At 33.4% G+C, this 111,872-nt stretch overlaps 13 protein-coding genes and 2 non-coding genes across 19 annotated transcripts; 7 read left to right on the top strand and 8 right to left on the bottom strand.

Moving 5' to 3' along the window:
* The first annotated feature begins 17,926 nt into the window (after nucleotides 1–17,926).
* On the top strand, nucleotides 17,927–19,495 carry LOC133290307 (pollen-specific leucine-rich repeat extensin-like protein 1). Its single transcript, XM_061488389.1, has 4 exons — nucleotides 17,927–18,085; nucleotides 18,189–18,223; nucleotides 18,434–18,515; nucleotides 18,651–19,495. The coding sequence occupies exons 2-4, from the start codon at nucleotides 18,212–18,214 to the stop codon at nucleotides 19,244–19,246; spliced, it is 690 nt and encodes a 229-aa protein (XP_061344373.1). The 5' UTR covers nucleotides 17,927–18,085; nucleotides 18,189–18,211; the 3' UTR covers nucleotides 19,247–19,495.
* A 4,986-nt stretch (nucleotides 19,496–24,481) lies between these two features.
* On the bottom strand, nucleotides 24,482–24,584 carry LOC133290328 (U6 spliceosomal RNA). Its single transcript, XR_009748629.1, has one exon. It is a non-coding gene; the product is annotated as a U6 spliceosomal RNA (small nuclear RNA).
* Nucleotides 24,585–25,677: 1,093 nt separating this feature from the next.
* Nucleotides 25,678–27,852, top strand: LOC133290304 (pentatricopeptide repeat-containing protein At4g16390, chloroplastic-like). The gene has a single exon (XM_061488386.1). It carries the CDS (start codon nucleotides 25,680–25,682, stop codon nucleotides 27,780–27,782), a length of 2,103 nt encoding a protein of 700 aa, XP_061344370.1. The 5' UTR covers nucleotides 25,678–25,679; the 3' UTR covers nucleotides 27,783–27,852.
* A 2,119-nt stretch (nucleotides 27,853–29,971) lies between these two features.
* Nucleotides 29,972–32,497, top strand: LOC133290291 (pentatricopeptide repeat-containing protein At4g16390, chloroplastic-like). Its single transcript, XM_061488366.1, has one exon. The coding sequence runs from the start codon at nucleotides 30,115–30,117 to the stop codon at nucleotides 32,248–32,250; it is 2,136 nt and encodes a 711-aa protein (XP_061344350.1). The 5' UTR covers nucleotides 29,972–30,114; the 3' UTR covers nucleotides 32,251–32,497.
* Nucleotides 32,498–34,250: 1,753 nt separating this feature from the next.
* LOC133290299 (microtubule-associated protein 70-5) lies at nucleotides 34,251–38,832 on the bottom strand. Its single transcript, XM_061488382.1, has 12 exons — nucleotides 38,733–38,832; nucleotides 37,148–37,233; nucleotides 36,679–36,744; nucleotides 36,410–36,580; nucleotides 36,132–36,302; nucleotides 35,891–36,046; nucleotides 35,639–35,785; nucleotides 35,283–35,354; nucleotides 35,016–35,202; nucleotides 34,615–34,898; nucleotides 34,389–34,537; nucleotides 34,251–34,280 (listed from the first exon to the last, which is right to left on the bottom strand). Exons 1-12 carry the CDS (start codon nucleotides 38,830–38,832, stop codon nucleotides 34,262–34,264), a joined length of 1,608 nt encoding a protein of 535 aa, XP_061344366.1. The 3' UTR covers nucleotides 34,251–34,261.
* An 8,091-nt stretch (nucleotides 38,833–46,923) lies between these two features.
* Nucleotides 46,924–47,026, top strand: LOC133290327 (U6 spliceosomal RNA). The gene has a single exon (XR_009748628.1). It is a non-coding gene; the product is annotated as a U6 spliceosomal RNA (small nuclear RNA).
* Nucleotides 47,027–48,664: 1,638 nt separating this feature from the next.
* LOC133290282 (putative protein FAR1-RELATED SEQUENCE 10) lies at nucleotides 48,665–51,758 on the top strand. 2 transcript variants are annotated; one of them, XM_061488357.1, is made up of 4 exons: nucleotides 48,665–49,840; nucleotides 50,030–50,110; nucleotides 50,193–50,636; nucleotides 50,729–51,758. In XM_061488357.1, the coding sequence occupies exons 1-4, from the start codon at nucleotides 49,091–49,093 to the stop codon at nucleotides 51,344–51,346; spliced, it is 1,893 nt and encodes a 630-aa protein (XP_061344341.1). In that variant the 5' UTR covers nucleotides 48,665–49,090; the 3' UTR covers nucleotides 51,347–51,758. The 2 variants fall into 2 exon arrangements, with proteins under 2 accessions (XP_061344341.1, XP_061344340.1); XM_061488356.1 differs by having other exon boundaries at nucleotides 48,665–50,110.
* A 4,121-nt stretch (nucleotides 51,759–55,879) lies between these two features.
* Nucleotides 55,880–56,554, bottom strand: LOC133290254 (uncharacterized). The gene has a single exon (XM_061488320.1). It carries the CDS (start codon nucleotides 56,552–56,554, stop codon nucleotides 55,880–55,882), a length of 675 nt encoding a protein of 224 aa, XP_061344304.1.
* An 8,850-nt stretch (nucleotides 56,555–65,404) lies between these two features.
* LOC133290253 (uncharacterized mitochondrial protein AtMg00810-like) lies at nucleotides 65,405–66,577 on the top strand. The gene has a single exon (XM_061488319.1). The coding sequence runs from the start codon at nucleotides 65,405–65,407 to the stop codon at nucleotides 66,575–66,577; it is 1,173 nt and encodes a 390-aa protein (XP_061344303.1).
* Nucleotides 66,578–67,084: 507 nt separating this feature from the next.
* Nucleotides 67,085–67,390, bottom strand: LOC133290251 (uncharacterized). Its single transcript, XM_061488318.1, has one exon. The coding sequence runs from the start codon at nucleotides 67,388–67,390 to the stop codon at nucleotides 67,085–67,087; it is 306 nt and encodes a 101-aa protein (XP_061344302.1).
* A 3,551-nt stretch (nucleotides 67,391–70,941) lies between these two features.
* Nucleotides 70,942–81,618, bottom strand: LOC133290289 (uncharacterized). The gene is made up of 7 exons (XM_061488364.1): nucleotides 81,285–81,618; nucleotides 80,742–81,036; nucleotides 73,672–73,766; nucleotides 73,466–73,582; nucleotides 72,514–73,317; nucleotides 72,087–72,303; nucleotides 70,942–71,932 (listed from the first exon to the last, which is right to left on the bottom strand). Exons 2-7 carry the CDS (start codon nucleotides 81,031–81,033, stop codon nucleotides 71,328–71,330), a joined length of 2,130 nt encoding a protein of 709 aa, XP_061344348.1. The 5' UTR covers nucleotides 81,034–81,036; nucleotides 81,285–81,618; the 3' UTR covers nucleotides 70,942–71,327.
* A 3,444-nt stretch (nucleotides 81,619–85,062) lies between these two features.
* LOC133290275 (transcriptional adapter ADA2b) lies at nucleotides 85,063–91,528 on the bottom strand. 4 transcript variants are annotated; one of them, XM_061488347.1, is made up of 14 exons: nucleotides 91,262–91,528; nucleotides 90,933–90,988; nucleotides 90,192–90,370; nucleotides 89,497–89,562; nucleotides 89,237–89,362; nucleotides 89,063–89,142; nucleotides 88,889–88,894; nucleotides 88,720–88,758; nucleotides 88,616–88,638; nucleotides 87,738–87,960; nucleotides 87,390–87,600; nucleotides 86,810–86,941; nucleotides 86,675–86,770; nucleotides 85,063–85,577 (listed from the first exon to the last, which is right to left on the bottom strand). In XM_061488347.1, the coding sequence occupies exons 1-14, from the start codon at nucleotides 91,312–91,314 to the stop codon at nucleotides 85,386–85,388; spliced, it is 1,482 nt and encodes a 493-aa protein (XP_061344331.1). In that variant the 5' UTR covers nucleotides 91,315–91,528; the 3' UTR covers nucleotides 85,063–85,385. The 4 variants fall into 4 exon arrangements, with proteins under 4 accessions (XP_061344331.1, XP_061344332.1, XP_061344329.1 ...); XM_061488348.1 differs by having other exon boundaries at nucleotides 87,738–87,948; XM_061488345.1 differs by lacking the exon at nucleotides 88,889–88,894 and adding an exon at nucleotides 88,384–88,491 and having other exon boundaries at nucleotides 86,675–86,941; nucleotides 88,580–88,638; nucleotides 88,720–88,780; nucleotides 89,067–89,142.
* A 5,177-nt stretch (nucleotides 91,529–96,705) lies between these two features.
* Nucleotides 96,706–98,631, top strand: LOC133290323 (uncharacterized). Its single transcript, XM_061488407.1, has 5 exons — nucleotides 96,706–97,206; nucleotides 97,418–97,636; nucleotides 97,884–97,982; nucleotides 98,126–98,215; nucleotides 98,324–98,631. Exons 1-5 carry the CDS (start codon nucleotides 96,706–96,708, stop codon nucleotides 98,549–98,551), a joined length of 1,137 nt encoding a protein of 378 aa, XP_061344391.1. The 3' UTR covers nucleotides 98,552–98,631.
* A 727-nt stretch (nucleotides 98,632–99,358) lies between these two features.
* LOC133290321 (uncharacterized) lies at nucleotides 99,359–100,837 on the bottom strand. The gene is made up of 3 exons (XM_061488406.1): nucleotides 100,749–100,837; nucleotides 99,858–100,002; nucleotides 99,359–99,447 (listed from the first exon to the last, which is right to left on the bottom strand). Exons 1-3 carry the CDS (start codon nucleotides 100,749–100,751, stop codon nucleotides 99,401–99,403), a joined length of 195 nt encoding a protein of 64 aa, XP_061344390.1. The 5' UTR covers nucleotides 100,752–100,837; the 3' UTR covers nucleotides 99,359–99,400.
* Nucleotides 100,838–102,940: 2,103 nt separating this feature from the next.
* LOC133290312 (CASP-like protein 2B1) lies at nucleotides 102,941–105,669 on the bottom strand. The gene is made up of 3 exons (XM_061488394.1): nucleotides 104,783–105,669; nucleotides 104,557–104,689; nucleotides 102,941–103,368 (listed from the first exon to the last, which is right to left on the bottom strand). Exons 1-3 carry the CDS (start codon nucleotides 105,004–105,006, stop codon nucleotides 103,120–103,122), a joined length of 606 nt encoding a protein of 201 aa, XP_061344378.1. The 5' UTR covers nucleotides 105,007–105,669; the 3' UTR covers nucleotides 102,941–103,119.
* Nucleotides 105,670–111,872: the final 6,203 nt, after the last annotated feature.

Raw genomic sequence — 111,872 nt, 5'->3', positions numbered from 1 at the left:
TCTTGGAAAGACAAAGCTTTGCCTTGGATTACAAATTGAGCACTTAACAAATGGAATATTCATCCATCAATCAACTTATACAGAGAAGATTTTAAAGCAATTTTACATGGATAAAGCACATCCATTGAGTACCGCGATGGTTGTGAGATCGCTTGACATAAATAAAGATCCATTTCGACCCTATGAAAATGAGGAAGAACTTCTTAGTCCTGAAGTACCATATCTTAGTGCAATTGGGGCAGTAATGTATCTTGCTAATAATACAAGTCTGAATATAGCATTTTTTGTAAACTTGTTAGCAAGATTCAGTTCCTCTCCAACACGAAGGCACTGGAATGGTGTTAAGCATATATTTCGATACCTTCGAGGAACCACTGATATGTGTTTACTTTATTCAAATGATTGTGGACATTAACTTGTTGGTTTTGCAGATGCAGGATATTTATCTGATCCACACAAAGCTGGATCCCAAACAGGATATTTATTCACAAGTGGAAGCACCACAATTTCATGGCGGTCAACAAAGCAAACTATAGCAGCCACTTCTTCAAACCATGCAGAAATAATAGCAATTCACGAGGCAAGTCGAGAATGTGTTTGGCTAAGATCAATGATGCAACACATCCGACAAGCATGCGGTCTCCAATTAGAAAAAGGGATTCCAACAATATTGCATGATGATAATGCTTCTTGTATAGCTCAATTAAAGGGAGGATACATCAAAGGAGACAGAACGAAACATATTTCACCAAAATTCTTCTTCACTCATGATCTTCAACAAAATGGTGAAATTGATGTTCAACAAATCTGTTCAAAGTGATAATTTGGCAGATTTATTTACCAAGACGTTACCTACTTCAAGTTTTGAGAAGCTTGTTTACAAGATCGGGATGCGTAAACTTAGAGATATTAAATAACGTTATCATTAGGGGGAGTGAAATACGTGCTGCACTCTTTTTTCCTTCACCATAGTTTTGTCCCATTGGGTTTTCCTGGTAAGATTTTTAATAAGGTAGCCTCTAATATATATTTCTTCTCAATATGATTATTGGACATCCAAGGAGGAGTGTTATAAATAATTTATTGGCTGTCCATATCCGTTATATAACCGTTATGACCGTTGGAGATGTTATGGCCGTTAGAGACGTTATGACCGTTAGAGACATTATGACCGTTAGAGACGTTATGACAATTGGAGAATAATTGTAGTTATTGTAACTTTCATGTTTTCTGAGCCTATAAATAAGGCATGTATAAAACATCATTTGAGTATGACAATACAACCAGAATACATTCTCATATCTCTTATCTCTATATTCTTCTTCCAATTCTTAGTAATTTTACAACAAATAATGTTCTTTTTATATTTTAAAAATATTGTTAATTAAAATTTTATCTTGATGTTATTAAATAATTTAGATTCATTCTTTCTTAATAAAGTAAAATGAGATTTTACTTAAGAATTAAAATATATATAAGAAAATGTATTACTAATATTTTTCTATGCAATTTATACTGGAACATGGGACACGTTGATGCCATGAGTTGTTCACGATATTAGAATGAGAATTCCCAACTAATCTGGGAGAAACTGAAAAAAAAAAAATCAAGTAAGTGCATGGATGTTTTTTTTTAAAAAAATGTATACTTTTTAAAATTCTCTCAAAAGATTAAAAAAGATTTTTTTAAAATAAATTAATTTAAATTCACATTTTCAAAATTAAACACGTCAAGTTCGCACGAAGATGCTACACTGTTATGTGGTAATTACAAATAAAAGAGTAAATATTCTTTTTGAATCCTCAATAAAAATTATGTAACTCATTTTAATCGCTTAGAAAAATAAAGTATTCATATTAGTTCTTTTTGAGGAATTAACACGAGTCTTCTTTGAATTTCAGAGGGACCACAATTTCAAAAATTAGAATTTTAGATTGATCACAAATTAACTTTTTTTTCTAAGGTATTAAAATAAATTTCGTATTTTTGTTGATGACCCAAAAGTATATTTACTCTATAAATTTTTTTAGAAACTTATCTTCAATAAGTTAATTAAAAAAATGTCCTGATAAGTTGAGCCATCCATGAACTTGAGATCATAGCGTAAAAATATTGTTGTTTATAGATTTCTTTTTTATGTGCAATATAATAACTCATATTGTAAGCATTGGAAAACAATAAAACCTGCTACAATGTTTTTACTGAATTATTAATCTACCATAGCAGATGTGTAAAAACCTACGCTTACAAGTATGTAATTGAAATTTATGACAAGTTAATCATATGATTAATGAGATTACTATGAATAAAAGTCTAATGCATACCAAACAAATCATTTAGGACCAAAAATATAATTATAGAAATTATAGGGGTCAAAGTAAATTTTTTTTTAAACTTTAGAGACCAAATTGCTATTATGCAAAAATTGACCTAAACTCAATTATGATATCATAATATGATTATTTAGGGAATTTAGTGACATGAAAATAAAATTATTAAAGTGAGATTAAGTGGGAAAGTAAGCTATAAGTGAAAGAAAATAGAAGGTTAACTTAATAACTTCACAAGTAAGGGAGTTAACAGGGCGAGCCAGGCCGGACTTTGATCTTAAACGGGTAAGTCTGTGTTTAAATATATCAGTCTGGCCTAGCATGTTACCTATTATGTATATAATTATCGGCCTGTGTCCTGATTTATTTACAAAAAATAAAAGTTCAGTTTAGCCTGTTAGTCCGTTAAAAAAAAATAAAACAATTGAAATTTATCCAAACAAAATATACGATCAACAGTACTAATAATTTTCACAAAAATTCATAAATTCAATGTATATCCAAAGAACATAATATAGAACAAAATTATTCAAAAAGTCTGTTTAACCAAGAAAATGGAGTGAAATGGGTTGAGGAGAGAAATAAAGCTATTATGAGTAGTATAAAAAATATAAAATAAAAATAAAGTTAGTATACTAGGCCAGCCATAGAGGCTCTAAGGTCAGGTTTTTGAATTGGATTCTGAGGCCTTTTATCAAACGAGTTTTTATATAAGTCTAAACTTGGTTCCAACAATCAATTTTAGACATGTAAGCCCTGGCCTTAACAAGTCGGGTCAAATGTCCCTGATTTGTTTAGCACCATTATTCACAAGTTAAGTGGGTCAAAGTCAACTATGGATTTTTAATTATCCTAAAACAATTACACCTCATTATTCCTCCTTTCTTGTTCGACGGGCTGCACTTGAAGACAGAGGGGAGGCGACTTCCATTGTTGGAAAAAGGGAAGCTAGGGTCTTCATCATCCACTCACCAAAAGGTCTTAAGCTTGTCATGAAACTTGAAGCTTAGAACCCTAGGAACACAGCCCTAACCTTCATTCTCCTTGGGAAGCCTTGGCTCAAGAGATCTCCTCATTTTTCATTTTGTGGTACTGTTCATGGCTGAAGAAAAATGACGTGTTTAGTTGGTCTAAAGCTTAAGGATTCAACTTTTGGTGGTGTAGGACTTATTTGAAGTAAGAAACCACAACTTGAATGGTTGAAACCTTGAATTTGAGCGTTTTCATGTATATTTTGTTGGAACTTTAATATTGGAAAATCATGAATGGTTGTATGTTTTAATGATGGGATATGTCCATGGTTGTTGGGGGAGTTGATTGAACCATATAGAAGTCATGAAAGAACGAAAAATTGCATGAACCTTCTTGTCCATTTTCAGCCATCATAGGGAAATATTGAAGATGGGGTGTTTGACGAAATGTGATGTTTTTAAATCATGGGTACATGTTTGGCTTGGATGTTAGATATGTTTCCTTAATGGTTGTAGAATGAAATGTACTATATAATGTGTGTTTTGAAGCATGTAATGTGAATGAACCCTCTATGAGTCCATTTTTGACCAAGGCATGTTAAACCATGTTGGAGTGTGATTAAATGATATTTGTAGGTGGTTGTTAGTCATTATATGTTGTATGATACGTTTAAGCTAAGTTTAATTATCTCACACTATGTATGAGTTATGATTATAGTTTTGAATTGTTTATAAATACATAAAGAGTTTTGTGCAGAAAACGTTTATGTTTTCAAGAGAAAAAGTTAAGCTGTATTTTTATTCAATTGATGTGAATATAATTGCGCTTAATATCATATGTAATGATAACAAACCAGTCATGAATCGGGTGTTATATGTAAGACAGTATAGTTTAGGTAAAAAACTATCTATTGAAATTAAAAATAAAATGAATTTTGATAGATATGATTATCTAGCATATGTGTAGCCTCATATATAGATGTTTGAGGAGGTGGCAAAGCGGGTTCAACCCGACATGCTGACCCGCCCTGCCCGCTAAATATGGCAGGGTGAGTTATTTTTTACAACCTTCCTAACATGCCCCTGTAGGGCTGGTTGGCCCGTATAACCTTTTTTTTAATACAAAAGCTTTTACTTTATACCTAAACTTTGTGATTGGTTGTAGTTTAATATTTGTTATCCTAACATTGATTTGTGTCGATTGAGTACTTGTGATGATGATTTATCAATGTCCAATCCAGATTTTTTAAAAAAAAAAATGATTAATACAGCTATCCTTGGTCTTTCCTTCTAGCCTACTACTCCTTGAATGCATATATCTTATTTGGAGGGTAGGCGCGATGAGTTGGCTTATTTTTAGTCGAGTTGATGGCGAGGTGGGGCAGTTGACTGCTTTGCCATCTTTTTTGGGTAGAAGAATGTTTTAAATTTTTTACCAGGTAATTTTATATGCTTACTTTTTTTTTGTATACCAACCTGAATTATCTCTTTGAAGCGAGTAGGCTCCCACCAGTATCCTCACAAACTTTGATTTTTTGAACCGAATATGAGAGCAATTGCAAGTGCGAGGCGAGTCGAGATTAAGATCTTATATGGTTATACCCTCATATTAGTGGGAATCGAACCAAAGTCTATCCACATGCTTACTTTTATACAATTATGTTACGTAGGTTCAATCAGCAATGACTAAACTTCAGTTCGGATTTTCTTATTAGAAAAAGGAATTCGACTTTTATGAAAAAAAAATCTATTAAATAGTTATTATTACTTAATTAAAAATCTAAATAATTAAAATTTTAAAATAAATAATTACTACGATGTTTTTGTGACACATAAATGTTTAGGGTTATATAAGATATTCTTCTTAATTTTGTAAAGAAAAAAATCATAAGATTTTATATTTATAAAATGTTCTTATAATAATATGCAAAAATATTTTATAGATATTTGAACACTTAAAGAAATAAGGGGAATTTGAGAATGTGAATGGAAATGAATAAAGAAGAGAAAATTTTCTTTTAATGTATAAATCTCTCAAAGAAAATATCATTTTACTTAAAACCTTTAAAAATTTTATTTTTATTTTTAGCTTTTTCTACTGCCCTCCATCCGAACGAGCTCTTAGTTCTTGGGTCACTTTAGGTAGTGAACCCCACAATTAACGGGCCACTTTGCAAGATTCTGAAGGATTGCCTTATACTAATTACATGTTCTGGGCCTAGTTATCCATTAAAGCCCACCTTTACTGGTAGTAGTTTTGTTATTGGTTAGAAGGCTTCAATAACATGCTTATACATTTTCCATCAGCACCGGCCCATTTGGATGGACTTGTATAAAAAGAATTTTTTATGCTTTGGTATTTTTTACAAAAGTTAAAATTATTTAGATTTTAAAAATAATATTTGATTTTTGAAAAAAATATTTAACTTTTGACCTCTGTTTTTTTTTTTTTTTTAAAACAGACATTCAAACGGACTTTGTAATAAAATTATTTTTTTTAAAAAAAAATGCAATTTTTGACTAAAAAAAAGTTCATCCAAATAGGTCATTAGAGGATATATTACACTTTTCTTTTTTAAGTGATTCTCAAATTAAACTACTTTCTTTTAGTTAAAAAAAATTCTTTAAGGGATTAATATGTGTTACGCTTTAATTCATTTTTAATGTGAATAAAGTCTTTTAGAAACAATTTTTTTTACCTGTGTGACTTTTAACATAGTCCTTAGCTATGTTGTACCGACACTTCAAAAAATATGAAGGGTTATGTTCGACACTCCTCGACACCCCGACACTCTGACACGTTTGACATCTATAATATTTAAAATATTACATATCATGAAAAAATTGATCGATATTTTACCAAATTAATATAATAAAAATTAAAAAATGAATACCGAATAAATGTCACTGGAGTATATAAAAGATTTACAATTTTAAAATATAATAGTAAATATTTACATCTTATGTTTTTTTGCTAAATTAATGAGTATTATAAGTTTAGTGTCTTTGTTTTTTTAAATTATTGAATATTAAATATAATGTATAATACCTAAAATATAAAAAATATTATTTAAGACTTTGTTGTGGGAGGTTTACCCACTTAATGTGATCTCCCGCCTCAAAAGGATTAGTCTTCGGCTGTTGCCTGGAGGATACCTTGGGAAACCAAAAAATAAAAATAAAAAAATACTATTTAATATCAAAATATATCCTAACGTATTAAAATCTAATATCTTTTAGAATTAATATATCAGAGTATTGCCGTCGTGTCTCGTATTGATGTTGCTGCAACATAAGTCCTCACTTAGTTTTGAACTTCTATTAACCACTTTTAAAGTCTCATAATTGATAATAGGATGTTCAAAATTAACTATCGCGACATTGAAAGTTGTAGAGACTAGAGAGAAAAACAATGTCCCTAAAAGGTTCCTTCATAGTTCTTTATCACTGCTAAGATATTAAATTACATTAAAATGAACTGAAATATAATTTATTTTGTTTCTCAATGGAAGCGAGTATTTTTTTTTTTTCAAATAAAGGAAAAGACAATGTAATTTGAACACCTATCAAAAGAGAAAAATAGAAAACTGATTTACTTTTTAAACAAACATACTCGGGGCTTATAATATTTTATAACATGACTAACAACGTGACTGGCCCAAACAACTGGATTGGATTTTGTTTATTCCTGTTTGGCCTTTTATGAGAATGTACAAATCATTGTATGCCTTAATTTTTAGTAGGGGTTAGAATATTCAATTTGAAATGAGAAATTTGTGTGCGCGGATTTATTTTTTAAATTTGTGTCGTGTGTGTAGGCAAAAATTAACATAAAAAAATTTGTATTGTGTTGCGTTGTTATTTTGTTGATTTTTTTTTTAGGTGAAAATATTCTGTTAAGTTATTGTGTCATGTCAGTATGATTTTGATGAAAATAACATTCAATACACAATATTTGTGTCAACATGTACAGTAAGCAGAATACTTTGTGGATACCTAGCTATTCATGTTATAATGTATTGATTGTATCAATTTGCATAATAAATAAAAGGGAATAGATTTATTATGTTACAAGAAATAAAAATGTTTTTCCTGCACTAACAAAAAAGCACGGGCCCACGAGAGTTTCAAAAAAAAAAAAGTTGACAGCAATGATTTTTGTAGGATGGAAGCCATTTGTTATATAACAAGACCAATACAATCTCCATAAATAAAATACATTGAGATTGAAAGATTATTTGTATCTTTTCGCAAAATAAGTGAATTGTATTTGATCGGAAGATTTTTATACAAATTTTTATTTATGTCCTATTCATATCGGATGCATTCATATTTGTATTAAACATCGACCTAACACAACCTGTGAATTACCATCCCTAATTATGGCTCAAGGCAAATACTGATGGAGGTGCTTGAATAATAAAACTAGGGGAGCGAAAAAGAAAAATTTCAACTAATTATGCAATAATGTATACTTCCAGGTTTTTTTATGATGTTACACCTTTTTCATCTTTCTTATTAGTCTTTCTTTTATTTTTTATTTATTTATTGTTGTTATCTTTTTAAGATAAATTTGTTACTTATTCATTGTTAAAATAACTTTAAATTATTGTATATAATTCTAATATGTATGTATTTTAAAGTGTCATATTAAAATTATATATTTTTTTAGTAAACTCAGGATGTTTTTTACTGATATGAGACTAATTTCTTCGTGGCTTGGAGTAGGAAGATTTTCACCACTAGTCACAAAGTACTTCTCTCATATAACTTCATCAGTCACCAAAGCTCGACCTTTGAGTCCGCTTACCAATTGAGCTACATCTTGAGATTGTTCAAATTATAATTAATGCATGTGTAAAATGTAAATTTATTCTATAAATATTTCTCTGCAAGACACAAGGCAAACAAAGCTAATGGGAGTTTATCTAAAAAAACAAAAGAAAAAAAAATTGAGAGTTGACATACTTGATTAAACCTTCGCTCATGATACTTGCATAACTTGGATTCAAACATAAAAACTCCACTCTTAGGATTTGTAACGCATGATAACTTGCAAGGATTAACAACTGTTCACACACTAATATGAGACTTTTCAGCTGCCTCATATCAGCACAGTCTCTAGAATCCCTCTCTTTCGGGTGTTGATTCGATTCATTCATACACCCCCGTCGCTGGAAGCTTGCCAGGAACCGCTCCTTGTCCATATCTTTTTGCACCGGCGATCGCTTCCCGCCCGTTTTTAATGGAGGAATGACATAATATGATTAGTGGGTAAAAAAAATTTAAATTTAAATTTAAAATTTAAAATAATAAATTATAAAATTAATATTATTTTTAAATATTTTACACAACTAATATGTAATATGCAACTGTCACATGAAAAGTTCTAGTAAATTGTATCTAAATTGATGCGCAACTCACCAGGTCTTAGTGTCACGTGACAAGCTTTGGTAAGTTGTGTCTAAATTAATATACATCATCTAGTCACAACTCACCAAGAGTTTCAGATGTTGTGCATCAATTTGAACACAACTGATTACGTTAATTACCTAAAATATTTAAAAGAGATATTGATTCTGTAATTTATTATTTAATAATATTTAAACTTTTTATCCATGATTAATGCCCTTCCAATATGATTGATGCCCTCCTCTGGAAAATTTCTTTAGTATTAAAATGGGAAAAAGAAATTTCCATTTTAACCCATATTTTTTTATATAATTTTTTTTAAAAAGTTTTAAACTTTTTCCCCTTTTTAATATATATGTACCTACAAGATACAACTGTTGCACCAAAGGTTTTTCCTCCATTTGTTTACAATCGTGCGTGGCCATATTAAATTAATATTTTTTATTTTAATTTATATGTTTATTATTTTATCATAACTTAGAAAAAAGTACAAAACAAAACGTCAGACTTGCCATCGTCAAATGTTACCAAACCTCCTCTACGGTTTTACTAGAGCTAGCCGCTCCCACTGACCTTCACTGAGAAGAGAACCCCCTTTTTTATTTCCATTATAGGCATTTTTGGTATATATATATTTTTATTACCAAACATTAATTAATTAGTTTAAAATTGAAAATTAAATATAGTATCCGATCGAGATTAAAATAGATGGCAGGTTGATATTGTCATTTCAGCAAGTAATTAGGAGCAGATTACTGATTTTTACAACCGTTAGCAATTTAATAGAAATAGGATAGAAGAATCTATTAAATAATTATTATAGTTTAGGAATTAAATAGGAAAATTTTATAGTTTAAGTGGCTATTTACAATTGGGTTATAGAATGAAAAAACTAATCAGTCTTATCACATTTAGGTTGAGCAAAAAACAGAAAAATTATTTGCTGTGCTATATCGCTGTTGAATTTAAATTGACCATAAAATGTTCAATTCAAAATCAAATATAACCAAAAATAAGTATTCTTCTCTGCTACGTTACATAATGAAAGTGTATAGATATATAAATTTTAACTATCACGCCCTCCATAAAATGTTCAATTCAAAATCAAACATAACCAAAAATAAGTATTCTTCTCTGCTACGTTACACAATGAAAGTGTATAGATGTATAAATTTTAACTATCACGTCCTCCTTTCACAGCATAGCTAAAACAAAAAAAGGAAGACTACCCCTGATTATGAATATGGTTTTGTAATCCTTCCTGATTACGAATAACTACAAAAGCCTTACTCTCCAAAATTTATTTCGTTCTAACAAAAAATATATAGGTTTCATTTTTTAGCAAAGATGGTGGCAATGTATATGTTGTAAATTTAATCGTGGAGATACAAGTTAACAGAAGAAAATTTACATGAGGCACAATGATTTTTACTTGTTCAGAAACTTGTTATTAGCAAGTTTCCTACATCAAAGACAAAGGGCTAAAATCCCCTTTATCAGCTTGCATTAAATCAGAACCTCAATACAATGTGCAAAGACATAAAACATCTACAACTCAGAATCAAAAGCAACACTCTAAAGAACAGCACCTAAGAGATCTAAACATGCATCAGATTACAAGAACGAAAAGAAAACACACACTGGCATGTAATATCACACAAAGTATCAGATACCCATGCACCAGCTGAACCAGTGAGCTTCTACGATCTTGGATTAAAGCCACCAAGTCCCGAGCGAACAACCCAGCCACTCCTGATCTTGATCTTCGATCAATCCTGCAAAAGAGAACGAGAAAACAGAGGTGCACACAAGGAGAAGAAGAAGCACACAGGTAATCACAAGATTAACCAAACCAAAGGGGTGATTTCTTGATGAAATCAGCAAACCCTATGATAGAGTTTCAGAGCGCTTTTGAACGAGAGAGAAAGACGAAGAGAGAGATATATCAATCGGGTAGAAAAAACTTAATGAATAAAGGGAGATCAGTTTTATATATATATATATATATATATATATATATATATATATATATATATATATATATATCAATACACAAAACCTGTAGCAATAAAACGCAAACGACACCAAAAGGAACAAAACGCAAAATACTTATAAAAGGTTACCCAATAACCTCTATTTTAGGAATACCAATGAAGTCCACAAACTCCACCTTATTCCTAAAATCACGAAATAATGCAAGAGTAAAGTGGTTTGGGATATTAACCCAATGTCATACATGCCTACAGATGCAACTAGCTACCAATATGTAACAAATCCAGGGCTTCCCTAAATTTGCTACATGGAACAGTCTTGGTGAATATGTCAGCAGGATTCACTTCAGTGGAAATCTTTTCAATTTTAACAAGATCATTAGATACAACATCTCTAACAAAATGCAACCTAACATCTATATGCTTGGTCCTTTCATGATATGCATTATTTTTAGATAGGTGGATGGCACTTTGAGAATCACACATTACCTCAGGTTGAGCCTTACCAAAACCCAACTCAGAAGTGATGCCCTTGAGCCAGAGAGCCTCTTTGAAAGCCTCGGTTAAAGCAATATATTCAGATTTTGTAGTTGAGAGTGCTACAATATGTTGCAAGTTGGATTTCCAACTTACAACATTACCTCTAACCGTAAAGACATAACCAGTGAGAGACCTCCTTTTGTCCAAGTCTGCAGCATAATCTGCATCACAATAACCCTTAACAACAAATTCATTAGAGTTATTTGCAGAGTAATGCAAACAAAAATCAGAAGTACCATTCAAGTATCTAAATAACCATTTGACAGCATTCCAATGATCTCTATTTGGTTTACTCATGAACCTACTGACCACACTCACACCATATGCAATATCAGGCCTAGTTCCTATCATGGCATACATCAAGCTACCTATTGCATTAGAATAAGGAACTTTGCTCATATATTTAGCTTCTTCAACAGACAAGTTATCAACAACAGATTTCAACTTGAAATGTGCACCCAAAGGAACATTAACACATCTGGCTAATTCCAAAGAGAAGAATTTTATAATTTTCTTTACATAGTGGGACTGTGAGAGGGATAATGACTTATCCTTCCTTTCCCTATGAATGTCCATGCCTAGAATTCTCTTGGCTGGACCTAGGAGTTTCATATCAAACTCCCCCTTTAACATCTCTTTAATTTTACAAATTTCTTTTATGTTCCTAGAAGCTATCAACATATCATCAACATATATGAGCAAATACACATAACAGTCATCATTGACAGCTTTGTAATATACACAGTGATCATATTTACTTCTAATAAAACCATATGATATTACAAAATCATCAAATCTCCTATACCATTGTCTAGGAGATTGCTTAAGACCATATAATGACTTCTTAAGCAAACAGACTTTATTTTCAGAACCTTTCTTTATGAAACCTTCAGGTTGTTCCATAAAAATTAGTTCATCCGAATTTCCATGCAAAAAAGCAGTTTTAACATCTAGTTGTTCTAGTTCTAAATCAAACATGGCAATAACAGACAATATAATCCTAATTGATGTGTGCTTAACAACCGGAGAAAAGATTTCATTATAGTCTATACCCTCTACTTGAGAGTAGCCTTTAGCTACAACTCTAGCCTTGTACCTGGCCTCCTCTAAACCAGGGACAACAGGCTTTTTTTTAAATACCCAACTGCAACCAATTACCTTTTTACTCTTTGGTTTATCCACAAGAACCCAGGTCTGGTTCTTTTCCAAAGATGTCATTTCCTCCTTCATTGCTATGAGCCACTGGTCTCTTGTGCTCATCTCCATGGCCTCTTTAAATGAAGATGGTTCTTCTTCATCCACCTCACTAGCAACCTGCAAGGCAAAAGCTATTATATCAGCATGGGCAAACCTACTAGGGGGTCTAATGACCCTCCTAGTTCTGTCTCTAGATAACAGATAATCAGAGAGATTAGAATCCTCATGATCATCTGCAGGTGGTGTCCCTTCTTGGACATCCGAGGGTTGATGAGCATCCCCCTCATGCTCATCATCATCAGTTTGATCCTCCAAAGGATCTAGCTGATTAGGGATCTGCCTAGCAAGGTCAGATCTCTCCACCTCCAGCCTAACTTTATCAGGAGATTGCATTACACTTTTCTCCTTTGAAATATCTTTGTAGAAAGTCACCTCATCAAAGATGACATCTCTACTAACAATGCATTTCTTTTCAGCAATTAGCCAAACTTTGTAGCCTTTTACACCCATAGGGTATCCTATAAAGATTGCTTTAAGGGCCCAAGGACTCAGTTTATCTTGCTTAGAGTGCACATAAGCAAGACAACCAAAAGGCTTTAAGTGATTTAGGCTGGGAGGTTTATTTGACCACAGCTCTATAGGGGTTTTAAAATGTAGGGCAGCAGCTGGTGACCTGTTAATTACATAACAGGCTGTAGAAACAGCTTCTGCCCAAAAAGATTTATTTAGGCCAGATTCAGCCAACATACATCTGACCTTATTCAATATTGACCTATTCATCCTCTCAGCCACACCATTTTGTTGTGGTGTGTTAGCACATGTTTTGTGCCTTGTAATCCCATTACATTTGCAATAATCATTAAATTGATTACTACAGAATTCCAGGCCATTATCAGTTCTTAATACCTTAACCCTCTTCCCAGGCTTGTTTTCAACCAGATTTTTCCATTCCTTAAAGCTTTCAAAGGCTTGATCCTTTTGCTTAAGGAACATGGTCCACACCCTTCTTGAATAAGAGTCAACCATGGACAGAAAATAATGAGAGCCAGAAAGAGAGTTTGGCACATTTGGAGAGCCCCACAAATCAGAGTGTATGTATTCAAGGATACTTTCAGCCATGCTACTTGCTGTGTTAAAGCGTAATCTTTGTGATTTTCCTAGAACACAGTTTTCACAAAAAATAAGATCTTTAAATTTTTTTAAAGAAAGTAATCCTTGCTTACATAACTCTTACAACCCTTGGTTGCTGATATGTCCTAACCTTTTATGCCAAAGGAAGGACTCATCATGGCTCTTTGAAGCCACACATGAGGCTTGTGTAACTGCCTCACCCTCCAAAATGTACAAACCATCTACTAGCTTCCCCTTTAAGGATACAAGGGAACCCTTAAGTACCTTAAGGTACCCTCCTTGACTATTGAAGGAGAAACCAGCAGTATCTAACATCCCAAGAGATATTAGATTTCTTCTAAGGTTTGGAACATGCCTAACATTCTTTAGGATTTTGAGAGAACCATCACCCAATTTAAGTTTTACAGCCCCTACACCAGTCACTTCACAGGTATGGTCATTACCCATGAGGACCTTACCACCTTCTAGGGGTTTATAGCCCCAAAGGTAATCTCTCCTAGGTGTCATGTGGAAGGTGCAGCCAGAATCCATCACTCATTCCTCTTCATGAGAGACACATGACAGTGCCAACACCTCAGCACTATCATAGCCACTCAAAACATTGGCACACTCAGTTTTATTTGAGTTAGAAGATTGATTCTTATTTTTAAGATCAGGGCAGTTTTTCTTCACGTGCCCTTCTTTATGACACTGCCAGCAAGTTACCTTGCTACTACTTTGAGTCTTATTATTATTACTGTTATTATTAGAATTATTATAATTCTTATTTTTATTTTTATTAAACTGACCTTTCTTTCCTTGTTTACCCTTAACACTAAGACCTTCAGCAACCCCCTTTTTATTTGAATTAAGTTCCATTTCCTTTGACTTTAGAGCACCTAGCACATCCTCAAGTCCTAAGGACTCCCTGCCATACTTGATGGCAGCCTTGACATCCTTATAGGTGTCAGGCAAGGCATTGAGAAGAATAATAGCCTGGTTTTCATCTGAGATTTTTTTCATCTATGTTGGCTAGGCTAATTGTTATTTTTTTGAACTCATCTAGGTTGTCATCAAGGGACTTCCCAGACTCCATCCTAAAGCCAAATAATTTTTCCTTAAGGTAAATTTTATTAGAGAGGGATTTGGTCATGAATAAAGATTCTAGTTTGAGCCAAACCCCACCAGGGGTGGTCTCATCATCAACTTGTCTTAAAACATTATCAGACAAGTGAAGAATAAGAAGACTGTAAGCTATTTCTAGCATATCAGCCTTCTCATCAGGGCTAAGAGTAACAAGAAGGTCCTTTTCTCCACCAAGAGCCTTTGCACATTTCTGATGAACAAGAACAGCCTTCATCTTCTTCCCCCACATATTAAAATCACCCTTTCCATCGTATTTCTCCACCTCCACGCGTGCAGATCCCATGTTGTACAACCAGCTAAAACAAGATTCTAGCCAACAAAAGAAGGATTGTATCCAAGAAAGACGAGAATACAACCAACAGCTATAACAGAACATTATCCAAAAAGGAACAACAACAGTTCAGGCAAAAGACACACGTTTACAGATTTAACAGGGAGGGGAGATCAGAGATAGCAGCAGAAGCAATTTCACGAATCACAGAAAAGAGAGAAAACAAGAACCGAAGCTCTTGATACTAATTGTTGTAAATTTAATCGTGGAGATACAAGTTAACAGAAGAAAATTTACAGGAGGCACAATGATTTTTACTTGTTCAGAAACTTGTTATTAGCAAGTTTCCTACATCAAGGACAAAGGGCTAAAATCCCCTTTATCAACTTGCATTAAATCAGAACCCCAATACAATGTGCAAAGACATAAAGCATCTACAACTCAGAATCAAAAGCAACACTCTAAAGAACAGCATCTAAGAGATCTAAACATGCATCAGATTACAAGAACGAAAAGAAAACACACACTGGCATGTAATATCACACAAAGTATCAGATACCCATGCACCAGCTGAACCAGTGAGCTTCTACGATCTTGGATTAAAGCCACCAAGTCCCGAGCGAACAACCCAGCCGCTCCTGATCTTGATCTTCGATCAATCCTGCAAAAGAGAACGAGAAAACAAAGGTGCACACAAGGAGAAGAAGAAGCACACAGGTAATCACAAGATTAACCAAACCAAAAGGGTGATTTCTTGATGAAATCAGCAAACCCTATGATAGGGTTTCAGAGCGCTTTTGAACGAGAGAGAAAGACAAAGAGAGAGATATATCAATCGGGTAGAAAAAACTTAATGAATAAAGGGAGATCAGTTTTATATATATATGTTCAATACACTAAACCTGTAGCAATAAAACACAAACGACACCAAAAGGAACAAAACACAAAATACTTATAAAAGGTTACCCAATAACTCCTATGTTAGGAATACCATTGAAGTCCACAGTATACTATCCCCAAATAGCTATTCAATAGTAAAAAACAACTTTGTTATTGAATCTAAAAATGTTTGATAAGGTTATATTATATTAAAATATCTTATTATTAAAATTTTATTATTTTTAAAAAAGTTCCTAAAAAATAATCGAAATCAAACTTTCTGTATCTATTAATTCTCTCATTTTATAATTTTTTTGTTTGTTTTAATTTATTTTTCGCTTTTGAAAGATTAAAAAGTACCCATCACTTTTTACTAATTCTATCATTATCTTTTAGTATATTCATTGAGTAAAATAAGAGAGTATGAATAAAATGATAGGATAATATAATCAAATAACCTTATATTTTCTCAAAATTTAAAATATTTGATGACCTTTCGAATTTCTATATAACTTAAATTAGAATTCTTTTAAATAGAAGGACGAATTTTATCTCGTATATGCTGCCAAAACTGATCCTTATATTTATGGGTATCCAATGTATCCTTGCAGAGTTGCAGTCGTTTTAAGAATCATGTTTCATAGTGCAATAATTTTAGTGGTGGTAGCTAAAAACATCACGTTTCATGTAACCTTCCAGATGGAGCTCTTTTTTTTTTTTTTTGGTAAATGATGGAGCTCTTATCCACAGGAAACAAAAAAAAAAATTAAAAAAAAGGAAAATATTAGCTAACGGGGGTGTTTATAAAATGATTTAATGATTTCAATTTAATGAAATTGAAAAATAAAAAATATATTTATTTTTTAATTGGATTGAATCGACTTTTAGTATTAATTTTTAAAATTAAAATGAACTTACACATATATAATTTTATTTATGAATTTGTTATAAAACTTGTATTTATATATTGATGAAATTATTATACAACTCATACTTATTTATAAAAAAGTATTTTTGAGTGAAAATAATTTCTTAGTATTTGAATGGAAAGTATATTTGAGCGAATATAGATACCAACATGTTAGATTATAAATTTTTATTAAAAAATTTGGAACATGAAAAAAATTGTGTCAATGTACGTGTAGATTTTCTTTTAGTATTCTAATTTTTTTTTTACTAGCATCAATTATGTTATAACTTATAAGGTAAGATATTTGATACTTCGAACTTGTTTCTATTATATATATATATATATATATATATATATATATATATATATTATAAAGTATTTACTGTATTTTCAATAAATATAAAAAAGCTGAAAATTTAATTCAATTTAAATGTGTTATATTAGATTCAAATGAATTTAAAATTAAAACTAAAATAAAAAGATTAGTAAAATAAAATCAGATAAACCTATCCAATCAAGCCATCACCACAATAAAAAATAAATAGAAAGACACCAGCAACAAAAGTCATAGAAATAGAAAAAGGGGTCCAATTATGAATATAGCTCCAAAGCTAAAAGCCTAAAATCACATTCATAATTCATTCACCATAATGAACCACGTTCACACAAGCTGCAAGAAGCAACACTCACATTTGGTTAAGAACTATATATGATAGGTAAACTTTCGTCACCTCGAAGGAATTTGTGGACACACTATCTGGAGCCCACAAATTTGGAGCATCTGTAACCAATGAATTAGGTAGTGGTGGTATTCCTCATTTCCACCCTCTAAATAATTTAAAACAGCTCAAGTTTTTGTCCAGATCCATAACTCGCCATTGGAATGGAGCATGATATCTTGATCTCTTTCTGCGGTGTAAATATTATAAGATCTTACATTATATATGTGAGGCACTAGGCCTTGAGACACGTGTACGGTTGGCATGTGGTGGTACATGATCATTAGTGCACATATAATATAACCAAATTCATAAAAACTATACATACAAATAATAAAAAAATAGTTAAAAATAATGAGGGTAAATATTTTATAGGACAAATTTGGCATTTAATAAACTACTATTAATAGGGACTAGAACATGCAGAGTCAATAAGGTTGGGCATGTAAATCAAAGACAGCACATGGTGATGGATGCATTGTGCTGACTTATATAGTCATCAATCCTTTGTGAATTGTGACTACATATTAAGTATTAACAGCGTAGAAACCTTCCTGTTCGGCCAGCTTCAGTGTCCTCATCCGTGTAACCACAATTTTAAACATTAAGGTGTTGCATTCTCTAATATCTTATCTCCTTAAGTTTGCTTTTCTGTCCCTCTCATCTGTGTTGTTTTGTTGCATTCTCTAACCTTTTTATCTGTGTGTCTCAGATCTGAACTCTGATTCCATAGTCATGGCTGAAAAGGTACGTGGATTTTACTTCTCTTTCTCATCTCCAAAGCAAATATATTATACCCTTTTAGATAAATGTTTTATTTTTGTGGTCCTTGTTTACAAAATGAAAAATAAAAAAATACGATTTTCAATTCTTGCTTAATTAGCTGGTTCTGTTTTTGTGCTTGAATATATCTATCATAAATTCTAATGGGTGATTTTCTTGAACATTTTCATTCAGGTTACCATCATGAAGCTTAAGGTTGACCTTGAGTGTGAGAAATGCACCAAGAAGGTGAAGAAAGTTCTCTGCAAGATTCCTCGTGAGTCCATCACCACTTGATTATTGTTTTAATTTATTTATTAGAATCATAGTGAAAATTTGGATTTAGAAAACATGAAAGAGGGTGTCAAATTGAGTTAATTTTTGTCGGTGTTTGAAATTTTGTGAACAAGAGAAATTCGAGACCAGAAGTTCGACGAGAAACAAAACATTGTGACAATCACAGTTGTATGTTGTTCCCCTGAGAAGATAAGGGACAAGCTTTGCTACAAAGGTGGGGGTTCCATCAAGACAATTGAAATAGTGGAACCGCCCAAGCCCAAGCCCGCTGAGCCCGAGAAGAAGAAGGATGGTGGTGAGAAGCCCAAGCCCGCTGAGCCCGAGAAAAAGAAGGATGGTGGTGAGAAACCCAAACCCAAGCCTGCTGCTGAGCCCGAGAAAAAGAAAGAGGGAGGAGAAAAGCCTAAATCGGATGCTCCCAAGAAGGAAGCTGCTGAAAAGCCCAAGGAAAAGCCCGCACCTCCTCCGGTTGCCGTGAATCCACCGGCGCCAGCGCCGATGGTGGGTCCAGTTGGGATATATTCTGTTCCATGCTATGAGGGTAGGCCAGTTGGGCCCTACTACAATGATTATGGTGGGCCCGTGCTTCATTACGATGGCTACAATGCAAGGCCCGTTTATGATAGTTACGGTGGAGGCAGACCCTATTATGTGAACCGATCTGATCAATATTTCAGCGAAGAAAACGCTTCAGGGTGCACAATTATGTGATCACATGCACACCACTGATTTGGATCTGTAAATGGTGGCCATGCACGTTAATCTCATCCAAGGAACTATGTTATTTTATTTTATTTTTTGTTTATGTTATTAAAATCTTAAGCGTTTCATAGGAAAGAAAAATGAAATGTGGGGAAATAAAAGGTTATTTAGTGGGTTGGGTTAAATGCCAATACATAATACTAAGATCGATGTTTCACTTTACGTTTGGTAAGATAATAAAGTTTCTTTACGGCAAGATATCTAACTTGCGCAGTAGATTTGCTTTATTAAATTCATTTTGTTGAGAATCATGAACTTCCTAACCACAATCACCCACTAGTACTTTTTATTTGGTCAATGTCATAATAACGACTCTCTGATAATGTCATTATCCTATGAAGTTCTTTTCTATGGCACTATATGTTGGAGGAATTTTTTGGGGACAATTTTTCACATATATAAAAAATTGGATATATTGATATAAAACGATCATGATCAACTGTTAAGAGTTCTTTCGCATATTGTCATGTAAATAAATTTGAATAGTGTTGCTACTCATGCTTTAGTGATTATTACTTAATGACCTAATCGAGCGTTTGGGAGAAAAAAAAATTTATCAGCAAAATACAATTATTAAGAATATGGTAGAAAAGTTAAAAAAAGTTGTTTGGTAGGTCAAAATATTACCGAAAAAATTAGGTTACATTTTCTAAATCTATGTTTGAATGAAGTTAAAATATTAATAAGAAAATGGGATGAAATTAACAAATTAACCCTTGACTAAATATAAAGAAGACTCTCTCTCTCTAGCTTTCTTTTGGTATATTTTTTGAAGAGATATTTGTGTCAGTTGCTCTTTTTTTTTTCTACTTTTTGGTTTGATGGGGTAATGAGAATACCACCATCTAGAAGGTATTCTGAAATGTCAAATTTTTTCAATTTTACACACAAACTAAGATTGCTATGCAAATTCGAATGATGATCAATTTTTTAAAAAAATCTCCTACCAAACATAATCATCCAGAAAATCCATCTCAATTTTTTCAGTCATACTAAAAAGAAACCTCTTACCAAACACTCCATGAGTAGACAATGACAAATTGACAACCATTATCCTCTTTTTTCCTACACCCACAGTTTTGGCTTTTCCAACCTGGTTATTGGATCCATGAACCTACACCGAATCTGAACGAAAACAGCTAGATATTAAAATACAATGTAACTTTTACACAAAAAATTTCGTTAGTCTATGGGAAATGCATGGAAGCTTAATCATGAGAAAGGGCTTAAAAAATGTTTAAGGTATAAGAGTCGAAATAACCATACTTCATGCATACCGAAGCTGAAATACACCATACCATAGCTAGCAAGGGGTGATCCTGCTTACGTTAGTTTTAGTTTCGCCTCTTGGAAGCAAAGATGTTGAAAAGTAATATCAGAAGAAAATGCTTATTTTGGTAGAAGAGATAAGAGTCGCTTTCACCTAAAGATAATGTTTACTTTATCTTATTTAATTATTTCACGGAATTTAATGCAATTCAATCAACTCTTCATTTGTTTTTTTTCTTCAGAATAATCAACACTTTATATAGTTAGCTGTACCAAAGTTCACATGATATACAATCTCTATTCTTCTTCCTTAATTAGAAGCTTTCACATTTTCGTTTGATATCAGAGATATGTTTCAACTTTCAACCCCATAAAAGATTGCTTTTTGACAAATCGAATAAAGTAAAGGAGAATTATGAAAGAAGTAACATCAAGTTGGAAAAAAATGTAGGTGAAACGTATGAAATTATACATTGGAATTTGGAAGGGCCAAGTAGCATTCGGCTGAGGAAAATGGGGTCTCTAAATTAATCATTCGATGATGAGGTCATACAATCATCTAGCGGTAGTAAACAAATCAGGAGCCTTTCAGGGACCTCTAGCTCGGCTCGTAAAGGCATGAGTTTGTTTAATAAAAACTCGTGTTGGAACCAGACTTGGACTTGCATAAAAGCTCGTTTAATAAAAAGGCATCAGGCTCTAATTCAGAAGCTCGGTCTTAGAGCCTCCCAGGCTAGCCTAGTATATAAATATTTATTTATAATTTTTATACTACTTGTAATAACTCTCTCATCAATTTATTTCACCCCATTTTATTGGTTTAACAGACTTTTTGAATGATTTTGTTCTATATTATGCTATTTGGATATATATTGAATTTATGTATATTTATGGAATTACTAATATTGTTCTATATTATCCTTCATCCTCCTTCACACAAACAAACCCACAAAAACTCATTCATTCCACTGTGCACTGCTCGTTTGTGTCAATTTATTTTTTATTTTATTTATTTTATTTTTATTTTTGTTGGCACTTTTTTTATAATAGGCTAAGATAATATAACCTATTATCTACCTTCTCTCACTTTAATTTTATTTATTTATTGTAGACTTTGTAAATTATTGCTGCAAATTGGAAGCTAAGGTTTCTATCTGGAAATTGATTTTTTGTGGAATTTTGTTCTCTTATTTTTATTCTTTAACATGCTAACAGGCTAAGACAGACTTCATACAGGCTTTTATTTTTTGTAAATAAATCAGGCCACAGGCCAATATTATATTCGTAACAGGTAACAGGCTAAGACCAGTCGGACACGTTTAAATATAGGCTTGGCCCGTTAAGATCAAAGCTCGGCTCCGCCCGTTAACACCCCTAGAATCATCTATAGATAGTAAATAAGAAGTGCAGCCACCATCTGGAGCCAAAGTCCACATTATATTATAGGATCATCTCAATTCTTAAGCATCATCATTTCAAAATTCTTTCGAAGTTACGATGCCATCAAAATTTGTCACCTTCTTCCACATGCTCTGGACAGATATGTCAAATAAAATAGCTAGTATTTAAGGAAACTGCTTGTGCTCAGTGTCATTAGCGGCATATGATCCTAAATTATCTAAAAAATATAGCCGTCCAATTCATGTTCTTTTTTTAATTATTATTTTTTTCAAATACCCAGCTATTTAATCAAGTTTGGTAGTTCTAACCTCATCTGATCAGTAATTAACAAAAAAATAAAATAAAAAATGCCACAACTGAAGAGCCAATTGACCAAAACAAAAGAAAAAGCTGCATTAAAAATGGGTGAATGATTAGTTGGAAATTGAATATTTGAACTAAACAGAGGACCTATAATACGTGGTCCCTTATAATTAGCTCATATAGTCATATTGTCATTGATATCGAAGTAACCAACCCGAAACAATACATTAGGTGAGACCCTTAAACCATATGGAACCAACCCAAATCGACAGATAAATATTAAAGCTCCTATTGTCCTGCAAATACAAATGGCAAAGCAAAATACCCAATCTAACAATGAAGTATACCTGCGGATCAACGTCATAGAAGTGATCAAATGAATGCAAGGTTACATTTGTCCTGTCAATTCCTCCATTGACAATTAGACATCATAAGTCTTAATCTCAGCAGTCTTGATGCAAAGTCATTATTCTGAAACTCTGAAAAATGAATATATGTCGTCCTATTATTCAACAAACTTCAAGATGTCTTCAATTACTACATATAATGAATATATGCCTTTGTCTTGTTGTAAATAATATTAATACCTAAATATATTTTTGGAATCAGGATGGTAATGAATAACACAACAATGCAAACAACTGACTGGAATTATAGACCATATTGAGCAATCTGCAATTCATCATATGTCTCAAAGTCTAACTGCAAGTAATTCATCAGACTCACTATTTGTTTATACGTTGTTAACCTTTAACTTAATTTTTTTTTCCATTAATGCACGATTGCACATGAAATTCATGTACTATGCTTCTATTATTATTATTGGGTACATATCCTTCTGTTATTTCATATTGCTATGATCCTGCCAACAAAAACTTGAATTCCTTAAGCCAGTCATCATCTCTAAGCATCAATGTTAAAATATCCATAGAGTGTGAAAAACTTGAAATCTTAGATACATATACCCTTTTGCAGAAGAACCAGATGCATTTCATAGTCATTGTAAGACTTGAGGGCTTTCACATATGAACATTTTGCAGGAATGCAAATAGAATCTTGGTAAAATAAAGAAACTCCTGGGTGATGGGATTTCATATATAAACATCATCATCTAGCAAGTTAAACTAGTCCACAATGGATGGTAGAATACAAATATTTTTCACATAAATGTCATAATGTGATCAAAGTTTTAACTCGAAATGTCAACCATCTAATTCTAGAGATGACAAATGGAGGAGGATATGTGAGTCATAATCTATACCACTTTCAGGGCACATCAGGATCTCCAAGAAGGGATGTTTTACTCTCTACTAAAGAAACTATGAGAATCACCTATCATGTTATGCTTAGCTTTGCAAATGCACTTCAATGTCAAAAGTCAATTTCGAAAGGGATCATCCAATCCATGCAAATGACGATACTTATGTAAGAATGGGAAGCTTCTTTACTTCCCTTTGTCTATCCCATGTTCCATCTTCTCTCCCTGCCAATATCTCCTCCTCTTAAGTCTAGCCATAGATTTATTTGACATGGGAAAGAAGAAGTATATACATTTTTTTTTCTTCTATTCTTTCATTTTCCTTCCTTATATCTGAAGCTCTTCTTTTCATCATTGAAATTCATTAAAATCGAATTACATAACTTCCGATCATATGTAGCACATACAACTACTGAGATTTGCAAGTTTAAAATTGAGCAGGAAAACATTAAATTGGCAATGGAAAATTCTTTTTACATTTGATAGGATTTTTTAAACATTACTAATTAAATGAAGGGGACCAAAGAGACACATAAATGAATCATTATTCTTTCAAAGTGAAAACACTTACTATGGAGATGCCTCGACTGAGCAACTGCCTAAGCAGAGAAAATCTCACTAAAACATGATAAATAAAACCAAAACCAAAACTTGAACTCAAGAATAAATGGGTCTGAAAAACCCACATGAAAGGGCCAATCCCTCTCACACATACTTACACAAGTATATTGAACAATTAAGATTGGGTATTTACATTCCACATTTTACCACTGAAAATGACTTTTAAGTATTCTCTTTCCTAAATTCTGGTGTCTGATAAAAAGGTTTTCGAAATCTTACTTCGTTTTAGTCAGATTTAACATATATACTCATGTAAAGGAAATTCATCTGATGCAAGCAATCTTAACCAGACCTAGGGTTCTCCATTGAAAGAAGAAAGAGTGAAAAACAAAAAAAATTTGGACCATTTCTCGATTTGTGCGTGTCATCCTTGCGCAGGGGCCATGCTAATCTTCTCTGTATCGTTCCAATTTTATCGGATGTCCCCGAAGGGACAACAGTTGTCTGCAAGCATTGATATATATTCTGACAAGATTGTGTGTTACTTACCGATGTGGGACTTCTGACATCAAACAATCCAGTCCAGGTGCTGCAACCAAAACGATGAGTGATATCTCACATCCACATTTGGCTCAAGTTCTTAGCTCAGTCCTTTCACTCGGTGGCAGAGAACAAGAAGCCCCGTTCTTAGAAGAGGAAACGGAAATAAATCATTTTGAGTCGTGAAATCAGGTAGCGTTTGTGTATCTAATGGTACTTTAATTAATTCATCTTGCAAAAAGTAGCTCAGTTGCTCAAATTATTATCTATAATATTTTTTTTTTTAATTTCTTGATTTAACCAAATATAGAACATAATTTATATATATATATTTTTTATTTAGATTATTACTATGTTTTAATTTAATTTTATTTTATATATTTTGTATGATCGATTTTTTTTATTTTTTTTTGATAACATATGATCGATTTTTTAATTAATTTGATTTCGGTAGAATAAAACCACGTGAACATAGAAAGTGAGACGCTCCCTTCTTAATAAGCTATGTTCTAAGTCAATCAAGGTTAATTCTGATTAAACTCGTCCTTAATCTGTAATAACTCAAGTCATGATCACGGTAATGTGATAAACTCTAATTTAATTTAGGGATGAGATACTATGCCTACCTTATCTTCTTTACATATTTACTTTTTTTATTTATTTTGGTAATAAGTAATAACATATTTACTTTATTTGACTATTATATTAGAATTTTAATTTACCTTCATGTTTTGATTTAAGGGAGAGTTTGGTACTGTGTCATTTTTTAAGATTTTCTGAATTTTTTTAAAATTTTAATTTTCGGTATTATCATAAACTGAATATTTTTATCATATTTTTGAAAATCGAGATTCTTGAATAAAAAAAAAATTCCTCGACCAAATGCTTCCTAAAATATTGACGATGAATATATGAAATATGTAAAACAAAGTAAGATAATATACTATCTCTTTAAATTAAATTTATTAAGTTTTCTTAAATAGGTAGAATTTGAACTTGATTTTGTACATGCCAAAGTCTGAGTCTGAAGCTGTGAAAGAGAGAAGAAAAATGGCATCTCGTCTTTGCTCCTCGCACTCTTCTCACTTCCATGATCGCCAATCTGTCTCGATTTCAATCTCTTCTTCTTCGCGCAATTTCAAAGTTCTAAACTTGGCTTCCTCCCGCAAACGGGTCACGCTTCAATTTAAAACCTTTCTCCGCCTCAACAACGTGTCGTTGCAAGACCCAGATGGAAAATCATCTTCTTCATCGAAAAATCACATTTGGGTCAATCCCAATAGCCCGAGAACTAAACAGATTTTGAAGAAATCGTCTAGTTCCAGGTACAGTTCTCTTGTCAGACTCACCGAGTCTCTCGATTTGTGCGATCCCAGTGAGCAACATGTGTCTACAATTTTGAAGGGTTTAGGGCACAAGGTTTTAGAACGAGATGCTGTGTTTATTCTCGATAAGATGATGAATCCTGTGACTGCACCCTTTGTTCTTAGATACTTTCTGCTCAAGATTAAACCCACTAGAGACGTTGAGGTGATTCTTTACAATGTGACCCTTAAGGTGTTTAGGAAGTGTAGGGATTTTGAAGGGGCTGAGAAGGTGTTTGATGAAATGCTTCAGAGAGGGGTGAAACCTGATAACATTACATTTTCAACTATGATTATCTGTGCTAGGATGTCTTCTTTGCCCAGTAAGGCTGTGGAGTGGTTTGAAAAGATGCCCAACTTTGGGTGTGAACCAGATGGCATCACATGCTCGACTATGGTTTATGCTTATGCGCGTATTAATAATGTTGATATGGCTTTGGACCTATATGATCGTGCAAAGACACAGAAGTGGCCCCTTGATAGGGTAACATTCTCAGCATTGATTAAGATGCATGGCATGTCAGGAAATTATGATAGATGCTTAAATGTCTACCAAGAAATGAAGGTTCTTGGTGTGAAGCCTAACGTGGTAATTTATAACACTGTGTTGGGTGCCATGTTGAAAGCTAAGAGGCCCCTGCAGGCCAAGGCTTTATACAAAGAGATGAAAAATAATGGAGTTTCACCTGATGTTGTAACCTATGCATCTCTTTTACGAGTCTATACTAGAGCACAATTTAGCAAAGACGCTCTCAGTGTTTATAAGGAAATGAAGGAGAACAGAATGGATATTAATACAGATCTTTATAATGGGCTTTTAGCTATGTGTGCTGATGTTGGCTGCGCAGATGAAGCTGTTGAAATTTTTGAAGACATGAAAAATTCTGGGACTTGCCAGCCTGACCGGTGGACATATTCATCCTTGATTACCGTATATTCCTGCAGCGGGAAAGTTTCAGAGGCAGAAGGGATGTTGAATCAAATGATCGAATCTGGATTTGAGCCTAATGTTTTTGTTCTGACATCACTTGTCCAATGCTATGGAAAAGCAAAGCGAACTGATGATGTTGTGAAAATATTTAAGCAACTATTGGATTCGGGCATGATTCCAGATGATCGCTTCTATTGTTGTCTCCTGAATGTTATGACCCAAACACCAAAAGAAGAGCTTGGTAAGCTAACAGATAGCATTAATAAGGCTAATACAAAGCTTGGGTCTGTGGTAAGACATTTGGTGGAAGAGCAGGAGGGTGATGATGATTTTAGAAAGGAAACATCAGAACTTTTTAATTCAATTGATGCTGAAGTAAAAAAGCCCTTTTGCAATTGTCTAATTGATCTCTGTCTCAGCCTGAATGTGCCAGAAAGAGCACGTGACCTTCTGAACCTGGGAGTGACGCTTGAGATATATACAGATATACAATCCAGATCTCAAACTAAGTGGTCTTTGCATCTAAAGACACTCTCAGTTGGAGCTGCTATGACTGCATTGCATGTTTGGATGAATGACTTGTCTAAGGCTTTGGAATCAGGGGAAGACCTTCCACCACTACTTGGAATTAATACCGGGCAGGGAAAACACAAGTATTCAGACAAAGGTTTGGCTAGTGTGTTTGAATCACATTTGAAGGAACTCAATGCTCCATTCCATGAGGCTCCAGATAAGACTGGCTGGTTTTTGGTTACTAAGGCAGCAGTCAAATCATGGCTGGAATCTAGGGGTACAACCAAATCAGTTGCTGCTTTGGACTCTCCGGTCTTAGGTGTTCCAACAATGGCCATTCACTAGTAGGGAACGATGTGGCTTGTTATTTTTATGGCTTTATGCATTTTCTTGTTCCTTTTGAGGAAATTTTGTATTAGTAGATTCAATATATATATTAAAATTTTGGATGTCTTATAGAGTAAATGAAGACCTTATACAAGTATCTAGTGTAGTGGCTATATTTCTTTGCAGCTGTTCCATGGTATAGGAAGCTGCATATTTGTTATACCTTGGCCTTAAATTTAATTTTCCTTTGTTAATGCACCCGAAATTCCAGTAGTATGCTTTTGTTGTTGTTACCATCATCCTGTCAACTGAAACCTGAATGCTTTAAACCTATCCATCGTCTCTAAGCATCTATATTAATATATCCATAGATGGCATGCTATGCTTGAAATCTTTGATATAGATGTTTATAATCTTTTTCGGCTGAGCTAGATGCATTTGATAGTCAGTAAAGAAGCAATAGGCACAAAATAAATACGGTATTCATGAACAGGTGCTATCCAATATATAAAGCCATTTACATACAGAAACAGTCCTATGAAGGAGGATAAGTAAGGCCTTCTCTTATCCTCCATTTTCATGAATAGGAAGAAGAGCTCACTATGGCTAGGGAGCATCTGTAGCAAGGAAGAATGTGTTTTACATGGGTCTCTCTAAATTGCATGTGCCCGTATAACGCAAATTGGAGTATAGGGGGATTCATTCACTCACGTTAAGAAATATTCTTCTCTACTATTATATAGTAATATTCTCTACTAAATTATAATTGTTATATTTTAAATTTTTACAATGATTTTGAAAAAAATTACAAAATACTCACATTCCTAAAATTTATGCTGATTTAAAGCTTGAAATTGTCAAGCATTTACGAGCTCAACCATTTCATAGCATTTCCCCTAGATACTTATAAGATTGTATAAATAGGTGAGTTAAAATTATTTTCTTCATGAAATTTATACAAAGAGTTATGTTTACCGCACGAGTAAATAAGCATATTTGTTTCACCCAAAAAAAAAAAAAAAGCATACTTGATCCCTAAAATGTTATGTTAATATCCCTTTATTTCTTGGAAGATAAGTTATGTTAATTTAATTTTTCAAAGATATTAAAATTATTCTTTTAAGTTTATACTGATGTAAATTTTTATTATTGGCAAACTAAATAAATGCAAATTTTTATGACAAAAATTAAAATTAATATCATTTTTTTTTGGTAAGCAAATTAATATCATTTTTTATTATTAAAAAACTAAACCAATGTCACGTTGTATATTTCTGATATTAAATTAATGTCACAAGTCTTTTAAACACTAAATTAACCTTTTAGGATCCAAATTGTAATGCATTGTAAAAAAATAACTCATATAAGTCAAATCATTATCATTTATTTTTTTAATCTGTTTTCCCTCTTACTTATCAATATCATTCATGAAATACCTGTAAGGGGAAAATAAGAATAATTTTTTTGGTCATCACCCCAAAAGCTAGCTCAAAGAGTAAGAGTGTCCAATGCCTTATAAACCTCACATTAGTTGCCCATACAACCAATGTGAGACTATATTTCTCAACACGCCCCCTCACACGAGAGCCCACTAGGCTTGAAGGGTGGACAACATACAAGTCTTCCTAGATATGTAAATTCCACTACAAAGAAAGTGGGAGGTGGTGAGATTTCGAACGCTCTCTGATACCATGTTAAGAACCTTGAGGTCACCACCCAAAAACTAGCTCAAAGGGTGAGAGTGCTCAATGCCTTATAAACCTCACATTAATTACCCATACAACTAATATAGGATTATATTTCTCAACAATATATATAAATATGGTTTAAGTGAGAATACGAGAACAAAAAAATTTATATGAAAGTATTAGTTTCCTTAATAACAGATTAGTTCAAATTCAATGTATGCCAAGATTTTTTTTTTTGGGTAATCAATGCATGTCAAGATTTAAGTTACATATAATGTACAAGGGGCAAGTTATATTTATAAATTTTTTTTTGTTTACAAACTACACTATATTCTTCCAGGAGAATACAAATTTTTACAAACTACACTATATTCTCCCGGGAGAATACAGTGTAATTTGTAAAAAAATTCAAAAAAATTTGTAAATGGATCATGTTCCAATGTATAATATTTTTATAAATATCTCAATTCCATTGCAAATAATCTAATTATCTAAAAAAAAGGTGAAATAGTCAAATTCAGGAGAAAATGAAAAAAAAAAGGAAAAAGAAAAGAAAAGAAAAGAAAAAAACAGAATAGTTTGTATCTTTTCCAAGCCATATCCAAATTTTTTAACAGTGAGACTTGGCTATTCAGCGTTGGGTATTCACAGAGAAAGGGAAAATGGCTCAGGCTTACCCTCTTTGTTCTTCTCCCTCTTCTGGCTTCCATGAATGCAAATCCATAACCACCACTTCTATCTCTTTCTCTTATTCTTCGCGCAATTTCATTTTACCGAACTTCCCTTCTTCTTCCTACAAATTCTGTTCTCAATCCAAAACCTTGACCCACTTATCCTTACAAGACTCTATTGTTCTAGAAGATGCAAAACTTGAGGACCCAGATGCAAAGTCTTCATCTTTATCGAAAACTCACATCTGGGTCAATCCCAGAAGCCCCAGAGGCAAACTGCTTCTGAAGAAAATTAATGATGGCAGCTCACCTCTCGTGAAACTAGCCAAGTCTATGGATTCGTGCGATCCCAGCGAGCAACACGTCTCTGAAATCCTGAAGGGTTTAGGGGACAAAGTTTTAGAAAGTGATGCTGTGGGTATTCTCGATAACATGGTGAATCCCGATACTGCGTTGCTTGCTGTTGAATACTTCAAGCGGAAGATTAAACCCACTAAGCACGTTATTCTTTATAATGTGACCCTGAAGCTTTTTAGGAAGATTGGGGATTTTGAAGGAGCCGAGAAGCTGTTTGATGAAATGCTTCAAAGTGGGGTCAAGCCTAATCTCATTACGTTTTCAACTATTATTAGCTGTGCTGCCACGTGTTCTTTGCCACATGAGGCTGTTAGGTGGTTTGAGAAGATGCCCTCCTTCGGGTGTGAACCGGATAACAACTTAAGCTCATCTATGATATATGCTTATGCACGTATTGGTAATGTTGATGTGGCTTTGAACCTATATGATCGTGCAAAGAGAGAGAAATGGCATGTTGATAGGGTAGCATTCTCAACATTGATTAAGATGTATGGGATGTCAGGAAATTATGATGGATGCTTAAATGTTTACAAAGATATGAAGGTTCTTGGTGGCAAGCCTAATATGGTAACATATAACACTCTGTTGTATGCCATGGCAAGAGCTAAAAGGGCCCGGCAGGCCAAGACTATATATGAGGAGATGATAAAAAATGGGTTTTCACCAAATTGGGCAACCTATGCAGCTCTTTTACAAGCCTATTGTAGAGCACGATGTAGTGAAGATGCTCTGAGTGTTTATAAGGAAATGAAGGAAAAGGGAAAGGATATGACTACAGTCCTCTATAACTTGCTCTTTGACATGTGTGCTGATGTTGGCTTCGCAGATAAAGGTGTTGAAATTTTTGAAGACATGAAAAGTTCTTGGACTTGCCGGCCAGACAGGATTACATACTCATCCTTGATTAACATGTATTCCTGCATTGGGAAAGTTTCAGAGGCAGAAGCAATGTTGAATGAAATGATCAATTGTGGGTTTGAGCCTAATATTTTTGTTCTGACATCACTTGTCCAGATGTATGGAAAAGCCAAGCGAACTGATGATGTTGTGAAGATATTTAATCAACTCTTGGATTTGGGCATCAGTCCTGATGATCGCTTCTGTGATTGTCTTCTGAATGTTATGACTCAAATACCAAAAGAAGAACTTGGTAAGATAACAGATTGCATTGAGAAGGCTAATCCAAAGGTTGGTTCTTTGGTAAGATATTTTGTGGAAGAGCGAGAGGGTGATGGAGATTTTAGAAAGGAAGCATCAGAACTTTTTAAATCAATTGATGATGATGTAAAGAAGTCCTTTTGCAATTGTCTAATTGATCTTTGTATCAATTCCAATGTGCCGAACAGAGCACTTGACCTTCTGGACCTGGGGCTGAAGCTTGGGATATATACAGATATACAGTCCAGGTCTCAAACAAAGTGGTCTTTGCATCTAAAGAAACTTTCGTTTGGAGCTGCTCTTACTGCCTTACATGCTTGGATAAATGACTTGTCTAAGGCTGTAGAATCAGGGGAGGAGCTTCCAACGGTACTTGAAATCAATACTGGGCATGGAAAACACAAGTTTTCAAATAAAGGTTTTGCTAGTGTATTTGAATCACATCTGAAGGAACTTAATGCTCCATTCCATGAGGCTACTGATAAGCCTGGTTGGTTTTTCACTACAAATGTAGCAGCCAAGTCATGGCTGCAGTCTAGGAGTTCAACTGAAATAGTTGTTGGTTCGAACTCCAGCATTTTAGGTGTTCCAAGAATGACTCTTCCTCATTGATAATGTTGTTTTAGGCAACTTTGTGCCATGTAGGATGTAGCTTTTATGCATTTTCCTTTACCTTGTGAGGAAATTTTGGGTAGATTCAGAAAATAATATATGTTTTATTTTGGATGTCTTATATTAGGAATGAAGGCCTGATACTAGTATCTAGTGTAATGGCTAGCTGTTCAGTGATCTAGGAAGGTGTGAATTTCTTCCAAATTATATTACGTGCGCAACTCAGTTTTTTTTTTTTTTTTTTTAATTTTTATTCTTTTTTCCCCAAAAAGCTTAAAAAGAAAAATAAAAGAAAAAAGATGCCGGCAGGAATGAGGTTGACCTTTTTATTGAACATGAGATTGTTGACCTTTTTTGGTTACTTTTTTTATATGTGGGATTGACTTTGAGTTTATGGTTTGAATTTGTATTTTTTTTCTTGACAAAAGATTAGAAAAAATGAATTAAGAAAGGGCTTCTGACTTTTGTAAGAACAATATTTTAGAAGTCGGCATGGAACTTCAAGTGCTTCCAGTCACACCCCTTTTAACTTTTTTCGGCCGAACGAAACTCTTGTGTATATTTTAAAAAGAAGTCAAAATTAGAACAAAAGCGATGTGGTCAGTGATGGCTTGCACGTTAAAATATCCTCCAATGTAAAATTGACCCAACCCTCTCTTTATAATGGTTAGAGTCTCTGTTCATTTGATCATGCACAATGGGAAACTGTATGGTTTGTCATTCTCAACCAAAGAAGCAAGCCAGAGCTACTCTAGATGAAGAAAGAGAAACAGAGGTTGATACCTCTGTGCCAGTGGAAAAGATGAACTCTGCTTCTTGTGAACGTTACAAACTGGTGAGTATGAAGCTGCAGAATGGGGAGTTTCACCATCTTGCACCATTCATGAGGCAATCTGGTAAGCTTTTGGTACCTTGTAGGATAACTGATAACAGAAACCTGAAGACTAGGAATGTGAAGATTGTGGTGACTTTAGAACAATTGGAATTGATGTTAAGTGGATCAATGAAGTTCCAATCCAAAAGAAGAGTTGCCCGTGTCAGGCAAAGTTCTGGGTTGCGAGGGTGCCCAAAGTGGTTGCCTTCTTTACCAACCATTGAAGAGGTGCAGAACTGTTAAATGGTAGGGTGGTGGGATTTTAAGCCTTCTTATCATCAAATGTGCAACAAATTTTATTTATAGTTTTTGCAAAATTTCCTGAAAGATGTTAGGTCAGTATTTGTTCAGGAAATTGAGGATGTTTACCTACTCAATTTTTTAAAAATGTAACAGCAGGGGGAAGAAAAGAGAAAAGAAAAGCCTCTCACTGTACATCCTCTTTTGTTTTCTTCAGGTTTAGGAGTTTTTCATTCATACTGTAGGAGTAGTGAATGCTGGCTGTTGTTCACATTCTAGGATGAATCAATGAGCATATGATATTTGTCAATTTCTATTGCTTAAGTGATACTACTGGCTGAATTCATCCTTGCTATTTCTCCATTACAGACAAGATAGTGTAGAATCTGCTCGTTCTCAGTTTGTTTTAGATATATTCTTAAAAGGCTTGTAATAATCCATGATTGCTACAGGTAGATACATATCCTTATTGCTCAATTATAGGTGATGTTATAGTCATACCATTAAGAATTTCTATACTCAATAATGAGTCTCGAAATCAGTTAGGAATAATCTTCTTAACAACCATCTTTGGTAAATACGTTCTTTAATACACATAATGCGGACATAAAATTCAATTTTTTTTTTCCGAGTGTTCATAATGTTTCATCTCCCTGCTGATGCATTTGACAAACTTGGCTAGTATGTAAAAATCACAATCATAGAGCACAGAAGATACCATTTATCTAAATATAGAAGACATATAAATATTTGCAGAGTGAGATCTCAAACTCCCTTACACCAGTGGAATTTTATTTCAACATTACCTCACTGAATTTGGTTTTTTATTTACAAAGAAAAACCACAAGATGCCATGCATAAATAAATTGCCTTCAATTTTCTCTAAATAAAGAATCTTCAATGTTCTTTCATCACCCTGCAGTAATTTTATAACAACATTGAGGTCTAGTATTTGACAAACAGGACAAACATGACAGTTAACAGTAACAGGTATCAAACACTTGAAAAGGAAAAGTTACAGAACCTTTTAGAGGAGTTTGAGCTTCTATTTTTCCTGTTATCATCTGATTTTGCTGATGCAGCCTCCTTCTCTCTAGCAGCTGCTTCTCTTTTCATTTTCTTCCATTCTACTTCCATAGCCTTTGTCAGTGCATCAACTTTCTTTGTGAGCATCTGAAAAGCATACTCCTATCTTTAGTTCAATGTGAGAAAAGGGAGGGGTGGGGATTGGGGCTAGCTGTTACTATTACCTTTATTTCTTCATCTTTAGTGTGCAAACTACTGTCTTTAATTTCACAAAATTTCCTCAAATTGATGACCTCTTTTTGAAGCTTATCATATAGAAAACCTGAGATCATATCATTGCTGCCTAAATCATTACTACTACTGCTTTTAGAGTCAACATCAACACTGGTTTTAATTTCTGCTGCTTCTCTTTCATCATTGCATTTGTTTAAACTCATGCCCGGGTTCCCCTGCTTCTCATTTTCCTTTTCACCACTATCAGCAACTTTATTTCTTGATGCCCATATACCTTTCTTCAACACATTTTCTGCAGAACCGTATTTCTTTTTTATAGTGCCACCCTGCTTAAGGTTCCCAGCAACACTGCCTGTGTTGCCTTTTATATTTGGCTTTTGGAACAAAGAGCTTCCAACAGTAGATGCCCTTGGTTGTGATGTTGATCTGTTTCTTAGTCCACTGGTGGTCGTTAGGAAACTTAAGATGTTAGACCTTTCTGCTTTTGGAGACCCAGAAAACGCATTCGAATTGATCGGATGACTTGAGAAAAGCTTTAAGCCTTCTTCCAGTGTTTTTAACCTAAGTTTCAGTTTATCCTGATAAAAATACCAGATAACATTAGTCACCCGCAAAAAATTTATATACTTACTTGGAACTTGGAAGACAGATAGGTAACCTTCAATTGTGACTCTGCCTTAGCTGTTCTCTCTGATATAAGTAGCTTTTCTTTCAATCGTTGCATCTCTGCCTACATATGCACGGACATACTTGATCATAAAAATTTCTTGGCCATAATTGAATAACCAAAATTTAGGATAAAAAATTTCTTTTGAATTGCCACCTTCATTTTAAAGTATATAGTTAGGACTTGAAGCTTAGCTTTTCTTGATTGGAGTTTGGATCTTTTAAATTTATTTTTGCCTACATATATTGGTCTAGGATGTGTCAACAGAAAATACAAATAGTAGTGTTTTGAGGTTGAGAAGGAAACACCTTATGAGCTCCAAAGAATTTTCTCAGAGGAAGATATACCTGCATAATCCTTCTCTCTTCCAGCCATTGCCTGACAGGCATGACCTTGTCATTTTCGTCCTTCCACTCATTAGCCACAACAGTTGCAATTCTGTTGGCTGAAACTTTTACCCTTGCTAGCTCCCTCTCCAGTGTCCTCTTCTCCTCCTGAAAATTTGTGCTAAACTATGTTACTACATAGATCAACCAGAAAGCAGAATTTCATTATCCAAATATAAGTTCAGAATGCCATTAGCCATAAGTTATGCCTACTTGCAATTCAGAAATCTGTCGCTGATAATCACGAATGGCATTAGCAGTGGTTCCACTTGATAAGATGACCTCCTCAAGTTCATGAATGGTTTGGCTTAGTTTTTCAACTTCCAAAATCTTTTGGCGGTTAGTTTTCTCTAAGATTTTGTTCTCCTCCTGTTCATGGAAGTTGTAAATTGGCTGAGCTACTTACAGTTCATTATAGAAACTAAATGTGAAAATGGAAACATAAAAAATATGCCTGGCAGATCTCAATCTGTCTCTTGAGGTCAAAGTTTTCATTTTGAACTTCCTCAACTATTAAAGCCCTCTCTAGTGCACTTCTTAAAATCCTCTCTGCTTCAAGCAAAGCTGACTCTTTTGACTTAGTGAGTCGTTCCAAAGCTTTCTTATCTTCTTGTAGTGCTGTAATCTGAAGACAAAATGGATGTTACTATTGTCATTGTGCACAATTTACATGTTTTGTTGTCATTATTTCCTTTAAAAAAAAAAGCATATTTGGTGGGAATTTCATAGTACCTCATTTCTATACATCTTAATCTCAGCCTCAAGAGGAGTAATGACACTCTCAATTGCAACAAAATCATCTTCCTTTCGATCTGCATGTACCCTTCTAAGAGTTGCTTCTGCAGCATATTGTGCAGCCAATGCATCTTTCTTGTCTTCTGTCAGTTTCTTGATTTCTAGATTCTGCATATGAACAGATTTTGAAGAATATGCATTTTAGCAAGTAGCATTGATTGACATGGTTCCAACTTCCTAGATAAACTAGTACCAGTTCAGTGTACCTTGTGTTTAAGATGATCCTCGTTAAGTCTATGTCTCTCATCCAGTTTGCTTATTTCATTTCTCAGCTGAATTGGAGAGATAATTACAGCTATTTTTAGTAACACAGAAGTTTATATATCTTGTTATTTACAAAAAAAATGTGCAGTGCATCTGAATCTGCACTAGGGAGAGTGCTAGTAGCTGCATCTAAAAGAAATATATGATTTTAGGGATAGGTTATTTTACCTACTTCTTTTTCTGCCTATCTTTCCCTATCATTCTCCAACACCATTAGATCAGAATCTCAACAACCTTTATCATTTATCTCTACTATTGAGATTCTGATCTAATAGTGCTACAGAGTGGTAAGCAAAGGTAGGCAGAAAGAAAGATAGGTAGAATACCCATGATTTTAATCCAATAAATGTGTAAAAATAAAATAAAATAAAACTAAATATCAATAGATCAATTTTTACTCAAAAGAAATACCTCTTCTATGGCCTTGTCCTTCTGAGCTTCAGTTGCCCTTAAGGACTTGATTTCACCCTGGCAAGTTGCCAGTTCCTTAACCTTTTCTGCAATGGGGTTAAAATTTAGTTTTAATTTTGTAGATGGAACATTGATTTAAAGCTAGTAGAAAAGGACATTCTAATACTATAGTATCTTTTTCATTTTGGTGCGGACAAAAAGAAAATGGATTTGGATCATGTTACTTGTCTCTTGTTCCATCTCAGAAAAAAAGGCATAAAAATGAGTTTAATGAACTCTATATAAATAACGATGAATTCTATCATATAATTTTTTTTCTCTTTCTTTCTCATAACTTCAAAGAAAATATATATAAAGGGATTCATGTCCATAAAAGAAAACCATAATTTCCTTGGAATGAGATAATAAATGAAATAAACGAAATATAAAGCATATAACTTTATAATCCAATAATATGTTCACATACAAACCCAATAGGTGAAAGCATGGTTATTTGAGCTCATATGGGCTAAAGTCTAATGGCTTGCATTATCTTTTTCTAATTTCAAATTCTGATGTCTCTTGTGTAATATTTCAAACACCTTTTAACCTTTTTTCTCTCACACCTATAACCTCCAACATATAATATGGCAGGGCTATTTATTTCTCTGTATTTTTCTTTTAACAAAAGAGGGGAAATTTTCGGACAAACACGCCATTAAGAAATTATAAAAAAAATAAATATCCGATCATATAAAGCACATAAAGTGATGTATATGTGGCAAGAGAAATACTTTCTCATGTTTCTTTCTCCAACTACATTATAAAGTATTTTCCCAATATGAAACACCGAGGTTCACACCACGAGAACGTGATCCAACAGTGGCGAATAAACCATAAGTTGTGGCACACTAATCTCAAGTTTTTAGTTTAGAAATATGTTTAGTATGTTTGATTGCCCCCTATTTTATATTGTCGCGGCAACCATTATCACTTATTAGTCAAGAATCAAGATGTGTGAAAAAAAAAAAACCATATAACCTTTGAATTTTCTTTTACACATTAACCATGGTGACAAACAAACATCCATGAATTTTTTTAAACCCCATCTCCTTTGAGGTATCTTTCTATTCTCTTATATAATTTGCCTTATTTCTAACACTAGAGGATCAATTTTTTAAGGGGGCAAAAAAAAAAAAAATCACTTCTTTTTCTTACTTTAAAAAAGTATGAATTTAGTGAAAGTGTTCACTTAAAATTATTCTTACCCTATAACAAACAAACAAAAAATGCATGATTTTTCTAGTTTCTTACCAATCAAACCAAAGCCTTCCCTTCAAGCAATTTATAATAATAAGACTATAAGAGACTAAAAATTAGTACTAAACCCACAAACCCAGTTTTGAAAGTTTAATTCTTTGACATAAAATCCATACATACTGCTTCACTTAAAAGGTTAAGTTTTTAGAATCTTGCTCCTTGACACAATTGAGTCAATCCCATTGATGTTTCACGTGCAAGAACATGATCAGACTCTGAAAAGCCAACTTTAAAGGAAAAATATTGTAGCAGAAAAAAAAAATGATGATATAACATAGATATGAACCTATAAGTTGGTTTTGCAAACGATCAATCTCCAACACCACAGGGTCTGGTTGGACAAGAGGAAGCTCTTCTCCACCATAAAGTTCTTCACATGTCACCATTTTCCTCTTCCTGGGGCTTGCAAATGCTCACACAGATAGGCTGAGTTCAAGAACAAATGAGGGGTGTTCAATGAGTATATATAGTATAGTATTTTTCCTTTGGTTTTCTTTTCTGGTGCTGGTAAATGCACTGGCAAGGCTGAGTCTAAAACTCCCAACAACAGATGAAGGTTCTCACAGGGCAATATATAATAATAATAATGAGAGAGAGGTTTATGGCAGAAAATAAGAAAGTTCATTCTTATAAGGAATTGACCGCAAATAGAGGGATGGCCTTCCCCTATAGTGAAGCAAACTTGACAAATAGTAACGGTTACTTTCTTTCTATTTCTTCTCCTTAATGTTATTTTTCATTCTATATTTCAAAAATTTTAAACCGAAAATGATACACTCTACAAAACTTTTAATTACCATTCTTATCAGTTATTATGATAATGACATAATGAGTCAGTTAAGTCCGTAACCTCCCCCTATCCCCTCTCTGCCTAATCTGCACTTGATTAAACTTAAAAGCAAGGTTAATCAAGTTACTTTTGGTTTTTTTCGTTTTGTTTTGTTTTGTCTATTTTGTTTTTCTTTGTTGGGGTATATTGGATGTGTAAACATTTGGTAGAATAACGAAAAAATTCCTGTTTTTTTAATCAAGTCCCAATTCAGTACTTTCGCTTCTAAAACAATAATTCCTGTTTTTTTAAACATACATTCATTTGGGACCAGTAAAGTTCAGCTTCAATCTATTGCAGAATAACGAAATAGTGCATTAGTTGGTTGCAGAATTATCCTTTCAATCATTGTTTTTCTGATGAAACATTTTGCTTCAGTCTCAATTAGTATTGAGAATCTGAGATATAAAGGATCCTCACAAATAAGACAATAAGAGTTAGTGGTGTATAAAGTAGGCATACTTATAAGATCCTATAAAAAAAATAAATTAGTTTTAACTTGGTTCTTTTACATAACCTTCAAATCAACGTGATTGAGGTTATTATGGGGTAAGACTCTTTTTTAAGTTCTTGACTTGCTGTGGAAAAACTCTCAAGAAAGGAAAGAAAACAAGTAACTTTTTTTTTTTTGGCAAACACACTAATTCATTTCAAATTTAACTCTCCTAACTTGTCGGATTCAATTTCTGTCAATGAAAGGATATCACTTTGGACTATTTTATTGCTTAAGCGCTAAAAACGTTCATAGATCATTTCTCTTTTACTTGGTGAAAGTCACTAAGAAAAGACCGTGACTACTCATGACTCAAATTTGAAAGCAACAAACTAAAGTGGCTTCAAAGAACAAATAATTTTGGATCAATATTTGGAGAAGTTGTCATCTTTGCTTAAAAGTATAATAATAAAATAAAGTTTAGAAAAAGGGGTTTCCGCACATAAAGCCAAAGCCAAATATATCAGGTGTTTTTTATTTGTTTTGTTTGGATGGTGACAACAAATGGAAGGCTTTACCAACAACCAATGATCACTATAAAAATACTTTAAAAAAAATCATTTTTTTTTTTTTTTGAAGAATATTTCAATCGGTTCATCGCTTCGCGACTAGTCCTATTCAGAGCGGGTCCAAGATTAAAGCTTTAAACTCCTCCTAAAAGTGATGCGGGAGAAGAGAACTACGTACAAACCCTGATAAATAACCATTAAAAAAACAGTCAAAAGGGTTTTTGATGAAATATAATTGAATTTAATGATTTCTTAATTGAATTTATCTGTTACTAAGAATTGTTTGGTAGTGATGTGATGAAAAGAGGATCATGCTAAGCTTACGGTGGTTCCGTTTGTGTCTAGGTGTTAACGGGCCGAGCCGAGCTTTGATTTTAAAAGGTTAAGTCTATGTTTAAATATGTCAGTCTGACCAAGCCTGTTACCTGTTATGAATATAATTATCGGCATGTGGCCTGACTTATTTACAAAAAAATAAAAGTCTGGTTTAGCCTATTAGCCTGTGTAGAAAAAAACAAGATAACAAAAATTTATCAAAACAGAATATACAATCAACAACACTAGTAATTGCATAAATATTCATAAATTCAATGTATATCCAAACAGTATAAAATCATCCAAAAAACCTATTTAACCAATAAAATCAGATGAAATGGATTGAGGAGAGATAGAGAGAGAGCTACTACAAATAGTATAAAAAATATAAAATATAAATATAAATTAATATAACAACCAGCATGAGAGGCTCTAAGACCGAGCTTTTGAATTGAAGTATGAGACCTTTTTATTAAACGAGCTTTTATACAAGTCATAGTCTTATTTCAACAATCAATTTTAGACATATAAGCTTAAGCCTTCACGAGCCGAAGCCAAGGCCGCTGAAAGGCTCATGTTTCGTTTATCACCCTTATTTGTGTCATATATTTTATATTTGTTTGTGTTGGTAGATTTACAATATAATATCGCTAACCAGAAACAAAAAGAGTTGAATTTAAAATATATATTGTTTCTGTACCAAAATATATATATATATATATATTGTTTAACAGTATATGTACATGGTGGGCTTAGGCCTAAATTCTTCTGCTAGGTATTGTTCAAAGGGGAGGTTGAAATGGACGCGGATAACATATTGAATATTTTTTTATAGAAAACTTAAAATAAATATTCATATTCAAGGCTATCTACTTAGGCTGAACCTGAACCCAATACAACCTAAAGATTTTGTTTGATTTAATTTGTTGGTTTTAAGGATGTATAGTTTCACATCCGTCTATTCAGGTATACAACATCTTTCTTATTATTATAAACATACTCTATGATTTCAACCAATAAAAAGAGGAACTCTCATATATATATATATATAAAATAAGAAAAGCCACTTACATTATAATATTAATATTCATTCTAACATAACTGATAAGATAATACTAGTTTAGAACCTCTACGCGTAATGGTAGTTGTAGAAAGGGATGTTTATATTTGTATCCATCAATTGTAATGCGAAAGCATGGAGAACAAAGAAAGGAAGACAAGTGCCCTCAACTTCCCTTTAGTCCTAATCCTTGATGGTAAACATCATTGTGATGATTGTATTATTTTGCGAAGTGAAAAAATAGAACAAAAACATAATACAACGTTTTAATATTTTTTCTAATCATAAGTTGACCTTTAAAGAGGGATGTAATTATTAGCACAAATTTATATTCTAAACTTTTATGTATTTCTATTAATATGAATAATAATAATTTAAATGTCATGATATTTATTTTGAACAACAGACACACACACACACACACACATGCCACTATATATCATTATTCAACTTTTTTCCATTCTAAAAATTGCTTGCACTGAAAAGTAAATAAAGATTCATTAGTAATTGGGCCTCATTTCTGGTTTTACAGGTTGAATATGTCTAAACTCAGCCCATTCTCATTTTAATAAAGTATCAATTTTTTTGATAATAGAGCTTTCTGTTTCTGCTTGATGCAATGGATAATGATGTTAAATATCCAAGTTTCCTGAATGGACTCAAAGTCAAAGATCATCCTTAGAACAAAAGCAACTCTTTGGTGGGCTTAGGTTTCCTATGACAAAATCTCAGTCCGAACTTAAGTTAGATGAGTACATGTATCAGAAGGAAATGAAAACTTTGGTTTGTGTCTCATTGGTGATTGACTTTATCTCTTCTTGTCATTCCTTTCATAAGATTGAAGATTACCTCTTACCTCAAAATGAGTCACAAATTTCATCTCCTCTATGAGATTGAAGGTTACCTCTTACCTCAAAGTGTGCGATGCATTGTCTTTTGTATCAAAAGTCGTTAATATAGATTTAGAGCCTATTTGACATCTTAAAAGTCACTTTTAAACTAAAGTTAAAAAAGAGAATTTAAAAAATAAATTTAAAACTTATTTGGCAATTATATATAGTTTCTCTGATTATTTTAAAGGATGGAAAATAAAATAATTTATTATTAGAATTAATTATTAGAGTAAAGGATAAAATTTATAAAAATAAGAGTAAAATTATAACATAAATATAAAGAGTAAAAAAAGGAGCTTTTAGCTTTTAATTTTTTATTTATAAAAAAAACTCTTTATATAATCTTTTTTTTTTATGAAAATATGTTTGGCTAAACTTCTGTTTTTAATTATAAGAGAAGTTAAAAATAAGACATGCTAAACAGGCACTTAAGAATAATTAACTAATTAAAAATCAATCTCTCTCACTCTTTTGCATAAATATCATTTTAAATAACTGTACCAATACCATTGCAATTTTTTTAGAAATTTGAATCTCACCTTCAAAAAGAAGACATAGGTATTTTTACTTAATTGAATGTATTTTATGGCTTTACTTAGTGTGTATTCGGTTGGGCGTTTGTCCAACTCAAACGTGTGAATTTGACTCATTCAAAACCAATTCTATTATATTTTATGTTGTTTGGCTTGCATTTGAGACTAATGGTCAAATAAGAATTGGCTAAGCTAAACATTCATATAAAGGTATTAAAACATAAATCACTTAATACCAAACTCACTGTTAATTAAAATTACTTTTAAATATTAATATAATTTACAATTAAGTCTATATACGCTAATACAATTACACAATTATTATGGTTTGCATTTCCTTTAACTTCAGCTCTGCAAATTCTGCTATAGCAATTGTTACAGAAGTAGCACATTCAGCATTCAGGTTCTGAAGTAGATGTTAAAATCAGAAAAATCGTGTGGGGGTGATGACAGTCTCTGGCTTAAAGAAACCTTAATTCCAAAGGAAGAACAAAAGTTAGCTCAAATGACATTGGAATGTTCATTGATTAATTTATCAGTTCTTGATACACATCACCATATAGAAGAATAAGAAGCTGTGCCTTTCCCCTAAGACTAATCTTCATTCAATATTTCCGAATGAAAAGCATCCACTTCCAAAAAGGACACTGCAAACCGACCAATCAAGAATTTGACAAAGAATCTATACCAAAAGTATCCCATCAACTTGTTTTAAGGATTAATATGCCCTTCACAATTGGTCCAGAAAACAATTATTGATAGGCTATCCCTTCCCTTATCCTGGCCGTCCATGAGAACCTTTAGAGTCACTACTCAAATGCAAATGATGTTAGTGTTATCACTGTTATGTCATCTTCCTTATCTCATTTGAAAGTTTGTCTTGTGGTGAGATTATCTAATGGAGGAGAGAATTTTAGGTAGTTTGAGGAGGGAACTTTGTCATCTAATTATGTTCTGTGCAGGGAAATTTATATATTTATGAATTTTACTGCACAAGATAGATTTTGAATTTTAGACTCTACCTATTTGAGTCAACTTAGTATACCTGAATGGGAGGACATTTTTGGGAAACATATGTGCACTTTGAAAATCACTGAGACCTTTATTTCCAACAGAGAATCTCTTCAGATATATTATATAAATACTTGCTAACACTAAACTTGTTAAAGGAGAAATAACCACACTCTTTCCCATTCTTCCTCCTCCTTCCCCCTCTTCTCTCTCTCTCTCTCTCTCTCTCTCTCTTTGGAGTTAAAGTACTCATTCTAGGGGCCATGGTTGTATCTGAAAAGTTTCTACAATATAGATACTATATCACCGTAGCAATAGTTGTTCCACTATCATTTTTCTTGCTCTTGTATGCAGCCCCAAGAATTCTGACCATTCTGGCCTATTTTTGGCCTTTGTTTGCTTCCACCACTGTCTTCTTGATCACAATAATAGCCTTTGGAGGGGTTTCAAAACTCTCAACTGAAGATCATGGTGAAAAGACTGGTGAAGGACTCTTGAATTATGTAGCAGGAAGTCCAGAACATATTCAGGAGGGTCAAGACTTCTAATTGAATGAAGGGTGTTCCAATTTCAGGCTTACTTTTGATGGGCTTAGAACCTTTCAAGTTCAAAATCCATGATCAATGATATCATGTTCTCTGTGACCAGGTTGCTGCTCTAAAATAAGATTGTATAAAACCAAAGTGTATAATATTTGTCGCAGCAATATGAACAAAAAATAAACAAGTGTAAACTTCTGCAAATGATGAGTGTAAAAATTTCTTCAGTTCATTCTCTTGGTCTCCTTGTCTCATGTCTGCTTTGGCTGAAACGTAATAGTTTTGGCATTGACACTGTGCAACCAAACATCTTGCTTAGTTACTAATCTGTCTTCATTTTTAATTATTAGAAAATCTTCCTTTTGGACCTTCCCTGGTTATTTCAATCACCGAGCCTTTGATTTATATTTGTATTTGTACCATACAATTGAGGAGTATAACATTTATTTTTTATGGAGGCAAGGTTTTGCAGCAAAAAGAAAACAGAAAGTTATGCTATGAATTAGGTTTTTTTTAAATGCAAATTTTAATCTCCTTTTCCGAATGATGCAGTTAGATAAGAGGCTAAGAATAAACAACAGCTATATTCTTAAAACAAGTTTTGAGTTCGAGTGGATAATATAAGCTATAGACTTGGTATGAGGTTGCCACTCAAGTCTGAGCCTCATGAGCATCTAGCTATATGGAAAACTAAATTAAGGATCTCTAGAATGGTCACAAAAATTTATTAGAGAGCTACAAAATGTAGCTTTTGATGCATGATCTCATTATTTAAATTTTTAGGTCATCTTCCATTTTGACAAAAGAAGGGCCGGCCTAGCTCAGCGATAAGCTTGCTTACCGTGGTGTTCCAGGTCAGGGGTTCGACTCGGCCCTCCTACAAAGCAGGGGTGAGGCTTGACTCAAACATCTACCCTATCAAGTGGCTCTACACTTGCAAACACCTTTTTCTTTAATTCGTTCACTTTCTTTTTGCTCTATGAAAATATTTAGGACAGCATCTACCCTTTCAAGTGGAACACTTGCGAAACCACTTTTCCGTTATCTTTGATAAATTTTGGATTCTGCATTTATATCCTTGCATTCCAAGTAGTTAAGTTCATTGAAGTGTGCAATATATATAAAGGAGAAATTCTTACATATTATGAGAGTAGTAAGTTGATTCACTAAAAATATAACAGATTATATAAAAGTGATTTTGTAAGGTCAGATTAAATTTATTATGTCATAAAAAAAAATTAGATCAAAATCTATAGTTGAGAGTATCAGTCCCATGCAGATATGTAGCACACATTCGAGTCATAACCTGGAACATGTGCCTTGCCACCAAGCATGTGGGGCGGGCTAAGGATTGCTTACTTGCCCCTATGCATGCTGCATTGTAACAACATCATAAACGTATTTTAATGAGAGCACTGTCAAGTACTAACTCTCCTTAAAAATTAAGCTGACATAGGAAGGTACATGAAACAAGACTATGCTATAAGGTAAATACACATAAATTTTTTTATGCTAACAATTACTGGATATTACTTGTGCTTGTTATTTACTTGGTTCATGAGCAAGTAATTCCTTCTTGTGCTATGCTCTAATCGCACACGAGTTCATTTTTTGGTGTCAACTTGTTTTCAACCCCACATTTAAAACATATGTATAGTTTCAGATTTCCTTGTTTGGCCTTAATTTCTAGTAGCTTGATCTTCCTCAGATTCCACAGAAACATCTGGTAGTCCACCATATATATCCAATCAATTTTTTATTTTCACAAATCACTTACTATTTTGACTTTCTCAGATCTGGGCATTGAAGCATTGCTTATCTTTTGTTCAATTTTGTTAACATATTTGACTGTAAGCTAGACTGATGAAACATACGTTAAGTGGGTTACCTAATGCATGAACGAACTGGTCCAATGGTGACTGATCTCTTGATTCATTATGATAGGTAAGAGTAAGAGCATGCGATTCAAAATTTGAAAGTTGATTCTCATACCATCAGTGTTGTCTCAACTCGATCACCTTGCATTCCTGACCTCACTACCCAAAATGATTTTTTACATGTTAACCAAATATCTCTTTAAGTCTCGATCCCAGATTTTCTGTTCCTCTTTCAAGCACGGGCTTCTTTTTCTCTGCTACCGAGTGAAAGGTCTGTGCTAAGAACTTGAGCGAAAGGTGTATGAGAAATCCTCTATCGTTTTGGTTGCGGCACCTGAACTGGATTGTCAGAAGTCCCACATTGCTTAATAACACAAAATTTTGTCAGAATATATAGCAGAGGTCACAGACAGGGAGTGTCCCTTCGGGGACATCCGATAAAATTGGAACGATACAGAGAAGATTAGCATGGCCCCTGCGCAAGGATGACACGCACAAATCGAGAAATGGTCCAAATTTTTTTTTTTTTTTTGTCTCTCACTCTTCCTATTCGTCTCTGTTCTTTCAGTGGAGAACCCTAGGTTTGGTTAAAGATTGCTTGCATCAAATTAATTTCTTTTACATGAGTATATATGTTAAATCTGACTAAGAAAACCTTTTCATCTTCCACGACAATTTAGGAAAGAGAATCCTTTTGAAGATGGAAGCAAGTATATGTGAGAGTCATTCTCAGTGGTAAAATGTAAATACACAAAAATTTTATTGTTGTTAAATACTTGTGTGGTTTTGCAGCTATAGATTGAGGGTGTAAAGGATTTTGGACAACATTATGTTCTTGGTGATTGATCTCAGTCTCTGAAGCACTGCCACTTTTCCCATTGAGATGAGAATGTTCTCTTTGACTCTCTGAAAGGAATGATTGTTGACCTTCATTTCTACCCATCAACTTCCTAAACAAAGTTTCATATGTTAGCATGTCCACTGAAAAGTTCAACTTATGAGGGCCTTGATAGTTTTAGCTGCTGTAATGTTTTTGATATCTCGTTTGATTACCAAAAGGAAGCTTCCTTTGAATCGATTATGAAACTAGTAGTAGTAGTAGTAGAGTTACTTTCCATGACAACATTCCATGAACTGCAAATTCTTCTTGTGCTAGAATTATAGAACAAACTCACAAAGAATCCAATTTTAGTTCATTGAAGAAACTAATGCTTTGACAATCTCATTTATATGACTGATAGTCCAAAGTCTGAACATATTTACTAACCAATAAATTCATTTGATCTGACTAAGAAATCATACAAAAGTTATAATGTTCTTAAATCTACTACAATCAATGGGGTAACTCTTATAACCAATCCCCAGTAATTTTGAAGTCCAAGACAGCACTAATCTAACTTTTCCTTTTACCTATGAAATTGCAGCAGATAAGTTATCTGCATTTATTTTCAAAACGACGTCGTTTTGGTATTGAAATCTTAAAAAATTATAAATATAAATACTATTATACCCCTGAAATAAATTAAAATTACAAAAATATCATGATTTCTGTCCCAAAACGACGTCGTATTGAACTTACTGCAGATAAATTATCTGCAGTAACTGCAGAAAAAGCAAACCCTAAATAAAATGACTTTAAAATGCCAATTACCACAAAAAAAAAAAAAACTTTAAAATGTATATGAAACTTTATGCTACCCAATCTTTTTGGGACCAAATAAATATCAGTGAGAGAACCGATAATGTTTTAAAAGGCACTATTAAAAAATGACATTACAGCAGATAGATAGAAGAAGAACATGAGTTCCTTGAACTTAACTTGGACTTGCCTTCCCCTAATCTAAATTTTTATACAAAATTAAGAACATGAGAAAGTTGCTTCTTGTACATCAACTTATAACTTGATTTAATTTTGCACACTTGAGCAAATTCTGTCACATTATCCAGAAAGAACAACTTTTTTCCCCGTTTGAGGAAGTTCTAAATTCATGAGTAGTATCAAACTGCCAAACTGAAATCCTTCTCATCAGGGATTGGGTCAGGTGTAGACCCATTAAATCAACTGAATTTCAAATGGCCCAATAAATAAACCGGCCCAACATGAAAACCCAAATTGGATTTCATCTTCATTCTTTGGGGAACTCTCCGAACATGTAAAAAGAGCACAACAGGAGTTGGGGAAGAAGGCGAACCAGAGAACAAGCTTTTAAGCTCTTTGTAATCCTCTCTCTCTCTCTCTCTCTCTCTCTCTCTCTCTCTCTACTGGTATGGTTCTTAAGGTCAGAACTAATATCCTCAAACAACTCATACACTTTCTGTGTGTGTTCTACCGATGTTATTTTTCTTAAGTCCAAAATTTTCAAGCTTCTGTTTCTGGCAGCTGAATACATGCTTTGCAATTTTCTGGATATCAAAAAAGTATTCTTTTTAATTATTTAGTTTGACCATTCTTTTCGGTTTTCGATTTTGTTTATTATTCTGTTCATGTTAAGGTTTTTGTTTTGTTTTGTTTTTTTTAATACTACCTGTTTCTGGGTCACTTGAAGTTTGAATCTTTAATTTCAAAACTTCATTCAAGTGGAATAATGACATCCATACCTTCGAAAAATCTATGGATTCGAAAGCAACAGTGCCCTTGTGGAGATTGGAAGTGTTATATTACATATGAGGGTGATGCTGAGGAGGGTTCTGCAGCACCAGAATTGGTGAAGGCAGAAAAAGCATCATCTGGAGCTATGATTACCCCCTATGTTGGAATGGTGTTCAAGAGTGATGATGATGCTTTTGAGTATTATGGCAATTTTGCTAGGAAGAATGGGTTCTCTATTAGGAAAGAAAGATCTAGAATTAGCCCTCAGTTGGGCATTTACAAGCGTGACTTTGTTTGTTACCGGTCTGGATTTGCCCCGGTGAAGAAGAAGCCTAATGGAGAACACCATAGAGATAGGAAATCAGTGAGGTGTGGATGTGATGCAAAAATGTATTTGTCTAAGGAGGTTGTAGAAGGGGTTTCCCAATGGTTTGTTGTGCAGTTTAGTAATGTACACAATCATGAACTTTTGGAAGATGATCAAGTGCGCCTTCTTCCTGCTTATCGTAAAATTCATGAGGCTGATCAAGAACGTATACTCTTGCTTTCCAAAGCTGGGTTTCCAATACATCGGATAGTGAAAATGCTTGAGCTCGAAAAGGGGATTCAAGGTGGGCAGCTGCCTTTCTTGGAAAGGGATGTGAGGAACTTTGTTCAAAACCGTAAGAAGGTTGTCCAAGAGAATGAGGCATTGCTCTGTGAGAAAAGAGAAAATGATATATTGGAACTTCTTGAGGCATGCAAAATCATGAAAGAAGCAGATGATAACTTTGTGTATGATTTTACAGTGGATGAGAGTGATAAGGTTGAAAATATAGCTTGGTCATATGGTGACTCTGTTAATGCAAATGCTATGTTTGGTGATGTGGTTTATTTTGACACTACTTATCGATCAATCACATATGGATTGCTTTTTGGAGTGTGGTTTGGTATTGATAGCTATGGTAGAACCATTTTTTTTGGTTGTGTTTTATTGCAGGATGAAACACCCCAGTCCTTCTCATGGGCATTGCAGGTTTACTACTATCATCCTTTGTATAAGATTTTACTTGTGTATTCATAAATATTCCTCTTATGATGATTATTCCTCAATGCAGACTTTTGTCCGGTTCATGAGAGGAAGATGTCCACAAACAATTCTAACTGATCTAGACCCTGGGCTTAGAGATGCCATTAGAAGCGAATTTCCAGGAACTAAACATGTCATTCCTCAGTGGAATATTCTATACAAAGTACCCAGCTGGTTTTCTATTCCTCTCGGGTCTCGCTATGCAGAATTCAAATCCGAGTTCGATGCCTTATTTCACATTGAGAATACAGAGGAATTTGAACTTCAGTGGAGCCAAATGATTTCTGTGTTTGGGCTTGGTTCAGATAAACATACTGATTTACTGTATTCTGTTCGGGCATCCTGGGCACAACCCTATGTAAGAGGTTACTTTCTGGCTCGAATGGCGACAATAGCTTACTCGAAGTCTATAGATGCATTTTTGAAAGGAATATTCACTGCACATACATGTTTGCGTAGCTTTTTTGAGCAGGTATGTTGATAAGAAGTATATTGTCTCATATGCTTGCACTAGCCTTGTTGTCTTTGTAATTATTTCCTTCCCTCTGGTGGATATTGTTGCAGGTTGGCATTTCTGCAAATTTTCAACATCAAGCACATCAGGAGGCTCAATATATACATCTCAAAACTTGCATACCCATTGAAGAGCATGCACGAAGTATTCTCACGCCTTTTGCTTTTAATGCTTTGCAGCAAGAATTATTGCTTGTAATGCAATATGCTACTTCTGAGATGGCCAATGGATCATATATTGTACGGCACTTCAAAAGGATGGATGGGGAAAGGCTAGTAATATGGTTGGCTGAAGACGAACAGATACACTGCTCTTGCAAGGAATTTGAATCCTCAGGAATATTATGCAGACATGCTCTTCGTGTATTTGTAATAAAAAACTACTTTCAGCTCCCTGACAAATACTATTTAAGTAGATGGAGACCGGAATGCTCTTTACTTGTTGTTGATGATGATGATCATAATAGTCAAAGTGTTGGTGGGGAATGGTTTCAAGAATATCAGTCCCTAGCTGAAACTTTGTTTTCGGAATCATCAATTACAAAGGAGCGATCTGACTATGTTCGTAGAGAACTGACAAAAGAACTTACTAGGATTCTTAATGAGGTTAGAAATCTGCCTGAGACTGGTGGAGTCTGCATGAACATGACTGTTTCGCCAACCAGCTAGTTTGAGGTGTTTTCTTGTATATATATATATGTAATAGAATGCAAGTTTGCAACCACTGGACTCATGATAATACAAAAGTGAAGGTTATATTTACAATTTTTTTGTTTACAAACTACACTAAGTATAATGGGTCATACTTCAATCAAGAGTGTATGACCGGTCATACTTAGTATAATTTGTAAAAAAAAATTGTAAACGGAGTATTCTCCTAATACAAATGGGAAGAAGTGTCAAATTGAAGAATCCCTGTACAGAGAGAAAATGTTAAAAAAAACTCAGCTTATTTTGAAATGGGCTATTTTACATGTACATTGAGATATGATTTGTTTCTCTAATGCCAGCAACTTTGTATTCTCCTGGATTAGAGATCATGCTACAAATTTAATATGATCGTGCCAAAGGATTTTACTGACGGGGTATATTCTATATTATTTTCGAATATAACTTGTATTTAATTCAACATCATTTTTAGTCTATGGAATTGAAGTAATTGCTTGATGTTACTTCCATATTCAGTTAACAAAAAGGATTTCACTGAAGTCTACAATTCCCTAGACAAGCAGTCCTATATTTGAATCAAGTCTCAGTGACTAATAGCTGTGCTAATTGATATAACGTAATGTGAGCCAATTTCTCCATATAGCTTTAGTTAATTGTATTAACCTATGTTGCACCACGTTAACCTGTCTTAGTAAACTGAATTTTCATTTCTATCAAAATCAAGTTACAATCAACAGTTCTTCAACTTATATATGAATATACAGTGAGCTGAAAAAGAAAAGAAGAGCTTAAGCCATCGTTGCTGACGTGTGAGCTCTTTAACTAAGTACCTGTACGCTAACCAATCAGAACTAACTAACTGATTCTGTTGTATCCACGTGGCTTTCTTGATATATTAAAAAATAACTAACTAACTAACATGATATTTTGATACGATAATTTTAGAAAATATTAAATTTTGACATATTAAGATATATTTAAATACTAAATAATATTTTTAATTTATGTAATGTGTATTATATTTAATATTCAATTATTTAATAAAAAAATAAAATAAAATTAATAATATCCATTAATTTTTTAATTTTTTTTTAAAGAGAGCAAACTGAAACAATAATAAAATTATTTCTTTATAACTGAAATGTAATGAATTTTAATATTTTTTTTTAAGTCTCTGCGTATTGGAGTGTTATAGAGCTGAACTAGTGATGGCATTTTCTTCCCTCTTTCTTTTTAGCTGAATATTTGGACCCACGTGATTGGTGAATAAACATATGGCGGGTAGTTGTGTACTTGTCTTTTCACAATCAAACGCCATTTTTCCAACAAAAATATTATTATATAAAAGATCATTGTTGTACTGATCCATTACGGATATAATTTGTTTGCATGTTAAGTTCCGGAGTTGCAGGGCTCCTCAAACATATCAAGCTAGGGTGCTTGACCCTTCTAGACTTCTCTTTTAAAGGACCGGGATTTGTTCAACTGGACTCCTCATATTCCCTTCAAAGAGGGTCCATCCCTCCAGGGGGCAAACAACTTGTCCATGATATTATTTGATCACAACATATTTGAATAAAAGGTTGATAAAGAATACATTTCACTTTCTTAGCCACGAGTGTGGAAGCCTCATTGATTAGTCGGTGAAAGTACTGTTTAATTTAGTACATGACAAAAAGGACAAAATAATGTGATGTTTTAGTCTTTCAATTGTCAAATAAATGTCCACTTCAACGCCGACAGCATAATATGTTTTTGTTTTTGGTGCCTGACATTTAACATAGGCTGTGTTTTTTAGCCTGAAAATATGTGGTGACGATTGCAATGTAAGCTTTTGGCTGCACTGTAGTGGAAGCACTGCCACATGTCAAGTTTGTGAGGATTGTGTAATTTCCACAATGGATATTGGAAAATATTTAATATGATCCGGCCCAGCGCTTGATTCACTCGTCCGGATTAATTAAAATGAAATATTTTTTAACATCTGAATATGAAAGAAAGAGAAAATAAATTTTTTTGTCCAAATATCCCAATCCCAAGTAGCACTACTCCTGATACTGATACAGAGAAGATGATCTCACGGATATGGAAAAAAATTTGGTGTTCCAGATGCTATGTGATCCTTTCATTCAATGAGTGATATTTCTACAAAAGTTTAGTTATTATTTCTCCTCTCTTCTCTCTTCAATAGTTGTCTCATTTCTGATTAGTTTAGACCACTGAATTAATAGTGGTCCCGCACCACCAAAATTCTTCTCTAGGGATATTGAGTATACAACAGCAATAAACTTTTTTTTTTCAATACGTTGAAACTTGAAAGTATTCTCATACAACTTTTTTCATCTATCTTGTTTTCAGAATATGTCACCTATAAGACTAATTTCTCGTTGGAACAAAAGTTATATTGGACCATTGTTACTAAAAGAATAATGAAATTAATCCCCTTGGAAGGAAAGGGGTTTCTGACCCGAAAAATTCTAAAAATTTGCTAAAAAATTTAAAAATAAAATATTATGTAGATAAGATTAAATCGATTTTCGAATCTAAATTTAAAAACTGAACCATATATATATATATGTGTGTGTTTTTTTTTTGAAATGTTTTATTTAAGAATTTTAATATTATTAATATTTATTTAAGAGCTTTTCTATTGATTTAAGTTATCTTTTTTTATTTTTTTGGATTTAGACATACGTACGTAAGGTTAACAAATAATTTACAATTATATTTAAAATTTACATATATATTTTGATAAATTTATTTGAACATATATTTATTGTATTTTGGATTGATTAATTTAGAATATTTTATATCAATATATTTTAATAAAATTGAATTTCCATATTTTGATGAATTTATGTATCTAAAAATGAATAAAGAAAAACTTATCTAATTTAAACAGATTTTTTAGCATTTTATTTAAGCCGATTTTAGACTGGATCAAATTAAGTTTACAAATTAAACCAATATGATAAGATGATATTATAAAAAAAATTAAACAAATTGAATTAATTAGTTCTTGTTTGGTAATATCTAATTATTATTATTTTTTAAAAAACAGCTAATTAGTTTTTTAATTCAAGTGCCGGCAACACTATAAAATGGAAATCGATATATGTACTGTTAGCCTGTCACATGCTGAAGGCATAACAAAATAAGAAAAGTAATTGTCAACGGATTACAATTGTCAAAATTATTTTAAGCCTTTTTTTAAAAAAAATATTCTAATTGGTTCATCGCTTATTCGTAATTAGTCTGATTCGAAACAAGTTTGGAGATTAAGGCTTTTAACTTTTTCCACAGACGATATTGAAAAAGATTGGACACATATTCTCACCCTCATCCACCCAATTTCCTGATACCAACTGAACTATCATCATTTGATTTTATTGTACGCCTAATGGGATAGAGTACTTCAACAATTAATTATAAATCCTTGTAACTAATCATATTACTAAACTCATAATTATTAAATGAAAAAATAATTTTTTTTTGCTTACAACATATTAAATATATTTACTTTTTAATGTTTTTTTATTAAGTATTGGGATATTTATTAGGAATATATTTTAGAAAAATTCGCCCAATGCAATTGAACACCACGTTGAAGTAGGCTTTAAAGAGAGCTATTTTTTACTCCAATTAAGAGATTTTATAACAAAATAGGTACAGTTCATGTTTTTCATAATTAAAGTAGGGTTTTATTTTTCTCATGGAGTAGAAGAGAAATTATCTTATGTTGTGAGATGAACAAAGTAGGGTCCATTAATTTTTTTATTTTTTTTTTAAAAAAGACACATCTTTTTATATAAGTGTAATATGAAATATGAATCTCATATAACATGAAAGTATAATTTTACATTTAAGTAACCCTTCAAAATTCAAAAGATTTTTACACAGAAGGACACATTGGAAATATAAGATCATTCTTGAACATCCACTTAATTCCTTAACCTTTTAGGTTTTAAGATAATTGTTCATTTATATTTCAAAGATTTCACTTTTGTGAAAAATAATGTGTAGTTTCTGACGAAATTTGAGCGATAAATTATTAAAAAAGTTTTTTTTGGGTTTAACGTAAATACTATATAGTGCAGATAATTATATATTATAATGTTGATGAAATGCCATCAGGTTTTTGGCTTGATCGATGATCTTCTACTTGGCAACTAGTGAATGTTTTCTCCTCTTTATTCATCTAATTTAGAAGTACGACCAGTTTATAAAGTTGACATTCATTGCACTAACTTCAAACCATATGACAGAATTTAACATACTAAAAAGGAAAGTCACAAACCCGAAACTAAATTAGTGGGATACATTAGAATTTCGGATCTAGCTTTGATATATATATTAAAAATAAAAAAGGAAAGAGAAGAAGAGAAAGGAACTGGAGGAATGGAATAGCTAGCTCTACATGCAAACAAAAGAGGCTAAAGAGAGAACCATATATATACATGGCTTGGTCATTTGAAAACAGACTTAAGCACTTTATTCCTCATCATTTTTTATATATCATGATCAGATGTTAAACTAGACTGCAATAAGGTGTCTTTGAGCTTCAATCCTTATCTCTTCTTTCATTTTCCTTATGAATTCTTCAAACTTTCTGTTCAGTTCATCTGTATTTGCTAGTTCTTCGTTTGTTGTCATTGTTGTTTCTTCTCCTTCATCATCTTGTGCATCCTTAAGTACCCCACTTTCTGTTCCTCCTTTTTCATCTTTGACCTCCTCTTCTTCTGCAACGTAAGCTTCATTATCTCTTCCTTCGGTTTTGTTAAACAAGGTGCCTTCTTCTTGTTCTTCTTCAGCTTCAGAAACCTCTTCATAGTATTCCTCTTGCCATTTCACTTGTTCTTCAACCATAAGAGGAACATTATTCTCTTGGGATTCAAAACTTCCAAGAGGGACAACTACCATTTCAAAATCTGATATGGGTGGTGAAGAGGTCATGAGTGAGGTCTTGGCTAGAAATGCAAGAATTCCATTACAAAAGAGAAACATGTATTTCCTTTCAAGGGTGTGAGCGAGCATGGAGAAAAGGCACGTGGAGAAGCAGGCATTGAAGGACTGAGGGTGTATGGAAAAGCCAGAAGAGTACCAAACAAACATAGAAAACACAGAAACTGAGAAAACAAACTGCAAAGTTCTTTTCAAGAAACGGTTCTTGTCGAATTTCTTCTGAATATGATCCTCACTTTGTTCCATCTTTGGAGGGTAAAGGCTATTGAGAATTTGCTAGAGGGAGGAGATGGGTTTGGAATATTGTTTATGTCACTTTGTGAACTTGTGGGGTTTAGTGAACACTGAATTTTAAGCTCCCTTCTATTTATAGTGAGCCTAAATCAATATTAGTTTCTTGGGTTCATTGCTATTTAAGTAATTTACGGCCTAATTTTTATGGATTGTATACAAGGAAGATAAGAACAAGCATAGCTTTTCAAACACACCATAATTACATGGGGTAGGTAGCATTAGCATATAGCTAGCAGCTAGACCAAAACAAAAGTAAGTCAATTATTGAAAGAAGCATTAAGGGAAATGGATTTTCATGTGTAATTTAAGATGATCATTGTTACGTAAACGAGAGAGAAAAAATTTTAAAATCACCGTTGATTTGATCCTAAATAGTTAAGTTATCTCGAATGACAAGAGTAATGTTAAATTACGTATAAGAAGATCTGTTCGCCAAGTAAAGAACGGAAGGTGATGCTATCATTTATAAAAGAAGTGAAGCTTCTAGCTTAACCCTTCTCTGCCACACATATGCATGATCTGTATACATAGTAAAAGGGACAATGATTTTGTGTTTTCCCTCAATGGCCGGGAAGACTGGAACTCAATAATTTATGTGCATTGTGAAATTTGTGGGCCCGATTACGCATTATCATTTGTGGGTCACCCCAAACACAACCACCACCTGAAAAGCACGGACACGTGTCGGACACGAACATTCTCGTACACGTATTCGACACGCGGTCAATATTTAGGGACACGTGGTCAATTCTCTGACACGTTTTTTCGACACGTAATAACTTTTTTCGACATGCGGTCAACGCTCGAACACGCTCAGACACGTTCGGACACGTTTTTTTTTTTTTTTAATCTTAATTTTATTTTGTTAACTAAATATAAAAGAAATAATTTATAAATTAATTTATTTCTATTATGAAATTTGACATGAAAAAATAACAAAGTACCAAAGATTATTTATATTTATATTTATGTTATAAAATTTAAATATTTGATTGGTTATATGACTTATTATGGACTCTTATATGTATTATATATAAATTATATTATTTACTAAAAAAAATATAAATTATATTATACATATTAAAAATTTTATTTAATATCAAAACGTGTCCTAACATATCAAAATATGACATTTTTCAAAATTAACATGTCAACGTGTCGTATCGTGTCCTGTCGTGTCCGTGCATCATAGACCACCACATAGGATCACGCATTTATAATCATTGAGATATTTTGTACAATTATGTATACTTGTAGGAATAGACATTAACTATTATTATTATTATTTAATCATAAATGAAGTTCTCCCAAAGTTTAAACTGTACATGACTTCGTGTCCTATTTGTCCTTCAATTACGGCTGTCGTCAATATAGCCCCTCCCAATGGAAGCAACCAAACCATGAAACCGAATATTGAGCTCTCAACCATTGAATCTGTACAAGAATTGATTGTTCAAATCTACATCTGTGAATAGATAAGATTTTAAACCCATGTAGCATATCGGTTTGGACCAAACCCATCACCCTTGTCTCAGTCAATCCAAAACAATGAAAGAGAAAAAACAATTTCATGCATATATGGACAGTCGGTTTAGGGTTATGTAAATTTCTTTCTTCTTTTTTTCTTTGGGTTAAGTGTCTGTTTGGATCTTCTCTTTTTTAAGTTAGAATCTTATTATAAACATAAATTAGGCCAAACAGATTTCGAAAAAAATTCTTATAATGAAAAAAAAAAATTTATAATGCAGAAAAAAGTTAAAAGCTAAAAGTTCCTAGGAGAAGCTTTTTTTAATCTTTTATATGTTTTTCTTGAATTGTATGATTTTTTTTTAAATAAAGAGCTATAAAGATATAAAGAGATAGTTTTCTTTAAATATGTGCTTTTAAGTAACTTTTAAGCTAAAAAATTTATATAATTACCAAATAATTTTTAGCTATTTTTATAAGCTCTTTTTTTAGCTTTAGCTTATAAGTAACTTCTAGCTTTAAAAAAGAGAGGATCCAAACAGGCTCTAAGTGTGTCTCGTTTAAAAGAATATAAGTTGTGCCCTTTTAATTTGTTATATTATGTATTACGGATAGTACATAATTATAATATGAAAAGGTATTTTTTTTTTTACTTTTCACGTCAGCTAAAATTACTGAAGAGAGAAAAAAAATTCATATTATAACTATCTACTACGCGTAATATCAAGATTTCCTTAGCATTTCCCCCTCCTTCCCTCTCCTCTTGGTTTGCTCCAGCTCAAGGGTTCCTGAAATTAAATGTTAATGGTACTGTTGTTGGGAATATGGTTGCTTGGGGAGGCCTCATGAGAGATTGGAGTGGCTCTTTGGTTAGTGGTTTCTCTTCTTTTATTGGTTCTTGATCCCCTTTACAAGCAGAGCTTTGGGCTATTTTTCATGGATTAGCTTTTACGTGGAGTTATGGTTGGAAGAAAATTGTGTTGGAATCGGATTATATTCAAGCTATAAGATTACTTATCAATTCTGGTAATGACACTCGAAAGCTCCCTTTGGTAGCTAAGATTCGAGTCTTCCTCATGAAAGATTAGATTGTTTCTCTGAATCATATCCCGAGGACTTGCAACATCTGTGCGGATTGGATTGCGAAGAAGGCTATGAATGATTTCCATGGTCTTATCTCAATCTCGTCCCCTCATAGTGATCTTATCAACATCTTAGCTTCTGATCTGCTAGATCCAGGTCATGAGGTGCTTGCTGCTCCCAGAAGGCTCTAATTCTGGTTGTGTTTTTTCTCTTTCTGTTTGTAGCTTTCCTTCCCTGTTCTGTTGTAGTTTCTTTTTTTCTAGTGTTTTCTTGGGGGCTATGCCCCTTTTTGTTACCCAAAAAGAAGAAATATTTTTTCCTTTTTCTTTTGACACTAGGGATAAGATATTGTGACAACCAAATAATGTTACTACTAATGTTACTACCCCATCTTAACCGTTGATTTCCGCAAATCAACGGTTATCATTTATTGCGAATTAATAACCAATTTGCGACCGTTCATTTCTCCAAGATCAGATGAAATTTTTTTGAAGAAATGTCATTAAACATTAATTCATTTTTTATTTTATTTTTCGCAAAACATGTAAGCAATGTTTTCTCACTAGTTGTGATTTATGGTGCTCTTAATGTTATGCACATCCGGCCTATGCTTAACTGGGAAATTATTGATGCATGATTTTGTGGTTGAGTATGACACATTTATTTGTCTTGAACTTCAGGAATTTAGAATTTAACTAATCTAAGTTGTGATATGGGACCCAAGTTAGACCGACAAAGTTTCCATACTGTATTCGAATATGAAGCATCATCATTTAAGAAAAATGGAGCCAAATCAGTCACCAAGAAATAAGTAACCGTCCAACAAATTTGACTATAGAGTTCTTCCCGACAAATTCTTCTTAACGCTGCAGGAGCCTTGTGGAAATGGAAAACCGTGGATGACAACGTTTTTTTAAATAAAAAAAAAAAATTTATTTTTTAAAAGTCTAGAAAACAGAAATGTTTAGACACAATATGAGAACAGTGACTAAAATGTCACTGTTCATTAAGTTTTTTATCTAAATGCTACGCAAACAGTGTTATTTTTCAATATGCCACGCGGACAAGTTTGTTATAGTGCCCAGCGAACTTGGTAGCCAATGATTTCGTTACACGTGGCACATTTTCGTAGGAAAAGTTGACTGCCATGTGTCCAATTTCGCTACGACGCTAATGATTTCGTGACACGTGGCACATTTTTCCAAGAAAAGCTGACTGGACGAAATTCGCTACCGAGGGTAGCGAACTTGGTGTGCTATGTGGCACAATCTCATTGACCGATCAGAATTAATGTTTCAATCACAATAAAATTAATGTATTAATCAAAATTATAATGTATCAATCACAATTAATGTATCAATCATCATTCACAATTAATGTACCAATCACAATTAATGTACCAATCACAATTAATGTATCAATCATCATTCACAATTAATTTTGAGCACAATTAATGTACTCATCACTAATCACAATTAATGTATCAATCGCAATTAATTTTGATTGGTACATTAATTGTTTGTGATACTATTGTTACAAATTCGAACAATGTTTGTGAGAGATAAAATATGTCATATGAGGTGTCATTGAATAGATCTCGAAAAATTATGTGAAATAAAATAAAAAATATCTGATTTGGATATTCGAATTAAAAGTTATGGCACTCCGAAGTGATTGGTGATTTATACATTAATTATGATTGATAAAGTCAAAAGTTATCTCATTGATATGCTATTTGTGCTTGGTGATTGGTACATTAATTGTGATTGGTACATTAATTAAATAGCCATTTTTCTTCATTTTCTTTTTTTGATTGATTGGTACATTAATTCTGATAGGGCAACGAGATTGTGTCACGTAGCGCACCAAGTTCACTGCCCCTGGTAGCGAACTTGGACACGTGGCACGTGTCGCGAAAGTGTACCACATATAGCGCGCCAAGTTCACTACACCAAATCAATTTTTCCTGAAAAATGTGCCACGTGTCACAAAATTATTGGCTACCAAGTTCGTTGGGCATTGTAGCGAACTTGCTCGCATGACATATTAGGAAATAACATTGTTCGCATGGCATTTGGGTAAAAAACTTAATGAATAGTGACATTTTGATTACTGTTCCCACAATATTTGATAAAAATCAGTTTATTTTTCTATTTTATATAATGAACAGTATTTTAGAAACAGAGATTGATCGAAATAAGAAATAGCTCTCTTTTTTGTTAGACAGCACACTATTTATTAAAGGCATATATTATAGAACAGATTATCAGGAAATAAATATTTTCTGCAAACGGGAATAGAAACAAATTGTGTTAACAAACACATTTTGTTTTTGGGCAGAATATATTTACCACCAAAAATATTTACCACATTTACAACCAATTTAATCACCGTTGATTTCCGTCAATCTAACGGTTAAAATTTATTAAGAATTAATAATTAATTAATAAGTACAACCCAATAATTTCCAATGAAGTATAACCGTTAGATTGACAGAAATTAACGATGATTAAGTTGGTTGTAAGGGTGTTAAACTTGTTTGGTGGTAAATATATCATCCCATTTTGTTTTTGGGAAAACAACTTCTCCTTTCAAAGGAGAATAGCCATCTTATGTCATAGACACATTGTTGCGGGTCCTATTTGTTTTTTTGCAAAAGAAAAAAAAAAACTCAGTACAAGGACCGATGTGAGAGCTGCAAAAGTTTTTTGGTTGCAGTGAAATGAGAGGTATAAACCCCTTTGTTTTTACCATAAAACTCTTCTCAAACACAGAAATAAAAAATATATATATATATTTTTTCTTCATAAATAGGGTCATGATCAGAATGTTGTCATGCATACCATAACTGCCTCATTGCCAACAGGTATCATCATCGATCAAACATTATTAGCATTTTATATTTTTATATTTTTAGTTTTTATTATTTCTTTTCTATTGTAATTGTTTCTAGAAGCTGAGCTGTCATTTTTGTGCTTTTGACATTATTAGGCCATTTGGTTAGGACATTCTGTTAGCCATTTTGGTGAGGCCATTCTGTTAGGCCATTTTCTCACTCTTCGGATATTTTCTATATATTACCTTTGTATTCTCTGTTTTCAAGTAAGTAAATAAAATGCAGTTTTTCTTCTCTGAGTTACCTTTCTAATATGGTATCAGTAGATCCTTTTTCCTGAACCCGAGCCTCCTTCCATGGCTCGTGGTACCACTAACAATCGCCCACCACCAGCGGATACTTCCACTGGTTCATCTTCCTTCATGGAGGATTCTTCCAGTCTTTATTTCTTACAAAATGGAGATCATCATGGCCTGGTTTTGGTCTCATATTCTCTCACTGGTTCCAATTTCAGTTCCTGGAAGCGTGCTATGATTCTTGCCTTAACAGCGAAGAACAAACTTGTGTTTATTGATGGTTCTATCCCTCGTCCTTCTCCCAATGATCTGTTGATTTCTTCATGGACTCGTTGCAATTCCATGGTCATATCCTGGATTTTGAACTCCGTCACTAAGGAGATTGTCGATAGCCTCCTTTATTTTTCTACTGGTTATGAGGTTTGGAATGATCTGCAGACACGTTTTTCTCAGGCGATGGTCCACGTATTTTTCAACTCAAACAACGCATTTCCTCTTTATCTCAAGGCTCCCTTGATGTTAATGCCTATTATACGAAGTTGAAATCTCTGTGGGATGAGTTATAGGATCACCTACCTCTTCCTTCTTGCACTTGTGGTGCTCTTCATGAGATTCGAACAGGCAGGGAGCAGGACCATATTTTACAATTTCTTATTGGCCTTAATGACTCATATTCCTCTGTCCGGGCACAGATTCTTCTCCTTGAACCACTGCCACCACTCGCAAAGGTTTTCTCCATGACCCTGCAGGAAGAACGACAACGTCAACTTTCAGTATCCTTGCCTCATCCGGTTGCTCCAGATTCACCGCTTATTAACTCGGCTGCTCCTCCTGCTCACTCCCTACCCACGGCGGCTGCTGCTTTTCAACGCCGTCCCAGATCCATATGCACATTTTGCAATCTTTCTGGTCACACACGTGACAAGTGTTTTAAATTACACGGATACCCTCCTGGGTATAAACCCAGAGTTCCTAAGCCCAACCCCACTACTAATCAGGCCCAAGCCCACTTTGCACACTCTAAGCCTTCCCATCCTCTTCCCAAATTCCCACCGACAGCATCCTCACCTAACCCTCCTTCCCAATCCTCTGACGTGCCACTTGCATTTACCCCAACCCAGTATAATCAGTTGCTTGCGTTGCTACATCAGAATTCTGCATCATCTTCATCGTTTTCCACTTCTTCCTTCGCTGACTCCTCTCCCTCGATAGCAAGTTTCAGTGGTAAGCCACCTCTTGCTCTCCCTATGTCTTGTTGGATTTTTGACACGGGTGCTACGCACCATGTTTGTCTTTCGATTAACCTCTTTTCCTCATCTTCCTCTTCTGATTCTTTGGTTTCTTTTCCGAATGGGTCTTCTGCGGTGGTCACTGATGTTGGTTCAGTGTCCATTTGTGGTCTTTTTACCCTACAAAATGTCCTCTGTGTTCCGTCGTTCTTCTTCAATCTTTTATCAATCAATGCTTTAACGCGTGATTCCCCTATTCTTGCTCATTTCTCTGACTCTCATTGTTCTCTTCAGGACCGTGCTTCGGCAAAGACGATTGGGATTGCTAGAAGACACGGAGACCTCTACATACTTGACACCACAAATCTTTTCCCGGCAGATAATGTCCCCCATCCCCTTTGTTTTTCATTTACTGTAAAAGACCCTTCCCTCTGGCATTCCAGATTAGGGCATCTTTCTGTTTCAGTTTTAAATTCAATGAAATCTTTGCTGGGTTTTTCTGATGATTTGCATACTGCCCATCATTGTGTTGTGTGTCCTCTTGCCAAACAAAAACACCTCCCATTTATTTTAAACCCCAAATTATCTGCATCCCCTTTCGATTTGGTTCACTGTGATATATGGGGTCCCTTTCATACAATTTCTGTAGAGGGATCTCGCTATTTTTTGACAATTGTAGATGATGCTACACGTTTTACATGGACTTATTTTTTAAACAAAAAATCTGATTTCTCTTCTATTTTTACTTCATTTTATAATCTTGTTCACACACAATATTCTTTTCCTATTAAGTCTATCCACTGTGATAATGCACCTGAGTTTCACTTAACATCTTTTTTCTCCTCTAGAGGTATTCAACTTACCATTCTTGTGTTGATCGTCTTCAACAGAATTCAGTTGTAGAACGCAAGCACCAGCATATCCTTAATGTGGCACGCTCCCTTCAATTTGAATCCCATGTACCACTGCCATATTGGCAAGATTGCATCCTTACTGCTGTATATCTAATTAACCGAACCCCTTCACCCATTCTTTCATCCAAAACCCCCTTTGAACTCTTTTGCCATAAACCTCCACAATATTCCCATCTTCGCAATTTTGGCTGCCTTTGTTACAGCTCATCCCTCTCCAAAAATCGTCATAAATTCTCCCCTCGAGCCCTACCTGCTGTTTTTATAGGATATCCACTGGATTCAAAGGTTACAAACTTCTTGATTTGGAGTCTAACCGTACATTCATTTCTCGTGATGTTGTGTTTTTTGAACACATTTTTCCTTTTTCCATGAAGTCTTCCCCTTCCTCCCCACATACTGAATTTACTGTTTTACCTACTTCCCAGCATAATACTTTTGAACCATCCATTTCATCTCCCACTACACGGCCTCGTCACCCACCCTCATATCTTAGTGATTATGTTTGTTCTTCGTCTACCATTCATCCCCTATCTAATTACATTTCATACCATCGTCTTTCTCCTACATATGCAGCCTTTATAAATTCTGTTTCATCACATTATGAACCCACCTCATTTTCTGCTGCATCACAACTACCAGAATGGCAAGTTGCAATGCAGGATGAACTTTCAGCCCTTAAGCTTAATAAAACATGGACAGTTGTTTCTCTTCCTCCTGGCAAAAAGATTGTGGGTTGCAGATGGGTCTACAAGGTCAAATATAAATCAGATGGTTCCCTTGAGAGGTACAAGGCCCGTCTAGTGGCCAAGGGCTTTACTCAACAGGAAGGGGTTGATTTTTCAGAGACTTTCTCTCCTGTCGCGAAGCTTACAACTGTACGGCTCTTTCTTGCCCTTGCTGCTATTAATAACTGGTCACTTATCTAGCTTGACGTCAATAATGCTTTCCTTCACGGGGACTTATTAGAAGAAGTCTACATGCATTTGCCCCCTGGCTATTCTTCTACTCAACCTTCTCTTCCACCTAATGTTGTTTGTCACCTCCATAAGTCCTTGTATGGACTTCGACAAGCATCACGACAATGGTTTGCAAAGTTTTCCAATACATCGAATTTACTTGGTTTTAATCAGTCACAATCTGACCATTCTTTATTTGTGCGTTCTTCTGGATCATGCTTCATTGCTGTATTGGTATATGTGGATGATATAATTGTTGCATCTAACAATTCTCTTGAAGTACAGTTTCTTATTGATGATCTTCACAACAAATTCAAGCTCAAGAATCTTGGTCCCTTATGTTATTTCCTTGGCCTTGAGGTAGCTCGTTCTGCCAAAGGTATCTCTGTTTGTCAGCATCATTATGCATTGGATATTATTAAAGATTCTGGACTTTCTGGTTGCAAACCCCGCAGCACCCCCTTTGAAGTTGGACTTAAGCTCTCTGCTTCTGATAGAGGTCTTCTCCCTCATCCTTCCATGTACCGTCGCTTAATTGGACGTTTAATTTACTTGGCAATCACTAGACCAGACATCTGCTACACTGTTAATTTTCTCAGCCAATTCATGGCTGCTCCACGGCTTCCTCATCTTCAAGCAGCCCACAAATTGCTTGGCTATATCAAGCACACCATTGGTCAAGGAATTTTTTACTCCTCTTCTTCTACTGTTCAACTTAATGTTTTTTGTGACTCTGATTGGGCTTCTTGTATTGATAGTCGCCGGTCCATTTCTGGTTTTTGTGTATTCATTGGGGATTCAGTTATATCTTGGAAATCCAAGAAACAAAACACTGTTTCCAGATCCTCCACAGAAGCAGAGTATAGGTCTATGGCTCTTGTAACATGCGAACTCCTCTGGCTGTTTTCTCTTTTAAAAGATCTCAAAGTTCTACATTCTGGTCCTGCTCATCTATTCTGTGACAATCAATCTGCTCTTCATCTTGCTGCTAATCCTGTTTTTCATGAGCGCACAAAACATATCGAGATAGATTGTCATCTTGTTCGTGAACATATCATCAAAGGGCATCTGAAAACATTTCATGTACCTTCCTCAAAGCAACTTGCGGATATTCTCACAAAGCCTTTGCTTCCTTCCAAGTTTGCAATTCTGATATCCAAGATGGGAATTCTGAATCTCTACTCTCCATCTTGAGAGGGCTATTAGCATTTTATATTTTTATATTTTTAGTTTTTATTATTTCTTTTCTGTTGTAATTGTTTCTAGAAACTGAGCTGTCATTTTTGTGCTTCTGATATTATTAGGCCATTCTGTTAGGCCATTTAGTTAGGCCATTCTGTTAGCCATTTTGGTGAGGCCATTATGTTAGGCCATTTTCTCACTCTTCGGATATTTTCTATATATTACCTTTGTATTCTCTGTTTTCAAGTAAGTAAATAAAATGCAATTTTTATTCTCTGAGTTACCTTTCTAATAAACATCACCCAAAAAAAGTAGTACAAACAATAATGGAATGCAACTCATGCTTTATGTAGAAGAACAATTATAAGTACACAACTATAGACATTCATTTACGATATCATCAAATTAACCTAGAGTGGTAAATATGGTCTTTTACTTTACTATTCATGTATCCTACACGGTCAAGTACAAAACATGAAACTTGTACATTTATTAGCATTCAGCCTTGCTAAAGCCATTTCAATATTGATCTGGCCACAAGAATGTTCCCATTGCAAAAGCCCTCTTGTCATCAAGGGTGCCCTTGAAACTTATTCCATATTGCTTGAGAAGCAAGTCCACCCTCCATTCCTCCATCTTCTCATAGTCTTCTTTCCTGTAACGCGGATAGTGAAGAGGCATTTGAAACTCAGAAGCCTTGAAATTGTTTGCAGAGCTCTTCACCTCTTCCTTCGGATAATCTTCAATCTGCTTGCACTGTTCTTCTTTGTTGTCCATGGAGTACCCCAAATTAAACATGGCAGACTGAAACAATTTAAGAGCCATCTCCGTGATTATGTATATATATACAAGTTTATATATTGTATGCATGTGGTTGCTTGGAGTGCAAGTCTTTCGTGGTTATTAATTATATCACTTAAATGCATGTTTTGCGTGTATGTGCATTGAGTTGCCACCCGTGACCCTTTTACGTCATATACCAATAATGCTAAATGGCTTCATAATAACGATACGAATTTTTATTCTATTTTGTGTTATAAATTAAGGTGCATGCGTGTAGTTCTCAAATTTTCCTTTAGTTTTTTCATTCTTAAAGCTCCACAATTAATAGCCCATCAAGGATTAGTCACGCGTCTAGTTACTTTTTGCACGAAGTGTTATCCTATTACAAGCTTTGTGCTTTAATTTATACTATCATATGTGCTGGTGTATTGTATGAAATAATATAAAAATTAAAAATCAAAATTATCAATAATGTAAAATTAAATTAAATTAATTTTGAATAATTATTTTAATAATTTCACGTTAAAAGATGATTAATATATAAGTAATTTTAATACACATAATAATAAATATTTATTAAGGACTAATACGATGTGTTAAGTATTTTTTATCAAGTATGATGTCACCTTAGTATTTTTTTATTTTATTTTTTATTTTTGTCACCTATACAAGTTTATTAACTTAAACAAAGATGACTTGTCGAAACTGTCCCACAATTGCAGCAACAAATTTCGCGATAGATAAAGCGGCATGGTCAAGGTTATTGAGATTTATTCTCACGCGTTTCTTTAAGTCATCTAATGTATACAGGTAATTGACCCGCTGGGCTGACCCATCCCGCCTGTTAAATATGAGGGGATGGGTTATGTTTTGCAACCCGTGTAACACGCTTTATTTAAGTGCGGGTTGAACTCGTCATGAAGTGGGTTGGCCCATATAACCTGCTTCTTCTTCTTTTTTAATAGATAAAATTTTACTTTACACTTAAATTTTGTAATTGGTTATAGTTTAATATCTATTAAACTAACATTGACTTGTGTCCGTTGAATATTTGTAATGGGGATTGATAAATATCCAATCCATTTTTTTTTATTAAAATTGTGATTAATATAGCTATCCTTGGCCTTTCCTTCCTACCTACTACTGAATACAATAGAGGCAAATGCGGGATAGAGCAAGATGGTTCATTTTTAATGACATTACTAGACGGCCGAGACTAGGCCGGTCAGGTTATCTGGTTTACCAATTCACTAGATATGCTTACGGGTATAAATGAGAATGTGTTCCTTTATTGGTATTTGTTTTTCTCATGTTATTTTCTCAAGTTGCATGAAAAAATAAATTCTTCCTACACATACCATAAAAAAGTGTGACATTTTTTTTTTTTTTAAATAGATGGGTCTCACACTTGATGTATCTATGACATGAAATTAAAATTCTTCTACAACATAAAATTTATTTTTCCCTTCTTTATTACTGAATGTGGGCGCTGCTGTACTATTGGATGGATTCAGACGACCTGGTCAAGTACCACCAAAACTTTGGTTTTGATTTGTACCGAAAAAAGTGATAAAAAGTTGGAAAATAGTTGTCTTATGTCACAAAAGACAACTATCTTATGTTGCATACTCATGGAATCTTGTGTCAATTTTTTCTTTTTCTTTTATATTTTTTTTTAAAATTGTGGGCCCACAACTTTGTTCACCCACATAAGATACTTATCTTATGTGACATAAGATTAATAACTCCTTAAAAAATTTTATTCGGGTTTAAGTTTATACGAAACCCTTCTTACTTATATAGGTATGGGTGATATATTTGATTGAGATCAATGGGGGACCCACACTTACGCCAGTATCTGCAAGTGCATATATAAATTTTGCTCCAAATCAAAGTTTGTTTTGTATACTAATCTATCAACTATAAGTAAGGCTTTAATATTTGTACAGTGATATCTACATTCGTTTTCAGAATGACGTCTTTTTGGGTTGAAAAATAAAAAAATTATAATAAGATATACTATTATAATCCTAAAATAAATTATAATGACAAAAATACCTTGATTTTCGCCTCAAAATTACGTCGTTTTGAGCTCAATGTTTATCTACATTGATTGTGGAAAAGATGAACCCTATAAATAATGTAATTTGCTCGAATCGAAGCTTGTTATAAATATCTAAATATTTTCTTAGTTTGTTGTGTACAAAACACCTCCTAGACACATGGTTATAGATACTACGTTACTATCAGATGCATAAGGGCCTCTATAGTTTTTTAGTCAGCTGGAGGTAGATGGTTGAGATCCAAAGCCGGGGAGTTATGACCTCTCTTTTATAAATATCTAAATATTTTCTTAATTCATTGTGTACAAAACGCCTCCTAGACACATGGCTATAGATACTATGTTACTATCAGATGGCTATAAATATTTTTTTATTACTATTTTCTTATGTTAAGTTGAAATTTTCTTTTCTTTTCTTGTTTATATTCTTTTGTTTTTAATGTATTTAAAATTTTCTTTCAAAAAAATTAGTGGGTACTGCCCAAATCCCACCACTAAGTATGCAGACATAAATAAATTTATTTGAATCTGCCCCTGGTTGGGATAAGTTTATATGTAACCTTCCTTATGTTAGGGCATTCACATTTGGTGTGAGGTAGGTTGTAATTTGTTTTTAGATATTATACACAATCTTTCCGAAGTTTGCCTTTTAAATTAGTACATTGTTTCTCTATGTTTAATATTAATATCAACAATAGTTTTATTCCAAATTAGTTGAGATTAACTATTAATGAATATTAAAAAAAAATCAGAAAAAAAGAGAGAAAATAAATAAATAAATACAAAAAAATTAAAAAATACAAAAAAATAAATAAATATAAAGCGAACATAAAGATTGTGTCTACATATTTTGATGGAACTTTTTTCTTCTCATGAACCCACCATAGAACCGTTTTTGGAATCCTATCATACGATTCTCTTCTCAATATCCCTTCTTTATTCTTTTTTCTATTTGCCTCGTACACCTCTTCATTCCACCACTAAATTTTCTTTCTTTGAAATTCATTCCATTTACTTTCCCCAAAGACTCTCCTTTTCTACTTTATGAATACAAATAATCTTCTCATTCCACATTTCATTTATTTCTTCATTTAACTATCATTTGTTTGTTCATTTAACTATCATGGTCCTTCTTGAAACAATCTTTGCTTGAATTCTTTATTTTTTATCTTATTCTCGGATTTTGAAAACTCTTTTGTATTTTTTGTATTTTATTTAATCGAACTTCTAAAACCACCAATTTATATTTTGTAGCTACACATTATCTAGGGTAGACTTTACAGATTCTAGCAAAAAAAAAATCCAACCTAACTATAATTTTGGTTGATGCAATAAATGGTTAAATGAAACTCTCTTTTCAAAAATAAAAATAGAAAAACAAATATTTAACAACACAAAATCATAGGCTAATACAACGATTAAAATAGTCCGCCTCATTTCTAATCACATAGTCAAAACCTCATTTCTAGTCACAAGAAAAAAAAAATGTCGAAGACAAATCTGGAAATGTGGCTACAGCCATATCATTAGGTGTAAGGATTTTGAACTTGAAACAAGACAAAATCTTGAAAGATACATATGGTCAAAAGTCAAAACTGCTTAAAATCTTAAATCACAAACTTTACTCATGGGCTAACTTTACTCTTAAGACATGCGCAATTGTGCATCTAACAACCACATGACTTAATAAACATCCTAAAATATATCATCCTATAGAGTATTGATCTAATGAAAGACTGAACCAAAACACATAAGCTATACACTAGAGTTATCCTTAAAGTCAGAAACTTTCATTATCCTCTGCATGTATATTACTACCCCGGGGCTTCACTTCGTTGTATATACAAGGTGATTCCACCTTCAGGTATAATCACTAGGATACCAAAAAAACAAACCATTTAGCTCTACCATATGTATTCATGTAACTTGTATTGCTTCTGCTGCATCAAGTTTTGGTTCGGAATAATCAAAATTTCCCTCCATCATCAAATTTTCCTCACTGTCCCCTTCAGTGTTGTCAGCATCATCATCATCATTATCATTGTTAGTGTCACCGCCACTGCCATTGCCACCACCAAAGCTATTATCCTTGTCTTCATCAAAGGCATGGAGTGACTTCCTATCATCATAAACATCGTCATTGTCACTGTCACCAACACTACCACCACCAGTGTTGTTATCCTTGTCTTCTTCATGAATGGCATGGAGCGGCTTCCTCAAAGTTATTCTCTTCATACTTTCCAGGTCATCAGGTGCTTCCAAACAAGATAATTCTGGCTCAACCTTTTGAGCAACTTCAACTTTGGGAATTGACGAAGATTTACTTTCTAATATTGCACCGCAATCAGACATAGATCCATCTACCATTGCAGAATTAGCTGACAGTCTGATGCTGGAACTGACATTCAAAGATATATAGCTGCAAATGTTAGGCTTTCCAGGTATATCAACCCACCTGTTACCAATCCAATCTTGGGATATCCGAATGTTATTCTTCTCGACCATTAGAAACTTATCTTCACCTACAGAGAATCATATTACCAACCATTAGAAGCCGAACCCAAACAAGCATGATTCACAAAATAGAATACTGTTCATCCACGAGTCAGTGGACTCTGGCACAAAAATAATAATAGAAAATTACAAATAAAAAAATACAAGTCTATTACTTCCTACCAGGCAAATAAACCTGCTGGATTCCAACTCCACGAACATTGATGGCAGTTATGACACCTTCCCACCATCCATCACACCACCAGGCATCCACTGGTGCTCCAATCTCAAAACTATGATCTGTAGTAAATTCAGGAGCGCATGGTCGAACTGTTAAGCGGCCTGAACATCGCATACCCAATTTGTCAGGATCTGCAACTCTAGATGCAAGGACCCATTCCTACACATGTTAACAACAGGGCTGAGAATCATACTCTTTCCCTAGCTTCACAACAGCAAAACTAGTGAGATGTGATTGGACTTCTAAGCCCAAAAATCACAACAGTCATTACTTCTACTAGATTACAAAATCACCCAGCCTATATATATATATATATATATATATATAAACAGAGAGAGAGAGAGAGAAGAAACATATTCCATTGCATACCTCTAATTTCTCCGGCCCATCTACATCCAGCACATCTTCATACTGGACCTTCAGCTGCCTCTGAGACATAGTCAAGATTTTACACCTAAACCAGCATCCTCTAAGGCCACTATCTTGACAGAGAACCTCAATCTTTTCATTGACCTTAAAAGACAGTTGAGGCTTAGGTCCAATAACATTAATACCCATTGTTCTTCTTGATAGTTTCAATTTTAAACTCGGGTATTTTGGTTCACATGTTGTCATCTCATTTATCAGAGCAGAGTTTTGCAGACCAGAAGAACCTTTTTCAAGTACTTGATACCCCCTAGAATTTCTATTCCTCTTATTGCTGGACCTTAAAGAATCATCTTCAGTGAAGTTCTCATCATCTTGTAGACACTTGGCCTTTCTCTTGGAGAGAATTGGACTACTTAAACAAGAAAGCACAGATTGGTTACTATATCCACGCAACTTAGAAAGTTTGAAGGGCTTAAGCTTATTGTCTTTAAACTGCCTAAAGCACATATGGATCTCAGATAAAGGGCCATGGGGCAGACCAGCAAGGTATTTCTCATAATGTTTAGGAGTCAAAACTGTTGCAGGACCATTGACACACTCAGCACTGATCACCTGAACATGAGGTGTGATGAAAACCTCTCCCTCTTGCAGATTCAGCTGTGGAATCGCATGCTTAACTTCCTGACCCTGGTGAAACCACCGTATCTTCACCTTTTTTTGCCTCTTCTTATCTTCATACATATCTTCCAAGTAACCAAGGTAGTGGTTTTCTTCTTCAGCCATAATATATACAAATGAATGAACCTGAAAATTAGAAGAAAAAAAAAGATCTTGAGAATCAGAAAACTTACCCACCCCACCCTTTACAAGAAGTAAATGATACAATAATTAATTGAGATATAATAAAACCACCACCCATGAAAGCTCATCCCCCATGAAATAATTTTCTTACATTAACAGTTGTTCCATTCCTGCAAAACCCTGAGTAGTGCTTCAGCTGTTTAGCACAAAACCAACCAATGCCTGACCATTCAATATCTGAACTTTGAAATTTTAATTTCCTAGAAATCTGCAGTACATAAAGGAAAGGCATGGGGAATTAATCATAGAGATACAAAAAGAAATATAGATGGATGTAATTAGTTGTCTTTTCTATACCATTTTATCTGGTAAACTTTTTTTACAAGCATTGATTCCAGCTGTTAACATCTTGAGAGATTCTACACCTTGTTCTGAATCATCCAGCTGTACACCTGTAACAGAAAAATGGGGTTGCTCAGAATACTTTCTTTCCATATCTACAGGAAAAGAAGCTGTTCAAAGAGAAATGATAGATCATGTAACGATGCAGTAAAATAAGGGGCAAGATAAACAATAAAAATATCAACAAGACCACAAGATAAATGGAGATTCATCTAGAATAACTAGTAAGTCAGTTTGGCATCAAAAGGTCCTAAAGCATTTTATTCCGACTAAAGGACCTCTAAAATAACCACATATAGATGTCGGCATCCAACTGCATATTAGTTGTGATTTTGGTTAATATTTGGTCCCTTTTCACAACAACTTTGAACTATTGCTATTCTCCACTATCTGTACCTACATAAATCTATGATGCATAGGCACTCCTAAATAGTTACCGTACCCGTACCGGGTACATATTCAGTGCCAGTACTTGTTGAGTACACATGGTTACATACTCAACACTCACTTATCACTCAAGTACACATCAGTCCATGCATAACAACAAGTTTGGTTGCTAAGTTGTTTGGTTTGTTACTAAATGAAATAAAACGTGGTTTCATTCCCTTCAAGACTTGTGCCTTTACATTACATTATGATTTTGATATTTATTGTTTATGGTTTCATATTTCTATATGATATATCCTCCTGCATCCATACCTTAGTTTTAGAAATTTTAACATACCCCTGTACCCGTACAAATACCAGTATTCATATCCTTATCTATGCAACAAAGCATAAAATACACTTCACAGACATTCATTTAAGAGTTAGAAACAACCAAAATAGTGAATTTAGCAGGATATATCAAGTAGAAGATTAAACTACAATCTTCATCAATGGAAAGTCCTCGTACATTTTGAACCTAAGAATTGGTTTTTAAACAGAAATTGAAGTGCAATGGGATAAGGCCACACCATCATGAAGTATCAAGTTTGTTACATAACATCAATCATTTTTTTACAATAACAAGATTGTTCTTGAAACTGATCGGAGAAACAGATAAGACATCAATTACTCAACTCAATACCTTAATTGTCTTATTTACCAAAAAAAAATATACCTTAATTGTCTTCATAGACACACATAGGTCGAGACAATAAAAAATTTCTTACCATTTGATCAAAGGATACGGTATCAAATTTTTCTTGCCATGTCAAATCAATTCAGGCTCACATCCAAATGAAAAGAGGCAAATAAAAATGCAGCCATGTGTACAAGGTCCCCACTGTTATGGGCCTTGGAGAGGGTTAGTTGTATGCAGCCCTACCCCATTATGCGGAGAGGCTGTTTTCTTTATGACTACTCATGGTCACAAGGCAGCAACCTTACTGATGCATCAAGGCTATAAAATAAGAAAAAAGAGAATCGAAAGTTTTTTATGACCAATTGTAATCAATATGCAGAATACGATCACACCACGAGTAATGCTTTAATCTTAAACCAAAAAAAAAGGAATGAAAGTAAAAATTGACAGATCCACAAATATATAGTCAGAACAGATAGATCTGAAAGTTTAAAACAGATCACAAAAATCAAAAAGTCTAGCACTGATGGAGAGTGAAGGAAATTAATCAACAAATTGAACAGTACCTATTTCCTTATGCAGCACAAATCTGGACACTGAATACCCAAAAAACATCTTTCTCACCACTCTCTATCAACGAAGCAAAGGTAACATAAATAAAAAAGCAAGAACTTGTCAAACTGATGAAACCTAATTTTGCTACACTGGAATTGATGAACACAAAAACGGAGACAAGGGGTGTAAATGGGTCGCGAGGTTTTTAGGCTTCTAGAGAAATCCATTTAAAAGTTAGGACATATACCCACTTTAAAAAGCCTGGCCTAAAAGCGTGCAGGGTAGCATTTTAGTTTTTTATATTTATGATATATGTTGTTCACTTAAAGACATTTTCTGAGATCATGATGTGTAACACTAATTTTCAAAGTAATAGGATTGATGTTATTTTAGCAAATAATAAATATTTATTTAAAGTTTAAAATATAATATTAAATTAAATTAGTAAAAAAAGTGAAAATTATATATATATATATATATATATATATGTTTGCGTGTGCGTGCGCTGCGTGAGTGTTTATTTTATATTTTGTACAAGAAAATTTTCAATGACCTCAAATGTGCATTTAAAATTTTATTTCTTTAAACAGATTCTACTTCACCTTAAGAGTTTATCACTTATCATGTATGATTGGTCATTGCTTTATTTAAAAATAAGTAGTTATTTTTCAAGAAGGGGATGTTTGAGCGACGCAAAAAGTGAAAATGATCAATTAAAACTGGAAAAAGATAAGAAGAATGCTCACTAAAAGATTGTGAAGGTTGCTATTTGCCAAGAACAAATAAAAAGCTCATAAAAATAGTATTTCATGTGTTGTTATGAACATTATTTAAGGATCTTTGTGATCTTGTTAAAAAAACTGTTTGAGAATTTTTAATGAAATTTTCATGTGATCTTTATGAGCATTATTTCATGTGTTAATGAAAATATTATTTTATGTGATCTTTGTGAATAAGAAATTTTATCTTTTACTTTTCATTTTAGTTTGGGCCTATAAACTTTAGTTTACAACTGGATAGGCCGTGTTAGTTTGGGCCTATAAACTTTAGTTTACAACTGGATAGGTCGTGTTAGGCTATTTAGTTTTTTATAATAGGTCATGTCAGACCTATAAATCAAGCCTTTAATAGGCTAATAGGCCAGTATAGGCTCTAAATGTTTTACATAGGCTTAGGCTATCAAAGTCAAAGCCTGGCGGCCTAGCTTGACCCACTTACACCTCAGACAAGATACTTACAAATAGAAAATACAAGAACAGCCAAGAACTGTTCTTTTCCCAGAGAGTTGCCTGCGGCACCTCTAACCTCAACCTCAAAATTCTCTCAATACATGCATACCTCATTCCACAAATTCCTCCTCCATTTATCCCATCCTCCAAGAACATTCTGGAAGAATCCTCCCTAACTAACTCTCTTCCTTTCACCCCAATTCTATTACTACCTTTATTCACATACTTCGGACCCATCAATACTCCCCCGTCGAAATTCACCTTATCCTCAAAGTGAAGGAAGAGGGCAGGATCTAGCCATAATTGAGAGAAACATTTTCCACCCGCATCCCATTGCTTGAAGCATATTGGTCCAATTGGCAGCAAGATTTCTGTTTTCTATACCTAAACCTCACCCACAACTTCAATAAATGTCTAGAAGTGAGACCCACAAAATTATGGACGCACGTCTCCAGGCTCGAATTCATCAATTCCCACAACCATGGCATGGAGCTACTGGTTCTGACACACATGGTCAGGCGAGAAAAGCAAGTCACAGCGAAAAACAAAGGTTTCGCCATCGTCAGTCGTTCATCTCCTCTAATGACAACCTTCGAAATCTGAACCCCCATGCCTCCCTCGTTACGGTTTCAGTCGCTTGTTGCCCCCTTTCCATCGACCATCATATTATTTTTTGCACAATTTCCTTTATTTGACTCCATGCTCAAATTACAAGTTTACCCTCCTATCTAATACATATCACATGAGCCCAGTATCTAAGACCCATTGCGTTCCCCTTGGCCAAGCACAATTGGAGCATTTCATCCCTCATTAATTCCAGAATTGGGCCTCACTCTAGTTTGGATCTGGCCCGTAGCTAAACTTGAGACCCAATTTGTAGAATTTCCACTCACTATCACCCATTTTCTGCTTCCTGCAAAATCCTTCATCTCTTTTACGTTGTCCAATGCATCCCCATGATTGCCTTGCTGGGAAATACCCATATCCGCATCATGTGAGTCCGGATCTAGCAGCTGGGGGAGGATTTGTTGATGGACTGTGTAAAACCCGCATACTCATGGCAGCTGCTGTCTCGAACTCCTCCTAATGATTCCCCATCCTGCTGCCAATGCAAAATGTTTCTAACTTCATTGATATAGAATCCGCCAACATCGTTGCATCTCGACCTCCTCCTTCTTTCGCTTTTTCTTTTGCTTCTTCTTCAACCTCTGTGTCTTCAATTCCATCGTATTTTTCAGTATCAGCCTTGATTTTATGTAGATTTGGTTTTAATCGCATATCCGCCTCATCTTGATTCTTCTTTGACTAAACATTGGCATCAAGATTGTGCTCCTTCTTGATTTCGAATGTTGGTGCCTCCTTTATCTCTATCACCTCATCCAGAATCTTCGACATTTTTTTCATCATTTCTTTGAGTTCCAACATGTTGGTTGCTCCCATGGTTTTCACTCTCTCAAGGATTTGGACCAGAAACACCCCTAGATCAGAAGTGCTCTAATATCAAATTGATGAAACCCAATTTTACTATACTGAATCTGATGAACACAGAAATGGAGACAAGCTCCTTACAAACAGGAAATACAAGAACAGCCAAGAATTGTTCGTTTTCCAAAGGGCTGCTTGCAGCACCTCCAAACCCAATACCAAAATTCTCTCAATACATGCATATCTCACTCCACAAATTCCCCTTCCTTTTATCCCAGCCTCCAACAACATTCTAGAAGAATCCTCCCTAACAAACTCTCTTCCTTTCACCCCAATTCTATTATTACCTTTATTCACATACTTAAGGCCCATCACAAACTAATGATTAAGTGACATTTCTAAGTTCTTTAATTTTTTGGGTAAATTGTAAGTACATCCCCTTCCGACATCATCATCACACCTCAATGTTAAAGATTGAGGCCAATGCCAATTGAGCTACATGCTCAATACAACATGTTATTTTGTGCAATGTATTGCGTTTTCAGAACAGCTTCAAAGTACACAAGAATGGCCTTACAAAGGCAAAATATATATTTTTTTTCCCTTTCTGTAGTGATTTTAATGAGAATTCCTACCGTATTAAGTAGTTAAATAACTAGCACGTGGTCTTTCAGTGACTAGTGGCCAAAGTTTGAGATGAAACTTGTATTCTTTGTGCCGGGCTTAGTGATATACAAATAAACATAGAATAAATAGTCCGTGAGACTTGTACTCTGTCATCATATGATATATTTTAGATCTGAGTGGTTCCTCAACCCTAGAACCCTAGTTCTCTTATTATTACCTAAATCTTCCTTATTCTAAGTCTTAATTCTGTAAAGAAGCTTATGCTTTTTCTATCTGCTCCGCTTCATAGTGGTAGTTGGCAAGGATGTGATATAATTCGCTTTTCCATTCAATCTTCATATAATTGATCCAATCATAAGGCCCAATTACATCTCAAAACCATGTCGCTTCCAAACCACAGGTGTTACTATAATTTAATATCATAATGTATATAATTACAATACCTCATAAGTCATGCTCCCAAGATAGAAAGAAGAATGAATATTTGATGGTTAAAATAATGATGGTTTCATATATTACATTAACAAAATGACAGGCCAGAAACCGGAGTAAAAACCCAATCATGGTCACTAACATTTATTCACTTACCATGAATACAATAGCTACGGATGCTAACACAGTAATTACTGATCATTCATACTAACATATTTTTAAATTAAAAAAATAATAGCATATAAATTTTATACAAGTGCATTTCAGGATCATAGATAAAATAAAACATTTGGTAGCTACAGTACTTTAAAACAAACCAAATAGTTATTAATTGCAGCGCTATTGCGTGCAATTGCACAACTGTTGCTTATTGCGGTAGCGGCTGCAGCAGCTGCTTTTGCGGCCAAATTGTGCCGCTACAGGAAAGTGTACCCAATTTCTATTTTTGCCCTTCATTTAATGACCCAGCAGTTTTTTTTAAGGGTTAAATTGTCTTTTAACCCTCGTTTGTAATCTGACCCTACTCACTCTCTGAGCGTCAAACCATCGACCAAAAAAAAAACCCTAAGACTCAACTCGACCAGCAGCGCCCATACCTCCCACTTTCGGTGAACAGCGAACGGCAAATGGCGAACAGTGACGAGTGACTGACTTCCAGCGATGATTCTCCCTGTTTTAGGTTCTCTCCGTCTTCTTTTCTTTTTTTTGTTAGCTTTTCTATCTGTTTTCTACTCTCTTTTCTACCAGTCTCTGTTTTTGCTTAACATGGATTTGGAGTTTGAACTCCGTATTATGTCATGCAAGTATCTAAAGTTATATGGATTTTCTTCACAAAAACTCTGTGTGCTAATACAGTAAGAGTGAAAACAGCTTCATGACATTTTTGAAAGCTGAAGCAAAAGGTATTTTAAATTTAGCAAGAGTTGAACTTTGCTCTTTGATCCATACTTATTTCTTTTTCTCTATCCAATTCTATCAGTCTATATCTTTTTCAATTCTGTTCAAGTCCAAATCCGTTGAACAGATCCTGTTCAATTTCATTTTGTTTATTCTAATTATTTTTTTATTCCAATTTTGTTGATCCACATTACTAGTTTTGACTTTTGACAACTTAGCCAACTTTGTTCCAGCAACCAAATTGAAGATGGCAGCCAGTGAACAGACATCTTCAAGAGTTAGGAATGACGGTATTTATAATTCTTGTTAGGAATGACAGAGATATTAATTTTAATTATGAATGAATATATTTATTTTTGAGCATTTATATGTGTATATACCAGGTTCATGCATAGGACTTGGCTGTTGCGCTATACCGCTACCCGCTATAGCATTTTCAGGGGTCAGCCGCTACCGCCGCCACCCGCATTTGATAAATGAATAAGATGTACACAATACAACTTTCAGGTAAATGCACATGAATAAATTCATTTGTTGGCAAGAATGACATAAACTGTATGAATCAACAGAACAGATAACTCACGGGAAGAACAGTTAGATAATTAATAAGAAGTCAGGTAACAATCTGATGACAAACAACCAAGCCTTATCCCACTAGGTGGGAGTAACAACATTCAAGAGCAAAAAGAAAAAGCACAAAAACCATTCACACGGTAATTTTATTCAGCACATGTATCCATAACAAATCATCTAAAACTTGAAATGCATAAAATTGCACACAGAAACCAAATTACCATCAATGTGCGGTCGATTCCTTGAGACCAAACAAGTGAGCCAGTCGACAACCTCTCTCCTTGCCCTCCATTTACAAGCATTGATGGGTTGAGTGGATCCATAAGCCTGCAAAAAATGGTCATGGACAACATACATCATGTGCCTCACACTCCTCTCAGTCCCCACAACAGCAAGCACTGAATTCCCAGATGCATCCTTCAAGTAGAAATGAATCACACGGTTCCCACGCTCCTGGCATATAACTTGCTCCTCCCACGCCACAAAAACTGGAGCAACCTCGCCAACAGACATTCTCTGCAGCAACAAACAACAACCACCAAACCCCACTTTAGCTCATCAAAAGAACACAAACACAGAGCAATGACGTGTCGTTCCTTAACCAACCCAAATTGGACTAGGAAAAACCCTAAGGCAAAACACCGCTCTCAAACTCAAACCAATGAAGAAGAACCGAACCCACAGAAACCTCAGAATAATTATTTTAGAAAAAAAAAATGAAGTCACAAAGAAAAGGGGGATCAAGATTCAGGAGAGAGAGTCACCCAGAAATGAGAGGAGAGAGAAGACCAGAAATGAAGTCAAACAACGCCCCCAACAAAACCAGAGGAAAAAACAGATGAATTTTAAAGTGCATTCATCGTGCTACGTAACCAGAGGTTCATGTTATGAAACAAAACCAAGATTTTGTGAAGTGGGGTTAGGTGGGTTCAATGGTGTGGGTGAGAGCGAGACAAATGGCCAAAAAAAAAAAAAAGCAAACTTTTTTAAGCAAAGAAGGAGGCTTTAGAGTTTATGGGATGGTCCCTTTTATTGAGAGACCAAATGGGTAATGGGTAAAGAAGGATTGTTGCAGAGAGAGAGAGAGCGGTGACTATAGACTACATGAGAATGGAGTTGTTGTTGTTGAAGAGCTACATGGTGAATCAAAAGAAAGGTGCAAGAGAAGAAACCAGAGGGCATCAAGGTAATTTTCTCATTTCCCAGAGGGATATTCCGGTGCTACACTTCATGTGTACTTCTGGACACGTGGACGATTCTGTTTGACTACTTTGATTCCTCTCCCCGCACACTTGGTGATGCAGTTGTATTGTACCCCAGTACAGTAGCATGGTAGGGTAATGCTAAATTGTCATTAAATTTTTTTTAGTATTATTATTATTTTTGTAAAATTCCTCTACGACGTCTTTTTTTTTTCTGTGGTAAACTCTACAACGTCATTAATTAAGACATTTTGTTCCAAAAGTCAAAAACTTTAAGTGGAAAATAAACTTGGCAAACTTTGATGTAAATTCAAATTTATGACGAACTGCATACGTAATAATGTGTTTATTGTTAAATTTGATTATATATATTTATACGATTAATGTTTCTTATGTTATAGGAGATAATTTTATCTTTTATATACAAATAAAAGTGTGTGGGGTCATGTAAAAAGAAGAGAGAAAAAAATGTAAGTCTCATTTACTTTTATGTGTGTATAAAAAATAATTTTATCTTCTATGACATAATAAACATTAATCACTATATTTGTTTATAAGTATATTTTAAAGGAGTTACTAATCTCATGTGGCTGAGGAAAAATTTTAAAGTGCACTTGTCACACTGAACTCAGTGCAACACTAGTGCATTTTTATTATGATATATAGGTGAATTTTGATATCCTAAAAATTTGCATAGGATTCCCCTATGTATCTTAAAAAAAATAAAGGGATAAGTGCATCAAAAATTTGCTCATGGATGATATAACTTATGTAGCATCGACACTGACACGGAACACGTGACACGATACGACACGACACTCCCACACGTTAATTCTAAAAAATGTTAAATTTTGACACGTTAGGACACGTTTTGGTATTACGTAATATATTTAAGTTATGTAGTATATATTATCTTTAATATTCAATAATTTAACAAAAAAATGTATCTAAACTTATAATATTCATAAATTTTGCAAAAAAACATAAGATATTCTAAATATTTATATTAAACTCAATAAAATAGTAATCGTAATCTAACGAATCTAACAATTAGAACTAAAAACTCAACGCAATTTAACATGTGAATCGTTTTTGAATTTCAATAACGTGTGTTGGAGTGTAGGGGAGTATCGGAGTGTCCGAGAGTGTCGGGAAGTGTCGGACACTACACGTCAGAGTTTTTGAAGTGTCGATGCTTCATAGGAAATAACTATGAGAGGTCCACAATTAAAAAAAAAAGTTGATAGTTGTACTGCATAAGATAATTTTCTCCAATAACATCAAACTTATATTTCCATAAATATATTATAGGAAATCATATTCTTATCTTATATCACAAACGTATCTCTTTTAAAAAAAAAAAAAAAAAATTCACTTTATTTATCTCTCAACATCAGAGAACTTGTTTCTTATTCCATGACAGAAATAATTTTCATATATTATTAACTATAGAAATATAGAATGAAAGGTGAATCAAATTTATACTATTGCTTTGTACTAAAAAAAATATACTATCGCTGCTTGACGTTTCACACATATTTGGAAACTGGTCAAGAAACGGCATGAACAATTTTATGAAGGCCCAGTGAGAAATGTAAAGTGGTGGGTTCCACACAATTGGAGCCCTTTTACTCAACAATCAGACCACACAAAGAGTAGGTAGGAACAAGATAAGGAACCAACAATTGTTGGTAGTATAGCTCCTCACAATCTACTTTCTTGTTTCTTTTATTTGAGTGGCTTTTATATATGTTAGAGTTGATTTTTGAAGTTGATTATAACATATTACAATAGTTAGATATATTTTTTTAATTTGTTAATAATTTTTGTATTATTATTTACTCTTAAATGAATAAAGAGTTCATATTACTGTAATTCATTTTTATAAAAAATTCTAACTAATTCTTTTTATAAATATCGAGCCGTGTAACATTACTCATAATCGGATTTAAATTTTATATATATATATATATATATGTATATATATATATATATATGGGGAGGGATCCTTTGACTCCAGAGTAAGATTTAAAAGTCTTACTCTTCATCCCAGCCCTTGATTTCCGTTCATCCAACGGTTATCATTTAGTAATTTAATGCATTAATTAATTATTAATTTCAAATAAATGATAACCGTTGGATGAACGGAAATCAATGGCTGGGATGAGGAGTAAGACTTTTAAATCTTACTCTGGAGTCAAATGATCCCTCCCCTATATATATATATATATATATATATATATATATATATAGGGTAAAGTGTGTGTCATTTTAAAGGATGTAAAGTTGTGTCATTTTAAGAGAGAGAAAGAGATAGATAAAGGAGGAGAGAGAGTTGACAAAAAAATTAAAGGTGTGGGTCCCACTTCTTTGTGAGAGTAAAAGGATATAAGTTGTGTCATTTAAAAGGATAAACATTTTTCCCATATATATAAATATTGAGCCATGTAACATTCACTCGAAAAATGTTTGATACGCGCACTATTATTAAAAACTTAAACTTCTTCAAAATAACTGTGTTGGTAAATCTGTTGTAATAATTCATTAATGCATAACAGATAACAGTTTTAAAAAAAATTAACATTTCAACGGAGAAAATTAAATCTTAGTCCTAAACATGTTTGTATTAATAATTAATATTTATTAATAATAAAAAAATTAACCAATCAAGCTTTGAAACTTGAAAATATTGATTAATAATAAAATATTAATAAAAAAAATTAAGCTTTGAAAGTTCAATTATATCACATGAAAATCATGAACAAGAATATGAGTAAATTTGAAATGAATTACTCATGTCTCATTTATGATGTTTGAGACAATCAATGATTCATTAACAAATCAATGTTTTTTCTTTTTCTTTTTATCTTTTTCATTCATTATCTTAAGTCTGAACACATTTTTTTCTCATTTCTCGTCATCGCAGATTTGTTTGTCAACAATTAAAATACTTTCACATACCCTAATCATAATAAAAGAAATATAAAACAAAATTCTCATCCTCATCCTCAATTACATTATAGGATAGCTCCTACCACAAGAAATTGTCATCGAGTCTCATTAAAGCTATTGTGGCTTTAGCTTCCACTCCATCTTCTCGCTTGTATTTTCGTTATTTAATACCATTACATCCTTATTTCCTTCACTTTTACACAAAAGCTTTAAATGTGACCTTTTTCCCTATCTAGTGTTTATCTTTCTATCAAGCACACCCAACATAAAAGTGTTTCCAAAACTCAACCAATTCCAAAGTCTACACCTTAGCTAATAAACAATTCCAAAGTCTACACCTTAGCTAACAAGATACTTTTTCAATTTTTGCATAAACATCTTGACTACATAACATATTAACATTAGCTTGCCATGAGTCTTTAATTTCCGTATTGAATCCTAGTACGCACACCAATGTCCACCCATTCCCCAGTACATATTCAAGGAGTTGGATCGGGGGAGGAGCATCACAAAAGTCAGATAGAACAATGATTAACTCGTGTGGATAGTACATCTTTTATCTAGCTCTGCCCATAACTAAAGCTTGATACTATACTTCAAAATTTCTAGAAATGTTATATATATAACAGCAGCAATTTATTTCGATTAGGGAAGGCTAGAAGAGAGACTAATAGGTTATGAAGTGCCACATCAGAAGCAGCATTAGACGTCTCAGGGTGAACCAATTCCCTTTTTGATGAGCATATCAAAGACCCTGTCAATTTTGATGGTATCCATCTTGAACAATTGATGAGCATCCGATTTAGCAGAGACAGTGCCACCAAGTATTTGTAGAGACAGTTGCTCTTGCATCTTCAGATAAATGGCTGGCGGCAACCTCATATCACAGCACAAACGTTTTTCCTTCCAAAGAAGATATAAACCACAATTTCAGAAAATAAATGAAGAAACAATGCACTAATTTAAAAGGCAAACTTGGCAAAGAATAGTGCATAATATCCAAAAACAAAATCATTACTATAAAGGGCAACCTGATGCTATAAAACATTACTATACAAAATAAAAATCATTACTAAGTATCATTAATCTCCCTCCACCCGATCAGAAAAGTAACAGCATTTTTAATAATCAGAATCAAAATTTCCACCATCAACAAGGAATCTAATTTAAAAAGATTGGATGGGTTTTATCCTGACTTTCAGTTTTACTCTTGGAGGACGTTTGGTAAAAGAGAAAAAAACTTATGCCTAGGAATCACGATTACCAAAAATATGATGGGAAAGTGAATTTCCCAGGAATGTGACCAAAAAATTGTTTGATAGGCCAAAATATTACCAGGAATGTTGGCTCAGGTTTCCTGATTCTATGTTTGGTTGATTGTCAAATATTAATAGGAATGTAGGGTGATTTTAAAAACTGCATTGCGGCGCTAGTGGCGCCATCACCGTGCAATTGGCGTGGGAATAAAATATTACTTGAAGACTTGGCGCTAGTGACGCGGAAGCCAAAATATTTTCCCACCTCTCGGGAATCCAAGAATATCACCCCTCTAGTAGTATTCTTGGATCACATTTTGCCTTAAAAAGTGTTCACAAAACAAAATCAAGGGAAAGTCATATTCGGGAAAATTTTCACAATCCTTCTACCAAACATGGGTAAATAGGATTCTCAATGTCACTTTCCCAGGAATCTAAAAAAAAATCCTTGTACAAAATGCCCCCTTGAGGTCAGAAATCAATCTTCCTCGATAAATCAAGCATGATGGGTGCCACTGAGAACCTATATGTCGAACTTTGTAACAATAATAGGAGCAAGCCTATTCTTAAAAACATCAAACCAATACCATGGACCAATGACTTACAAATAGCATTTAATTACCAAACCGCTTGTGTTACCTTAATAAAGAAAGGCCTTAAGGCCAAACTAATAGATAGCTGGTATTACTATTTTTTTTTTTTTGTTGGAGGGGGGGAGGGGGCAGAGAGAGACTATACGCTTACAGGTTCAGAAAGTAAATCTGCCCCATAGTATCCCGTCACATCCATTTCATTGACAGAACTTGAAGTAGCAGGCCCCGTAGGTCTTGCACTCAAATCCTTCCCAGCAGAGTCTGGAGACAATAATGCATTCGGAACCCCCTGATTACTTGGGCCAACCTGAGCACTACCTTTAGCCCTACGAGCACTTTCTTCAGATTCCCTTCTTCTCTTATGTACCAGATATCTATCCGCTTCAGCTGAATTGCGGCAACCAGCAGCCCGGGCTTCCTGCAGTACAATGTATTGCAAATCTAAGAGTTAAGTCAATTGTTTGATTTGTGCACGCAGTATGCACATCATATAATCAATATCAGCAGTAGTGGAAAGAAGCATCCATTAAATCATAACTGTACAATTACAAATCTAAGGATTTATACATTTAGACACAACCAATTCTTGCAACTAAAATCTAGTAGTAGTACTGGGAATGGTTAACTGGGAAGCTTCAATGCTTATAAGACACTTCAAACATGGTATAACCACACTCCCGGGCATGAAAAATTTCCTAATCCCACAAGCAGTAACAAGTCATTTCTAGCAATTTCTACCTATATGCAACCAAAGGATAGCATTCCAGAATATAAAGATAACAAGAAGCCCAAAAGAGAGCTTTCCTTTCCAAAAAGAGAAAAACAGTGAATCTACAAAATTATTTTAGGCCATAAACATCTCAAACCTTAAGCTCTTGGATTCTTTTAAGAGTTCTGTGCTCAGAGATAACTGTTCTAAGCAATTCCTCATGCTCTTCCTTGGTATGAAAGCGCATGAACCAGTCATATTTCCGACATATTGTCTTTTCCTCAGGTGTTAAATCCTTCTCAAATGGATTTGGGTATAACAAGTTTCTTTCAAGTACGAAATCCTTTCTACGTTTTCTTTCATCAAGCCTGCAAGATATTGCAATTTAAAGATAGGGTGTGAGCAATACTCTGCCAATACCCCAGATAACATCACTACTGTTAATGGTTGAGTGTACATGATTCAGGAAGAGAAATATAAAAAATAAAATAAAATGGTTGTCAACCTTTTTGAATATAGACGCAATACACGTAGTTTCAGCTCTCGCTCTTCCTCAGTGTCAGTATCCTTAAATTCCATGTCAGCGAGTAGTTGTTCGGCATCATTATCATATTCAGTATCAAATTCCTGTCTTTTTGGGTTATAACCACTCATTTCTACTAAAGAGGAGCCTTCATTTCCTGAGGAACTTGGCTTCTTTCCTCCAAAATCTCTGTCTGCTAGAGAATCTGCCAGTGACAAAGGAACTAGGAAGCTTAATACAGAATATTGTATCATAAATTTCCTCAGACTATAATGGTGGATAGATAAGGCAACGCCATTGAGATTCCAAGTGATATAAAAGTGTCAGGAGTTTCATGCAAGAAGCTGATCGTCCTTTACCCTACCTCAGCATACACAAAATCTTAGTCTTAATAGTAATAGAAGAATACCACATTTCCTCAAAAGTTAATATATTGCCAAAGTTGACAAATCATGCAAAACAGACACACATATGATAGTCTTCCTTCACCTTTTTATTTTACTAGGAATAAAAGGTATCATTCCAAAAAGTAGTTGGATTTTTTAAATTTATAATGGGAGTGGAAGACCAAAGGATAGAATGTATTTAATGTCAATAGGGATTCAGCACCAAATTAAAAGATGCACACCTTCCATTTTAATGACTCCAGGACCACCTTTTCCACGGGACACATTAGATGCCTTCTGGTTAGCACCAGCTGCAGCATGTTTGATACCAGAGGGGGCAGATTCTGACTCTAAAAAATATAAACAAGATAAGATGTAAAGAAGATGAACATGAGCAAATTGGTGTATCGATGTAGCTTCGAACTTTTTTTTCTTTACCTGACTTTGAACTGGAAGGCAAACGGCCAGAGGAACCAACTTTATGGGAATCTTCAACTCTGAATCAAATAATAAACGTCAAAAAGAAAATAGTACAGAAGATGGCAAGAGGTAATGCACGTAAGAAAACACAGCCTTACTTGACTCTAGATGGAGAAAAGGGAGAATCTTCTTTTAAACTAAGATCCGCCATGGAAATTCCTGTGCCAATCACAAGTGACCAATGATTACAAAAAAGTCGCCAAAACAGAAAACCTACCAATCATGCAAAACAATCTGAAGCCACAAATATTTATAAATTTATTCTACTTTTGTCTGAACATTTTAAGAAATTATCAGCAACATCTACATCTATCTTAAGACAATCTGCAGCAGTGATAAATGAGGCCTGTCTGATTTATAACAACATAAGTGAAATCCAATTTTTTTTTTATAAAAAAAATATCTTTCGAAACTAATGCATGCGATGTTATATGTTGTGACAAACCTTTTTTGTCCTCGCCCAGCCCCCTTCCCATGGCAAGAAGATCATTTTTGTTTTTCCCCACAACATGAGACATATCCTAAAAAATAATAACAGTCAGGATTTAAAATACATTTATAAGACTAAATATAATAAGAAGCATTGATTGCAGCTTCATTTGATGCCTATCATACCGGAAGAGGAAAGAACGGGGACTTCAGGTATGCATTCCTATAGTGTTCTATGCATGCTTCTTTGTTCTTTGTCCCAACATGCTCAGCAACTTCTGTCCAGTTTCCCAAGCCATACATTTCAATTCCCTAGAACCAAAATATTATTGCTACAAAGATCAGATATAAATAAGAGGTTTCTTCTTGGAACACCAAATATTATGATTTACAGTTTGGAACCACTAGTCACAACCATTCCTACGAAATAAATTTGAAGAAAGTACCTCGAGAAGCAGAATTTCATCATCTGCATGCCAGTCTGGGCAAATAAGAGGGAAAGACAAATTGTCCTGTCCAAATGGAATAGAATTAAAAAAAACCATCATAGAGGAATAATGCAAGTATAAAAACAAAGCGACAAAACTATCAGTAACACAATTTCTGAACAATAGTTTGGACAGATTCACTTTAACATTAAATTATTTCAAATATGAGTTAGATATTCCACATATGATAACAATACAGTTTCAGACTAAATTTCCATTTATCTTAACTGATTAACCCTGTAATTGTCCTGAGACTGATAACCTTTCTCTCTAACAAAACCTTTAAACTAACTAGACATTAAAAGATGTAAAGAACCAATTCAACTCAGAATTTTAAGCTGGTGGGTGAGGCTGCATTAATAATTTATATTATTCTCTAACACACTCCCTCACACAAGAGCCCATTAGCCCTTTGGGTTTGAAGTGTGCATATTGCACAGGGCCACTTTTTTTTGTTTAACTTGTGCTTATTTTAATTCCACTCGAAAGGGGGGCGGTGAGGATCGAACTCGTGACCTTGTAGTTATTGAAGCTCTGATACCATATAAAGAACCAATTTAACCCAAAAATTTAAGTTGTTAAGTGAAGGTCCATCAATAGTTTATATACTTCTCTAACAAAAGAAAAAATTTGAAATTAATGCTATTACTGACCATAACCCTGTAAGGATGATTGCTTTTATGGGGTGTCACCTCAGCTCCAACAGAGAAACACTCTATACATAAGTCAAAATCCGGGCACATGGCACACTTAATACGGATTTTTCCTGTAATATCTTTATTACAATAATTGCAGTGGTACAAAGCCTTTTTTCCTTCACTTGCTCCTTGACCTGGCTCACATGAAAACAAGTAAAATTATTTTCAAACATCGATATCTATGAATCAACAATCTATAACTGGAAAATTAGAGCTCTAAAAAACTATCACTGCTAGAGTGTTTTATTTATTTATTTGCAGGAAAAAAAGTGGTTTAGTATATTTAACCTGACAGACATTCCACAAGCCTGCCAGTACAATTACAATGAATCCATAACTTTCTTCTTGTTCACTTTATCAAAAAATCGAAGAAAAATCCAGGCAACACCTATATAATCTTCAGCAAAAGATTATTGTATGCATTGAGGGACAATTAGAACTTTGGTATTTGGTGGATGTTGACAACATAACTCAAAGGTTACTTCTATAATACACTAGAGTTACAGACTTACAATTTATGAATACATTATAATATATTCATAGTTGATTTGTTGAATGAAAACGTAGAAGATTATGATTATTTCAGTTAATTAATTAAGATTAGTGGAGATAATATAGTGTATTAATACAGTATAATCTCATAGTGTGTTGTAGAATTGACCTTAATCCAATAGCACATGATGGTGGAAAAAGTACCTGCTGCTCCAGATTCTGAATTTTCTCCACTGGCAGCATTCTTTTTTCTCCTTGACCTACACAGTCAAGAAAGATAAGCAGAGAAAGCATATTGGAAAAAAATAAAAATAAAAATAAACACACACACACTTAGTTGAGTATCATAGAGCAAAATCGCCATAGCTTTTACTACATCTCTGATCAGTCATACACATTCAAGAAAACAACTTTTGCAAAATTAAATTGTAATTAGCAACATTGCACGCGGAAAGATTTGCATTGTGACAGCGGAGTAAAATTGTTTTGTACTAATAGCAATAACGAAAGTATAGTAAGAAAAAAGATCGAACCTTTGGTTGGGATCCTCATCGGCGGGGTGAAAATTTCCACGAGAACGACCCATTGATTCTTTGCGCGAACCCTTAAATGAATTTGAGTTTCTTGAAATGCACAATCACGATGGAAAAAGAGGGCAGGTAGAAGTTATTTTTAGGATAATAAAAAAAAAACCTAGAATTTTCAGTCTGGGATGAATGGATATTGCAATTAGGTCACTCAGATTTTTTTAAAATTTGAGGCTTTTAGGTTGCACCTGAGGATTTTAGTTGTTGATTCCGGATTCCATGTTAAAATACTGTATGATAAATCTGAAATATGGATTTTTCAAAAAAAAAAAAAAAAAAAAACGACAAACGATGATGTTTTAGGATAGGATATGGTCAAAAGACACAAACCCAGTTGAGTTCGGATTGCTGTTAAGTGGAACTGGATTACGAGGAATCTGTTTCCTTTGTACCCGGTGTTTTTTATTTTTTATACAAGAAAATATAAGTTATGTTAATTTAAATTACATATGTTATTTTAGAATAGAGACAGACACAGAAAAATAAAAATTATGAGAGAGAGAAAGTTTGTGATTTTTTTTTAATTTAAAATTTAAATAAAAAAAAATTTGTGTCTGTCTCTCTTAAAAGAAAAAAATATTATGTCATTTAAAATGACAAACATTTTTCCCGTTATTTATATTTAAATTTGACATGTGTATCTTTTTATTTCACGTAATTATTTGCTAAAATACTGTTTGACAAAATTCACTTTTTAAATAATTGTTATTGGATTTAATGGTGTTGATGTGCTATGCTTTTAAAATTTTAAAAATTGTTAAAAAAAGTGTCACGTATGTTAAGTGTGATTTATGAGATTATTTTACATTTAAAAATAATTTATAAGAGAGAGGTTATATCCATAACTTTTTTTACCTTACAATTGTTTTTATTATTATTAGATCAAAATTACTATTAGATAATTTTTAAAAAATAAAAATAAAAATTTCCTAAGAACTTATTTGATGGTCAGGATAAAAATGAAATTATAGGATAGAATAATGAGGAGGATATTCTTACTACCAAAATTTTCTACTACCAACTTACTACTTATCTAATCACCATTAGATTAACATTTTCTCTCTCTTTAAAATTTTTTTAACATTCTCTCTCTTTGATCCAATGGTGATGTGATGGGTAGTAAATTAATAGTAAAAAATTTTAGTAGTTAGAATATCTTCACTCTAGAATAATATATCCCTACTCTAATTACGATAAACTTATGCTGTTAGTTTATTGCACTCAGCAAAATAAAATATCCTAAAAGGGTTATAAATGAAATCTTGGCACACATGTGTAACCCCCTAATAATAATATATAAATCAATCATAATTTATTACATATAACACTCCAAAATATATAATTCAAACACTTCAAAATATATAAGTTAATCATAAATTATTATAAACAACACTCCAAAAACATATAAATCAATCACAAACTATTACAAACAATGCTTCAAAAATATATAAATCAGTCATAGATTATTACCAATAACACTCCAAAAATATATAAATCAATCATAAACAAAATTTTAAAACATTTCACATAGAAATATTTTTTTTAATGATTATTAGGTAAATAATATTTTACTATTATCATGTTAATTTTTACCATTGGCATATTTTTCTTATAATAAGAGGCTACATGAACTATTAGTCATTACTTAAAAATTGAAAAAAATTAATGAGTGAAGAGTCGTGAAAAAATTTAGAGAAAACTCCATTGAAGGACAAGGAGATAAAAAAAATAAAGAAACTAAGAGTGAGGAGGTTTGATAATAAGGAAATATAAAGGTGAATACTAAGGTTCCGATAACTTTTTTCTTTATTGCAAAATATAAATTACATAGAAGCGTTAATTTGTTATTTCTTTTCTTTTCCTCTTCTTCCCCAAATCGGCCCAATAAGATGCCGCATTCCAATTTATTTTTTATGTTACTTATTTCGACAATTTATATAATTATGGCAAGATCATCTTATATCTTTATAAGAACAATAAGTATTACATCAATTCTTAAATATTGATTTTCGTGCATCTAACAATTAAGATTTATTAGGTTCCACTCACTAATTAATTTTTAATTTCTGATAAATCTCAACTGTTAGATGCACAAAATTCAACAGTTCAGATTTGATGTATGATTTATCATTCTTACATCAGCGTAAGTTGATCCTATCTCTGCCTAATTTATATTTCGATAATTTATATTATAGCAATTTATACTTCAGTAATTTATTTTTCTGGAATTTATATTGTTTCATATTATAATTATACATACACATATATATATATACTAATTTATATTTTAGTAAATTTATTTTACAATTTTTAATTACCGTATATATGCAGAGTAATATATATATATATATATATATATATATATATATAATATGTCATATATGTGATGAATATCGTAGATGAGTTTATTTAATTGTTCATTTTTATTCTTGTATATTCATTATATTAATATGATATGTCTTTAATTTTTAAGTGAATTATCATAGTAAATCTGACTTTATTTCTTATGTGGGAGTAACTAATATCTCAGCAAGTTAGATTATGTATATGAATATATTAAAAGATTTTTGGGAGAGGTTATATTTACTACAAGGATCATGATGTGTTTGTTGGATTCATGTAGTTATTTTAATTTACATAGTATGGATTTGTTTGTTGGATATGATGAAATATATGTTATTTAGTTTGAGCATTTTGCTTTTAAAAGTGACTTAAATGCAGATTGTGATAAGTTTTGTTGTGATTCATGATTCTGTTTGGACATTGAAATTGTGGTTTTTGGTTTAGCAATAGAATTTAGTATTTTGTGAAGTTGATTCATGATTCTGTTTGAAAGTTAAAAATTAACAGGTTAACGGGCTAGGCCAGACCATTTGTTTTTTTATAAACGAGTCAAGTCAGGCTAACAGTTAGACTCATACTAGGCTTGAGCTAGGCTAAATTGAAATTTTTTGGCATAGGTTTAGGCTTTTCGGAGCAAAGCCTGGTCCAGCCCAGCCCACTTTCACCCATACTTATCCGGTTATCTTAACCTATCTGTCCTTATCCTATTATGTACACCAGACGATCCCTAAATCCATATATGAAATGTGCTCACTTCAAATACATGGATAATGAGAGTTAAATATAAATATTCATGGTGCGTGCGAGGTTAATAGCATTTTTTTAAGATTATTGGTCAAAAAAATTATCCAGTTAAAGCTGAGTGGATAAGTTTTTTCAATCCAATGTAGTCAAACACGTCATAAGATGTCATGTTAGCGCCACATAGACAATATTGTCACCATAAAATTTCGTAAGGCCATATCTTTTGATTAGGATATCCAAATCAGGTGATATTTTTTTATTTCACATATCTTTTCGAGATCTATGCAATGACATCTCTTCTAACATATTTTATCCCCTACAAACATAGTTCGAATTTGCAACAATGATACCACAATCACAAGAGCGTTTAAATCCAGAAGCTCCCGAGTTCTTTTCGAACCAACACCATAAGGTGCAACACATGCCATCGATTCACACATTTTATCTATGCGAATGATGACTTATTATGTAAAACTTATTCAACTTGTCAGAAAGTAGGTATCTATATTCCAAATTTTTTAATCATGATAGTGGTTTCCTTTCTATCAACACATACAAGGCAACCACATATAACAATGTTTCCTTCTTACGGAAAGCCCTAAAGTATAGATCTTGTTGCTTAAAAATGATTGGTTCCTTACCAAAAAATAAAATAAAAATGATTGGTTCAAAGGCTAACCATGGAAAAACTAGGCCAAGAAATTGATGGCACGTGTTGCAGCTCACAGTGTTGGTTCAGAAAGAACTCATGAGCTATGAGTTTAAATACTATTGTGATTGTGGAACTATTGTTGCAAACTCAAACTATGCTTATGGGAGATAAAATATGCCAAATATGGTGTTATTGCGTAGATATCGAAAAATTATGTGAAATCAAAATAAAATCACCTAATTTTGATACTTTGAGCCAAAAAGTATAGCCCTTCGAAGTTTTACTATCACGAAAGTGTCTACTTGGAACTAAGGTGGTGTTTGGTTGCGGAGTTTTTTGGATTACCCTATGCAAATGAATCAAGGATTATGGGAAGCATGCGTTTGGTTGAAGGAGATCTTGCTCAATGCCCAGGGAAACACAATGCATATCATTCCACCGATTTTCCCATTTAGCTATGCATAGGCACTGTTTGAAAAGCAAATGAGGGGGTGGTTTTTTTGAAGAAACCCATCTATGTCACATGGGCCCACAACATATCATCCCAAATATACCCTCTGATACCCTCTGGTAAGTCTTCATTCGCTCGCACTGCAAGTTCTGTTTTTAATTCAATGAAAGGCAAGATACCTTTTAAATGTTATGCTGTTTCTGGTGGTTGGTCTAAGTTTGGAAGAGTCAATGAGATTGAGAGGATTATGGAGGAAATGGAAGCTGATGCCTTTCGTCCTGATTGCACGATTGAGTGTATGTTACTACATACAATGCTGTAAGCAAAGGATGCTTACAAGATACTGATTATGCGTCTTTCTAAGTTTGGAAAATGTGGAACATTGTTAAGATTAAACTTTTAGGTAAAGGATATTTATATTATATTTCTCTAGCAACTTCTTTAATTTTTATATTAGAGGGGTTGGTAAAAAAAATAAACTAAAGGTAAACGTTGATTCAAAAAATTTTAAAAACAGGAATATTTTCGTAATTGTCACTTATTTTTCCATGTATATTTTACCTCAAACCAAACATAGACTTTATAAATCTTACTTAATTTGCCTAGTAAATTTTTTTCCAACCAAACAACTTTTTTTACATTTTCCTACTAAACTCACTTTCCAACTATTTTCCTAGTATTCAAAAAATTTCTCATCAACCAAACCCCCCTTAATATGATATCAGTCCTATCACGATCAGTGATGAGAATAGTTTTGTAAGGTTTCATAATATATTTAACTGTATTAGTTTTTGACCGATTAATTCTTCTGCCCAATAATTTTAGAAGGGTGTTTAGCCGTGCGTGCAAATGTATACGCGAGAGAAAACAAGTCGAATGATGAACAGTACCGCACTGCCTGTGGTCATCACTTCTAAGTTCTAACTGATTGATTGGTATATTTTTTTAATAATAGGAAGCAAATGGAATCAAACCAGAGCCCGCGCCCAGTACGTGAAAATTTGAATTAGTACAGCGGCAAAAGACACATTCTTAATCATCCGCCACGTGTCCTCAACACAACATCCTAATACCTTCAAAAAAGAAAAACCTCCTTCTACTACCTTAGCTCAAACCCCCCCCCCCCCCCCCCCCCCCCCCTCTCTCTCTGTCACTGTGTGTGTGTGTGTGTCTCAGCAAGTACCTCATTCTCATTCTGCAATGGCGTTTTCTATGAAGCCCTCTTCAAGGTACAGTTCCTACGACTCTCGCTCCTCAACTTCCTCTCAATTAACTGACCCTTCTTCATCCTATGAGTTGAAACACCCCAAATCCTCATCCTCTCGTGCACTGGTCAAGGCTAAACCCACCACCAAGGTGGACCCAAGCTTGACCACAATGGTAAAGAAGTTCATGGAGAAGAAACCCAAGTCAGGGAACCACAGCACAAAGCTGATTATTCCCTCGGATTTCATTGCCCAAGATTTGAAGAAGGATGCCAAGAGGGTCACCGGTTTCTCGGCGCTGCAGAAGAAGCTCTTCGGAAAGGGTACGGCGTCGTCTCAGAAGAAAGATACGGTGAAGGCCTTGACGGAGGTGAAGGTGAACACCAGGACACTGGCCATGGTGCTTAGGAGCGAGAGGGAGCTTCTCAACATCAACAAGGAGCATGAGGTGGAAATTTCTCAGCTTAAACTCATGCTTGATGAAAAGAATAAAGAGGTAAGTGTTTTTTTCTTGCATTCGTGTTGTTTTGTGATCTGATTTTCTTGGGGAATGATAAATAGCATGCATTTCAATTCTGGGTCTTTGAATTTTGTATTAATTAATGTCTACTTGTAATCAAGTTTAAAACTTGATTGAATTTTCAGCTCTTATGCCCCGGAATATTCCGTTGTTGCAGTTTTGAACCTTGCTTTTGTTGAATTTGCAGGTGGAGAAGCTGAAGGATTTGTGCTTGAAGCAAAGAGAAGAAATCAAGTCATTGAAGAGTGCAGTACTGTTCCCTGATGTCATGAATTCTCAGCTTCAAGAACTTGTAGAGAAACAAGGTTCAGAACTAAAGCAGGCAAAACTGGTCATTCCATCTCTACAGCAACAGGTTTCTTCTCTCACTGGTCAGCTTCAAAGCCTTGCAGAGGATCTTGCTGAGGTATAGCTTACATCCTTTTATTGCAACATTTCATTGTCATTATTTGTCAAGCAAAGGCTACTCATTGAAATTCCTTTCTTTTTTGGGGATGATCTCTCAACCTGCATACAATGAGTCGAGATAAACATATTGCAACTATTTATATGTTTTTGCATAGAAACTTTCTAAAATTGAATCTTCTTTTTCAGCTTTTGGTAGTAGGATATTTATTGCTTTTTCATTTGTTTATACTTCATTTGCTTGATAGGTCAAAGCCGATAAGTATTCAGCAAAAGCAGGTCTCCAAGGTTATGGAAGTTCTCCAAGGACACCAACACATGCCGGGGAAGATGCTTCTAATTCTTGGGTATGCTTGCAATTAGAATATAATTGAAAATGTAATTATATAATGGATTTTAGGTCACGGAAACCAATCCAAATACCATAAGCAATTCTATTATCTTTGAACCTCATAAATATTTTGGTTTATCCGCTCAACAATTTATGCAGGAATTCAGCTCTGAGGACCTTTCCGATGACCTATTACTCAAAGATCTAAATCCATGCTTAACACCCTACAATGCCAAGTCAAGATCCAGGGTAACTAAACCTCTCAAGCATTGTACTGTAAAAGTATTGAAATAGTGCCTCCTCTTTCCCTTGTCTTTCTGAAACAAGTTTCTTATCAAATAACTTCATTTCCTGCAGGAATTTGAGGGTCTGGCCTCTGGCTCTCTGCATGATGAAAGCTTATCTGGGGATGATGCTAAAGTATATCCTGAGATGGATGATTTTAGCTCTTATGGACGGAAGTTTTCCAAAAGTTCTGACTGTTCCCGAAACTACAGCAACAGAAGCGTCACAACCAAAGCAAGTCGAAGATCTGATGAGAGCAAATCAGCATATGAAGGTAGAATGAACCGTAAAATTGCCTAAGTAACCATATCCTGTTCCTTGTTGAGATTTCTTATCTCTTTCCCTGTTGCCATCTTTCAGTTTTGTTAGTATACTATATGTCTGTTTCAGAAGTTGGAAATTGTCTCTTAAAACATGTAAGATTAAATTATTACTCGTTGTATATGGTTGACATGAGCAATGAATAAGGTCTCCTCCACATCGATGAGTCCCTCACTATATTGCTTGAAAATTCGATATAAACTACAAACCCATAAGTCTTGTACTTGCAAAAAGAATAAACACCCTAAACGTCCAGAAATATTTGGATACACTTGAATCGCATGCTTTTACCATCTTTGAAAATGGAGCATTGGGTCTAATTGACAATTTTCTGTGATACTGGTCTTGCGTCTAACAATTTTGCTGCAACAAACAAAAATAAATTCTTGGACCATATTTATGGATGCTCCCGCTATATTATCAGAACATGTCCACGCCAAACAATACTCTCCCCTATTTGGGCATTCGCATTTTCCGTTATTCATAATACCACAAAGTACTAGTTTAATTAATTAGAATATGATATTATCTTTGCCCACAAATACAGATCAAGATTTTGACACCATTATGTATGGCCTTTATGATTTTGACCATTTGGAATTGTTATCCTAAGAAGTATTTCGTTTTAATATGTCTACTACTTCAAATTATGATTTAGGAATAAAAGATTCGCTTTCGCTTGTTTTGCATAGTAGATTAGAGAAAAAGAGAGAATACACTTTAAGAAATGGAACATTCATTTATTAGCAAATCACAGTTGTTCTCATTTCACTCTTGATGAACACACCTATTTGTTATACATAACATTTCATAAACATTCCTCCTTCCTTATGCCATCCCACGACTTGTAGCGGTCCTAATGATCTGAAACAGAGCTGTGAACCAAAAAAATGAGTCAACCTTCTTTTTTACTGAAAAAGTAAGTCTGGGCAAACAATAAATTTTTACACAATACACTATTTACTTAAACTAATCTCATTTGCAAATAACTTGTTGGAATCCATTGGAGAGAAGGTACATTTTCAGAACTTAAATATCCAATCCTGATAAGCTTAAGTAGTTCAATATATTTGGTATATGAACAAAAGATGCAGTGCATAACAAGGTATATAAATAAGTTAGTAGACTAATAACCTGTTTTCAGCTCATATTCTGAATATAAGTTAATTGAAAATTGTAAGAATGATGTAGTATGAATAAATCTTTGATCAAATGTTCGAATATTGATTAATTGAAAGAAAAAAAAGTACGAGAAAGATGTAGTCAAGAAAGTAAAAGAACATACATGATCCAACAACTACAAAGACGAAGAACCCAAGAACAATTGGGCCAACAGGGTAGGCATTTCCTTTCTTGTTTTCAGATCCTCTCTTTGCAATGTTCCTTTGAAACCTCGCGACTTTCCTGTCTGCTAGGCGCCTTGAAGTAGTCTGAAATCGAAATTTTACATAAAATTAAAAAAATCTGAAAGGAAATAAAAAATCATACAACATAAGATCGTAACATAACAATATCGTAAAAAATCATAAAAACAAAATTTTTTTTGGACCGCAACAATAATAGCAGCAAAGGTCGCAACCACAATTGGACCGCAACAATAATATCATTTTTTAGCAGACGCCTACTGCATTGTAAATGTAATTGTGGAATCACATTTTCTTCTACAATTTTTTTTTTTTATAATTACAACGAAAGCAATTTAAATCTAAAATTTAAATCCAGGCTTCTTTGTGAATAGAATATTAACACAATTATAATAATAAGAAATTATGCTGGTAAGCTAAGATTTTTTTTTCCTCGGGATTTTCCCCCAGCATTGAAACAAAGCAGCTACAAGAAAATTCATGAATAATGTGTTTCCACGAAGGACTCAAGAAAATTGGTTTTCAAACGAGTCTGCACTACAGTGGTTCATCAGCTCAGCGGAGAGAAGAAATCCCAAAATCTTGTTTTTTAACAATTAAAAATAAAAGAGAAATAAATAATAGAAAAGGGTGATTCTCTAGGAAGCAGTGAGATAAATCATGCGATTTCAGTGACAATCAACAAAAACAAATAATAGATATATCGCAGCATCATCATCACAAAAGCTATATATAATTGATCAAAAACAAAAAAGGAGAATCAAATGTAAAATCGACCAAAGTTAAAATAAAAGGGATGATGGAAACTTTACCATAGTAGTGAGCAGATTAGAAACCAAACAACCCTTTGGATAGAGGAATGCAGTTTAAAAACCCAAAACTGATTATTATTTATATTGCAGTAAAACAATTATAAAAAGAAAAACATAAAATATGAAACTCAGAAGACGGCGTATGGGTATGGTTGCTTTTCGCATGTTAATGTTGTTACATGTCACCTCGTCAAGGTGACTCGTGGAGTCTACCTACCCTTTTCTCTTTTTGTACATTTTTTTATTATTTTGGAAAATATAAGAAACCAGTTTGATACCTCTTACGTTACACCTCACATTAAATCCATAAATACAACTACACATGTTTCAATGGAAGATTTTATTACCAAAGGATGCGTTGCAATCGGGAATTCAATACAAAACATAAGTTGACATTAATGCAAAGGTCAACGTCAACTTCAAAACGGATTAAAAAAAGGGAAAAATTGACCAAAGTCTACGTGCTTTGCTTCAAAATCACTATACGTCATTGTGATTTTTTCTATCACATATGTCCTTGTGGTTTGTAAAAGGATATGTTTTTTTATTACATATGCCTCTTGATTTTTTAATTTTTTACAAAGCACAGGAGCATATGTGATAGAAAAAAAACACAGGGACATAGGTGATTCTGAAGCAAACCAGTGGAGCATTGGTGAACTTTTCCCTTGAAAAAATAATAAATGAGAAAAAATATAAAACAAAAATGAATAAGATATAAATACAAAACCATAAAAGGAATTATAGTAAAAACAAATTAATCATCAATAGTGGTAAGTAATTTACGCAAAAGATTGACTGATTTATAAATCATCTACTTTTTATATTTAGTGTGTATTTCATAATAATAAAAAAGGAAAAAATGTCAATTTTTAAAAGTTAGATTGATTATTAAATCAGCGAAGGTATTCGTCCACTGTTCGTTGGTCTAATGGTGGACAGTGGACTCAAGTTGATGATAATTTAATATATATGTTTTATTTTATATAATAAATTAAATAATAAACTAAGATCCATAAAGTAATGTACATTCAAATAAATTATTAGGAGAACATATTCAAGTTCAACCTTAAGCATAAAAATTACACTTAAAAATAAATTCAAACTTCACATAGTATTTAAGATGTTGTTGAGCCCTTAAAAGAATTTTTTTTTAATTCAAAACGGCATTGTATAAACCAATTTCCAATTTTTTTTTATTTTTAAAATGATTTCACATGTTTTCACTTGACCGTTTCTAGATCGAAATTCCAAATTTTTAAATAAAACGATTATAAATATACAAAGGTAATATTTTCTAAATTGCCTAAATTCCTTATCACCATTATAGTCTTAATCACTAAACAAAAACAATACTTGAGAAGTTTACCAAAAATAAAATAAAATATGTCTGTTTACTTTAAATAATTTTAAAAAGTAACTAATATATATATATATATATATATATATTATAATATAGAAGCATATTTTCTCTTGCAACAAGAGATAATTGTCTTCTGTTAAAGATATACAAACATTACGACTCCTCGTATAGGAAAAAAAAAAAAAGAATAAAATTAAGTGGGTTCCACATTTTTTGAAGCAGATAGAAAATTTTATTATATCCATGATACTTATGTTTCCCTTGTAAAATTCAGTCACGAATATATTGACATATAAAAGTCACCATCAACCCAAATCGCTTGTAACGACCTTATTTTAAGGCAAATCACACACAGTAAATATGCTTCCTATTAGTGGCGACAATTTCTTACCTTCGGGAGTTCTAAAGTTTTGTAGCAACATAATTTTCTTTTAAAAAAAAGCTGTGCAAAGTGCAAAATCAAACACATCAAATTGTTTAAAAACATCAGTTATAATATTAAAGGTAGTAACTAAGGACTAAAAGTTTGTCCTTTTAAAAAATGTAAACTATAATCTTTTAACAATTTATAACTATATTAAGGATAATATAAGTTATAATATTAAAGTTGTATTTTTTTTTCACTTTTCACATTAGCAAACACTGTTTGAAGAGAGAATTTTTTTTCTTTCAATTTTAGTATTATAACTATGTACTATCATTAGTACATAATTATAAAATTCTAAAAAGACATAAATTAAGATAAATCATTTCCCTTTCTATTAATAAGAATCATATCTAGCATGCTCAAGTAGCTAAATATATCAAAGAACTTCCAACTTTACTGCCACCAATTATCAAGCACTCGATGTCTAGATCAATAACACAGCCGAATTCTCATATTACCATCATCATTCACTACAACATATACACGAAAAGAGCCTTGTAAATTACATAACTACTATGCTGGACAAGAAACAGTGGGGGTGAGTGGTAGGTTATTAACTCGAATCTATGGTAGTTTCTAAACTACCAACATGCATTTTTGTTCTTGTTACCGCTATACAAACGGAAGAGACTAAAAGCAGAAATACAAGACAAGACCACCATGCTAAGGCTAACCACAATAGCACTAGCAATCCCTTCTCCCACCTGGTTGCAGAATTTCCCATACATGTTGCATATCTTCATCCATTGCAGTTCTTGCTGTCCCAGCTTTGCAAACACAGCAGATTGCCCTGCAGCTGCCACTGCAGCCAATGTTATATATGCCATTACCTGCATAAATAGAAAAGTTATGTCTTTAGTGTTATTACTGTGTTTGTGTAGTACTTGTTTTAACTTATCAGCCGTGGATTATTAAAAAAAGAAAAGAAAAGAATTGTTCTTTAGGATCAGGATCCATTCCTATGAGATTGATCTCGTAAAGAATCAATTCAACCCAAAAACTTAAGCGGGTGGGTAAGGGCTTTTTAATGGTTTTATATATCTGAGCACGCCCCCTCACACGAGAGCTCATTGGGCTTGAAGGGTGGACAATGCACAGGCCCACCTACCTGTGCGAACAAAGAAATTTCACTTGAAAAAAAGTGAAGAGCGGCGAGGATCGAACCCAGGACACGAGGCTCTGATACTATGTAAAGAACCAATTCAACCCAAAAGCTTAAGCTGGTGAGTGAGGGCTTTTTAATGGTTTTATATATCTCAACAGATCTATTAAAGAAATAAAACGAATATAAAAACCTTTCTTCAATAAAGGTGTAGCACATGTTGAAAGAAAAGACCATATCTACCACACCCACTGTCTTAAAATTGCTTTTGTCATTCCAAACCACAAATTAAAAACTTCAACAACCAGCAGGCATTTGTGATCCCCAACCATGGGGTTAAGTATGCCTTGGATGAATGATCCTCACCACTCATAATATCAAACAGGCATAGTTCCCTAACAGGTGAAGAGGTCCCACAGTACCAGTTACCCTTGCTTGACGTGACAAAATTTGAGAACATTATAGCTTGCTGTACAAATTTGAGCCTCAACTTCAAACCATAATCCAAACCGACCCTACTCTGAGTCTTTGACACAGGGTATGCATGCAAAGGGCCTCTACTACATAACAAAATCAAATGTTTGAATTGAAAGTCAATCAGATGAATCAATTAAACGCCACTCTCTCCTATGAATTTGATTTTGCCTAATTAGTTTGATATGGTTTCACTATTCCATTGATCAATTAGATAGACTGAACAAAAGTAATTGGATGCATTAGTTAAAAATGGTTGACATGAACACCTTAGCAACTAAAGAGAGACACCTGAGCTAGACTTCAAAATTTTGGGCAACTGTCACACAGAAAGCTATCAACAAAATGCTGTGAAATGAGAACGCAGTGAGGAACCAATATTTTGGACATGCTGCAAAAAGAAGAGCAAATAAGCAGTGTGTGTTTTGGTATATAAAGGTACCTGATCACCAGAAAAAATGGCCCAAGCTAAGGGCTTGCTAAAGAGTACTCTTCCTTTGACCATACTCACGATACAGCGCAACACTTGGATTAAGGAGTAGCCAGCAGCTAACCCATTAGCAACTACCAGGAACCTGCAAAATTTTTTGGCCATCAAAATTAGGAGAGCACAACCTGCAATGTTTTTGCAATCGAAAGAAAAAAGATTGGAGAGCAAGAGAGCTTACACTAAAGCCTTCATGTCTGTAAACTTAGCTTTCTTCTGAATGGAGAAAAACTCTTTGACTTGGGAATCAGTCCCCACAAGAACAGCTGCAAGAACTCCCAAACCAAGGATCACACACCTCAACACCAACTCTGTTATCCTAATCCTTCCATCCAATACTTTCAGGTTTGTGCTGTGGTACACTGGGACATTCCCAGGACTAACACCTACACCCAAATAACTCATTTCTTTCCTCTAAAATCAACACTCAGAAACAAGAGAGACAGAACAATATAATAGAAATCCTCAAATACACCAAGAAGTAAAAGCACTTAAGTAGTGAGCACTGAGCACCATGTGTGAACAACAACCTAGAGCTCTCCACTACTTATATAGACACACGTGTAGCACAGTGTGACAAGTGGTCAAAACTTGAGGCTGCTAGGACAGAAAGCAGGTATAGACAAAGGCCCTTCAGCCTTTGCATACATGCAGTCATTAAATGGGTCTGCTATCACCTCTGGTTATGCATTTAAGGACTGATAAATAAAAAGAAAAATATGGTTTTTAGTGCTCCTTTATTGTTTCTAGGAAAAAGTAACAATTTCTTGTCCCTAGAAAGGATCGGATAGCGTGAGGAGTGCCTTAATTCTTGTCATCTAATTAGGACCATGCAGATAAATTTATGATGCCCCATTTCTTTTGCCTAGACCATACACCAAACAGATGGTAGAGGAAGACATGATGCTTAGTTTTTACCATTCCCTTTGGAGTTTGGGGAACGGATTGGTTCTCAACAGAAAACCTTTTAGTTTGGTGGTAAATATGACTGAAAAAGCAGAATAACGGTGAGCTTCTCTTGTTTGGCCTTAGTGTGGAAATTTGTTTGCTGAAAACTTAAGCAAAGAAAAAAGCTGATGGAGGAATCATTAAGGGCATTAAGACTATTGATTATTATTTGGATCTTTTGGTAGGCCAGGTGTGTTTGTGATTGTCGTGTCATCAGTCTCAGAAATAATGAAATAAGCGTTCAGTGTTCACACACCAATATATTGCAAACCATGCCAAGTATAAATGAAGATAAATCAAAGTCCTACATTCCCACTACATATCAACTACTTTGTTCCACTAACCACGGGTCCACAGCACTTGCTAAATTTACCTTTCAAAAATTGTAAGATTGCCTTTACAAATGGAAAGTGAGTTATTTCAAATCCTTCTAATAGAAAATGCACATTTCTCACTCTAAATAAATTTAGAGACTAATATCACTTCCTAAAATTCTATCACTATCTTTTTTTTTTTTTTTCCTTCCTGTTTCACCTACCCCTAATTTCTTCTTTCTCGCTGCAAATTTCTTCCCCACTCTTGGTTAAGTTTGGATTCTCAAAATAATAATGAAAAAGCATGAGACTAGAAACGCAAATATGAAAACAAAATTAATTCAGATTTTTACATTCGTGTCCGCCTATATTGTAAAAATAAATAAATAACTGGCAGAAAAAATTATTCTTGGAGAAGAAATATTTTTGAAATTTTTATCTATGTTATTCTTATTTCAAATAATGCATGCAATAAATGTAATATTATAATTTTTAAATGGGTAAAGGATTTCTCCAGTCAACGGAGATAAGTTATCTCCAGTGAGCCCAAAACGATGTTGTTTTGGGACGAAAATCAATGTACTTTTGTAATTATAATATATTGCAGGATTATATTAGTCATTATCATTATAATTTTTTAATCTTATAATCCCAAAATTTTGAGCTCACTAAAGATAATTTTATCTCCTGTGACTGGAGAAATACTTTTTCCTTTTTAAATTAGTACTAATTATTTAGGAGGATATATAAATTAAATAAGAATTGTAAATTGGTTATAATTAGTTTAGAGAATGTGAATAAGCAACGGAAATATATTAAAAAAATTATTTTAACTTTTTCACAAAGATAAACTTAAACATGAGTAATTCTGAACTCACAATAAAATAAAGAGTATAAATTAATATAATAAAATTTTAATATTTTCACCCATATATATATATATATATGGAAAAAATATTTCTGCTGTTAATGCAGATAAGTTATCTGCATTTATTCCTAAAACGACGTCGTTTTGGTATTAAAATCTTAAAAAATTATAAATATAAAGACTATTATAACCTGAAATAAATTAAAATTACAAAAACACCATGATTTCTGCCCCAAAACAATGTCGTATTGGGCTTACTGCAGATAACTTACCTGCAATAACTGCAGAAAAACAAACCTTATATATATATATATGGATTTGTTTTTTCTAAAGTTACTTTAGATAACTTTATCTAATGTTCATCGAAACGACGTCGTTTTGGGGCGGAAATCATGGTGTTTTTGTAATTTTAATTTATTTCAGAGTTATAATAGTCTTTATCATTCTAATTTTTTAATTTTTTAACCCTAAAAAGACGTCGTTTTGATGAACATTAGATAAAGTTATCTAAAGTAACATTAAATATTTTTTTCCATATATATATATATATATATATATATATATATATATATATATATATGGAAAATATTACTCTTCTTTCACATAAGATAACTTATCTCATTTTCTCTTACTTCGCACTCTACTTTTTTCTTCTTTTTCTTTTTTCTTACAATGGTGAGACTCACTCATTTTTTCTCTACCACATAAGATAACTATTTTATGTAAAAAGAAATTAATAAAACTCATATATATATATATATATATATAAGCACTCATTATAAATAAACCATGATTCTTCAAAACCTATTTTGGTGTGGACAGAAGGTCTGGTGGGGTATAAAGTATAAACCAAAGTGAAGGGAGGGGCCTTGAGAAGCGCGTTAGATTGAAAGAGATAAAAAGCATGCTGCACATTGAAATTCGAATGTCTTAGGATATGGTTGATTGTGTTTTAAGAAAAAAAAATTAGAGCACAAAATTATTTGATAAAAAATTAGTTATTTTTTAATTATAAAAATTAAATAAATGAGTTTTATAAGAGTTATGTTGTAGGAAAAATGATTGTGTAATGTTATAGAGATTCGTTTTACGTGCTGAAGTTTTTTTTTTTTTTTTTTCAAAAAGTGTGGGCCCTACAAAATATTGTGTGTGTAGAAAACTTTGTTTTGTCATGTTAAATGACAAATACAAACCCCTAAATAAGTTTATGAAAAAATCAAAACCACCAAAAAGTCGTTTTAATGTTATCTACAAGTTAATTTTTTTTTTTTAAATATCATAATGTTTTAAATAAATCTAAACGTTTTCATCGCGAAGTACTTCTTTTTCAAAATAAAATGTGCTTTTTGTTTATCTATTTCTGGATGAAGCTTTTAAAAAATAAAATTTTAAAAATTAAAATTGTGTTTTTTAACAAAGATTTTATTTAAAATAAAATAAAAATCAAGAGACTCGAAATTCAATTTAACCTTTAACCCAGTCCCATCACTTCCACTCCACTATTATCATTATCATCCCCATGTTATTATATATATATATATATATATATATATATATATATATATATATATATATATATATATATATGTGTGAGAAAAACATCTATCTTTTTAAAGGATATAAGTTTATATCCTTTTAGATCCTAACCGTTGATTTTCGTCCATCAACGGTTATAATCTATTGGGTCAAACTTAATGGGCCAAATTTATTATTAATTAATTAATAATTTTAATCCAATAAATTATAACCATTGATGGACGAAAATCAACGATTAGGTTCTAAAAGGATAGATGTTATTCCCTATATATATATATATAGGAGTTTACATTTTTACAGCTGCTTACGTGCAACGATCAAATACTTGTCATATATATACTTGAAAGAATTAAATGCGGGGAATCATAATCATACAAATGATGAAAGCATTAAATGTGGGAAATCATAACCATACACCTGTCGTTGTTGTACGTAAAGCGGCTGCAAAAATGATTTTACCATATATATATATAAGGAGTAGAATATTGTAATAATCAATTAATGTTACTATCAATCAAATTCACCGTTAGATTGATTATATAGATCTAACGGTTATATTTATTTCCATTTTTGTATAGTTATGATTTCCCATATTTAATGCGTTTTCACATTAAATATGGAGAATCATAATCATACAACGGTAGAAATAAATATAAAGTATTAAATATAGAAAATCATAACTATATAAAGATGAAAATAAATATAACCGTTGGATCAACATAATTGATTTAACGGTGAAATTGATTGATAGTAATATTGGTAATAACACTAATTGCTTGTTACAATATCCTATCCCATATTATAAATGCTAATTACTTTTCATTTTCAAATAATTTTTTTAATTAAAAGTATTTTTAATAAACTTCATTCAAATCTAAAATAATTTTAACTTGTATATTTTTTTCAAAAGTGCATCTAAACAGATTTTAAAAGACCTACGGCTCCGTTGGTATCCGAGGAATGGACCATTGATGTTTACACTTTCCACGAGTTATAGGGCCTGTATGAATCTTGTTTTTAAAAATAGTTTTTTGATTTTCATAATTTTTTTTATAAAGCTTTTTTTGTAAAACAGTCTAAAAATTGTAACTGTTTTTTTATTTTTAGAATCAAATTTAAAGAATAGGTCTGTATTGTGTTTTAATTTTTTATTTTCAAAATAAAAAAAATGTAAAAAACACATGCTTCGTTTACTATTTTACAAAATAGTTTTAAGAAAAAAAAAAAAACATAGAAGACAATGAAACAGACCCATAGTTGTTAGACACCGTAAACTCCTTCTCCTCTCCCCTCAGGCCCAATTCAAAAATCAAAAGAGCCCAAACTGCACTAGTAGTATAAAGGGCCCAATTCTTTTTCCAATCTTACTTCTACAACCAGAACATCGTATTCTTAACACCACGGCGTATTGCAGCTTTAGTCCCACCTTATCGAGCAAAGTCTAGGCTTAAAAAACTTGGATGCAGTTGCATGTTCTATATACAGAATGCTAACTTTGATTAATAGTGTGCATAAATAACACCAATGTTCGCTCATCCACCTATTGGATCACAAATTGTCACCCCTAACTAAATTCACACACAACAACCAGCATTATTGTAATTGCAAAGTTGTACGAATAGCTTTTACTCAATTAGCTATTAGTGTTATTTTCTTTATTTGGAAGAAATTTCGGGACAAATATGATTTGTGACTGCAATTTCAAATGCAAAGTTGAACAAATAAATTTCAACTAATTTGTGCTCCTATTGGTATTCAATGTCTTTTTCTATAGTATGAAATCAAAAAGCATAAACTAAGAAAGAACTTTAATATTAACTAATCCAGCATTAAGCTAAAGTTGATTTACGGGTGATTTTGTAGAGATCTTACTTAGGTTAACATCACTTAAGGTAACCAACAAAGCCCGGTACAGTTGCTAAATAGCTGAGTCCATTAAACACGCTAACAAGGTTCGATTCCATCACGTGTATGAAAAATACTTTGTCGGTAAAGGCAAATGCCACTTCAGAATTAGTCTTCTGTTATAGCTTGGGAATATCCTGAGTTCTAGGGGTATAAACAGGTTAAGCTATGCTAGACTTTGCTCTTCATAGCCTAAGCCTACATAAAAAGATGGTGAGCTTATCTAGCCTATTAGCCTATTAAAGGCTTAGTTTATTGACTAGGCCTGACCTATTGTTAAAATATAAAAGGGTTTTATAAGAGTTATATTGTAGGAAAAGTGATTGTGTAATGTTATAAAGATTCGTTTTGCGTGCCGTAAGTTCTTTGTTTTCTTTTTCTTCAAAAAATGTGGGCCTCACAAAATATTGTGTGTGTAAAAAAATTTGTTGTGTCATGTTAAATGACAAATGCAAATCCCAATATAAAAAGCCTAATATGGTCTATGAGGCCTTTTAGGCCTACCAAGTTGCAAATTAAACTAAAATAAAATAAAATATCTTATTCATTAAACAATATTTCCAACAAGAGTCCAAATTACAAAAATTCTCAAATAGAATTTTTAACAAGAACACAGAGATTTTTAAATATTGTTCATGACACAAAGATTGATTTTTTTTTCTTAGTAGACTTAGGTAGATGAATAATATTTATGATAATTGATAAATATATTATTATATTTTAAAAATTAAATAGGCTAGCCTATAAGCTTTAAGGCTAGGCTATTACTTAGTTGGCCTATAGCCTATTTTTTAAAAAGACTAATTTATAAGTCTAAACCTAATATAATTTTTCAATAGACCAGACTATCCCATTTACGCCTCAAAAATAGCAGCAGCATTAAAATAGCAAGGTCCCTCCCCGCAATGGGTAGGTAAAGGGGCTGGTTCAAAGTTCACTTTGTTATCTAGCTTCAAGGACTAGACCCTTTCCACAAGCCCAATCCAGGGACCCCTCCAGGCTCTAGCTCATCATCTGGGGCCTGGGAAGCTCTTCAACTATCCACTACTCCAAATGTTGTCCTGAAATTACCCAATAACTCAGGAGATAAAATATGACATTACAAGTGGGTCTAGCTTCCAATAGATAAAATAAACTTATATGTATAAGTTTCAAAATTATTTCTTAAACAAATTTATCTTAATAAATTAGTCATGTATAAATATATGTATAAAAAAAAAATAAAAAAATACGCTAACAAAGTCACCTATTGTATTAAAATTTATTTAAAAGTTCGAAATAGACACAACTGTGTGTTTTTTACTAAATTTTTAAATAGTCATACCCTACCATATATATCTATGGGTAATAGTTTTCTTATGTTGTAGAAGATATGTATTATCTCCTACACACTCATTGGTGCAGGTGGGGTCCATTTTTAGGAGAAGAGAGAGAGAGAAAGTAAAGTGGGACCCATTTTGAGTTTGTGTGTGTAGGAGATAGATTATATTTTATGCAACATAAGAGTAATAAATCCCTATATCTATATGCCGTATCCAAGGTGAAAATTTTCAAAACATGTATATAAAGGTGTAAAGGCAAACGCAACATAAAACAAATAGTGATAATTCTGATTTTACTATATGCTTGAGGAGAGTAAAAAGGAGCAGAGCCATCAAAATGTTGAGCGTTGTGCTTCTTGGGATCTAACCTTGAACTTT

Source organism: Gastrolobium bilobum, unplaced genomic scaffold (genome assembly GCF_033153095.1).
Source record: "Gastrolobium bilobum isolate Gb01-03AN ecotype WA unplaced genomic scaffold, APGP_CSIRO_Gbil_v1 utg1595, whole genome shotgun sequence".
NCBI classification, from domain to species: Eukaryota; Viridiplantae; Streptophyta; class Magnoliopsida; order Fabales; family Fabaceae; genus Gastrolobium; species Gastrolobium bilobum.
This window is presented reverse-complemented; position numbering and strand designations above follow the sequence as displayed.

Bases quoted from the DNA above. Each gene is read 5' to 3' on its own strand.
- LOC133290307 (XM_061488389.1), top strand. The intron at 18,516-18,650 runs GTGAGTCCATCA...TGTGAACAAGAG, and splicing joins AGTTCTCTGCAAGATTCCTC to AAATTCGAGACCAGAAGTTC.
- LOC133290304 (XM_061488386.1), top strand. From the start codon at position 25,680: ATGGCATCTCGTCTTTGCTCCTCGCACTCTTCTCACTTCCATGATCGC.
- LOC133290291 (XM_061488366.1), top strand. From the start codon at position 30,115: ATGGCTCAGGCTTACCCTCTTTGTTCTTCTCCCTCTTCTGGCTTCCAT.
- LOC133290299 (XM_061488382.1), bottom strand. From the start codon at position 38,832: ATGGTGACATGTGAAGAACTTTATGGTGGAGAAGAGCTTCCTCTTGTC. The intron at 36,047-36,131 runs GCATATTTTTTA...TTCCATGAACAG, and splicing joins GACAGATTGAGATCTGCCAG to GAGGAGAACAAAATCTTAGA. The intron at 35,355-35,638 runs GTATATCTTCCT...GTGCATATGTAG, and splicing joins AAGAGAGAAGGATTATGCAG to GCAGAGATGCAACGATTGAA.
- LOC133290282 (XM_061488356.1), top strand. From the start codon at position 49,091: ATGACATCCATACCTTCGAAAAATCTATGGATTCGAAAGCAACAGTGC. The intron at 50,111-50,192 runs GTTTACTACTAT...TCCTCAATGCAG, and splicing joins CCTTCTCATGGGCATTGCAG to ACTTTTGTCCGGTTCATGAG. The intron at 50,637-50,728 runs GTATGTTGATAA...ATATTGTTGCAG, and splicing joins TGCGTAGCTTTTTTGAGCAG to GTTGGCATTTCTGCAAATTT.
- LOC133290254 (XM_061488320.1), bottom strand. From the start codon at position 56,554: ATGGAACAAAGTGAGGATCATATTCAGAAGAAATTCGACAAGAACCGT.
- LOC133290253 (XM_061488319.1), top strand. From the start codon at position 65,405: ATGCATTTGCCCCCTGGCTATTCTTCTACTCAACCTTCTCTTCCACCT.
- LOC133290251 (XM_061488318.1), bottom strand. From the start codon at position 67,390: ATGGCTCTTAAATTGTTTCAGTCTGCCATGTTTAATTTGGGGTACTCC.
- LOC133290289 (XM_061488364.1), bottom strand. From the start codon at position 81,033: ATGTCTGTTGGCGAGGTTGCTCCAGTTTTTGTGGCGTGGGAGGAGCAA. The intron at 72,304-72,513 runs GTATGCAATGGA...TAACATGTGTAG, and splicing joins ATGGGCCGGAGAAATTAGAG to GAATGGGTCCTTGCATCTAG. The intron at 71,933-72,086 runs GTAGGAAGTAAT...GATTCTCTGTAG, and splicing joins CCAGCAGGTTTATTTGCCTG to GTGAAGATAAGTTTCTAATG.
- LOC133290275 (XM_061488345.1), bottom strand. From the start codon at position 91,314: ATGGGTCGTTCTCGTGGAAATTTTCACCCCGCCGATGAGGATCCCAAC. The intron at 89,363-89,496 runs GTACTTTCTTCA...TTTTGGTTCTAG, and splicing joins ATGAAATTCTGCTTCTCGAG to GGAATTGAAATGTATGGCTT. The intron at 85,578-86,674 runs GTAAGCGTATAG...CTTCTTTGGAAG, and splicing joins CAGATTTACTTTCTGAACCT to GAAAAACGTTTGTGCTGTGA.
- LOC133290323 (XM_061488407.1), top strand. From the start codon at position 96,706: ATGGCGTTTTCTATGAAGCCCTCTTCAAGGTACAGTTCCTACGACTCT. The intron at 97,207-97,417 runs GTAAGTGTTTTT...TTGAATTTGCAG, and splicing joins TTGATGAAAAGAATAAAGAG to GTGGAGAAGCTGAAGGATTT. The intron at 98,216-98,323 runs GTAACTAAACCT...CATTTCCTGCAG, and splicing joins ATGCCAAGTCAAGATCCAGG to GAATTTGAGGGTCTGGCCTC.
- LOC133290321 (XM_061488406.1), bottom strand. The intron at 99,448-99,857 runs GTATGTTCTTTT...TTTGGTTCACAG, and splicing joins CTTTGTAGTTGTTGGATCAT to CTCTGTTTCAGATCATTAGG.
- LOC133290312 (XM_061488394.1), bottom strand. From the start codon at position 105,006: ATGAGTTATTTGGGTGTAGGTGTTAGTCCTGGGAATGTCCCAGTGTAC. The intron at 104,690-104,782 runs GTAAGCTCTCTT...AAAATTTTGCAG, and splicing joins ACAGACATGAAGGCTTTAGT to GTTCCTGGTAGTTGCTAATG. The intron at 103,369-104,556 runs GTACCTTTATAT...CTATTTATGCAG, and splicing joins CCATTTTTTCTGGTGATCAG to GTAATGGCATATATAACATT.